General features: G+C 39.3%; 1 protein-coding gene across 1 annotated transcript; it reads right to left on the bottom strand.

The window, feature by feature from the left end:
• Nucleotides 1-43,722: 43,722 nt before the first annotated feature.
• Nucleotides 43,723-118,928, bottom strand: OPRK1 (opioid receptor kappa 1). The gene is made up of 8 exons (XM_010401177.4): nucleotides 118,852-118,928; nucleotides 118,116-118,300; nucleotides 116,392-116,568; nucleotides 66,880-69,346; nucleotides 66,306-66,670; nucleotides 65,494-65,820; nucleotides 50,791-51,143; nucleotides 43,723-46,260 (listed from the first exon to the last, which is right to left on the bottom strand). The coding sequence occupies exons 6-8, from the start codon at nucleotides 65,751-65,753 to the stop codon at nucleotides 45,728-45,730; spliced, it is 1,146 nt and encodes a 381-aa protein (XP_010399479.1). The 5' UTR covers nucleotides 65,754-65,820; nucleotides 66,306-66,670; nucleotides 66,880-69,346; nucleotides 116,392-116,568; nucleotides 118,116-118,300; nucleotides 118,852-118,928; the 3' UTR covers nucleotides 43,723-45,727.
• Nucleotides 118,929-135,972: the final 17,044 nt, after the last annotated feature.

The following is a 135,972-nucleotide window of genomic DNA, read 5'->3' on the forward strand; positions in this document are numbered from 1 at the left end:
AAAATCACAACCAAACAAAATAACCACCAGGTCTTTGAAATTATACATGCCAACCTTGGCAACATTTATCTGGAAGCAACTACTTCACCGCAGCCAGAGTAATGATGATTGCTCTTTCCATCACTAACCTTAAGATCAGGGGGAAAAAAATCAATTCTTCAGAGAAACAGGGAGTAACAGGAAAGAATTTGCTCTAGGAAGGATGGCATAGGCAAAAAGCAAGGAAAAACCCCAAAGAGGAGTCCTTAGTTCTGTCCTTTCTTGTTCTCTTTGAATAAATGGTGCATTGTTTAAGAAGTCTTAACTGCAAGGAAAGACATGCAGTTGAGGTGCTCTTCGCAGTCTCACTCAGTTGCCTGTCCAAAGGCTGCCTAGTCCTAACTCTGTAACAGTTTAAAGCAGAGAGGGCCTGCAGTAGGGATGGGCTTACGGAAAGCCTCCCTGAGGGTCCTCACCACCAAAACTGTGTTTATCTACCACAAAAGTAATGATTTCCTGGGCTGCAAATAGATGTTTCCCAATCTAGCCACAGCCTGATGTGTATCCAAGAGCTTTCTTGTTTTCACTGCAGCTTTCATGTCTGAATGTAGAAACTCAACAAATCTGCACTTATTAGGAAGTTACTTTAACAAAGTATTTCCAGTTGACTCTGACAAGGACTTTGTAAAAGCAAAATTATTTTTTCTGACTGTTTGCCTACATGATAACAGAGATAAGAGAGCCATGTAGCACATCATGCCTTATCTGTTGTTTGTCACTAAAATAAGCATGAGGGGCAGCACCTGGTCTGAGCAGTAAGTTTGAACCACTAATGAATACAACAAAGACACCTTGCAGGGTCAGATTAATTTATCTGTGGAAAAGAAGTGCAAGAGTGAGCACAATATTTTCGCCACTTTGCAGGTGGTTTCACAAAGTAACAGCAGAAGCCAGGTCTTTTCAGAAGTCATATTGTAATTGAGGGCAACATAGACTTTGAAAAAGACTCACCTCAGTAAACTCCCTGCAACACTGTCTCCTGTCAGTTCATGCTGGTATCACACAAATACTCCTTTCCTCATCAAGAGTATGGCTTTGCCTTATAATACACTTGTATGGTTTACTCCTTTCACAACAGCAGTGTATATATATTTAACAGCCTACTGAGTCATCTGTATCCAAAATAAACTAATTGTAATAAATTGGAATTTTCATTAAAATGAGGCAGGTATTGATATTGTGTGTATATATATATATACATATACACACACACACATTACTGCTTGTGTCTCCAAAGCAACGTCAGCTCAAAAGCCCTTTCAGGACACAATACTGTGGTACTGCTAGGAACACATTAATATCTTTCTGCAAAGACCATCTGAACTCCCTAAAGTAAAATCTTTGCCATCTGAACCTAATCTTACACACCTTTCTATTTCCCATGAAAATCCTAGTCAGTGTATTGATTTTTTCCTTCTGCACAGATTAGGAACTTTTCAAATACGCTAAACTGGAGAAATAACACAAACAAAAAATAATTCTGAGAATTGATCTAACAGGTAATTTTTATTATTCCTCTTATGAGAGATAGCTACTCACATGATATTCTACTGAGGGGAGAATGAAGATATGCATGCCAAAAATCTAATGCAGAATATGTTCTAAAATTATAACTACTGTGAAGTGCATTTCAAAGCAGAAGTGTTGTTCAGTGTTGGGAAAACAGGAATAAATAAATAGAAAAGGTCTGTTAACATGCTTTGATTGAGGTCTCTCCAAATTTTGAGGTTGCTTTTGCCATCCTCTATCAACTAACTCCTCAGCGGAGAATTTTCCCTGACTGAAAACATGATGACCTGACCAGATTCTGGCAACCTGCTTTAGCTGAGCTGAAGATGGAAATGTCTTTAACTGTACTTTCTTGAAATACAAGCTGAAGAGTCATCTAGTTACCAAAAACCCCAAGTAAGAAAAATAGTCTTTGCACTGTCAGAAAGACATTTCAGGTCACATTCTGGCTGTTATAGGTAGATTACTCACCCTTTATATCAAGATGTTCACCTTCAAGAGGAAATATTTTCTCATTGAAGTTTCTAAGAGACAGCATTTTATCCAAGCAGATGGATGCTAGAAACAGTTTTCCTTTAGGAAAAAACTAATTCTTACTTATTTAAAATAAATACTATTCACATTCTAATGATGTTTTGTATGATATAGGCATTATATATATTTTGTTTCACCCAGCTATATCACCCCACAGTTATGCAGGCCTATAGATTATGCCAGTAATCCTATCAATAGTTCTGTAACAATACAGTATTTCAATGAAAGAGAAGAGATTATCTAAACACATAAAATAATGTCCTTCTGAGGGATGTTTGCCAGGAGTTAAAACATCAATTTTTTGTATCTGTTACATTGATCTATAACACTTTAGCAAATGAATTTCACATGTACTCTATGACCTCTCATAGGCTTAAGAGAAAAAAAAACTTCTTTGAGCTGCTCTTCTACCTTTTAGAGTCTTCACTTTTTGATCTTATCTGAGTCCTTTTCAGTATCTCAGATAGCAGAAGTGTAAAATAATATCTCCATACAGGCAAATCAGCATCAGGTTCTGAGAAATAATTTTTTAAACAGAGAATTCAAGCACTGAAGGGTTAATGGGGAATGCCATTTAATCAGTTCCTCAATAGTGTAAGTTCACAGCAGTTTCAAGAGGACAGTAGTATTTTTAAAGGCTCTTATCATACCAGATTCAAGCCATACATTTAGCTACGGTTACATATCCTCAAATTAATTTTACTGCACTACAGCTGGTATCAGCTTATCTTTGTAGCACAGGCAGTACCAGTGATGTTTTAGGACTAATATATAAAAAATAGTCTCTAGTTAAAGCTATTAATATCAACAAAGGTGCAGGCTACTTTGCATTGTATAACCCACCCTGAAACATCAGTCTTGCAAACAAGGCAAATGGATAAAGACACAGTCACTTTCTCCACTCAGAGGTGTATTTTCAACTTGTTCATTCCATTGTGCCAATCATGTTTTACAAGGTACAAATGTAGAATTCCAAACCTCATGATTTCTTTTTTAAAAAAAGTACTAGGTCATTTGTAACCTCATGATGATCAACCAAAACTTCTTCATGACATAAAGAAACTAGCATTTCTCAAATTACCTCCAGGGAGGATTTTGTTTTCTTTTTTCCTAGTTTGGTTTTCCAAATTAGAAAATCTCCCTCTTTTGAAAGTTTCAGTTGTGCATTTGGGTGATAGTTTCCACCTAAAAACTAGAAACTAAATCCATCAGATTTAAGTTCAAAATGAATAGCATTGGAACCCAGCTAGTGTGAGAAGGAGGGGAAAAAAATTACCCAAAATTTATATAGACAGGAAAGCTTGTATATCAGAACTGCCAAGTGATCCCTGTTTGAAATTGGTGCTCCTTCCTAAATGAGGAGGTGGACTGCAGTGGGGCAATTAGTTATCTAATTACTCATGGCAGTGTTGTGTACTCTTCTTTAAGGGGCCATGTTTCTGAATTCCTGCCTTTAACATGCATTTTTTCCTTCAGTGACTAATCAGTATGGATAAAGTTGGACAGCAGAATTAAAATCATCCTTTTATCTGGCAAACATTTCCTGCTGTCTTGCTTGTGTACATTTGCAGTGCTTCTCAAACCTTGCCCTTCTTTCACCTCCCCTCTGCTGTTCACCCACACCTCCCTTTACCTGGCATGGTTGACAAAGGAGATAACTACCTTAAGTACAGATGGACCCCCAAATATTGGTGCTTTGGTGTCAGAAGCTGCCTAAATCATTCAGATATGCTGTTGGCTGGAGTGCTGCCTCTCGAGAGCCTTTGGAGCTTGGTCAGGAACAGGAGAGGAAGGGGCACCAGGACACCCTTGTGCCAGTGGAGTGTCCACAGCCTAACCTAATGATGATGAATGGGGGTAAGACATTCTCATGCACTACAGACTAGAGGGAAAAGGGAAGAATTAAAGTCTGAGAAGAGTCAGCAGTATTTCCTGCACTGTATTTCAGGTGACAGAGATGACCAAACCAGCAAAAAAATATGAAAAAAAGTAGAAGCCCCATTACCTTTGTGCCTTCTCCCTCCTGCAGGCAGTGCACCTCCTTCCAAACTCTAGGCAAGTTGCTATGGAAACTATCAGCATGGCTACAAAAATAGGGAGGAATTATAGACTTCATCCATATATATGTTATTTAACTTCATTAAAGAGAGATAAATGATACAAGGTGGCAGACCCTGCTACTAAGACAGTTTCACCCTGGGAAGGAAGGACCCTCTGCAGAAGGGATCTTAGCTGACCATCAACACTTTGACCAAGGTCACCCAGAGGAAAAGAACATCAGCAAACTCTGCCCCTCTTCAGCTGAGAACAGTAAGTGCAAGATGCCCATCAACGACTTTCGTTTGTTTGTTTTGTTGAACTCATGTAACCTGCCAAAAAAAGAGTCCCATCGCTCCTTTCCTCCTGTTTTGCATCTTGACATCGCATTAGGAATTTATTTTCATGTGTAAGCAAAGAGGTTAGGGGACCATTTCAACACTGGTAGGTCTCTAAGAAGGCACTGGGCATAGATGTCTCCATCTCAAATTTAGCTATTTGAAAAGCAACAATGCAGAAAAAGGAAATAAGAGAGTAAAGAGAGCAACATATGACAGGGGTGCTTTCAAATAACAAGGTACACAGTTAGACCCAGCCTTTCCATTTCTCCCATCCCTCTGAGAGTTTAAAATATTCCTATATTAGTTAATAAATTTGAAGAATAAAGTCAAATATAGCACTGTGTATATAAGGAGAGCTGTAGAAGGAGAGAAAGAGGAGGTAAGGGACTCCATTAATCATTCCTGGATTTTATTTTACTTTCTTAAAATTAAAATAACTTAACACTTGCTGAACAACCACTTCAGAAATCTTTGCAACTCAAAGCTTTTTAATGGCAGCGTACAGATGGATGGAGGGAACTGGAAGATTCAAGCCATGTTACTCTGCAGTTCTCCAAGCTGCATTAAGCAGTCCTATATAGGGAATTTGGGAGAACCTGGCCAGAACCTGTGCCTTCATCTTTTCGCCTTCAAACTGACAAAAATGTTTCCTAACCAGAAAAAAGGGTATGGTATGTTGTAACTAATTTAGCTTCCTCTTAATTCTCTCTACGGTGCTGGTTTTTTATTCTCTCTCTGTCCTGCTTCACTGAAAAGAAAAAGGAAAGAATTACAAGGTAAATTCCATTTCCTGACAAAACTTTCAGAGCTATAAAAAATAGGCAAACCTTGTAAGTTTAAGACTGTAAAAAGAAATCCTTGTCTTCCTAGGCCCCAAACCACTAAACACTGATCCAGTCATAAGCACATGAGTAATTTAAATGAGCTCTTGGATTGAAGCCAATAGATAAATGTTAAATATGTGCCTGTCCCAGCCAATGCACACAATCTGGTTTTAAATGTGACATTTACATATATATATATCTTTTGCAGTTGGGGAGATTACAAAAGCTGTTTATAAACCAGAACATAAGGCTAAAATCGTGATTAAAATTGTCCTCTCTGGCGATATTGTGAAGCATTGTATAATTTTGTTTGCAAAAGCTTGGAAAACACAAATATTAATGCAATTTACATTTAGCCCACTTTCTACTAAATATGACATGTAGACAAGCTATGAAGAGTAAAACAAACAGATTCTATGCACAACAGAAAATTTCAAAACAACTAAAATCCATGGGGTGTTGTTGAGTGTTACCTACTTCAGTGGCATTGAAAGACAGCTGTGAGTTAAAATTACAGTTTAATTTGCATTAATGCATTTTCACAAAAATCACAGAAAGAGGAGAACATATTTGCTTTTTTTTTTTTTTAACTGAAATTCAAGGGAGGGAAAAAAGAGGATGTTTTACTCCACAAAGAAAATAATTGTTCAAGTTTGACAGGCAAATTGAGCTAACTGCATTAAAGATGAGTGAATTTAATGTTTCCAGACTCAAATTTTTTGCAGGCTTAACTGTGAGATAATAAAATAAATTTCAGCATTTTGTGGCTTCGATAACATATTAATATTTTCATAAGTACGTTTTCTGACACCCAGGCAAAAATAGAGATTAATAAACAGAGATGCTTCAGCATTACCACAGCATAAAAAGAGAAGGACCTAACCCTGCATCCTTTCCATATAGCAATAACCTGCCTGATCCTGTGATAAATTTGTCCTGGTGGGACTTCGTTGTTCCATCACACTCATGAAAGTGAAGAGGCATCTCTATAGCTTTTTAGCTAATCTTATTGATGTCTTTGCAGAGAACTCAAGCAGGTCTTAAATTGGGTTTTTAAGGGGCTTTATGCCCATTACTGCTGCAGTTGACCTTCACGTATCTCATCCTACAAGAAATCTGCTTACGCGCTGGAGCTCCCTACGCATTCACCATCAGATCAGGAAATGCAGAGGAGATGGGATGGGGACACTTGCATGAGCCTTTGAGAAGAAGGGAATGCTTAATCTGGCCCACTGGTTGGGAGCTCCCACACTTTACAACACAACTCAGCAATCTCTGCTAATGCTACCTACATGATTGATACTTTTCAAAATCGAACATGGAGGCAGACACTTTCTTCCAAAGATGACTATGGCACACATTCATCCCCAATCCACCAGCCTAGTGGAAAGAGTTTAAAGAGGAAGTAGATGAAGTGCAACTAGTCAAGTTCAGTGTTCACATGCTCCAGTATCCTCTTGTCATCACAAAGGTGGTGCAAGTCTTAGGACCTCATTAAACACACCACCAATGCAGAGGTGTTCAATGCTACATGAAGGATTTTCCAGTTTATGTTCCCGGTTTACAGTGGGATTAGCTCAAGGTGCAAGCTGGGACACCATGTTTCTTCATCCTCCTGTGACATTAAGGTACCCAGACAAGAGGTTGAAAAAAGGATAATGGAGCGAGCAGAGTATGAGTGTGTGCTTCAGGTGCTACTTGGGTGTTGTCCAAAAGACTGCCACACACACATGGCCTACAAAAATGGCATGCAGGACTGGAGCTGAGGACAGAGAGCCTCACAGATCACAGGCTTAGGCAGAAGGTCTGCCATGTTTGCATGTTGGTAAGGTGGGGGTTACTCCTTGTGGGTGGGAAGTGTTGTGCAGATTCAAGGAATACTTCACTTGTGGAGCAAAATGGGGCAAGATTGGGTCATGCCATGCACTGCACAAGTGATATGGGGTCAACTTTTCCTATGCATTAGAGGAGTCTGCAATTTTAGCAGAGCACAAGATAGGTGGAAATCCACTTTACCAGTGGTAAGGAAGGGAAATCGTGTGGCAGGGTGTCTGCTGGGATGTCCACTCAGTTTGGGGCCAGAAGAGTCACGATTTCTCCTAAAAACACTGAGGTCTTGGCAAAAGACTGGAATCTAAGAGATGTCTCTGGGGAAACTCCTCAAATCAAAGGATACGCCAGTCACATCACTGCCCTGAGGAGTGGCAAAAGATGGTGCTTTCCAGGATGTTCCATGTAAGACTGCAAGCTCAAGCCAAAGGAATAACCTGTTAGCTCAGCTCAGTGAGCAGTAACAACCTCAGCTCCCAGCAAAGGAGGCAAAGGAGGGATTTGGTTGTGACAAAATAGGGCAGGCTGGGCAAAGGATGAACCTGGATGTGACTCATCAAAGGCCTGAACAGGTCCCAGCTTCACCAATGACTCTTGCAGCAGCACAGAGGACATGGAAGTTTCAGCTAAGTCAAGATCCAAACCAAACCCCTGCACAGTACCCATGAAATACCCATGATCCATCTTGTTATATTTCTTCCCTGATCAAGGGACAAGAAGACAAGTGGCAGACAGCTCCTATATGTCAGGTGAAAAAAGCCACAAATCAGGAAAAAAGTTTTTACCGATACTCCAGCCCAGGAATTCCTACATCTGATCTGAGAGAATTATGTTCCCAGCACACACACATTCTTCAGCAGTATGTGCTTTCCTGCAATATCATCATTTCCTCTGAGGATCAATACTGACTGCCAGTTCATCAGTTTGGGAAAATTTCTCTCCTTCAATGAAAGAATGTCTTCCTGCATGAGAGTGGGAGAATTAATCCAAACAGCAGCAGAGTCCAGGGCCCACACATCTCAGAATTCACAGTAAAATTGCATAATCAGCTTGCCAACGCCCTAGGGCTTTTTATTAGGCAGTTGGTAACAAGCTTCAAATAGGAGTTCCTTTGTCCTAATTCTTCACACTGACCATTTTAAACCTACCAAGGACTACGATGAACAGAATATGAAAAGATGGGGTACACATGACCTCCAGAAGTACTGCTGTCTTTTCCTAGACACAGGTGATTGTTGCTGCCTGCCCCCAACGTGCAGCAATCCCCGCTGCAACAGGTGATATTTTTCTTGGCACCTCTATTTTTCTTCCAGGTGTTGGATGCCTGTCATGGTTCACATATAGATAGACACATATCCCAACAAACATAGACACACAGCTGGACAAAGGCACCCCAAGCCTGATGGTCTTGCAGCATCTGGAGCTCATTCTACTTCTGGTATTTGCTGCGTGAGTTGCCAGGGAAGATCAGAGAGGTACCTCTGAGAGGTATCCCAATACCACATCTCACCACTGGGAGATCCTGTACAGTCATTCCGAAAGGGTCTTCTGCCTGTGTTTGTTCTTCACGTCCCTCCATCTCTGTTCTAGGGTAAAAGCAAACCTCTCCTCCACACAGGGGAAACAGGACTCCCAGAAGATCACTACAAAGCCCAAACTCTTGATATAGTTCTTGCTGGAAAGCCAGTAGGTCAATCTCACAGTAGAGAAGGGACAGATACTTGTCAGAGACAGGAGGTTGAAGAATTTTTGATTGCTTGTTTTCAAGTCTCCCTTTCATGAAAGATGGTTTTAGAATTGCTGGATATTGCCAGTGCAACCCCCTTGCATGACAGATATATGTAAATTCATGGTTATACATGAATACATGTGTCATTCAAAGACAAGTTTCTCCTCTAACACCCATTTACACAACTCTTTTCTGAAGGAGCAAAGAAATGAGACACATATTGTCAGATTGAAATGGGTTCTAGGAAAATGTTTCTCCCTACATTTTTTCACACATTTCCAAAACAAGAAGCCCTCCACCCCCCAGGAACTCCACATTTTCTCAGGTTCCTCCTAGGAACTCCACACACATCGAAACCGTGCTGCTGTGGAGGTAGATAACATCATGTTATTGCCAAAAATAACCCCTAGAATTTGCTCAGCACAAGTTATTGTTCTGCATAAGTTACCCGTGGGAGTCTTTAAGCAATTTTTTAGACCACCTCTGTCCCACATTGAGTTCCCTTATACCCTGGATGTGCTCCATATATGCTGGCAACTTTCAGCACAGCTCATATAAGCTCTCAGTTCTGCAGCTGTGAGAAAAGTGAGGAAAGCTGTAAACATTTACAATGACTATTGATGACCAAACTGTTCAGGTGCAAAGGAAACAGTCCACCTTTAGTAGTGTAGAGGGCCACTCCTGGGCTTCATGTCCATTAGTGGGATGCACAATATGGAGTACAGTTCAGCTGCGTGTTAGATTTATCCCTTTCTGAAAGTGTAGGACTGGCAGTGCCACCACTTCAGGGTGTATGTTCTGGCAGCTTGAGTCCACACCTGCTCATCACCAAGGAAATCCATGAGGTTGCCCTCAGACTGCCTGCTGTGGCAAGCAGCAAGGATTTTTGCCACAATGTGTAATGTACAATTACACAATGCACAATGTACAATTACTATGAACCTCATATGAGAGCAATTACGTCTTCTACCTTCACAGGAATTCATCAGTCCTGTAGCAAAGAGATGGACCTTCAAGCATGATTCAAGTGAGAGCCTTCCTCATAGACTACCAAGAATCATGATGTGAAGTGTTGGAAACATTTAAGCTTCACATTTTAGATCTTTCTCTGCAAGTACCTCAAAGGCACCTCTGCCTCAATCCCAAAGTGCTGATACCACTAAATATTATCAGAGAAGCAATATGACAGAGTTACAGACAGCTGGCATTTCTACTCACTGATCTGTTTTCAAGTATGAACTACCAATAAGCAACAATAAAGAAAAAAACATTTTAATTTAACAGAGTAAAATATGTAACTATAAAGCCTTTTTCACACAAAGTTTGCCAGCAACATGAGACAACAGAAGTGATAGATTATCACCTGGTGAACTGCTACACTCTTTTGGAAAGCTATCCCTGACATTACCAAAAAGAAAAAAAAAAATTCACAATAAATATAATTACGTACTTCTATGGGTCACCTGTAGGGAAAATTCCGACTCAAAACTGTCATTTATGACTTAAAAGTTTCACTGAGCTTTAAAGAAATTTTTCCACATCTTCAGCAGTTTTTGCAAGTTTAAGGCAATGAACAACAGATTTTCTGTGACTGAAATAGCAAAGCTATCCACTCCTGTATATTCAGTTTATGGCATATCATAAAAACTTGACAGGTTTCAACACTGCCCACAGTACTCAACAAGTGAGTCTTTTCCCTGCAAATTCTGAGCATCCTTCCATGAGATTTTCAATTACAGCTGGGGGCATGTCGAAAGCACTGCAGAATTTGGCCTATGAAGATGGAGAAAGGAAGAAGGAATAAAGTTTGTTTCCCCACCTTCTGCGTATTCCTACCTGGTCAGTCCCCATGGCTTTGAGCATGCAAACTGAACCTAGACCCAAAAGAAATAGTTATGCCTGACAGCATACTAGAAAGATACTTGATAAATTATTAAGTAAAGTATAAAAAAGTAAAGCATAAAAACCCCCAAATTATTAAGGATCTCCAAGATTAGACGTAAGACCAGGAACAAAAGTCCTTTCTCCCATTTACTGTCTCCTAATTTAAGGTAGACTCTTGAAAGGTATAATCTAATGTAATCTAATTTTTGATTTAGAAACAATATAGTAACCTCGACAAAAGCACTAACTTTATTGCTTGCTTCCTATTGACTGTTAATATTCAGATTAATTTAATTTCAATAAATATTGATTTAATTTAAATTGAAGTGGATTGCAATTTTTACCATATTTCAATTACATTATTGCTTTACAGTGTCATAATATAAAGTAGGTCTACTAGTGTAGATGAAAATACAGCTTTCATCTGCTCTGGAGAGCAAATGTCATTAAAATCAGTCTAGGTCCTTTCAGGATAAAATTTTCAATAATCCCCATGAGGATACCATAATCTGAAATTTGAAATTCAGCTATACTTTACCTCCTAGACAGATATTTGGCAGTCTTTAAAGTTAGCACTCAGAGTTTATAATGAGAGGTCCTGAACAGACTGTATTTCCTGGGTCAATGCTGATAGATTGATAGGATCCTATATATATAAAAGCCCATCAGTGCTTCTTTAATTCTACTTGTTTTCTCACTCAACTTTTTGAACCCCACTTTAGTGAAAAAAAGTTTTAGAAGCTCATCTTTTTATATAATCTTTCACATATTCTGGCCTATTGCTAAAGCATCTGTTGAAAGTGTTGGCCAATGGTAAAACACACATTTTTCTTTCATCTCTGCCATAGCTTTATTCCAAAACTGACTGTATTTTGGCAGGAAAACACTATTCCCATTTCTTGGGAAAGAGCATCTCTTCTTTCTCCATGCCTAGAAACTCTTGCTACCTGTGAAATCCCTGCTTTGAAGCAGTAGCTGGCTATGCCATGCGACAGCAGGGACTCAGAGAAGCAGCAGTGGTGACTGAAGGAAGGTGTAATGACAATTTTATCCTTCTGTGCTCTCTTTCCCTCTGCTGCACGTTGTTTCTCTCCAACCTTCTCAGCACTCACACACTTTCCTACTGAGTTTTTCAGTGTGCTTCTCATCTTTTCCATGCTGTGGGGGCATAGCTTGCACTTTTAGGCCAGGATACTGCACACTCCTCTATTTATGTTGAGAATCTAGACTGCACTGAGGTAAATTCACATCTTAGGATATCTATATTGATTTTTTTTTTGTTTGACTCAATCTATCAGGAACACAAATGCACAGTTGTTTAGGGTTTTCCATACTCCTTCTCCAGCTGAAAGGATGAAACTACTTTTGTAGTATTTCTGCAGATATTCAACCCTTCTGGTAGCAGACAGTTTCAAATTTCCCTTAACATTTTATATAATGGGTCTTTGTCTGATATAAAAGTATTGCTAAGGAAAAAAATCACCAATAGTGTATATGCTAATGACTCAAAATTATAGAAAATTCATGCTGCCTTAATCAAATAAATTCACAGAATCTTTAAGGATGTAAAAGACCTCTAAGATCACCAAGTCCAACCCTTAAACCCTTTAACCAGCATCACCTCCATACTCACCACTAAACCCTGTCCCCAAGTGCCGTATCCGCATATTATTTGAACACTTCCAGGGATGGTGGCTCCACCACTTCCCTGGGCAGCCCATTCCAATGGTCAACAACCCTTTCATGAAGAAATTTTTCCTAATAACTTATCTAAACCTACCCAGGTGCATCTTGAGGTCATTTTTCTCGTCCTGTCATTTGTTACCTAGGGGAAGAGACCAACACCCACCTGGCTATACCTTCCTCTCAGGCATTTGTAGAGAGCAGTAAGCTCCCCCCTGAGTCTTCTTTTCTCCAGTCGTAAACAATCCCAGCTCCCTCAGGCAACTTCCAGTCAACAGGAACCTCTTCAGTTAACCAAGACTACTGGTAAAGGATGGGAAGTAGTTTGGTGAGCTTCTCCACTATCTCCTTCAGTGCCCTTGGATGGATCCTATCCAACTCTGTGGACTTGTGAGGGTCTAAGTGGCGTAGCAGGTCACTGAATGTTCCCTCCTGCATTATGAGGCCTTCATTCTGCTCCCTGTCTCTGTCTCCCAGCTCAGGGTGCTGGGTACCAGGAGAACAACTGGTCTTACTGCTATAGACTGAGGCAAAGAAGGCATTAAATACCTCAGCCTTTACCTTGACCTTTGTGACTGTGTTTCCCCCATGTCCAATAAAGGATGGATATTCTCCTTAGCCCTTGGGGTTTTTTTCTGATTATTAGTAGAGACACTTTTAATGGTCTTTTATAGCAGTAGCCATATGAAATTCCATCTGGGCTTTGGCCCTTCTAATTTTCCCCCTGCAGAACCTCACAACATTCTTGTAGCCCTCCATGAGTTCCAGACAAAACTCTCTGTTTAGTCAGGTTGGCCTTCAACCCCACCAGCTCATCTTTTGGCACCCAGGGAAAGCCTATTCCTGTGCCTTTAAGATTTCTCTTCTTAAAAAACATCGAACCTTCCTCGACTTTTTGGCCTTCAAGACTGCCTCACATGGGACTTTCTCAACCAAACTCCTAAAATTTCAGCCAATTATAAAAAGGGAAAAAAATCCAAATTCCAAATAGTATCAACATAAACATAAATATCAATAATTTTTTTTAAAAAAAACTGGCAGCATCTATTCAATCATTAATTTTATCACAGTATTTATTTTCAGTTAGGGCAATACATTTAGCCCACTTATTTTTCTCCTTTTCAGCTATGAAACACCACAAAATGTCACACTTTTGTATAATTCCAATCAGCAAATACTTGATAAGGGAAACAGAAAAGTAAAAATCATGGTAATCATTAGATAAATCAGCTTGTTAACAATTAAAATAATTTTCCCCTTGTCTGTAATTTTTCTGAAAAGAGTCATTTTTAGGGGTTATTATAAACTATAACTCAACTGAAATTATTACAGTTAGAATTCACAATTCATTGCAGACTGAATTCAGGTTTTGACAATAAGAATCTTGAATAACACTGATGTCTTTTTCCTGCTTTAAGGAAACAATCCTTTGTGATATTGCCTTTCCATTATTTTTTACTTTGTAGCTGATTAATTATCTCAAAGTGATGGGTTTAGAAGACAGAAACTTAAAGATTATTTTAATTTATTTAGCTGAGGGAAGCTCTCTCCTTTAACAAAACTTCATCTTCCTTCTCAGAGGAAGATGCTGCTTTTATCTGACTGCAAGAAAAATGGCTTTTGGGGCTAATGACAAGGCCTGGATACTCCTGTTAACTGGTAGAGGAGCTTAAAGGCCCTAATTTTACTTCTCCCCAGGTAAACCCATCCTTTCCTTCCATGTGTCTTTTGAGGCTGGAGACTACTGAAGTCTATTAGCAAAACTGCTGGAATCATTTCTTCTTATTATTGAATGAGGAACCACTGCAAAACAGAGCCCTTGGGTCATTTTCTCTTTTAAACTACACGACAGAAACAGGCAGCCTTGCTGTGGCTTGGGACTTTCTGTTCTCTGACCTCTGCCATCATTGCTGCTCCCCTGCATAAATACAGCCTGAGTGCGTTGCTGCCCTGCCTTCCCACTATTTGCTGCTTGTTCACAGGGAGAGTTAGGGAGAAACAGGGCAAAGGCTTGGGTCTTTTGGAAAGGTTTATGCATTCAGTGAATAATAACAGTTTCTAATTGGAAGGCACTGACTCATCCGTCCCTGCTGATGTTTCAAAGTCCCTCATCATAAATAGATGCACATAACAGTAATCTGAAGTGCATTAAAATTCCTTACTCTTCCACCTTGGCAGCACAAGCTGCAAATATCCTTTACAGTGCAGTTCTGTTACCTGGGTGACCTTGCCAAGGGGGAGAGAAGACCAGCACAGGGTGCCTTGCTGGCAGGCAGGGTGACACAGTTCCTGAGCCACAGCCAGCAGCACAGTTGCTACAGGGAGTGGAGACCCTCCACAAGCACAGGAGCTCAGGACAGATGCTTGGCAATAGACTTCAGCTCAGTTACTGCATCAGCCAGGTGCTCCAACCTCACTAATACCTACAGATTGCTTGTGTCATTTTAGCTGCTTTTTTTGGGGTACTATTTTGAAATTGGCTCTAACAAATGTGGTTTTGAATCTTAGAGACTGGGCATTTCCTTGTGTCAGTATTCCTTTTTTTGGTCTCAGAAAATATTATTTCACATGAACTGTTGAAGTTGCTCAGCCTAATATTAATCATAACAAAGTGTCTCTTTCTCACTTAGAGCATACAGTTTCTCTTAATGCCTACTTGACATGATTCAATTTCATGTCCTGTCCTTTCTGTAAAGCCCTATTTTCCCCCCATTTTTAAAATGTTTACTCAGCAGATTTAATAAAGGAATAGAGAACAAAATCTTTAGAAACCCCAGTAATTCAGGATTACTGTGTTTTGCACAGTGATAATTATCACTTGAAGTTAATAGAAGCAGTATTTCCACAGATGGGATAATTTGACATAGCTCCTAAAAGTCCTTATTTACAATTTTTTTCTAAATTCTTATAGTTATAATAGCTGATTCTTTTCTTGAGCACCAGATTGTTTTCACAAAATGAAAATAAATTCCATGACTTTGCTACAAAGATTAAAAGGATCTGTGTTAAAAAAGAGAACAAAAATGTTACACATCCCTTTCCAAGTGAATTTCAATGAGAATTAAATTCATAACACCTCCCACAGATCCAGATGTAAGTTACTTTATTACTGTATTACTGATCCTAAGCAATATCACCTGTATGAACTTCCAACAAACTTCAGCTGCTCTTCTGTGACATTTTTAATCTTCAGTACTCATTGCCACCTTCTGTTCACTATATTTTTTTTGTTTTCTCTTCATATTCTCAACAACAACAATAAAAAAGCCATAATAGTTTTGTATTTGCTACATAAGGTCCATTTTTTGCCTTTATCTTTTTAACACTGTGTCTTTCATACACGAATAGAAAAAGCTTATTTTTACACTATTGTGCACTGGTCCTTCTTTTTTCTTAAAATAAGTATCCTGAGCAGAAAATCTTATTTTTTTTTCTCTGTTCTTAGCTAGTGAGGAAGACCTTGCTACAGACAGTCTGAAATTGGATGGGGATATAAATGCTCCCAGAAGATATCAATACATATCTTCTCAAACAGTCACCACCTTGTTTGAAAACAAATATGACCTCCACAAGTGTCAAAAAATGAATAACTGTTTGACAGATGCTGATAAAATTTGTGGTTTACTAACTGCTTTTAAACATTGCATTCTTTTATTCTTCTTCCTGCCCGCAAGGTGTTACTGCAGTATTAACCAAAGGGGCCAGAAGCGCTTGCCCTTCAGGGAGCTGAATGAATATCAAAAGACGTGCGTTTAAAAGGTTTAATCTCTTTAATCTTTACCTACCTTTATTTAAAAAGGTTATAAAGAAAGGAGCTTTGGTAGAATAGGTGAATTATACTAAGGGTAAGGGGTAAGAGCAATGGCTTAAGGAAGATAAAGGCATTTTAATGCAACAGCAGGAAAGGGGTCATAAGAAGGAGGGAGGAGACTATCAGGCAAACTAGTTTCAGTAGTTGAACTAATATGGTCAATAAGGCTCTAAAGTTGATTCAGAGTGTCTCAATACAGAGCTCAAATATGCCCCTTCATTATAAATCCCCTAGACTCCACCTAGTTTAGAAGACTGCATAGAAACTAAGCAAAATATTTATTTAAAAATATTTACTTTAAGACTGTGTACAAAAAAACTTTTTCTTCAAATACATTGAAATCTTGAACATTATAGACAAATGTGTTTCATGTATTCTTCCACTGGTATTGCAAAATTACACTAAAGATGTCTATGGTCTAATGAAGTGATTTTAAATGATCATTTCTTAGCTCCTGATAAGTGATATAATCATAAATTCTTCCTCACAAAAAAAAAAAAAATCTTCTCCCTGATAAGCAATGACTTTCCAGACTTCAATAAATTATGTGTTCAACTTGTTTCTTTGGAAATGAATGGCATATTGCAGTGTGTCATCTCAGCATGCCAAAAGCAAGGTTAATAAACTGTGACCCTGACATTTCTGAATGGATCTTTATACCAGCAGTACTAGGTAAATACGTCTCCTATATCATCTCTACTACCTTCAGTTTATCTCAGCTGCCTTTGCAATAAAAATGTAGCAGAGAACATATTAAGGTTTTTTAAAAATGGGAGGACTGCTCCAAATCAGAGAAACACAGGTTTGAAAATGACTGTTTATTAGGAATGGGCATGGATATTCGCTCTGCTTTTGAACAAAATTTTGGTTTGCTTGTTGAAGAGATGGGCAGTATTCTTATATTCCTCCATTCTCTACTCAGCAGTTTTTAGTCAGTCATGGAAAGTTTTCATTGCAGCAAATGTTTTTCTGTGTAAGAATCTGGGATTACAACATGGAAGGGGGTTGGATAACGACAAGTTCTGATTACCCAAAAGAGTAGCAATTCTTCTTCCTCACCTGAGACATGGAGAGCAATAGTTAGTAGAGAAAGAGTACTCAAACACCCACAGGACATGGAGGTCCTGAGGGGGAGAGAGAGAGATTATGTTCAGGAGGAGTTGTTCCTTTTGGGATATTAAAGCTTGCTATTGTTGCCAATTGAACCATCTACCTGGTATGAGAGAAACCAGCGGAAGTCAAAATGGTCAGAGAAAAAGAGAGCAAGGAAGATGAACTTCTGAAGAGGGAAACAAGGTAGCCAGGTCTAAAACACAGTAGGAGCTGAATTTTTTTCTAAAGTGAGAAGTAGGACAGAGTAAAAATTAATGGAACTGGATCTAAGGCATATGATTCCTCTGCCTCTTGCAATGATATAATTTGATTCTAAAAATCTTTCAGGAACTTCAGAAAAACGTTATTTTCTACAACTGTAGAAGATGAACCTTTGACAGAAATTCCTTTGACAAAAAAACTGCCAGATTTTGAGATGGAAAACCAAAAGGTCTGCTCTCAAATAACTAAATATTAAGGATGTTTCTACAAATTGCTATTTTTGATTCAAAGTTAATAAGTTGTATAAAATGCTCTTTACAATGGAATGCAAGAAAATGAAGAATTTCTACTTAATAACAGAATACAAAGAAGGAAAAAACCCAGAAGATTTCAACTGATATAAACATAAATATTCCATTTATTAATAATTTTCCACTAATAATTTCATGGCCCATTGGGTACCTATTCACTATCACTAAAATTCCTTTAATAATTTCCCAAGCAGAGAATTAAGGATTCTCTTCTAGTATTTTCCTTCTGTGATTCATTCCAAAATATATTTTCTTATTTCAGTAGAAAGGTAAAGTAGAAAGTCATGTAACAGCGTCACAGTTGTATGGCTTTCTTTTATTTTAGCAGCATTTAATTTTATATTTGTAAAACATACCAAGACATTCCTCGTCTGCTCATCAAATTTGGTTTTTTTCCTGGCAATGCTATTTTAAAACTTTAGTTTGGGCTTGTTGGTTTATTGAGGGTTTTTCCCCCACAGCTTTCAGGGCAACCATTTAATTTCTTTGTGCTTCTCTTCATCTTTTGAGCACTTTAGTTTAGAAAAGTAACATTTAAAATTCAGTCAAGTCATCTCTCTCAGTAAATTCCCCCCCCCCTTTCAAAAGCAGATAAATAATAAGGGAGAAATGAAAATATTTCACTCTGCCTAAGCCTAAGGCAGATTTATTGTTTTGATTTCAGTATATTTGTCATTAGACTTTATATTCGGAGTTTAAAAACGTGATGTTCTTCCTATTTTGTGGGTGAGATGAGTTTGTGAATGGATAAATAATTAGAGAAAATAAGGTCATGTTACCAGTCCAGAAAACAATAACACTTTACTAATATCAGTACCTTAAAGGACAGCAAGAAAAATTACGAGACAGACCCTATCAATAGGTATCATTTTCTCCATTACAGGTAAGCAGTTTGTTCCTGTTAAGTCCAGGATTACTCAAAGTGACTCTACTGGTTTAGTCATCTTTCAGTCAGACTAAGGCAAATAATGCTGTGGTGTATGGTCATGACAAAAAAGAAAAAAAATATTAAAAAAAATAATAATCAAAAAACCAAACCCTAAAGTCAACACAATGTTTGTCCTCAAAGAGAGTAAGACCTGTTGTGGGTACACACCACCTGGCTTTTGGAAGAATGTCCTGTTCTCCTGTTCCCACTCTGCATTACCACAGCTTTAACTTGGAAATCAGCTTTAATCTACAAGTTGAGGTCTGTTAATTGTTGGATTGCACAAACTGCAGGAAAATTCTAATTCATAGAAAAAAATGCTTTAGTGAGAGCCTCTTTAAACCACTGGAAACAGAAGGTATGCAAAGGTAAGATCTCTCATTGCGGAATTTGTTTACCAAAAGAAAAACACAACATGTGGGAAAGTTGGTTTTTTTTTTTCCACTTGAAGCACTTGGTAGAATATCAAATCGACTACATCTCTTCAAATTGCTAGGACAACTTGCTGTGCAAAGTTTGTCCTTCCAAGTGAACTCTATATGGTTTTCCCTTACAGAAAATGATAGAACAATTTTATTAAATGCCATTTATAAAATTCACTCAGTTCATGTTTAACTCTGGATAGTTTCAAATTTTTTTAAATTAATGTTACTGAATAAATGATAAATGAAAAGAAGTAGCTTCTTATCCTTCATGTCCTCTTGATGCAGTTCCTTTTGCAGTAGGCAGGGGATTTTTTCTTGGCCATATTTTCCACTACATGCCAAGATACTTCCTTCAGTCTCATTCCAGAAATAAGAGCTTGACATATTTGAATCAGTTTTTAAAACCACTTGTCTCTGCTTCTGCATCAATTTTGGGTTCATTTCAGACAATAAAACACAGCAGCTTTGGGGCTTGAGACTAAACTATTCCTTTATCTCAGAGAAATAGTTAACTCTTTGGTTTCCTTGGAGTTTTTAAACCTCTAAATATCTCACTCCAAAAGAAGAGACATTATAGAAACAAATTCTATCTGCACTGGTTTTGGGGGCTTTGTGGCTTTTTTCTTATATTCAATATGACTTATGAAAGGATGGTGTCTAAATTTGATTTCTTAACATGATTTTACCAAGCTGGCATTAAATGAAAAAGATGTCACTGATTTTCAACAGCCTGTTTTATCCAAGTGATAAAATCCTGTAATTTCCAACCTCCTCAGCTGCTCAGCAGATACTCAACTGCATGTGGAGGCTGACCTAAGCCTGAAAACTTGGAAAACCATGATTTTTATGAATCCCAACAAAAATTCAGTTTTTAATTCCCAATCCTTGACATGTCAGGACTCCACTTATCAGAGGTTGTGAGACTCACAGATATAAAATTTGCCCCCATCTTTATTACTTTGCAAGAGACTTTATTTATTTACATCAGACTACAGTATTACATGCCTTATTGTGCCTCCAGTAATTCAGTCACTTGAAGAGAGTACACAAAATCTGTTTCTCACACTGTGTGACAAATCCTGTCTGTTTGTCATGCCTGGTGTCTATATTTAATTGTAGCCAACAGTGTGTGGGTAGGCCCGAAGAGCTCCAAGTAGGAAGGCAGAAATGGCAGTGACAAAACCTGTGGCATCAATACTGAGCCACAAAGTTGCCTCTGGGCTTCCTTGCCCTCTTTACAGCTGTCTCCTGGAACTGGTGTGACCCTGATCATCTGCTCCTCACTCCAACCTCAAGAGGGATGAAGACCCAGCTGTAGTTGTTTTCAGCCTATCGAGTGTACCCTAACATGAACACTGTGTTTTGTTCATGATGGTATTAAACTGTGAAGCAAATAAAAATCAAAATATGGCCATAAAGCAAGATATGTTTCTTTGCGAAAATTTAATAAGCATACTTTAGTAGATAGAGCTTTAGCAAATCTGTTCATGCCTTTAAAGCCCAAGAGATCTGGGACATGCTTCCAGGGACCTGCCACGTTTCTTCCCACCACCACATGTAGCACAGGTGCATGTTGGTGCCCACAAAATCCCACGTTCCTAGATCAGCTCCAGCCTCAGCTGCTCTCCCATCAACTCATTTTGAGGAAGGAAAGGATCTTGAAGCCAACTAGACTGCATTACAGAAGGCACATAATGTAACGGTATATGCAAAATTGTGGCAAGCTGAAATGGATATTGTTCTCTAGTGTGTTGCTTACACAGTTCATCAACTTCAAGTCATTTCTGATTGGGATAGTGCAATCTTTAGGGGAAGTTATGTACCAATCACAATAGTACACATTCACAACAGTAAATAACAACTGAAACAACAATTACAATTATTTTGATTAAGTTTTGTGCAACAGAGTAGTAATCTCTTTCAACATAAATTCATCAAAAGGATTTTTTTAAATTTCTCTTTTGTGTGCACTTCTCTAAATGACAGCATAATTTGTTAACAGCTTTGAAAGAGTTCTTGATAATCATGTTCTGTCTTTTCTTTATGTAAACTGTTAAGTAGTTACAGACAAATAACGCATTTCAACAGGAGTCATCTATATAAAATTATGATTTTTAAAAATAATCACAGCAGAAATGCAACTGGTTTTTTTTGAGACCAAATCTTGGAAACTCACAAGGTGACGATTTTTTATTAAATTTAAGAGGTCCATGTTTTTAGTTATTAACTGTAATTTTGTCTATTCATGAATGTAGAAGCAACTATTTTCTCCCTGCCTGGAACCTTTCTCATTACTATCAAATCCATTCTTACATGAAGACATTTTCCAAACAAAAGATATGAGGCCAAGTTCAGAGTGCAGCTGAAATAATTTCTTCCTGATCTGAAGTCACTCTTTTGTGCCTGTATTAGGAGAGGAACATTACTTTTTCATTACTGTCATGCATTGCTCATTTCAGTCCTCCATTATCCTTAATCTATAGACTCTTATCTTACTGCTTTCTCCCCTTCAATAGCTGCCAATCATCCTGTTTTATATGGAGCCTAGCCATAATTAGTACAACTAGTCACTGAGTACCTCAACTGAAAGACTCAAGTGCATTTAGCTGAAATATCTTAATTTGCCTTTTTTTTTTTTTTTGGCAACAAAAACACCAAATCTGAAGAAAGTTGCACTTAATGGTCATGGATGTCTTTGCAAAGCACCTTCCATATTTACAAAAACTTCCTATGGTCAGCTTCACACCTGCTCTTGAAACACTTTTGGTAACTTTGCACAACTCCAAGGCATGCCATGATTCGTTTGTTACAAGAGAGGCCAGTAGGTCCCAGGGAAAGGAATGAAATTATTGTGTATGTACATATGCCTCTGAATGTCATTTCTTCCTAGTGGTTCTTAAACCTGGTGATCAAATGTCTAAAACTCAGATTATGACCATTGTCTTCAAAGAGAGTAGAAATACCTGTTTCCACACAAAATTGCCCTCTCTTCCCACAATTTTTTTCGATACCTTCTGATCAAAGACTTCAAAGATACACTTGGACTTCTTTCCACCCCAAAAGAAATAAAATCTTTTAACAGTTCAGTCAGGAAGAGCCAGTAAGAATAAAAGAATTGCAGCATGACTATTATCAGTGATTAGGCAACTCTCTTGGGAAAGGGCAAAATCCCTTTTCTATCCTTTTGAAGTCTGTCTCTGGCCTTTTGTCACTCAGTCATTAGCTAATATGCATCTCTAGCAAATAGTTTATTGCCTTGAACTTGAGAGTTTCAGACCTCTCAGGCAATGACAAAATGAAAAATGGGGTACCCCACAGTCTATGTAGAAGAGGGATAAAAATATTTCAAGTCTTTCCTTAAAATGAATTGATGAGGACTTTTACCCAAGACTTACTGAAGGAGGATACAACTCTGTGGAGCCAAGGTTCACCTACTTGTTCCCAACATCAAAGGATTTTCTCGTGGCTGGTTTTCCCTACTCTACTTTCCATACACAACATAATGTGTAAAGTACTCACTGTAGGATTTAGACTGCTCTTTGTGAAAGGTTTGTGCTGCCTTTTCCTAAGAATGAACAAAAGTCTCATGCAGTAACTGATTAAAGGACCTTCTCCTAGACAGAGTTAGTAAGTACCTTCTAAACCCTTCCCAATGTCAGTCTTAGAGGTGAGACCACAATTTAGGCATGGTGAGGTGGACTGTCCTGCTATTGCGGAGGTGCTGAATGACTTCAATCCAGAATGCAGATGAATGAAGTGTTATAATGAGCACTGATCAGATGATGTTTTAATTTATTATATCAAGTCATGTAACATTAGATCTCACAGAGAGCAGACAATGGATGTAAGAGCACGCAGAAATAGAAATATATCCCTCTTTAGGACCAATGTCTTAAATCTGCTCATAGCAGCCCTCATAGGTCTTTATTTTTTAATACAAATTTTTCAACATCCTCAATTAAGCCTGGCTATGTATCATCTCAGTAAAAAGCATCGTGGTCAATTGTTTAAGATGTCAACTTCTGCTCCAGTATTAAAGAAAGAACAGCATTTGTGAATGACAGCAAGCTTTTAACACTGTTGAGAACACTGTACTAAATACTAGATGTAGAGAAAAGAACTTGTTTTTCTATTTTTTTATCAGAATTGTTCATAATGGGTTTTTATAGCACTAATCCACTTACAGGTTTTCAGGCAATGTGGGCGAAACCTGGGTGCTCCCAGCTGACAGTCAGCAGCAGCCTCTCCAGCACAGCACCCAGTCTGCCTCAGAACCAGTGCTGCAGGGACAGTTCTGGGTTTTCACATCCAAATGTAACTCACAAAAGTCCCTGAGTCTGAGTTGCCCTGTTCAAAGCCCACAGAAGCTAGTAATGATACTCACAGACCTTGAAGCAAAAATACACTTTACTTTTCCAAAAGGCCTTCCAGGAGAGAAATGCAAAATGTTTTTTTCACTTGGAATTTCAATATTTCTTAGAAAGAAAGCAGTGAAGAAATCCTTATTTCTTATCATAGATCCAGTGTACAACAAATCCTAAATAATCTACAACCTTCTGGCAGCTTTAATAACTAAGTAAGAAGAAATCACACCGTGCTGCAAAAAACATCAATATGTACACAGAGTAGCTGCAGGTCTCTAATGAAATGTTACAATCTTAGTAGTATTAAAAAAAAAAAACAGAGTGAAGAAAATAAAAATACCTAAATCTGTATACTGAGTCACAATAGTGTCCAATTGCCCATATGAAGTTTTTTGACATGATTTGCTCTACTCCTGTCTTTGGCAAGCCTTTTTATAATTTTCTTACATTGCTCTATTACCCCTCCACTCCATTTTGCATGTCTACACTCATCCACAAGTCCTTCCACAAGCCCTGCGTTCTCCTCCCTGCTGAAGTTGATCTGCAAAAGTGAGTAGAATATTTTTTGTTTCACCATCTTGTTCTCCCACCTCACCATTGTACTTTTGTTTTACAGTTATTTTTAATTTAGGGGATGATCAAGCCTAATCTTGTATATGATGACAGAGCATTTTAGATTGTAGTGAAAAACTGTGCATATATGTCTGTAAATGCAGATATTCAGGACTGAGCAACCAGCTACTATACTTACATCTTTGTTCCAGAGATGCACTTGGAAAATCGGTATGTACTTGGATAAGGGATCAACAAGGAGTCTGATCTGAAACCTATGGGAAGACTCCCATTCATTTTAGGAGTTTAGAAATATAGTCTTTCATATGTTGTTTAGTCAGTTTTAAAGCATATTCTGAGGAAATTTCTCCACATAAAGTAAGCTACAATTCATAAATCATTTTTAAAACTTCAGAATCTTTACTCAGCAGGAGAAATGCCAGGAAAAATTAAGAAGAACAAATCTGTGCTTGCAAATTCATGCTTCTTTGAAGGCTGATGGTAAAAATTAAAACAAAGCAAGTAAATTATACCAAAGTAAGGTAGAAAATGAATTAATTTGAATTAAATTGAATTTATGCAAGGATGCTGCTAAAAATCACTAAAAGTAAATTTTTACAAGAAGAAGCCCACAGCCCCCAATTATACTCATAACACAGCATGATAAATCAACAAATCAACCGAACATCATCCAGATTTTTGAGAACTTGATAGCCAAGAGACATGACAGACGGCTGAATAGCAAACACACAGGCATCTTTCTTTTGTGAAGCAAAGTTTTTTCCAAATTTTCCCAAAGTGTAGTGGCTTCTTTTGCTGAGTTAGTTTACCTCCTACATTTGGAACATTCATAGCAAAGAAGAAAGGAAAGCTTGCCAATTTCAGAGCATTCAGATATTTTAAAACAAGAGCCAAAATCTCAAAGAGTTTTCATTCCAGCTCTGCAAATGGAGAAACTGAGGAACAGATGGATTGAGAGGGCTTCTTGTGCACTGAGAAACTCCCCTTGAAACCAGTCAGCGGTGAACACAGATTTGGTGAAAACAAGATTTCACAGTAAAGCTGACTACTGGAATTAGAAATGGGATCTAACAGTTCCCTCACCCTCATGCTTCAGAATCCAGGTAAAACCAAATCTCTTTTCTCAAAATAAGAATCTGATATCTTTTCAGAGTCCATTCTCTGCTAATCATTGCAACAGGTTTTATATCCCAGAAGAACACACGCCAATCTTTTTCTTAAAATCAATAATTTTCTGACTTGCCTTTGCCATAGAAACGTGAGATGGACCCAATTTTGAAAAAAGATGACTAATGAATTGGACTTTATAGAGATTTACAGCAAAAATGATGTGGTTTATTGGAGGACACCTCGTAGCTGCTGGCATCTTTGGAAGGACTTTCACACACCTGGCACATCCCTTCTCAGCTGCTCAATTTTTTCCCACTTTCTCTGATTGTGGTCTTTTCACCAACAGTGTCAAGAATAAAGAAATCTGTATACCTAGAACCATAACTACAGTGTTTAAGCTCCCCATGCAGCCAACACTGTGGGATGTCAAACACATAAATCAACTATGCTATTTAGGTACTTCAAAATATATCGACTCAGTTTCTATATACATTTGAAATTATCTAAATGAAATGTTTCATCTTAGGTTTTGTTAAGGATTTTTCTGGGGGAGAGTTTGGGGTTTTTTTCTATATGTTAGAAATAGCAACTAAGTCTCAGATCATTTATTTTTAACCATATAAAAGATAAATTGTTTTCAGAAACTCGTGCTTGAACAAGTGATTTATTCTACAGTTCTCAGACACTGGTTGTAGGGTAGAATAGATACCTCCCTGAAGGTCTACTCCACTGTTTACTGAAGAATCTTCGAAGTACAATTTGAATTAGAAAAGTAATATTTAAATAAATACAACCAGGAAAGGTAAACTAAGGTGCATATTTCATAATAAAAAGTCATTTTATTCCCAACTTTATTTAATTTTTAAAAGTTTGAAATCAAATATTAAAATAATTTCATAAGTCAAAAAGAAAGAAGTATCAATTTTTCAATGAGAAAAATCCTTTTTCATTAACAGTTTTGAACTAAACTGACTGGCATTTTGGAACTAAATTTTCATGCTTGACTATATATATATCTTGGACTTCACTCTAACTTAATCAAGCAATTTATAGTCATGCCAGATCTAGCGTTAACAAAAATGTAAATTACATGAGAAATTAATAGCTCTGCTGCAGAAGAAAACTTTTAACCCTTCTAGACTCTAGCTTAGCATTATAATCTTTTTGTGTACTCACAACAAATAATTTTTGCTCTCATGAAAAGTTTATTTTTCTGAGTTAACATTATTAATTTTTAAAACGTCTGTACTGAATAAGCTTAGAAGTGAATGTCACAAATAGTTTAACAACTTTTTAGCTCAGTATGGAGTGCAGAGGGAGTATCACTGAGCCTCCCTGTTCTGTTTTACGTAATGGGAAATGTCATAGAGAGAGAACATAAGGTCTGTTTCCTCTAGGCCCTTCCTTCACCTTGGAGTGGTGAGTGCAAGCCTGAAGAAAACCTTTCTGCCCAGGGCAGGCAGAAGTTTTAGAGCTGCCAAAATGATCTGAAAACTGTGAAGACTTCTGGGGATCATGGAGAAAAAGAAACCCATGACATTTAGGACAAGCTCATGTGCAAGCACCTAAGTTTATCTGTAATTTGAAAATATAAACAAAGGTGAACTCATGAACAAATAACAATTCTGACAGAGCTGTTCCAATGTGAACCTCTTCTCTTTACATCCATACCAATGTAAATATAAATAACTCGAGCTAGAAGTTACTGGCACCACACTGATCTTAATCAGATTATGCAGAGGGCATTTTCGAGTTGCGAGGCCTACAGACAGATCTGGAGTTGGCACAGTATAGGGGACAAAATAAAGGTGGATATATGAGTGCATAATATTCTGCTTAATTCAAGATAAAACAATAAACATCAGGGGAAAAGTGTCTACAGGGACTAGCAATGACGATAACTGAAATGAGTGCATAGAAGACCAACAGGCTCTAGAAATAGACACATGTTGATTTTACTGCTAATCATTGCACCTACAAGGAGATTAAGGACTATAGAAAATGGTTTTTTACACTTTATAATAACATAATACATTGACAATGAGGTTTATAATTCACATTTGTGTCAAGGCTAATTTTAATCATAGTAGGGAAAAGGATAAAAGCTGAAAAACTGCAGTTTGCAAATATCACAGTATGTAACAGAGATAACAAAGCAAAATCATTTCCAAAATCATCTAAGAACATATATGAATATGCATTTTACATAGTAATTTAGGCAGAAATTATTGCTGACTTTCCACAATCAGCTTTAAAAGAGAACTGGGTTACATATTGCTGGTTAGGAATTTTAATTTGAATCAGATAAATTAGCTACAAGTTTAAATACATTTATTAAACAGAATTAAATCTCTAAGTGTTCAATTTCATTTGACATTAAAGTGACATCAATATGGTATGACATACTTTTCAAAGTGAATTAAGCAAATCCAAATTAAGGCTGTCTTAGTCCTAAGAAAAAGAAATCCCTGTAGGTGTTCACTGTAATCTAAACAGTCATTTTCACAAGTCCCTTTCTTAATGTTATGTAATTTATTCTCTGGGCTTCCTTGAATTAACCCAGAAAGAATTTCAATAATGTATGAAAAAACTCAAGTCAGATCCAGTATTCTTTATGCAGGGTGAACTCCCAGAAACTTAATAAATCACAAGGGATATTGGACTTACGATAGTCGTTTTCCAGAGGATAACAAACTAGCAACAACTATGCCTCAGATTAACAAATAGAAGAAAGGTTATTAACTAACAAAGAATTTTACTGAGTTAGAAGCTTTAGATTTATGCAGCAGTTCTGGCAAATATCTATTTATATATTATTGGTTAAAATCAGGTGGGACACACCCATTTTTTCTGTTATGAGATGTTCTACCCTGGTCCTTCATCTGAATTTGCCCTATGGTATTATGCTTGGAGATTAATGCATCTTTTACTTCTGTATCAGTACACATTTTTTTCCTTGCAATTCCTTATAAAAAGCACGTTAACTTCTTTCCTTAGAGAACTCTACCTTCCTTTTATTTACTGCTTTCTTTTGATAAGAGCACTTTAATAGGCTCATCTAACACACTAAACTATCCAACTGACCTCTTTAAGGAAGATTGATTTTTATTCCTCTTACATTATTGCACAACTAAAATGCCTGTTTGCAGCACTTTATATGAGATCAGAATCAGAGTGACTTGTAAATAAAGTAAGAAACAGCACTATTGCAAGTCAAAAGGTTTGAATAGACAGCAAGCATACTCATAAATGTGCCCCTCAAATGGGACTTGAGAGAAAACTTTCACACTTAACTTGTAAATAAATTTAACGTCAGTTACATTTTCTTTGTGTGTCATAAATAAGTAGTGGACAGAGCAGAGAGCATCACTGCCAAACATTGCAAATTCACGGTCTAGTCTAGTCTCACACTGCTTAATCAATTTTCTATCAGAAATAATTACATTAAATTGTGATTCATATTTTTAAAGCAAAATTCCTGAGGTAATTTCCTCATGGAATTCTTTATAACTCTAATGTACATCCATTTTTAAAAGCTACAGATACTGGCAGCCTTTCAGTAAATTCTATATGAAGATAGATAGTTTAAAAACTCCACCATGTCCCCCTCAGGCATCCCACAGCAGCTTCTAAACTCCCTTTACAGTTATAAAATTCACATACAATTTTTCATTTTCTTTTTGAAGTGTCACACAAATAATGACTTCTACATTTCTCAATGTCTCTTCTCTAATGTGGGGAAACCAAATTAATTCAATAATTTTATTTTGCAGAACTTCTGCCTATAAATATTCCCTGCATTTTCTCACATCACTCTGTGAAATGCAGTGAGTGCTTTGATATAACTCTAGAATTTTCTTCAGAGTAATTGCTTAGGGAGTTGTTTTCCAGTCTACATTTCATTAATGATGTGTTCTGATATATAGAAAATGCTTGTATAGGTAAGTGTTTCATTTGGTATACAAGCTCAAAAAAATTCTGTTTAAAGTATGTCCTTTTTTTCTTATGAAAAATCTCTTCATATTTTTATACTTTATGAATAAAATTACAATGGTTCTGAAAAGGTAACTTTTTTGTTCTGCAGACAAAATATGAGCTTATTTATATCCTCACTGTCACAAGAAAAAATAATTTCTAATACAACAGAAAAGATAGATATCATAGAGTCATAGAATCATGGAATTATAGAATAATTGAATCATAGCATAGTTTGTGTTGAAAGAGATCTTCAAGACCATCTAGTTCCAACCTCCCCATCACAACCTCTCCACTACAGGTTCTCAGAGCCCCATCCAACCTGGCCTTGAATACCTCCAGGGATGGGGCATCCACAGCTTCTCTGGGCAACCTGTTCAAGTGCCTCACTACCACCACAATATAGAATTTTTTCCTAATATCTAACCTAAACCTACTCTCTTTCAGTTTAAAGCCATTCCTTCCTGTTATATGCTATAATGCCACTACATGCCCTTGTCAAAGTCCCTTCCCAGCTCTCCTGAAAGTCCTCTTTTAAGTTCTCTCAGAAGCCTTCTGCTCTCCAAACTGAACAACCCCAACTCTCTCAGCCTGTCTTCATAGGAGGCAATTGGAAAATTGAAAAATCTAGTATTTCCTCCCAGCAAAATTCACGGTATTCGTGTCCATTGGATTTTGGTAAACAAATTTCTAATGTAAAACTCAAATTTCCCTGCTTTCGCTATACTCATTCATGAGGATCAAAACAGTACTTCAGCAATCCACTCACAGTAACATTGATATCATCACTGCTGATATGAGAGGAATCCATAAATCATTAACACTTCTATTAAAGGCCTTCTAATCTATTGAAATACCTGCAGCAGCATGTATTTCATGCTAGAAGTTAAGCCATTGTATTTTAGCAACCTGGCAGCTGGAAGTTTTCAGAAGTGTCTGGTACTTGGGTCTGCCTTATCTTAAGAGAGGAAAGCTTTTTGCCTTGTTGTCCTCTCATCTTCATTACAAAACCCACAAAAACAAATTGCTAAACCATTTGACTGAGAAAGGTATGCTCAGATTTTTCCCTCTCATGTTTATCTTTCTCATAAGATCATAGTTTTACTTAGACCTTGATAAATGCATATTTTCTCACCCAAGACTTCATGGTATTAATAAAAGGAACCACATAATTTAAGACAAAACATTTTATTTCATCAAAGTGCCAGCTATTCTTACATACATAATAATTACAAATTGCCTAGGCAACCTGCGTGACTACACAAGACATGAGAAGTCCTCTGGCTCTGAGATCCTGCACATAATCACTTTCTTCTTTAGGCATGAGCAGCAGAGATCCTTGCACCTGTGTGGTACACTGTCCTCACTTCAGCTTGTGTCCACGAAGCTGATGCTGGCCTTAGGAGCTGTGCCTCTTTAGATTGCAGGCAAAGGAGGGAGATGTATTCCTCCCACAGATAGGTGAGAGTGGCTCTGCCTCTGTTGCCTCCTGAGGAAACCTGAGCCAGTGATCCCAAACAGACTGAATATGTCCCAGCTTCCACTCAAATAAATTATGATGAAGCCATCCTAGGTGTCCCTTACTTAAATGGCTTGTAAATATGCAGGAATTGTTTTAAAGCTTTCCTTTCCAGATTAAGCCCTTCCCCAGGTCCATTCTGGGGGCAACTGCTGATAATAGAACCAATTGTTAAGTTTGTTTGTATAACCTTAAATCACGGGTTTCTTTCTGAAAACTGACAGGACCATGTTGCAATGCTTTTCATATTGATGGGCTTAGTTGACAAGTAATGTTCCTCTGATTTTTAGCCCTATATGTAAGCACCAACAAGTCAACTTGATTTGCTTTCATCTCATTTTTAATAAAATTTTAAATTCCACTCCAAAAGTAAATCCACCCAATAATCATGAGGGTGACAAAAACAAATAACCACCCAAGCAAGCTGAGTCAAATTGAGTTAAAGACCACAACTGTGTGGTCAGGAGGAGGCAGATTTGAGCAGTGGCTAATTTACTACACCTCGGTACCAATTTTAACCACGAAGCATCTTGGTCTTCATTGTGGCATTGAATTACAAAGTCTCTTACCTTTTCAGTTGCACAGTTATAACCATTTTTCAGTAGGAATGTAGCACATGTATGTATTTAGAATTTTTTCCAGAAAAAAGTAGCATCCCAATATTTTCAGTGTTACATTAACAAAAGCAAGAGATAAGTATGGAAAACAAATTCTAGCTAAAAGTAGTTATGCTTGCCTTTAGTATTCATTGCTCACAGTCAAGATAAATTCAACATAAATAAAAATTAGCAACTTACAGTACTGAATTACAGCAATCTAAGATTAACTATGCTGTAAAACAGAGATAAAATTCAACAATTCTTGAGAGATTATAAATTCATCTGGATTCCATATTTTACTGAGGAGAAAAAAAAAAACCAGCAGAGTTTTCAAATCCTGAAGAAAAATTCTAGAGGTTTATTTATACTGGAAATGTTCTCACAAGTCTGTGAATTTGTTTTCTTTTCAGCCCAGGACTTCAAAATATGTTAATTATATTGCTCTCTCATATTCCACTCCCTTTGCCTGTTTGGAGGCCTCATTTTGGCTCTAGTGAGGTTTTACATTTGTCGTTGAGAAGAGTAGGAAATTTATAACTAAAAAGCATGAAAAGGTTAAGAGAAACATTCCCTTCCCTACCGCCCCCATCAAACCAGCATCCCCAGAACACTGATGGCGTAGATCATGGATGAAAGTGCCCAAGTAAGGATCAAGGAATAGGCGGAAAAGGTTGTAGACAACAGTGCCAAGGCTTAGCAGAAAAAAATCCTACATCAAGGTATAAATAAATGTTTAAGCAAGAAATACTTGTCAGGAGATAGAAATTATCATAATGGATAAAAATGAAAAAAATCTTTTTGGCATAGAAGCTGAATAAAGAAGTGAGTCAGTGTCATTACAGTTATAATACCTATAATTCAGCAGGAAATATCATTTGAAAGACATAAGACTGAAAAAAAATTACCAGGATAAATTTTTTTCTAGTATTCTGGATAAGTTATTGGTAAATGTAAAATCTGGGTGGCAAAACTGAAACAATAAACAGTCATTTTATCACTAAATATCAGCTTCTGGAGGTCACTTTTGATGTGCCTCTAACTTTGATACATCTCAGAAATCCATAAAAACCAGCACAAAAAATGTCAAGCAGGTTGAAAGTGGTTTTGAATTAGTTTATTAACATGTCATATACTACTTGAACATCAGTTTCATGACTGCAGACCCATGACGGTTTAGGTGGGTACAGAAAAAATTGAAGATGCTCAGTGTCAATATCTCTGTTCTGGTACTGAGCTACGGGTTTGTGTTTAAGGTGTTTCTTAACAGCTGTTTCTTACTATCTCTTGTCTTTGCTATGTTTAGCTCCTGAGAGTCTGCCAATCATCGATAATTTTTGGCTCCCCAATCTGGTAAATTTTTTAAGAGCAAATAATCATAGAATCATAGAATTGTAGAATATGCTGAATTGGAAGGGAGCCAATGGATCACTGAGGCCAGCTCCCTGCCCTGCCCATGATATCCCCAAGAGCCACACCACGTGACTGAGAACATTGTCCAAACTCTTCTTGAACTCTGTCAGGCTTGTTGCTGTCACCACTTCCCTGGGGAGCTTTTTCCAGTGCCCAACCACCCTCTGGATGAAGAAACTTTCCCTGATATCCAGCATAAACCTCCCCTGACTCAGCTTCATGCCATTTCCTTGAGTCCTGTCACTGGTCATGAGAGCAAAGAGATCAAGATAAAAGATGGGAGAGTAGTTTCTGTATGAGGTACTTGGAACTGCTCATCATAAATCTCAGTATTCTCAATACAATCTCAGTATTCTGGTTCAAAAGCATTTCCCATTTTTAAAAAGCATTCATCCCTATCTTCTTAGTGAAAGTTCAGTAGAGTCTACAGAGCCTACAGAGAATACTCTTTTAAAGAAAATAAGACATTCAGCTGCAAATGCAGGTGTTTCTGTGATTTTCAATTATCTACAGTACATCAAAACCATATGATTTCCATCAGCTTACCTATATCATTGAGTCCACATTTGCATCTGCCCTTCTGACAGTGAGGTAAGGAGTACAGGATGTGGTTTAAATCCTGCATTCCTAAGGAAGTTTTCTCGGTGAACTGACCAATTTCGAATGGCTACTTTCTAATTCTTACCTCAGAATCCTCATCTACTATATGAAGGGTAAGCCATATGTGAGACATGCTATCAGACTAAGCAATGAAGGTCCACAGCCACAGAAAACTTCAGGGTTACCCAACATATTTCTCCAGCCACCTCAGTGCTCAGAGAGGTCAAAGTTTACACATATGGCCCTTCTGAACTGTTGGGTGCATATGGCAGAAATGCTCCCAGAGGAGCCAAAAATTTCAGCAAAATTATGCAGTTTTGAAGCTCTTTAAGAAAAAAAAAAGGAGTATGGCAAAGTAAATAACTCATCAGCATTTAGAAGCATAAACACCAGAAGGAGCCCTGAAGGAGATGTGTCTTATTGCATTTTAAACAAATATCAAGGTAGGTAACTTGAATGATAAATACACTGCAATTTGATTTCAGTAATTTATTAAATTAACAAAACCATATTTGTTTATCTCAATTATCAAAATTGCATAAGTTGGCAAATTATTTTAAAGCACCATTTCAGTCTCAAACATGAAGTACAGAGGAGAATTTCAGCTGTTATTTCAAACATTTTTGTACCACAGTCCAACACACAGAATATATGTTCCATAAGTTTTCTGAGCAGAATTAAGGTTATGCAAACACATCATTCACCATATTTTCTCCCCTCACATGATAGATATATCCTTACAATCACTTCTAAATCTAATTGGATTACTAACAAAAAAACTATCGGATTTTAAATCATCAGATCTGTTTTCTAGGAACCCACGTACCTCCACCCCATCACTGCAGTGCCTAAGTCACACACAATTGTCATGGGTAGAAAGGGGCTTTTCTCTGCATGTCTCTCATATTAGGTCTTGGTTCACCCTTCCAACCAGTAACCATAGACCTGAGAGCAGAGAGCTCCTGCTCCAACCTGCTCAGACCTATACTAAGACAGTTTCTTCAGCCAGTGAGAGGTGGCACAATTACAGCTGTGAAATTATTTAAATCCTATAGACCATCTTTGTAAAGGCATCTGAAAAAGGAGATACGCCTCCAGCGCTGCTTTTAAAACATACTGGCACCCAACTCCTTCAGGGAGTCAGCTGCCTTAGCATTTCCAAATTAATCTTGCTTGAAATTACCTTGCAAATTTTGCCCACCTGATTTCTTTGATCTCATAACAAATACCTGGGACATTTTCTGGGAGCAAGTTCTAGTTTTCCAAACGCTGGTTCAGGGTACCTGCAGGACCATCTTCCACTCTTGGAGCTGTTAATTGAAGTGTTAGACTGTAAGCTTTGTAAGGGAGAAAACATTACCAGCTTTTTATTCTTTTTTTTTTCCTGTAAGTGCCACAAGTGTACTAATAGCTTCTGCTAAAAGGAAATTTGGAATTCACAGCCAGTTTCCACCAAAGCAAGTTTCCCATGGATACTATTTATCTTCACTTGTTCAAAGCAAATTAACAATATGGTGTGGAACAGAGTTAGCATCTGCACATTCACTTAATGCCCAACACCTGAGCTTTGGCATATGATACATTGAAACATAAATTCTTACATTATCAAGCCTCAGATCAATCAAAATGTTGCCTACATGAACTGTTATTAACAAAGCAGAGGGCAAGGAAATGAAGAACTGTAAAAAGAGGATAAATCTATTCAACTGAAAGCAGCTGCTCAGGCTGCCTGAAAAACAAGAATTCAATTTGTAGCAACAAAACCGAGGCCACTTGAAAATGTTCAGGGAGGTACAGAAAAATCTTCAAACACAAACCTGAAAAGCCTCCCACGCTTGGAGAGACACTCATCCAGCTTGTTCCGTACTTGAGTTCCCTCTCCAGCAGAGCTGTAGCCCATTTTTTGCAGGGCTATGTCATGGCCTTTCTCCTGCTTTGCGGCCTTGGGTACTGGGTCTAACACAGCAGGTCTGACACTGCCTGGGCCGGACCCACTTTCTGAGGAGCCCAGCTAAGAGACTGTGTCTTGCCTCCACAGCCTCTTGCAGTAACATATAGACTTGCAATAACTTGCAATAACTCCACATGCAGACCATCTCTGTCATGGCGTGAGCTGTTCCTGGGCCTCACATCTATCCAGAAGTGAGGTCTGTACAACTCAAAAGTGAGTGGCAAAATGTTTTGTTTCAACTAGAGATGAAGCCACTATCTAGAACATGGGAGATCCACGTTACAGTCCCTGAACACCCCTTTACAGCTATACTAAACTCTGTCTCCTCCTCTTACTCATCCCTGGTAAGTACAAAGCACCTGAACATCAGCCCTTCAGGAGGTTGTTGCATTTGTTTTCACTAAAAATTCACCCTAAGAAACCTCCCATGGAAAAGTTTTATTAGAGCAAAGGCATTGACAAAGAATTTCAGTTTTGACAAAACAATACTTCCCAGTCATGAGTACAACTCTCATGGTTGCATCCTAGGGCATCATTGTATGCTAATTACTGAGATATGGTGAGCTCTGTTTGCTGTTTACAAAAATAAAAGCATAGGCAGGAACTTTTTCTGTCAGCTGTCAAAATTAGCAATAAGCTAGTTTTCAGTGAAGAATGTTTCTGGCAAGCTGTCAACCAGAAAATTGAAAATCAGAAAGAGAATATTTATCAGACGTGAAAAACAAGTGCAGCATTTAGGTACAGGCTTAATGCAAGGCTTGGTTTCACCACATAGAGCTCATCTGTGTAGAGTGGAAACAAACAGAAATGTGTATCTGTTTGAGAGAGAAGGAAGGGAAGAGATTAGCTGACAAGGGAGAAAGTGCTGAGGGAATTTGCAGGAAGGTCTAAAGCATCCAGTTTAACTTGTTTATTAAGTTGGAAAATTCTGGATATAGCTCCCAGTAGAAGCCCTTTTTTATCAGCCTTTTTCTGCATATCTACAAGGAAATTCACCTTACTATAAAAGTGTATTTGTCTCCCCTGGGCACAATGAAGCATGCTGAACTGGAAAAGATTTCATCAAAAGCCACAAAAGTTTGTAGGATTCACCATGTCATATTGGATTGTTGCTCTAGTAAGATCAATGTCTTTCTGCCACAGAGGCAGTGACAAATGACTCTGTAGAGGGAAAATTGCCACACTTCTGAACCCATCATACATATCAAACATCACATTTAACCTCCTAATTTCTCACTGACTTTCAACACCGGGTGCATTTTGAAGCCTGATATCAGATAATAGTTTTCTAGAAGTGGCAACTACAGCAAGAACACGTACTGAGGAAAACAGATCTAAAGAGCCTTCACACTGAGAGCACAGAATATGTTAGGAATATATGCAAGGTTTACAAATAACAATCCAGATGAAAGGAATCTAAGACCACTTAAGGAAAAATTCCTTTATTCCCATATGAATCCTTCTTTAATGTCAAAGAAACATAGGATCATAGAATGGTTTGAATTGGGAGGGACCTTAAAGACTGTCTCGTTCCAACCCCTCTGCCGTGGGCAGAGACATCTTCCACTAGACCAGGTTGCTCAAAGCCCCATCCAACCTGGCCTTGAACACTTCCAGGGATGGGGCATCCACAGCTTCTCTGGGCAACCTGGTCCAGTCCCTCACCACCCCCACAAAGAACTTCTTGCCAGTAACTAACATAAACCTACTCTCTTTCAGTAGCCATTCCCCATGTCCTTGCAATATTCCCTATCCAGTTCTCTAGTAGGTTGACTTCAGGTACTGGAAGGCTGCCTCAGATCCTTCTCTTCCCCAGGATGAACAGCCCCAACTGTCTCAACCTGTCCTCTCAGGAGAGGTGCTCCAGCCCTCTGATCATTGCCATGACCCTCCTCTGGAGCTGCTCCAACAGGTCCACATCCTTCTTATACTGGGGACCCCAGAGTGGGATGCAGCACACCAGGTGGGGGAGAGGGGAGAATCACCTCCCCCAACCTGCTGTCCACTGTCTTCATGTAGCCTTGGATAGCTGGCTTTCTGGGCTGCAAGTGCAGCCAGAAGGTAAGGAAGGAACCATCTGGCAAATTCATACCAGACTAACACCATAAAGCAGAAATTTCTTAGTAGTAGTGCATTCAGTTTGCAGTTTGGGTGCTATTTATGGAAAACACCAACAGGGAAAAGACTGGTTATCTCATCCTGCTAATATATGTGCTCTTCTCTGTCCTTGCAAATAATATTGTGATTCCTCAGAGGCTAGATTGAGTGGTTTTCAGATATATCTTTTAAGAGGTAATACTGAGGTTTCCAAAGGCACACCAAGGATGGATTCCTCTTCTCAGAGGCCGGGTACCAGTATGTTAGGTCACCAGAAAGATGCCATTTTCCCGTAGAAAAAAAAGAAAAAAATACTGTGTTTTCCTATCCTCTTTTTTTCCCCTCCATCCATCATAATGTTTATCTGAAAGGAAATCCATATTCAGATCAGCTCTATTAATAAACAAGGAAACTTTCCCCAGCTCCCAACTCCTTCCCTGCTAAGTGGTAAATTTCCATTCCTTTCCTCCATTTGTTAAAGCAATGACTCAGAGAGTTCCTGCAAGGCTAAAACATCCAGGATGTGTGAAATGTTCATATCAAATCAAGACACGAGGCAGCTCACAAATTCATAAAAAGCTGCTAATATCATAGTAATCCATGAATATTTTTCTCACTGACAGATTTTGACCCCTGTTTCTTGTTTGTAGGGGGGAAGGAAACTCCTTCAATGCTCATCTCATGAAGACCTCTTTCCCCAAGCAATCACTTTAAAAAAATCACTCTCTAGGCCCTGCCTGAGTTTTTTGCAAGCCTTTAAGAGCAATAAGAGTAGGTGGTAGAGCTAAAATATTTTGTGTTTTCTTCTGGAAAAAAAAAAGAAAGAAGTCTAGCAAATAGCGGATATACATCAACAGAAGAAATATGCAAAGTCCATGGCCTGCTCCAAACTTTCCTATAGCATCTTCTGACATGGCACATGCTCCCAAACACATGATGCTTTAGCTGGCAAACAGCCAAGTGTCCTGTGGTGGATTGAACCTGGCTGGTTACCAGCCAATCAAAGCTGCTCTATCACTCTTGTCCTCTGCTGGGTAGGGCAGATAAAATATAGCAAAAGGCTTCTGGGTCAAGATAAGGACTGTGAGAGCTCACTCAGCAATTATTGGCATGGGCAAAACAGACTTGACTCAAGGGAATTAATCATATTACCAATCAAATCAGACTAAGATAATGAGAAATGCTTGCTACAGAACAACATAATGCTTGTCCAATTTTTTTAAGCCACATAAATGAGAAATATCACTCTTTAAAACCTTTCTACCTTTTCCTATACCAATTAAGAAACAAAAAAAAATGTTACACATGTTGTGCAGTGGTTGTATGAGGGAACCTACTCTGGCACATTACGTATATGTCATATGTAGGATTCCAAATTTGCTTCCTCCAGGCCAGAACTGGTATGAAGAGTTAAGCATGTAAGTTCATTAAAAGAGCTATATATTACTCATCTGATGCTAATGGGATTCGAGTTGCTGCTGTGATCTTGATGGGGTTATCATTAGGTCTATGTGACTTAACTGTATTTTATTTTCTGTTTGAAATTCATCTCAGAGTGAAATCAGAAATGTGGTTTCTGTCGCACATAGAGCAATTAATCTTAGCACAAAGCCTGTGGAGAGAAAGGTCTGCTGTTCTTTAAAGGATAGGTAGAATTTAACAGAAGTTTTTATGGCAGTAGCACACTTTGTTTTGCCCAGCTGCCATTTAATACTACAGAAACCTGTAGGCCTATACATATCCAAATTTTTGCTTTGCTTCTGCCAAGCCTGTGCCAAAGCCAAGCAACTCCTTGCTTAGCTCATGCTTTTGCCTGACAGCTGTGGCCTGGAAACCTCTCTCACAAGCTTCTTGGGCTTCAACATCAAGTGCAGTTGCAGCTGCTACCATTTGGTGTTCAAGCAGATGAAAATAGCATTGTAGTAAAAGCACTAACTTGGGGACAGAGCACTACACATACATCATGCTCAAATCCTGATCTGAGTCCGACTACATAAGGTTCAAATTTGTATCAAATGCTCAGCTGAAAGCACTGTGAAAATGTATGTGGAAACTCTTCTGTGTTACAGAAGGTTTGTTGAATGTGGAAATTGCAGTTTTATGTGGAAAAGTTTTTGTTTTCCACTCTATAAAACCAAATAAAGCCCATGGCCATAACTGAAGTGTTCTCCTGGGATGAGAAGACTTCTGTTCTCCCCCTGATCCCAGAGGCAGTACATGCTTTTATTTTCATTAAGTGAATGAAATGACTCTAATGTCTCGTTTTGTGAAAAAAAATATTAAAGTTTTAGGTGATCCTATTATTATTATTATTATTATTATTATTATTATTATATTATTATTACTTCTCACTTTTATGGCTGCCACTCTGAGGATTCGATTTGTATGGACATCTGGGTTATGGCACAACCAGCAACAAAACACTCTTAAAATGCAGAAACACAACTGAGAACCAACAACAATGTGCAGTAGAGTAGATAAATGTCATTTTGCCATCAGACAAGAAAAGAGAAACTCCATACCAGGGAGCACTGTATGTGCACACTTACATATGGGGCAGAATTGTAGCACCTGACAGCTCCCATAAGGCAAAAGCACCATATTTTAATGTGAGTCATATAGCTGGAGGTAATCTCTGAGTTTTAGGCACATATAGGAGTTAATCAAATGGAAGAAAAAAAAACAGAAGAAAAAACATAATATGGATTTACAGATAACAGTTTTATCCCTACATAATTTCTGTCTTTTTTTTTTTTGGCAAAGAAGAAGACTCAAGCAGGATTTGAAAGAAGAGGGGGGAAAGATACACTAAGTAAACCTAATTTCTATGCAGGAACTGTCCACTCCAGACACTTCTTGCACCATGACACAAAACAGAGATAAGAAATATCATCAGACTGAGGAAAAAAGTGCTCCAAGAGCACAAAATACCACCTACCTGCTACAAATGGCAGCATATTAATGCTAGTTTTCAGCTGAATAAAGACATTTTTCAATTAGGGCATTTTTGGCCATAAAAAAATCTTATTCAGGGAAGACAGAAGGAGGTACATATCCCTAAAATGCATCCTGCCATTCCCAGGGCTAATTAACAGTGCTTTTGCCAAGTACATTACCACTTCACAGTACAAGGGTATTTTCACTGATCAATCAAATATTTGTCCAACAGATGCAGACTTTCAAAGCTGTGTTCAGATTTCTAGAAATAGAAGATAAATATAGTCAACAGATTTCTTGCCCATACTAAACATTAACTGAAGAGCAAGATTTAGTTGCAGGTCTGTCATCAGACTGCTTTCAAGACTGCGTCCTGGTGTTGCTTTCTGAAAACCTTCTTGTACAGGAAAGTATGTTAAAAATTACAGTGGCTGTGTCGGAGACAGACAGCTAAGTATTTGCTTTAATGAGAGACATTTTGGAAGAAAATGCATCAGCAGTAATAAGTACTTTTCTTCCAGGATATGATGGCCTCTACCAAGAAAATCTGCAGTATTTCAGAGTAGTTTCCAAACTCTCCTTTTACCTTGCACCTTTCTCCCACTCTGCCAAATCTTTTGCACTTCAGTACCTATCTTGTCTACTTTATCTCCATACATCGAGGCTCTCTAAACTGTGTGTGTTTTCAAAGCCCTTAGAGCACATTTCAGCTACTTTGAAGAGAGATTGGTTGTTTTATAATATATATATTTGTAAAAATATATAAAATCAGGGTTTATAAATTAAAAGCAAAAAGACATCTTGTAGACCCATACATAGGTACACGTGTGCTCACAATCCCTGTTTTTCATGTCTCCTAGCTTTTATACTCTTTTTCTAAGCAACTGCTGCCACTGTCAATAGGAATTTCTCATGCTGTGTGCCCACTATCAAGCCCTCACACCATTAAATCACTCATAGACACTAACACCTCCAAGTGGTTTACTACAGGGTTTGCTGCAACTTTATAGTGGAGTACAAAGCAGCAGGTATTTAGGTACTTTTGATATTCCTCTTAGCAGGGAAGTAGCAACCTAGGTTCCTACAGCCATCAGTCTGCCCCAGGGCTTGTTTACTTATGAAGGAGATGGGTATTTCCCTTCTGAAAATCCCTAAGCCCATCTGAGATGTTGCCATTGGTATTAACAGACTTGGAAACTGAATAAGAGAGCTTGTATTTGCTGCTAGCTAAGAAGCAACATTGGAGGGAAAGCAGACTGAACAGGCTGCTAATTTCCATGATTATTTTCCAGAAATGGTTGTCCTGGTTTCAGCTGGGTTATTGTTAATTTTCTTCCTAGCAGCAGGTAGAGTGCTGTGTTTCGGATTTAGTAAGAGAATATGTTAATAACACACTGATGTTTTAGTTGTTGCTAAGCAAGGCTTACCCTGAGTCAAAGACTTTCCAGTTTCCCATGCTCTGCCAGCAGGCAGGTGCACAAGAAGCCAGGAGGGAGCACAGCCAGAACATCTGACCCAATCTTGCCAAAGAGATGTTCCATACCACAGGATGTCATGCTCAGTGTATAAACCAGGAGGAGCCAGGCACTGTGTGGGTTGGGCTGGGCATCAGGCTGGTGTGGTGAGCGACTGTATTGGGCATCAGGTGTCTATCTTGGGTTTTATTTTTCTATCTCCTCTTTATTACTAATAGTACTAGCATTACTATTAATATCAGTATATTTACTTTGTTTCCATTATTAAACTGTTGTTAACTCACAAGTTTTTTGGTGGGGCGGGAATGGGCAATGAGAAAGCGACTCCTTAGTTCTTTGTCGCCAGCTGGGGTTAAACCACAGTGGTGTAACCTAAAGCTGAGCAGTCCTTGCACACAGTGAGTGATAGGTTTTACCCAAAACAGCAGGAGAAGCAGCTCCTGCTCTCAACTGCTTCCCTCCAGCAAGCAGCTCCCAGGGCTTGCACGCTCTCTGGCATTAGCCACACAGTTGGACGTCAAAGTATTTTTCACAAAGTGATCGAAATCTGCAGTCTGAGATCATTCCACCTTGCATGTCAGTGCTTTATGCGGTAGCAGTTCCCAAGACACATGCAGTCCAACATGAAGAAAAACCCAAGGCCAAATACTTTGATTAAGGCAGTAGAAATACCTTTCAGTCTATCACTTTGGCAACGAATAGATGTACTCACTATACTGTACTACACACCTGTGAGAGACAGTTAAAAATTATCTGGGCACAATTAATTTTTTTATTTGACAGATTACATAAGTTATCACAAACTCCATCAATTTTGCTGAATCCACTTATTTTTCGGAAGAAAAAACTTCAATGGAAAGAAAACAGCCAGATTTACAATGATTATGTTTGATTAAGAATTGATAAGCAATTAGGGAAAAAAAAAATCCCAGCAAAATCTCCCTGCCTTCCTTGCAAAGACTACATTAATTTACCAGAACCAAGAGGAATTCTGGCTCAAATCAGTGCATTTTCCCTTTGTCTTTCACAGGACAAAAATTTCATTTTCAATTTTCCTCTAAATTTCTCGTCATGTTGTGATATTGCTCGTTAAGTAAACTTGGGATTGCTCAGCATTTGAGCATAATTTCTCTGTCGTGTGTTGGTCTGTCCTGAACCAGAACAGCAGGTATTTTTCCCAAATAAAAGATTTCTCAGTTAAAAGAAGCAGGAAACACAGAAGGAGACATACTAACTATCCACACTAACTGATTGGAATTTAACCCCACAAGCAGGTCCATGACCACATTTTTTGCAGTATTGAATTTTTGGAACCTCCAAAACAGAGGGAAGGTGAGAGCGGTTTCAGCAAGTACAACTGACTCCCAGGCTGCCTGCAAATGTCTGCCCCATGTTGCCTTCCTCCAGGACTCAGGGGACGGCACTCCCTGTCCCTGCTGCCCCATTCCCCACCCAGACCTACTCCTGGGCCAGGCAGCTCCTACGCTGCCTTCACCTCTCACTGCCTCCTGGAGCCAGCACAAGAGAGAGGGCAAGTCACTGGCCTGGAGTTACAAAGAAAGTGAAGTGCTTTACAATGGGAACTTAATCATCTAGAATCAGATTCTGTGAGCAAAACTGTAGTATTATTTTTAATATACTTTCTCATGTGTTAAATATATCTTGGCCGGTTTCCTGCTGTTGTTCAGAGAAGTGTGCTGAATTTGACAAGAAAACTTCCAAGACATCTTTTTACTGTATTCAGACTAATTTGGCTGTTAATGTTTCATGATAGAAATAAACCTTTAGGACACGTTCTTACACCACTTTGCAAGCTTAATTGTTAGGATGTTATACTTTCCTTCCGCTGTGATAGACATGATGATCTCCTTACTAATAACATAAAACCTAAAAAAATATTATTAGAAACCTCCTTTTTGCAAATTAAGAACATTTATTTTTCATTACAATGCAGAGCATTGCACATAATGTGTAGAACAATAACGCTATTCAAGCACAGATATACATATGCAAATGGTAAGTCATGAACAAGAACACAGGTTATTTTGAATGAAAATAGTTCATTAGATTCAAGCTCTTTCCCATTTCACTTGCTCCTAACTTGATAAATACCTTGGATTTTCAACTTTTACCTTAAACATTCTCTTTTTGTGACCATTTAAAGGTCAGGACTTAATTTAGAAAGGAGAATGCACATTAAAAAAGATGAAGGAATGACAGAAAGACTAGGAGGTGAGACTCCCTCGTCAGTTGTGTGAGCAACATTTATTTCCCCAGGTAAAGCAAGCATTCTGAGGTCAGCTTTTCATTTGTCATACAGAAACAATCAGAAAGTGCTAGATTTGTCCAGAAAGAGTTATCTTGAATATTTCAACAACTGCTTTTATCAACCTGATATCAAAAATATTTGACATACATGACTGTGTTAACAACAAAGTAGGGGGAAGTCCTGCTGAAGGCTGAATTTCTACAGCACTTCCACAGGAACTGGATTGTCAGCTAGTTCAAGAAAAAACTCATTATTTATACTGGTGTGCATTAAGTATTTTTGGTCTAATAGGACCAAATCAGATTGTGTTTCTGAGAAAATTTGCCATGAAATGAAGGCACCCACCTTACTCATTCTTTCGTATTAAGAGCAAAATTAACAAGAACATATATGGTGTATCTGTTCAGGGTGAAGATAATGAGAGCATTCCTCCAAATTTCAGCAACCGAAGTAGTGGCAGTAGTAATATAAAACAACAGGAAGACAAAAGACTACAGACTGGAAGTCAGGCTCAGTTTTACCATAAACTTACCTTCAGCAAGCTAGTAGTTTATTTAGCTGTGCCTTGATACCTCCATCTTCACAGCAAAACAGAAAAAAATTATTGAATTCAGAGGACCGTGTCAAAGAAAATGTATCAGCATCAATAAAACAGGAGATTTTTCAGTCAAAAGCCATTAAAGCATCCACTAATATTTAATTTCCTTTGTGTCAATCCAGTTAGTTCATGTGCTACTTCACTAGTTTCTAATTTGTCAAATATTTATTCCAGTCTGCTTACAAATTGTCCAGGAAAACAAGTTACACATAAGAGTGTTTCCTCCATGTAATGAATGTAACACACTTTTCATCAATTTTGTAACAAGTGAAGCATTTGAGGTTTTCTAGCCTCTTGTTCAATATACACTCTGAAAATGCATATTATATTATTCAGACTCAAAATAGAAACAATCACCTTGGAAAATCACACATTGAAAACATTACACACAGGTCATTAAACATGTGCTAACAATTCTCCTTAAATTCCAAACTTTTTGAATGCCAAAAGGCTTCACCATACACAGACACAATAAAATCACTTTGGTGTGTAGGTAGGTCATGCTTAAATTGGATTTTCACAGCACAGACAACGGTTACAGATATATTAATTGAGGACAATATTGATTATAGCTCTGTCATTGTTCACAGAAACCTAACACTCTTCACTGTAAAAGAGGATCAAGTTGTCAAACTCCATACTTCAGAGGAAATCACTGTTGGAGCAGAAGTTTCTGGTACAACTCAGTTTTATGACCAAACGTTGCTTAATACAATGTTACATATTGTAACAAGAAGAGCCAGAACCATTCTTATCCAGAATCACCTGGTGGTGCTCTGCAAAAGTGTGTTTTAGTGCTGGCTCAATTACAACAAACACAGTGCCAAAACCTGACCACCATCCAGGTCCTTTTCATTTGAGCTTATTTTCAGTAGGGTCTCGTTTATCGATAATAAACTTGCTTTAGTCCAAACTGCTGGGATTTCTGAAATATTCCAGAAATGTCTGTTTGGGTGAGTGGAGTTCAAACTGCAGTGGTAATCTGCGTCAGTCCTAGGTCATTGGACTCCTCTCTCTCCTGAGGACAGTAAGATGACATTTCCACGACTAGTCATACAGGTTTGTTTGCCCCACCTGCCTCCCTCATATAAGCTGGGTCTTGCACAGTGTTTGTGACTCTGCTGGTGCTCTGCCTCTCCATCCTCATCTTGAAGGGGAAGCAGAAGTCCTTGAAGCACCTCTTGAAGTTTTCATCCAAAAATGCATAAAGGATTGGATTGAGGCTGCTGTTGGTGTAACCCAAAGCAATGCAGAAGTAATAGCTGGATATGGCAGCAGTACTGTGGGACACGTCCCCTAAGGCTTCAACCAGCACAAAAATGTGGATAGGAGTCCAGCAGACAATAAAAACTGCCACAACCACAAGAACCAACCTGGTGATGCGACGCAGGTTTCGATCTTTTTCTCGAGACCCTGAGAGAAGCCGTACGCTTTTCAGGCGCAGAATCATCAGAGTATAGCAAACAATTATAATGAGAACTGGGATAACAAATGCAAAGACAAAGACACAGATTTTCATGAAGATGTCCCACCACACATAATCTCTGTCTGGAAACTGCAAGGAGCATTCAGTGCTAGCAGTATCTAGGAATGAAGGAAGCAAGAAGAAAATTGGTTTGTTACTAGATATTCTAAACAATATAATTATCATAGCATAATCTAGGAAAAGTGATTAGCATGTACTGCGATATTAATAAATGGAGTTATCATTAAATCACTCCAAGGAAGCTTTCAGTTACCATTGAAACTGGTTTTATTCAGCTGTCTCTAGAAATTACTGAGGTTTGGGCTTTTTTAAATGCAAAATATTGTATGAAATTTCTTCCCCATGGGAGAATCTAAAAAAGCAGAGCACAAAAACAAAATCTGTAAAGTTGTTTCCATTTGAATCGCACTGAAATTTAAAACCAGACTGATTACCACCTTCAGTGAAGTAGAAACCTCACCATTATTATCAAACTACGTATGTTTTTGTCTGTGAGTGGAGAAAGATTTTTGATAACATGAATGGTAAAAGCTGAAGGAGGTTTTGATAGTAGGAAAATTTTGCCAATATATGATAATAATGTAATCGTCTTTTCCCATGTGCCTTTTACAGCACAATTAGAGTACACATAAATGCTTGCATTCAGAAAAACTCAACAGCTTCCTTTCTATTAAACAGAAGCAAATAAAAGACACGTGTGCATGGAGTCAAAATGAAGCTACTCTTTTTGCAGATCATGCCATTGAAAATGCAGCCTGTGCAGAGACTGCAGGATGTGGGCCACAGAGATGAACTCCCTCCCTTTCCCATCGCCCATGCCAGGATTCAGAGCCACAGGCTGTCGCCTGAATGTATTTAACAGAAATATTTCATCTGACGGGAGGCAGCTAAGGAATGAAATATTTGAGGCTTCATTTGCTGACCTCATTGGAGCCTTCCAGCATATAAAACATATGGGAAAACAAGTAATAAGATAAATTAAAAGGCAAGAGAAGAGGTAAATTTACAACTACTATCAGCAGATCAACTCTACTGAAGATAAGTCAGAGTTACACAGGGATTTTTCACTCTGAAATGCAGCTTAGATTTTATCCTGTACAGTAATGCAGTGTTCTTTGGATTTTTTTATCATTTTCCCTACTGAGTTTTTCATTCCTCTACAAATTATTATTGTCTTTCATCAATTCAGACCTAAGAGTGGAATGATTCAAAATACTCCTGTGCATCACTTTTTCATATCTGTCTCCATCAGGACAAGACAGAAAAAAAACCAATCAGGCCATATTTCCTGCTATAAAAATGTTTCACAAATCAAAAATATATTGAAGAGAATTTGTTTAGAAAAACAATTAGGGAAAAAGTTAGCATTATAGTGCCATACAGACATTTCCTGGTTAGATACCAGAAAGCTGTTACTGCGTAATATTGAATACCGAAACATTTTAATAGAACAAGTTTAAAGCTAAAAAAGCTAAATACTTTGGGGTTTTATTTTAAATAATATGTATTATTCTGAAAGCTGAAAATTGAAAAGACATTTTTCAAGGCTGATGCAGGATACTCAGATGACAGCACAAGTATGGCTTGACAGGCCTTGACACTCAGTGAACTTATCTAAATCCTTTGTGATGTAGGTTTTCACAAGCATAGTTGCTTTTATTAAATTTAATTCTAGAAATGCCAACAATCATCTTCAAAGATTTCGTGTCAAATATTACTGTTATTTGTAGTAGATCATGACTTAGCAGCAGCAATAAAATCAGGATGCAGCTGTATTAGCTAAACTAGTAAAACTGCCTCCAGATGTGTGGGTCTGGATAAAAATGAGTGATCATGGATGGCTGCTCCAGACCACATCCAACTACTCACTGAAACCCACTCCCAGAGGAAATGGCCTCTTCAAATCTACTGACATAATTTCACATATTTATCAAAATTATTAGGTCATCCTCACTATATTTTGCTATAATTTGTGGTTGGCAATGTTATTTTAGCATTTCAAATTATCAAATACAAATTTATTATCTTACATCTCATTGCAGTTTATTTTCTACGGAAAATCTTATTCTAAATTCATTAATATTCATGTATTGTACTTGATGTATGTAATGCCATAGCATAGTACTTTATGGAATCCATTTACATTTTCCCAGTTTACAACCAGGAAACAATCAATAGAAATTCTGGTTGTAATGCACAATACTATATTAATTTTCTGAAACTTTGGAAGTGGAACAGAATAAAATCCAATTTATATTTTATTTTTACTGCCTGAGAAGGTGCAGAACCCTGTATAGTGTCATAAATTTAGGATTTCATACTGATATTTTCCACTTTGAAAGGCAAATATTTCAAATACATTAATATATTTAAGGAAAAACACTGTATTCTATATGGTATTTTGGTGTAAATCTGTTTTATAATGTGTTTGATAAACTACCATTTAAGATTAATTTTACTCTTGGCATAGGAAACATATATATTAGATATATAATATTGATTGTGTCACTTTCATAGCCTTCACATCCTTACTGGCAATATGAGTAGATAATTTTATTCCTTTATTTTTTTTCTAGCTGAACAATTCTTCAGCAAGAAGAGCTCCGTTAAGGTTGGAGCAGAAAAATTTACACAGATGTAAAATTTATTCTGCAGTAAAAATGTATCCAAAAGGACACACCTGGGAGCAATTCTGAGCTGTGATAACAAAATGGATTAACTGAGCACGGTGAGGGAACTTTAAATATAATCACTTTCCATTTTCTGTTCAGTTGTTGCTTAAATCTGACTCCAGCAGAGGCCCTGAAGCATATAAACAGCAACTGTTGTGACCCATATAACATAAAGTTTCAGGCCTGAGGTCCAGCTGTCAGGCAAAGGGAGCATCCTCACCTTTCCACTTCAGCGTTTATCAGCGCAATTCATGAACACACCAGACAAGGTAATTGACACTAAATGCTCAAGAGAGACCTTAGATCAGTTGAGCAGGGAGGAACAGTAGCAGCTGACAAGCAGTTGCCAGTATTTCCAACCTCATTTAGCCCAGCTGTGTTCTGTATTACCAGTCTCTGTTTCATAAGTAAAAAAAAGGCTGCCTGCTACATGGCGTGGAAAAGGCATTTAATCATTGCTGGCCTCAGAGGACCCCCCTGATCGAAATGTGCTGCTGACAGTGAATGACAGGAACATTCTGTTAGTTGAGCATACTCCAACAAAACACCTGTCTGAGCCAATGTTCCATGGCCTTCAGGATCTTGTATGTAGCGAGACATTCTTCCCAAATATGCCTGAAGTTAATGTTTCCCCAGCTAGACATTGTTTTATAGAGCCTGTCAAAACTTTACTGGGGAGAAGAGTTACTGCACTGCAGACCAGGACACGTGATCCCCCAAAGCACTGAAAGAAGAGTTTCCAGAGGACTTTTCTGTCACCTACATAACAGAAGACCAACAGCAAGAAAAAAACCTATATATCTTCAGCCAAATCTATTAGCCCTTGAGCAGCTATTACTGAAATGATTTTTCACATTGATCTATGTCAAACAGCTTAACATACAGCATTTATTGTCTCTGCCAGATGAAACTGTGTCCTTAGGTAAACATTTGTCTCGAGAGGAGTGAAATTATTCTAAATAGAAAAGGTTGATAGTGCAGGAAATTATAGATAATTTTTCAAAAGGTTGTTTACATCTCAAACAAGACTCCTGCCAAAGAAATGCCTTGTATTTTATCAAGACATCCAGTAAGGGGATGACACCAACCCAAGGACACCATTAGAAGTCTCCAGCCTTTTGAAGACACTGAGATAGATGCCCCTGCACTGCACTTAGGCCTGTGGGTATGAAGTACATTTGTGTGAAAATGCTTCTCCCCCTTCCTTCTCAAGGAAGATCTCAAACTCAGATTAACCCCATAGCAGGGTAATAAGTTTAGCTATAGGGGCTAAATCCACAGTCCTTCATGGAATAAAAATTTCAAGCAAAGCCTACGCATGGTCTGCATAGAGTTTTCAGTGACTTTGTGTTCTTGTAGCTGTTTCCCTGCCGTGGCCTGAATTTCAGTTTCCTGTGACAATCCTTATTCTCAGCTCTCCCAGGTTTCCATACACATTCTCATCCTTTTTTAAACAAATCTTGAGATACTGCCATATGTAATTTATTTTCATTTTCTCTCTTCAGCTACTGACTTTTCCTTTCTTCACCATGCCTTCAAGTTCTGTGAAATTCCTAAGAATTCTAGTTTCTGTTCCTGGGACTTGGTCAGAACTACTCTCACAACACCTACAAAAAAGAGCCTTAAGCCCACATTTCAAGTTTCACTGTGAACTAATCCTGGATTCATCCATTGTGTTTAAATTCCTGATTATTTTCCCTTGCTGCCTGCTAGAAGTTTTTGATGGTCTCATTTTAGCACAGACAGAGCTCCAAAGTGCATTTTGTTCTTTTGGCACGGGCATCTGAGCTTAAATGATTTATATGTTGTACTGTGATGTTCCACAATATATTTCAAAATGTCAGGAATTTAGATATACTTTGAAGAAGGAATAAATAAGGTTTGATCAATATTTGACACTACGTTTTACTGTCAGTTGAGGAATAAAAAGACTGAATTTTGAATGCTCACACTCACCTTCCCTGACTTTGGTACCTCCAAGAACTATTGCTGATATACCAACAGATGAGGACAGCAGCCAGATACAGATATTGATTATCTTTGCTTTGAGAGGTGTACGGAAGTCCAGAGCCTTCACAGGGTGACACACGGCAATGTATCGATCGACACTCATCATGGTGAGTGTGAAGATGCTGGTAAACATGTTATAGTAGTCAATAGAGATCACTACTTTACACAGCACATCACCAAAGGGCCAGGAGTTCATCAGGTACTCGGTGCTTTGGAAAGGCATGGTCGTGGTGACAAGTGCATCTGCCATAGCCAGGTTGAAGATGTAGATGTTGGTCGCTGTCTTCATCTTCGTGTACCTGCAGAAAAAAAGGTAAGCCCATTTAGATATGTAACAGTTTATCAGTCAGGCTTTGCCATAGATGGGGGTTTTTATGTCTTTTCTCATCTGTGATAGAAATGTACACAAATGCAAGACCCTTGGGATAAAAGTGAACACACTTTATTCAGTCTCTCAGCACCTATGTTAGCAGTTAGAGCTATTTACCACAGGCAAACCAGGCATATAAATACATTTTATCTAATTAGACAAATGCTGATTTCAATACTATTTTCTCAAATCCTGCTACAAGAAAATATCACTGTTAAATTTGGAAGAGATCAAAATGGTTTTTGTTTCTTTTTCTTGTAGCTATCGGTCAGTGACTGTGAGATTTCTGGGTTCGCTTTGTGGAAGAAACTGTTATCCCGTTCTCTAGTAAGATTCCAAGCTAATTGCTATGTCTGCTGGGCCAGATTGCTTCTTATATGATAGTTTGTCTTCCTTGAATTCACCACAGTGCCAGCTGATACAAGTTTTAGTCATTTCCCTTCCTTGTTCCTCCCTTGCCAATTTCTTCTCCTTTCTTATCATCAGCTTTTACCCATCCTCTCTTTTATGACTGATAATGTAAAAGATTAATATTGTTTAAGCAGGATACCACAGTGGGGAAAAAATTGTCAGAGCAGTATTTTTCTTCTGCATCCTTTAATTTCATCAAAAGCAAGCCCTGGTTTTGTCCAGCTGGTAGGAACCTCAGCCTACAATGAAAAATAAGATCTGTTTCTGGAGATGACACCCTGCTTTGTTGGGCCCTAATGACAGTTTTGGGGACACAGCCTGTGGAGGACTGCTTCTGTCTCTGTGATGAGCACAAAGGATGATGGAGGGCCTGCTAACATGGAATATACCTAACGCTCCTTTCTGACATTCTTCCCCTCAACCCTTGTGTTTTCTCATTGCTGTTAATTTATCATTGGATTTAAAGAGATTTTCTTTCTCAAAACTGCTGCAGCCCCATATTTTGACTGTGTGTCCGAACTAGAATGTGTACATGTAACACACACAGTAACACATGTAGCTACATTTTGCTACATGTCACTAATAATTTACAGTGGAAATATAAGATTCAGCCAGTTTAGGCCATGAACACATAGGGCAATGTGTCTATTTGCCTCTAAAACTTCAATGCATAGAATAAAAAAAATTTTAAAAAGAAATTGAGCAGTGCTGTCAAATTGTGCCCAATACGTAAATTAGATATTAAATAAAAAGTGGGAAGAAATTTCATTTTATGACCAATATGAAATGTTAAAAAATATCATTGGTTTTTCTAAAACACTCTAATTAAGACTTATCAAGGAAATAAAGCCAAATGGTGGTTTGAAGCACAGGGGAAAAAACTGCAAGGGAAGAGACAGTACATCCTTCTCACCCACGTACCAACCCATCAGTCAGAGCTGGGCTTCTGCCCCCCCACTGGATCAATCTCCTCAACAGACCCCCCAGCAGAGGGGGGCAGTCTGTCCTGTAGATCCCATTATAGCCCTTAAGGCACTGTTCAAACACAAATACAAGTCTTTATGGCTAGAAAAAGCAAATATAAGACATACTAACAGACAAAAAAATCCCTCCTGGCTAAAAAAAGAAGAAGAAAAAATATTATCTCCAAGTGTATCTCAGCTGTAAGACTGAACAAAAGTTCACTGAACACTCAAAAATCTCTGCTAAAGTGGACTAATTTCCATTAAATGAAATAGAACAGTAGAAGGACAATTTTGCTTCTATGGACATCACTGATGATATTTGGAATTGCTGTCTTGTTCACATTGCAAAAAAAAAGACTATGGAAAGTTGGAATGGTTGCATAAAAAGCACCAAAAAATAAATGAAGGGACTGGAGAAAATTCTTTCTTTGACTAACTTAAAGAGCTCAGCATGTTTAGTTTATGAAAAAGAACACCAAGAGGTGACTCGATTACAGTGTCTGAAGGCCCTCACAGGGAGAAAATAGCAGGTACTGAAGAGTTCTTTAAGACTACAAAGAAAAGCATAACAAGAACAAATATGTAAAACTCTTAAGAGAGACAAACTCAGCTTAGAAACAACGACAGTTTTTTTCCTAACAGCTAAGGTGATGATTACTGGGAAAAAGAAAGTGGTAATTTTTCCATCCATTCATTCCTTCAAATCAAGGTTTGCTGCTGTGCAAAGGGTCTGCTTCAGTCAAATACAAGTTATGAGATTCGACACAGGAGCATTCAAATGAAATGTAATGGCCTTTGACATGCAGAGGTGACACAAGTAATCATTCTTCTGAATCATTATTTCTGTAGATCTTTAAAAATTTCACCAAGGGTTTGGACAGAAAAAAGTTGCTTTCAAAATATAGAAGAATTAGTTTGACCTTTTTTCCTTTAAGGAAATCAGAAAACAGGGGAAAAATATCGAAGATTTTATTAGCCTTGAAAAAGCAAATTTCTGAAAGTCTTTATATCTCACATTTCCCATTCCTTGCAACCTTAATTCAATTATTTTATGTGTGTGCCATTACAACTGTATATACCATATTTTCCCAGTATCTCTTTCTCTTTTCCTCCTCCCTAGCCTTCCAGTGGAAGAACAGGAAAGAAGTGCTGTAAAATAGAGCTAGCTTTTTAGGCATTTTCAAAACCCAGTTTTTTGAAGCTGCAACATAAAGCATGTTCTCTGTGTATGCACGGTTTATGTTCTGTATGTAAATTGAGCAATTTTTTGGACTATGCAACACATGCACATAAAAGAAAACTAGTTTTACCATTACTACTGATCCAACAGGAAGGGTGTCTTAGCATTCACAGGTCAAAAGAAATATAGTCATTCCAGCATCAGCATTTAGACAACTTCCAATGTAACCAAGTCAAAGCTGTATATGGGAATGAAAGTTTAATAGGGTAAAGAAAAACCCACAGCATGCCATTTTGTCCCCTTTGTGAAAGATTTGCCTCATTTCAGGGATAGATTTGCACATAGCAATCCTTGCTTTGATAACCTTGCCTGGTGTGCATCTAGTCCATCCCACAGCTCACCAGCGTGGCAGTCCCATGACTAGCTGGCCTTGCCCAAATCCACCACGGTTCACAGACCCCACATGCCTCCCTGCACCATTTATTATGCACCAGGATAGGCACCTGACCCCTTCTGACAGACTTTGAACAAGAAGGTGGAAGACAAATAAATACAGCGCCAACAAATATCTCATTTAGCAATCAATTCTCCCAGGCACTGCAGAGGGATCATGCATACCTGACTCAGGGATGAAGGGTGCACTGGCAACCTGAGCAATGCTAAATCCAGGCACATTTGACTGATGCAACCTTGAAACTCATTGATCTCACTCTGGTAACATAAGGAGTTTGATTACTTTTGCCTGGAAACATTGGCTTCTGTATAAATGAGGTATTGGTCCTTAAAGTTATTAGGCAGTATAGATTAAGTCATTTAGAAGTTTATAAACTTCATTTAGAAGTTTATAAAATTGAGAAATGCCTCTGAGAATCTGGGCTCAATCATCCAAACTCCTTTGAATGTTTTTAATTAAACACCTAAAAATTATTAAATGCCTTCATGCCTCTGAAGATATGTGCTTGCAGGTTTAATTAAAAGTCCAGCTAAAGGAATGGAGTTGACTGCTGTTGCTGTCAGATGCTTTCAAGCAGACCCTGATAAAGTCCACAAGATGAGGGATTTGCCTGCTTTCCTACAACTCATTCTATTGCACCACCGCATAGAAGGAAATATTTTTTTGTGGTCTGGGTTTTTCCCACTGTACTCTCCATTCACTTGAACAAACAATCAAAACAGTGCTTGTGTAAGGGAATCTTGTCTTCCTTTGGAAAATTAAAATTCTTGATCAAATATCTGAATTCATTTAAGTTAAAATATTTATATCTCCTTTAAGTACTTTAGCAGGACAGATAGGGTAAACCTGACCATCATTACAGCATAGATGGCACAGTGGTAATTAATGACAAACATTTTCTTAGTGTCTGAGGTACAAGTTTCAAAGACTATTATAATATTTATAAACCATGGCTGTATAAACTGCTCATGGGAAATCCCATGTCTAGAAAATCATTTGTTAAATACTGGGACTTCTTAAGAGAATGGCAACTTTTCTAATACTACATAGGAATAGAAGTCCCTCTTTTAAACCAGGTGCTAGAATCTAATTTCAAGTGGCAGAAAAACCTCTGATCCCTTAAGCTGGTGGATCTCAAGACTGCTTGTAAAGCTATAAGCAGGCCTCAAGCCTCTGTAGACTAAAAACTGGAAGATATATCAAAGCTGCAGAAAAATGGTCAAGATGAAACAACTCTTTCATTTAGATGGGGTTTGGTTTTTTTTTGGATGGGTGTATGATGAAAGTTTGCAAGGAGCAAGTTTTAAATTATGTCTACTTATGTGTCAAAAGTAAAACTCTCAAAACTATTAGGCATCATTCACCTTCCAAAAATTGAAAGTTCTTTGAGACTGACTTTAGACTGACCCCTAGAAATTTCCCCCTGTTTCTCAGTCGACTCATCATTACTGTTCTTTTCCCTCTGGAGTGGAAAATAATTTGCACAAGCTTTTAAGACAGTAAATAAGAAGAAATCACACCTCCAGCCTACGTTACCAATGAAATTGTGGGAGCAGATGAGGGAAACGTGCTACTAAGGATCTGGTGTGCTTTCAGGAAAAAATCTGCTAGCTGAGCCCCTTAAAGTTATTATCTCAAGCTGAGGAAAGGAGTGTGATACTAAAGTACACTCTAACATTAGAAAAGATGATAAAAGATAAGAAAGAGGCTCTGGTCAGAGTTTTTCATGTAGCTGTAGTAGGATGAAGTGATGAAATGTTCCCTTCAGTGTGAAATGAGGGATGGGGAAGGGAGCAAAACTAACAAATATACTACACCAACCTCCAGTTGCAGAGGGAAAGTACAAAAGCATAAAATGCAATGAGGAATAGCAAACACAGATTTTTCACAGATACCTGGGTAAGTGAATGAAAATGAAAGCTAAAGCACATCTAAAGCAAATTACAAAAACACCTATCAGCAGGACGCAGGCTCTGTTCCACTAGGTTCCTCTGAATGAAGTATATGGAGATCAAGCAGCTGAAAAGCTTAGTCAGGAAAGCTGTAAATCTCAAGGCTATATTTCAAGTACACTGAGTATAATACTGCATCAGAACAGGAAGAAAAAACCAAAAAACGGTCCAGGAGGATCTATTGCAAGCCCATACCATGTCAAAGGTTTGGCTCAGCTCTCTCTTGGATATTCATAATCCAATACATAAGTCTTATGCCAATATGAAATGAAGTCTAAGGTCATTTAAAGAATACAAAAATTAATATGCTGCAATTTTCATTTTTGTATTGGGTTATATGACGTTATCATGTTTTGAACTGCCACATTTTAGCAATAGAGAGGACCTCTCTATTGCTTTAAATACAGGAAAACAGCTACTGCACATATTTAAAGGTTGCCTGTCTTAAACACCAAACCCTTTTGGACCTGACAAAAAATTGTTGTCTACAAAATTATATCCTAAAGTGGAATCTCTTTACTTATAAGCATCCAAAGATACCTATTTTAAAGCAGCTCAAAAAAGAAAAGCATGATTTTGTCTTTTATTCTCCCATCAGGGAGCATGATCTATGTGAATGTCAAAAGGTGTAATTAAAATCCTTACAATTTTCCACCACCATTACTTCTCTGCACTAGCCATAAACTGAGCCTGAACAAGATCTTGTGGATTTAGGTTGGATGTGGAAGCATTTTTTTTCCTGACCTAAAGAATCAGGCTCTGAATTAGTTCAAGTCTACATATATCCTGGTCAAAGTGAAAGAAAAATTCACACTACTTAATGAAAATGAACTAATTTTTCTCCTTCTATGATAAAGGTTTTTAATATTTTTATGTGAACTCAAGAGCCTCTCTTTGAAGAAACTATAAAATGTTAAAAAAAATTCTGTGAAATTTTTGCTTCTGTGACTTTAGCAGCAGAGCTCAGAGGTCAAGGTGCTGTGATCCACTGTGGCTTAAAATGAATCAGTGAGAATGCGGAATTTCACTAAATTGGTACTTTATCTAAAACCATTATGTCTAATAATATTATTAAAGAGCCTGGACAATTAGCTCAGACTACGTACCTGATTTTTTTTTTGCTCACTGCTGGTAAGTAGAAATAAATACTGAACTTGTCAAGCAACTTATTCTATCCCTTGATAAACCTCATGCTGCTTCAGATGTTTCCCAGTGACGAGTCATTCTGTGGGGAGTTCCCAGGGTGTTAGACCATCCTAATCCTTCTTACTTGCCACAAGGACATTGCTCTAGTGAGTATTGAATCTCTGTCTCTGGTAACATCCACCTTTCCTGTTGTTCTTTTCTCTTGGAAATGTTTGGGGTTTTTTTAATAAAGGATGTGGGCTCCCTTGGCAAAGTGCTTCCCATGCGTTTATGGGAGAAGGAATTGAGTAGGACACACACTGCCTGGCAAAGAGAAAAAAACTCATTGCTCAAGGAAACAGAGATAATAGCTCCTCCAGGAAAAGATTTCTCAGGGTCCTACTTTCCTTGTTGGAAGCAGACAATTGTTATTGAATGTTTGCTTCCTCTAGATGTTTCTGCAGGACAGAAAAAAGGAAAGAACTCAGAAACCACTCACTCGGGTCTTGGGGTATGGGTATCACTCTTGTTCCCAAAACAAGGCAGCTGGTCTCCATTTTTGCCACAGGGATGAATAACAACTGACACAGCTGAGAGTGTTTAATAGGACAACTACACACTCAGATGTGTGGAGACCCAAATCTCTGGTCAACACTCCTGTAATAAAGTTGAATGGGAGACAAGGGACTTGGCTCTATAGCAGGTATAGGATTATGTGGTAAGACAACAAATGCACATATCAGTAGTGAGCCAGCTCAGGAAAAGTCATCAGTCCTTCTTAGGAGGCAGCTGGCAGGCTTTCTCTGGACTCCATCCATTTATCTGTTTTCCTCACCTGCTTCAGGGAAGCCCAGAGCACAGACCTCCTGAACACACACATTCCCATAGCAGATGATTCAAGTGAAATGCAGAAAACTTTAAGTCACAGTCAACAGAAGAGCACAGCTTGTAGCTTCCATAAGTGAAAATATTCTTCTCCTCTGCACTTTAGCAAACCAGTCATTCTAAAAGGTGTGTCTAACAGTGAGTCCTGATGCAGTCCATCATCCAGCAGCATGGTAAAAAAACTTTTCTGAGTGTGGACACTAAATGAACATTGAATAGATTGTCTGAACTGATCCTACCATACAGCTTTCCATCTGTCACTACTCAAGGAGGCATTTGCCAGTTGCCCAAAAGTAGCCACAGTGGCTGGACTACCAGCAATGCAGTGGGAAGCGCATTTAGCGAGTATAAAATCCTCTGTGTTCCACGTGCAGCACAGCTAAGTTTGGGAGCATGATCTATGTGACATTCACTCTTATTGCATTGATGACTTTTGGAGCAGAGATGAGCAGCAGCATGTTACAAAGGGGGATTGATACAAGTGGAGAAAACAGGAAGGTTCTATTCACTTTCTTACCGCGTATTTGCAGACATTTGTACACTGAATAGAATTGTCTTCTTATACTCTTGCAGGGAACACAGAGATTTCATTGAAAATGATGCCTCAAAACTGAAAACAGCAAACTGCCTAAAATTAATTTTCACTTCCATGGGGATTAAAAGGTGACTCTAATGAGAGTTGAACCCTCTAGCTTTGGGTGAAATAAATATTTCAAAGATAATTCACAGCCTGGCATGTCAACTTCCCAGTAGAATCACGTCAATTTAAAGCAAATTAACAAGTAATCTTTTGATGTTATCAAAATCTAGTATTAATTTCAACCAATATCTTAAATAATTTTCATTTTTGTGCACTTTCTTTAAAAAGTGCTGTGCACCTTTACGTATTCTTGATTTATATATTTTTTACATTTTGTGGAATGCCAGCATGGTCAGACATCCCTCTTCCAATATCCTCGTTGCATCTGTGCACACCCTCTCCCCCCAGCTAATTCAGTTTGTGCACTTATGCCTGTCTGTAGACAAAATTATATTCCTGCTGCCTTTTCCTCATATCTCTCTAAATTCACAAAAGAAAATAACAATAAGCAAAGAACAAAGTCTCCCTTGAGGAGAAGAGCACAGATTCCACACTTTGCAAGAATTATCTCATATTTAGAGATGGAAGGACCAAAATGGAGACCTGAAGTATAGTTCCTGGAAGTAAAGTGTAGCTGGATGCTTTTTCTTCAGAAAGAAATTTGTAAATGGAATCAAAACTCTTCTTGGGAACCCATCTGTTTCAGAGAATTTAACTGAAAGGGACCAATTAATTACCGTTTGAACAGACAGTGAGAGTGGGCAAGAGAGGAAGATTATCTTCCCTTGTCCTCAATGTGTCCCAGGCAATCCAAATTGCCCAGTTAAGGATTTCCTTTCACAACACCCTTTCAGCAAATCAAAAATCCTCTCTCAGAAAAAAAACTAAACGAAATGTTACCACTCTTCTCTCATTTCATCATCTTCACCAGAAGGGCTTAGCCAGTCTGCCTTCCCCAACACCACTGTGCACCCTCCCTATGCTTCATCCAGGATCATGAGCTACCCACCACTCTCCCGTCTGACAACAGGCAAATTATCTGAATCTTTCTGCCAGCAGCCAAACTGGAAAGTTCTTCTAAGTTTTCACTTTGTTCCAGTTCAAAAAGATTCTCTGTAATTCATCTTGCTTCCAGACACTGATTCCAGTTATGCCTTTCTCTGAACTAAATGATTACCTGGCTGTTAGCCCAGCGGAAATGTCTGGACGGATACCAAATTACTTTCCAGAAGCCAAACACATTACTCACTATAAGCCTCTCTTTAATACTGTCTGTAGTAAATATTCCTTTCAAGCCTTTCCTCTGCTCTCCCTGCCTTTCAGTATCATCTCTTCTTATCACAGCATGACCGTAAGTCAGGTTTCTTGTCAGCTTATAAATCCCAGGCCTCACTTAGTCACTGTCTAGCTGGGTTTTAAAAGATTGGAAATAGTAACATTTTGTTTAAATGGTCTGTGCTTGTCAAACTATCAATACTCTTTTAAAAGCCTCTCCTCTTTCATGTTTCCTGTTGCCTTCCTCTTTGTGCCATCTGTAAAAGCTTTTCGTAATGATCAGTCTTCAAAGTTGGGATGGAAATTATGTCACGTTTGAACTAACGCTGCAGAACTTATCAAAATTATCTCCATTCAGTGAGGTAAGGCTAAATTGTGTTTGAAATCTGTGGTGAATTGCTATCAATCCATTTGATGCCTCTCTACTGGTAGTAGTAAGGTGTCAGATTTTTGATTAGCACAAGAAAGGTTAAAAGTCATAAACTTCACAAAGTATAGTACAGTTCAGCCTTTGCCTTTAGCAACCAAACACTTGATTTTATAAAAGAATGAAATCATACAAACTGCCAGCAATAGGGAACAGGTAATCCAGTTAGGTCGACTCTTCTGAAGCTTAAATTTTCATTTCAGAACAATATTCTTTCCAAATATAATTTAATAAAATTAGAACAATAATTTAAAGCAATTTAACAAGTAATCTTTTGATGGTATCAAAATCTATTATTAATTTAAACCTATGTATCGAATTATTTCATTGTTGTACTTCTTAAAAAATGCATTTTCATTCTTGTTTGGAATGAATGATGAAGAAATATTAAAAACAATCTGGAAAGGAGTCAATTTTATATTACATTTCTTAATACACTCTTCCTGTTATGTGAGACACTGTTCAGCTCAATGAATATAAGAACAAAAAATGTATTCCTGATTAAACTTTTTCTTCAACATTAGACTAAGCAGAGGATTATAAGGTTTCTCTTTTCCCTTAGGAATCAATTTACATATCTGTGACACAACCTCTTCTTTAAAATTCTTGAATGTAGAAAATTATTCAGTTCACTGGAAGCTTGAAAGACAATTTTAAAAAAAATACAAGATTGGCTCTTTAGGATCCTGTTGATATGAGCTGGTCTCAGGAAGTTACTTCAGGAACAATGAGGGTAAGATAAATACATAGCAAAAGTGCTTCTGGAGAGGGTAAGAGAGAGCATCTCCCAGAGTTTTACCAGAGTATGTTTCTGGTTTTGCTAAGTGCAAATCTATAGTTAAAGCTGTAACTTTAGTCTGGAGATTTTTCTTCCCTGCAGCTGTCATAAGAAACTACCATTTTGTTTAAAGCCAGCACTAAATTTTAAAGAAAAAAGTCACGAGGGTAGGGGAATGGAGAAAAAAGCCTTCTTGCTTCCAAGGACAAATAGGTTTTTTTATCCCCTTCAGCCAACTATTTTACCTCCAGGAATATCTTCTAAGACCTCAGAGGAAAAGCTAATCTCAAAAGAAAAGGTTTGGGGTTGAGGTAAATTCTGGTCAAGCAAAGAACCACACAGCTCTAGGACTTTCCTCAGGTGAGGTCAGATAACTTTACCTGGTATCTGCAAACCCATTTCATGGCTCCCCTCCTCCTCCTCCTCCATAGGGGAGGATTGTGCTTCCCACACAGTGCTTGTATTTCCCAGCAGTGCAAGAGGCAATGTGATGCCCCCTTTCTCTCTTACTCTCTCATCGGGAAAAAGCAGCAGCCACAGGAGAGCATTACATCCCATGTGACATGGCTCAGCATGGACTGTCCATCCACTCAGCTGTCTGCTGGCTGACAGCAGAGCCCCTTGGGATGGTGCATGTGCTGCACAGCTGATCCAAACACAGGGACGGTTCCTGCAAACCACCCACACTGGGAGAGCCGACCACCATGGGCAGGAACAGAGTACCAATCCACTGTACATTTAACACAGAGCTTTTTCTGCACATTAAAAATGAGCACTCTGTGTGTGTCTGAGGAGCCATGGGTGCTTACAGTAGACCTGGTCTTGCTCTGTTACAAGTTTTAGTGATTAAACTTTGGCTTTTAAATCTAATTGTTGCTGTGTTTTTAAAGACAGTGAATGCCAGCATCTCCATTTTACATATGAGGAAGCCATGAAGCGACCTTGTCAGGACAGGAAAAAGTGTTTGTTCTCAAGCCAGAGAAATGTTATAAATTCAACCAACATGGTGACTATTTTATCCCAACACAGAATAAGTAAATTCAAACCAAAATGTAATTAGCACATGCTTTTCACTTTCCTTCGAGCCACACATTGGGCGCCACTAAAATTTGTTCCAGTTTGGCCAAATTTAGAAATATATCCTCTGAGAGAAGGCAGGTTACAACCATCCCTCCCCCACCAGGTTCGGGGAAAAATAAATTTTCCTCAAAGGAAAGTGAAAGAGATAAAAACTATTTATCTAACAAACACACAGGAAAGGGATAATAATGCTAAATAATAAAACCTCTTGGTCTGCTGAGAGAAACCTGGGAAAATTTCAGAGTCCTTCCATAGATCTCTCTCGCCCTCCTTGGAGCTGGGATGGGGTGGTGGGCCCATCTCCAGGGTGGTGGAAATTCCTCCTGATGTATTCTGATGTTGAAACCGTCCAGCAGAGGAAAAAAAAGAAAAAACAAAGTCCCAGGAATAACGTAAGTTCAACTCTCCATCTCTCTCTCCAGAGAAAGAAAAAGGAGCTGAAAAAACTGGCCAAAAGCAAGTGAGGTGCCTTCCCCACTCTCACTCTGATGCCGCAGCTGAAAAAAAATCTCTATCTCTGTGTGACCTTGAACAAGCTGCAAACTGCTCAGAAGAAGAAGAAGTTTTACTCAGGTTTTCCTCCCCCCTCTCAGGCTCAGTTTAAAGGCACAGAAAGGCACAAAGTTAATTTCTGGGCATGGGGCAGCAATAGGGGATACACATCACAAAGTCACCCCAAGACAGTGTTGAAGCCTGATAGTAAAACCAAGAGAAGAATCCAGGTCTTATAAATGGTTTAAGAGGCCATGCTGTCAACATTGCACTAAAGGACCATTCCCAGTCAGATTTCAACATAAATCTCTCCTCACAGGAGCTGTACCAAACTCTGCTACTTTTCTGTCAGGAGTTTGTACATGTGGTTGAAGCGACATTCTCCTGTTATTTTTCCCTCTGAGGAAACTCTGAGTTTTCCCTCTCAGCAGAAAAACCCCCCACCAGACCTGTAAGAGATTTCATTCACCCAGAACTCTACACATAAGCTACTGAGGTGCTGACTCACTGGTCTCCATGAGCTTCTTTAGCAGCCCTCAGAGCAGAAGTAGCAAAACCAGTCCTGTAGTGGTATCAAAGCAAGGAATTGGACAAGGTCTGCCTACACCACAGGCTAAGGCTGAATTTGAGCCTGTTTCTGAGACATCGCAAGACTCTGGAGTCTCCTAAACCTACCACAGCATTGACACTTCAACATTTTGGCTGAAAGTCTCAGAACACAGGGGGTCTTCTTTTTTGTCACCCAAAAGGTGAGCCCGTGTCAGGCCTGGAGTGTCAGGCAGTTGGGGTGGACGATTATTGTAATAATTCCAACTGAACTGTTCTAACAACATTAGACAATGTTTAAATGAGCAAAGGGAGAAGGATTCGTGCCTGCCTTGCCTGCCTGTCCAGAGGGGGTTAGGAGGAGGAGGGCAGATCTGGAATTCAGAGCTGAGAAATGGCAGCAAAGGGCCTCAGACAAAGCCTGTACTCAGCTGGAAGGTGAAGAAGAGCCACAGTATGTTCCCATCCCCTTTTAGAGTTGTGGCAGCTGGAGGAGAGGTATTGTGAGATGGCAAGGGGACAGGATCTGCCTCTCCCTTACCATCTTCTCCCACAAACTTCCCTTGGCTTTCCTCAAAAAAGGAACTAGTAGGAACCTGTAGGAACTAGTAGGAAAGTGAGCTATAACTATCTAGAGCCTCACAAAAATAGTCTTAGGCAGGTAGCAGAAGGAGAAAAAAAAGCAAATACATATGCACCAGTGTAATCCATCCATGCTAACTTTTAGGGTTAAGTTTGGATTTATTTCCACTGCCCAGGCCAGTTTATGAGCTGACTTTGTTACTGACTACTGGCTTAGAAAATCTCTGCCTTTGCAGCTGTGTGACTGTCAAGTATGGAGTCTCTTTTCTTGAAGGAGAAATACAAAAAGAAATTAAATCTCTACCCTGAAAGAAGATCAAAAGGGCAGGCAAGGGTATAAAAATCACACCATCACAAAACTGGAGCCAACCACTTGTTCTAAACTGACCAGAGGCACCTTTCTTTATTGCACTGACTATTAAATGGAATTTTATTTTCATTATTCAAGAGTATTCACCTGATTATAACTCATCTTTTTGAAGTACCTCATCAACAACTTCAGTTCTCGTAACTTCCCCTTACATCAGGGCTGACAGTTACTTCAGCATCCTGCAATTGCTTGACCCTTATCATGCATGCTTTACTAAAGAGAATCCCTTCCAATACCTCCATTTTTGCCATGTACAAGGTGATTTCATTGGAATAATGAATAATCCACAGTCCTAGGATTTTTTTTCCAGAAATATTATCAGAATTCAAACGGGCTGTGGAGAAAGAGTCCAAATTGGAGTTGCATGATTTCAGTGCCCTGGACTGCTCATTATCACCCTGCTGAACTGCACTGTCCAAGCAAGCCATAGATTGCAAATGAAAAAGACAAAAAGACAGAGGAAGCACAGTGCAAGCTAAAATATACACCAATGCAAAAGTGTAAGTGCAAGCATAAGTATCAGTGCATTTCACTAAGTGGCTTAGTTAAAACATTCACTAACACAGACACAGAGCTTTCTCCTCTTTCCTGAAAAACAATTTAAAAGGTATTTCAGCACCTTCTCTGCTTTCTTCAATCCAACACCAACAACTGGAGTTGAAAACTGCTAAACAGAGAAAAACATCCCTTGCTTTACATTAAGCCATTCCTCCTATCTTTATAATCTCCTGGCCTTCTCTCCTTGTTAAACTAAACATTAGGTACCAAGACAGCAATGTATCAGTGTCCACATGACTGGATACATGAGCTGTCCCTCGGGGTCTCCTCAGTGGAAATAAAAGCTGCCTTGTAGAAGTTTGCTTCTTTCACGCAAGCCTTTTTCCCTCGGACGCCAGCAGCATCTCATCCCTAGAGGGCAGCCAGTGAACGCAGCTGCAGGCACAAAGCGCTTTCCCTCGGGCTGCAGGATTTATCACATTTAACCAGCTTGTCCCTTCTGTCTCTAACACAAGTCCAGGCAAACCACTGTGACAAACAAGACAGCAATTTGGGTCATTTCAGGTGATTTTTTCCAGTTCCTCACAGCAGAGCTTCCAAAAACCACCCACTCCCCTACCCTGCCAAACTTAGAGACAGTCTTTTGCACCTCTTCCAACCAGCACCCAAAACCTCTTACCTTATGATGACAAACATGACCAGGGAGTTTCCCACCAAGCCGACAACGAAGACTACAGAGTAGACAGCAGTGATGATGATGGGAATGGCGGGGGAGATGCTGGTGTGGTTGTGCTGGCCATCCCCAAAGGCCCCAGTGGCATTGCTGTCATAGTCTGCCCAGCCTGGGAGCCAGCTGCTGCTGGTGCTGGGGGGTCGGCAGGGCCCTGGGGAGCAGGTGGAGTCTGGCTCCTCACGGAAAATCTGTATGGGGGCATCCATAGGGGTACAGTCCTCACAGGCAGGAGGGAGACCAGGAGGAGGGTGTACACAGCAGGAGGCAAGTATGCTGGAAAGAGGGAAGAGAGAGAAAGAAGTATTTTCACAGCCACAGAACATTAAGACCTCTAAAACTTGTAGGTGTTAAGGGGAGCTCTGCTGTGATGGGAACTGTAATTTGCCAAGCAGAGATTTAAGCAAATCACATTCATACTAAATTCTTGCAAGTTTTACATCTTGCTATATAATGCTGCTTCTCCAAGTGCACAAGGGAAGTTTTCCTCCACTTTCAAAGGTTGCATAGTGAAGCAAGCCAGATGGGAACAGCTCAGATCCACCCCCACACTTTAACCCTGTCTTTCCCATCTTTCGTATTTTAAGTCAAACTGTATCCTAACAGAGGCTCCTCGTTACCTAAGCTCTGCTATAAAGGGGAAGGAGACAGAGAAACCCACCACCTCTCTGCACACCTGCCTTAACATCCTGCTCTGAGTTATTCTTTCCTGATCCCATACCTGCTTTTATAGAAAAGACACATTAGTGACAAAAAAATACCTCTTTCAGTCCAGGAAAAGAAGCGGAGTCCTCAAACAGGTGCTCTTTGCAGGAAAAGAAAAGAATAAAGCAGCTGTGCTTGGCTCCTGGAAATGCCACTGACCACCTAGGACTTTTGAATGTGAGGCACCTGCGCCCTCGGAGACGCGTGCTGGCAGCAGAACCGGTTCCCGGGCACCAGCTGCACCGTGTAGCAGCAGCAGTTGCTGCTGTTCCAGCTCCCACCACTTCGCCTTTTCTGTCTCAGGCTCCCTCTGCCTCCCTCTCGCTCTGCCAGGGCTCCAGCAGCACTCTGCACTGATGCACACGTTCTCCACTGTCTCTGTCCCTGCAGCTCGGAAGCTCACATGACTTCTTTCTAAACACTGAGATGCAGATAAATTAAAAGAAAAGCAAGAAATAAGTTCTGCTATGAATGAATGCTTATTTTAATACACTTTTCCAAGTTGTCTTCCCTCAATTCCCCTGCACTGCCAGGCCTCAAGCAATGATGCTCTTTGCCCTATAGAATCTCACAGGATTTCAGACTAGTAGACACTGAATAAAAGAGGAATTTTAAATTTAGATGCCTTACCTGGTCCATCAGCTCTTTCATGCCTCAATTCCACAATTGTGTGTCCAAAACATTTCTCACTGGGTAGCTCTGCCCCTGCTCCTTTGCACCTGCAACTTCCAAGAAAATCAGAAGCTGGCTACCAAAGAAGAGAGGGGCACCCAGATAACTACGTAGTTTTTTTCAGTCTGTCCCACACCATGTGAGAAGCCAAGAATTCCCTATAGCACTGTCAGAGCTCCATTCTCCCAGCTGCAGCCAGAAACAGGGAGATGGTGTGTACAGAAATCACATCCCTCAGGGCTTATCTCTAATATATTCCCTCAACAGGAGTTGGTAAAGCACCAATATGTGTGTTCTAGTATCCCTGAATTTGCACACAGACCTTGAAATCCCCACCAGGAGTCTCTAAATGGTAAATTGGGACAGAAGAGGCAAGACCCTGAGTTATTCCTACTCCTTTGGAAGAGGCTGGGAACAGCCAGACTGGCTGCATCTCAAAGTGTGCAGCAGGAAAACCAGTCCCTGGAGAGGAAGACAGGCTGTGGGTTTCCTTCAAGCATTTCCAATCTTAAAAGTTTACTTCATGCTCCTCTTGTTGAGTGTCTGTGATCAGGCTGAGTTTTCTACTCTGAAACAATTTTTTTCTAAACCTATAATCAAGAGAATAAATTATGTCAGCTCTGAGTGAGAAGTCATGTGGGAGGCTTAAAAGGTACAGAACCCCCTATCTTAGAGGAACAGTCTTGTTCAAATGGGATAATGGCTTTGACTGTGGTCACTGTTTTCTCCAGAAGTTCAGTAACTGCTCACCACTATGTGTGTAGAGCTGTCTAAAAGTTTCACGTTTAATGATGATGGATAAAAATGCAAAATAACAAATATGTGACAAAAATGTTCCTGAGTCAGGGACACAAACCTGAGCAGTTATCTTTTTTTGAAGATGAAGTGACATCCTAACATAAAATATACTTCAATTCTGTTTTTATCCTCTGCAATCCACAATCTCCTGCCTATGTACTGAAGGGAACTACTGTTGCTATATCTTCTCATAAATAACTTTACTGGTGATTTTCAACTCCTTGTTAGCATCTTTCCCAGACTTTTCCATATCCTGGAATTAAAATATACAAGAGAGATTTAAGATAGCAATATTTTAGCACTCCATGATAATTTAGCTCTTAAGAGCAATCATTTTGTCACTCTGCAACTGCTACACAGGGAGCAGAAACTTCTAAAAGGGGAAGAAAATCCCTGTTCCCTCTAAGGACTGACACCAGACAGAAGGCCCTGCTTTCAAAGGAAAGCAAGGAAATATTTAAAGAAGAAAGACAGCACAAAAAAAACATAGTCTCACCATGCAGCTGCAATTTTCCTCCAGTAATGTTCTCACAAACATGTGGCTTACATGCCCCCTGATTTTTTTGCTATAATACTTTAGACCAGTAGTGTTCACCTCACTGGACTCTGGGAAATACTACAGAAATCACTTGGACTTTTTAAATTAAGAATACAAAACTATGTATCAAATTCTATAATTATAGAAAATTGTTTAAGTTGTAAATTCCAGCCCTCAAAAGTGAAAAAAATATCACGTTCAACTGCCTGATACCTAGGAACTACAACGTGCATTTACACAAACTTTTATTTTCCCCAGGCTCTCTGCCTCAATCAAAAATCAGCTACACAGTATTGCTAAGTATGAGTGGAAGGGCAACCATAAATCGTGAATTTGGTATCTGTAAAGTGTTTTCTTTTGCAACCCTAGTGAAATTATTTGAATGAATAAGAAACTCGGGGGGAGGGAAATATGAGATATTTAACAACAGCAGGTAGGAAGGGGTTCAGCACTGTCTTTTTTCTTGCCAAAAGCTAAAGAGCTGCCCCCATCAGCACAGCACTTTAAAACCTTAACAGTGTGGTACGACATTAATTCAGCCCTGACTCAGAGGCAGGAATGAAGCACATTGAATCACTGGCACGACTCGGTGCAGCACCGTGCCAGCTGCTCACCATGCTGCAGCACAGAGCCAGCTCCATCATCCCAGCACACACAGGCTTGGAGTGACAGCTGTTTAGCTCCTGACATTGTTTCCCAGGGAACCATGACACTTTATGGGTTTCAGTCAAATGTGCAGGATAGGACAAGCCTTGAGGTTCAGCCATAAACTGTAACACTGGATACTTTGGAACAGGATTATTTGCAGAGATCACCTTCTATTCTAGAGGCTGGAGAAGAGTCCACATGAGTTAAGTGGAGCACACTGTCAAGATGCTTTTTCAGCTACTATTTGTTTTTACTACGCGATTGACCAAAGGCTACGATGATAGTGAGCCTGTGTAAAGGTAGGAGATGCTGGAAACACTTTCTGTTGGCTCCAGTTGCCAGGGAAACAAAGTTCTCTTGTCTCTCTGCATCCAGAAATGTTAGCTCCCTGTGTGAACACAGCTCTCAGGAAATGGTGTGTGGTTTATGCTCTTCAAAGACCTGAAAGGGAGAGGAAGGGGGAAAAGATGAGAAGGTATATACAATGCTACTTAAACAGCTTTTATACATATATTTTGTTCACAGCGGACTAAACATTCAGCATAAAACATGTGCTTTACTTTTATTTGTAGATAACAGAAGTTCATGTTACTTTTTTTAAAAAATTACTGGTACAGATCTCCACTGCCACCTTCAGAAACCAACCCAATAAAGTGCTGAGCACTGGGATAGCTTCTGTCCCAAAACATGTCTTCCTTCCACAGAAAAGTCCCTGGGTGGTTATGAAAAAACCAGCCACCCTGAAACTGCCAGCTGCAGGGAGGGACTGGGGCAGGTCTTGAAAGGTTTCTGACCCTAGGACTTTAAAAAAGAAGGGAGTTGCACAGAGAAGAGCTAACTGGCAATGAGGAGGTCAGTGGCTGGGATTAAGGAGTTCAGAAGATCCCAGCAGGAGGCCATCTGCCTTGCTCTGCTGTCACCCTGCCTCCCTGCAGCATCACTTCTGTCACAGCTGGCCATGGCATACATGCCAGGACCCTGGAGCAGAGGCAGAGTTGTCAAAACAGGTCACCACTTTGCCATCTTCCCTGCATTTCATTTCATCAAGATTCTCAGCTGGAAGTTTTATAACTTATCACTTTTCTGGAGCAGGCTAGAGCTCCGACTCCAGAGAAAACAAAAGGATGCTGAAAGCAGATGAATGTGAGCTTCAGAACAACTTCCAAGACTTCTCTTTAAAAGAGAAAATTGTGGTGTTCTTCAGATATCTGTATAAAGATACAGATATCTGATCTACAAACCAGCTCATCTGATACAGGTATTTTTAACAAAAAACACCAATTAAACAAACAAAAAAGTCACACATACTAACCAAACAAAAAGCAACAATGACAGAACAAAAAAATTACATCTCTCTAACTATTATTTACAACTACCTCTCCTGTGGGCATTATCAGTTAATCATCTTTCATGGCAAGTTGGCTTCCCAGCATGTGGAAGCACAGTTCTGCCAGTGGGTGGTTACCCTGTTCCAGGAAGGGAATGGGGATCAGCTAACACGTCTTGAACTTCCACACAGCTTCGGTTCTGAGACAGGAGATGATGATCATGCCATTAATAAGTTTTATGGGAATAAATAGAAGCCACTTTAAGATTAGCCTGGTCATTTCTTTTTAAGATGATCCCAGTAGATTGTGTGGGATAAGTACTGACTTCCTCAAAGAGCTCAAGATCCTGCAGAGTCTTCTCTTTCCCTTTTTAACAAGAAAAAAAGGACGATTCATTTCCATTAAGGGTAAGAACTGTGTTGATTACATGCCAATGATACCTAAATCTTAATCTTCTTTGCTTCTGACTTAGAATTGTTTGTTGACTTATTCTAGTGCCTGGCAGAATTAAGACCAAAAAATGATGTAGCTGAAGCTAGAGAAGAGTAAATTTTCCACACAGGCCCTAAACCTTGCCCCTCCCACCTCCTCTGCCTCCTGCCTGGCACCCTCATTCATACATAATTAATGGCTTAAAGACAAGTGCTGTGGTGAAAGAGGGGTGAATTTAGCTCTCTGAATAAGGGTTGTGCCTGCACCAGCTGACTAAACCAGTCTCTGCTGACTCTGAGACAGTGGCTGCTGACTCCAGGATGGAGTGGGGAAGGCTAAACCCCACTTAGTCGTTCCCCCTTTCCTTTTCCCAGCTAATCAAGTCCTATTAGTCACTCAGTGAATGCTATAGAGAACCTAGATTTGCAGAACGGTGCAGTAAAAGTGATGCTAACTAGTGGGGAGTGACAAGTAAAACAAGGCATGGATGCCACACTTTGCCCCAGTGCAGGAGGATGGAAGTGACCTTACTTAAACATCTACCACTAATGCTAACAAAACAAACCCTCAATTACTTGAGGTTATTTGGGCTTATTTAAGTCACACCAAAAAAAGGCTAACAACTGGCCAGCTCAAAGTCTGACTCAAGGGTCAGGGTGAAGCCCAAAAATTGTCAAACTGTCCAGAAAGCCCATTTAGCCAGAGCACACATGGAAAGAACTGTATGTGAGGGGGGATAGTGACCCCACCACTTCTCTGTGCAGTCTGTTGCAGTGTTTGAAAACCCTTTAGAAACTTTTTGTAATATCCCACTAAACCTCCTCTTGTGCAGCTTGAGGGAATTTCCTCGGATCCTGTCATTTGTTACTTGGGAGAAGATACTAATATAAACAAAATTGCCCAATCAAAATTTATAAAGAAATGACATTTATTATGCGACCGAAATATCGGTTTCAAAAGCCACGATCGAGAAAAGCAGCCCCGAGCCCGGGGTCAGAGCTGGGTGAACAGGCATAGGTCTGATGTCTATCGCATCAGACCTCCAAAGTTCACCACTGCTGCTTTGGCTGGTCCCTTCTTACACAGTTTTTGGGCAGAGTCTGAATTAATTCTATTCTTCTCGTATTCATGAAGTTTTCTTGTCCCGGAGTTGGGCTGCACAAAGCCTTTCCTGGGCCTGATGAATTGTCCATCCTGGGTGATGAGTGGGCTATTTCTGCTGATGGATGGGCCATCTCTGGTTCCTGGAATAGTTATTCTTAGTTCCCGGAATGTCCGATTCCTTATCAGATGCGATGTAGATATCAGAGTGTGGTGATCAAGTCGTCATGGTGCAAATGTCCTGGTGATAAGATCCAACCCCACCTAGGTGGAATCCTCACTTATTGTGAAAGAAATACTTTTAGTGTTGTGAAATTTTTCTCTCAACCAGGCTGGTGCAGGGATTTAGAAACTCGGTCTCTGTAGGGTCTAATTACATTTCAGTTTTATATATAATAGCACGAATTACATATTTTATTTATAACAATACTGACTCCCACCTGGATACAGCCCCATCTTGGGTAGCAGTAGGGAGGGATAAGGTCTCCTCTCAGCCTTCTTTTCTTCAGGCTTAACAACCCCAGCTCCCTCACCCACTTCACGACCTCCACTGCCCTTCTCTGGACACCCTCCAGCACCGCAGTATCTTTCTTGTAGTGAGGGGCCCAAAACTGAACACAGGATTCCAGTGCCGCTTACAGGGGGATGGTCACTGATCCTGCTGGTCACACTATTTCTGCTACAGGCCAGGATGCCATTGGCCTTCTTGGCCACCTGGGCACAGGCTGGCTCATGTTCAGCCAGCTGTCAACCAGCACCCTCAGGTCACTTTCTGCTAGGCAGCTTCCCAGGCACTTGTCCCTAAGCCTGTAGCACTGCCTGGGATTGTTGTGACCCAAGTGCAGGACCCAGCACTACACTTTTTTGAACCTCAGACAACCGGCCTCAGCTCACAGATCCAGCCTGTCCAGATCCCTCTGCAGAGCCTTCCTACCCTCCAGCAGATCAACACTCCTGTCCACCTTGTTGTCAGCTGCAAACTGACAGAGGATGGACTTGATCCCCTCTTCCAGATCAATGATAAAGATACTAAACAGGAGTGTTCCCGAAACTGAGCCCTGGGGAGCATGACTTGGGACCAGCCACCAGCTGGATGTAACTCCATTCACCTCCACTCTCTGGGCCTGGCCATCCAGCCAGATTTTACTCAGCAGAGTAAATTCTCCAATCTGTGAGCAGCCATGCTCACAACTACTTAGCAGTGTCAAGCAACAGCAAGGTACACATTTTAAGCCTTTTGCAGTGATTTGCTTCAGCATGTTTGATAAAGTAAAAAACAACATTTAAGCTCATGTATAAATGTCACAAAGAGGACAAATGGCCATTTTACACTGTCTTGTTTGATGCTGTTACTAAACTGTAGATTACAAAGTGTGAAAATGAATCTGAAAACTCCTGCCAATGTTTGGCAGCATATGGAAGTGCTCCTTTTGAGACATTTTTTTAAAATAAGCAATCCAAGAAGAAAATTAGCCTGGGAACAATTTGTCAATTGCTTAAAGCTGAGTTGGGCATAAAGCTGGAAAACTCAGGCTCCACTTAGGAAGGTACTTAGTGGGACACATAAAATACTAAGTCAAATTTTATTGTCATTACTTAATGGTTGTAGAACCACTAAATTCAGTGATGCTGCTCATGGAATAAAAATACCAGGCTAAAAATTTCATTTCTAAAAGACAAGGAGGAGGGGAAGGAAAAGAAAATCAATAGAAGTATAAGAGAAAAATGCAAGAGCAACCCAAGCTGAACAAAACGTACAGAAGGATGAAGTGTTGACTAAGCATCATTGCAACCAAGTGGCATCAAAAAGAAATATTAAGTGAGAAATAACAACTTGGCAGGACAACAAAGCAAATCATCAAAGACTTAGTCATTACACTGAAGTATGCCACATAGCTGGCTTGTCTTGTCCTTTTTTCTGATTTCACCTCTTTTACTGATAGTATAACTGCCTATTATTACAAATTGCCAGCATATTCATAAAGTAAATGGCACTAAGGCAGTCCCTTTTTCTTTTAATAAACTAGAATCTCATACCAGCTAATTTTCCAAAGTACTTTTCAATTGTGGTGAAAGAAGATTACTAATTGCTTTAGGTTGGTAATTGCTCTACATACCAAAGGATTTTTTTAGTAAATGCAAAGATCCTTTGAAATCTCAAGAACAGAAAGCATTTTATTGCCCAATGGCTTTATTTTCACTGTTTCAACAGTATGACTTAAGTGAAGACACATGTGTCTTTACTGGCTGAGACTTCATCCTTGCTCTGCCTCACAGTGACAGAAACTGCTGCTTCCTACCAGTAGGGAGAGTTGGCCAGTCAGGCATCTTACACAGATGTCTGTTAAAGAAAATGAAATAATTTGGGGTTAATCCTTGAAGACTATTGCAGGACAATGCATTAAACATGCATAGAAATGCTTAATTCCTATGGCCAAAAAGAAAAAAAAATCACTGGTTATCTTTAGAAAACACAAGACATGGATATAGCCAGTCTTGTTCCTGGCATGAACTCATGGTTTCATTTTCATCCTACAGAAACTGTCCTAGGAAATATTCACCTTAGAAGAACTGAACCCAACAGCCAGTTTCTTATGCAGATATACAGTTTCTAAGAAAATCTGCTTCATAATTAAAACAGATGTTATGCCTAAAGTTTATCAGAATGTAAACACTTTTTATAAGGTGCACCACTAAGGAATTTTGCACAAAAAACAGACAAATTCCCTGAGACTGCCCTGTGATCAGCTGGCAAAGATTCTGTCTTGTATAGCAGGTTTTTATCAAGCCAGAAAAAAACATGTTGCCCAGAGAGGCAATAAATGCCTCATTCCTGAAAACATTCAAGGTCAGGTTGGACAGGGCTCTGAGCACCCTGATCTAGTTCAGAATGTCCCTGCTCATTGCAGTGGATTGGACTAGATGGCCTTTAAAGGTCTCTTGAAATCAAAGTATTCTATGGTTCTAAGATCTGCAAATAACTCATTCCTGAGCAAAATAGCCATTTATTTAAGTGGCACATTTTTACTATGGAAGATGGAAAATGGATGCATACACACTTATAGGGAGACTGAGAGAGAAAGGGAGCTCCAGCAGCTGAGGCTGGCAAATGGCACTTCTAGGCTTTAGCCTTTTCTCTTGGAGCCAGTCCATTGTAGATAAACAAGGATTCAGAGAAAGACACATTGCTGCTCTAGTCTATTAACCAAAACTCTTGCTAGACATGTGGAAAGCCCAGGCTCACCTCCTTGCTCCAAACCAGAAACTATAACTGTCTTGATCTCCCACATGCGGACCAAGTGAGCCTGTTCCACCAGTAATGTTTTTCATTTTATCCAGAATACTCACATTTAAATTTCCAATAGCAATTTAACCTGTACATTCTAGTAATAAAACTTAAATATTTCAATGTAAATGATAAAATCATCACACTATATTTTTAGGTGTGAATCTGAGTGCCTTACTTAGGTCATTCAAATCTGAACTTTTGATTGTTGATTTTGATTTATTTTTACCTTGATTTTTACCAAGTGTTTATGGGATATTGTATACTTTAAAGTCACATGATGCTTGTAGAATGCTTGATCCACCTCTTAAAATAATGAAGAGTTAGGAAAGTGTCAAAAACTATTCAGATAAGATTTATTGTTTCAGCTAATCAGCAATAAATTCAGACAAAATTATGGGTCCTCTAGAAAGATAATTTTACTAATTATGAGGTTAAAATTGTTACATTAGAGGCTAAAAGTCATAAAGAAAAACATATTCAAGGAAAATTATGTCCTACTGTTCTGGAATAGTCATGTGAGTGCAACAGGAGTAAAATATTTATTTCAGAACTGAAAATGCTGAAACCTCCTGATGCTGCCTCTCAGTGACCCACACTGTATCGTTTCAGAAACCACAGAGTACGTGTCATCTCGGAAGAGAGTTTCAGAGATCACCTTAGACATTTCCAGGGATGAATTCTCATTCCAAGAAAATGAGTCTCTGGGTTATATAGACAGGTCTACTGAGTGCAAAGGATCACGATGAGGTATTCTTCTTTATATTTTTCATAACAATGAAGGATACCTCTCGCAATTAACTTTCCCTCCATTAGTAGGAATACTGAAAAATAGGACCAGCTTCTAGGAACTGAAGAGAAGGAAAGAGACAGGAGCTATTCTACAGGAGAAAAGACACTCTAAATTTTGTATGTAGCCAGGACAATAGAACAATGAACCATTTGAGGACCCTGATCTTGTACCTTTGTTGCCTCTGAAAAAAAAATGGAATGATCCTAAGGCTGCTGCAAAGAGTTACATCCCTGGGTTTCTATAGCGTCATGGGGGGAAGAAGCAGATAGGCTCTTCCTATAATTAGATTTTCTCTTATGTTGAATGTCCATAGTAACAAAGTAATGAGGTCTCTTCAGAGTTCATGGGCATCCCTGCTGTTGAGCCAAACCCCATGAACAAAATCAGTCCCACTGCTCCTGGAAGTGCTTCGTGCAGGCACACCAGGTTTTACATGAAGATCCTTCTTCAGGGATGTTGCCATGGAAGCTTCTTAGTAACTCGGCTCTGATAAGCCTTTGCTGTGCAATTTACCTGCTGGTGGTTTGACTGAGAGAGCCTTGGCACTGTGATTAATCTGAGACCCGTGGTGTGTTTGAGCTGACACTGCTATTATGCACCTGTGGTTTGCCTTGACTTGTTAGCTCTCCATTCAAACTGCTGGTTTTCCTGGTCACCCATTCCCCCTGCAATTCCTGCTCCATAGCTGCTAGTTTACTCCATGGCTGAGTATATTTTACCAGACAAATACATATTAGGGAAAAGATTGTAAAGAAATAGAGTAAATATTTAATGATAAACTGTTGCAACTCAACTATTTCTGCACATCTAAGGCAATAAGATGGTGATAATCAGGTGAAATAGTAACCTTTTGTAAATCATATGAGCTTTCGACAGACATTATTTCTGCAGAAATTTATTTTAACAAACTGAACATGTTTTATTTATTATTTTGCAGACTATTGTTCTTTTACAGATTCTGTCACTTGAAAGGGTAAGTAAAACTTTACCATTTCCATGTTAATAATTCCTCCTGGAGAGAAGGTGCTTCTGAGAAAGAATCCAGGTTCAACATTTTTGAACCTATTAACCACATATACTCACAGCTACTGCTTTCTCTCTGTGATTGCCCCATCTTGCTTTAGTGTAATGCACAAATGGATTTTTGGGGTACACGCTACTTACACAGTTTGAATCATAATTATGTATCCAGAAGGTAAATGAACTGCACATGATCTTATTATGCTAAGATTTTGTACATCTTTGAGGTTTGAAAAAGATCTTTTAGGAAGTATGAATTGGTACATGGATCTTCAGAGTGGTTGAGCATTATGGTCTTTTCAGTACAACAATAAGAAATAAGAAAAAGAACAAATAAGAAAGGAGAGAAAATCATAGATCATAGGACCAATAAGTTTGGAAAAGACCTCTGAGATCTTTAAATCCAACCATTAACCTAATACTACCAGATCCATCATTAAACCAATCCCTAAGAACCACATCTACACATTTTTTAAGCACTTCCTGGGATGGTGATTCTACCGCTTCCTTGGGAGCCTGTTCCAAAGGTTCATTTAATTCTGACACAAATTTGTCTATAGGTGTGACCACAATAGATATGAGATATATCTGTCAAGCTATAATTTTCTCCTCTTGGGGAGGATTCAATTTGGGGGGCTTTATAATTCTATTAGATATTAAAACAGATTTCAGAAATGGCTCCAAAGTATTTTATTCCATTAATTCTTGGCTCCATAGAAGATGTATGTATTTTTGCTTCTAAAATACTATACATGGACATCCCTCCAGAAAAGGAATTAAGGTATTAAACTTTTTCCAGGAATTTTTTAAACAATATTTTTTACTTTTATCTTTTATAATTTTTCACTCAAGAGGAAAGACATATTTCCTTTTCAATCAAATCTGCTGCAACTACATTCTGAACACATAACTACTGATCTTTTCACTGTGAGATCCAAACTTAATTTCTACTACATGTGTATTTGCCTTTTGAGACATATCTATGTAATCTATTACATAGAGATGTTTAGAGCATGCAATGTGAGATAAAATAGGATAGTTTCTCTGGTTCAAATTTAGACTTTTTATCTCCTTAAGGATCAAATTCGTTCTATCCTGATGAACTTAGTGACTCTTCCTTAATTAAAAAAAAAAATTGTTCTACACCCATCAAATATTTCATTTAAGCAGTATAAAGACAGTTATATAAAAAAATGAAAACGGTAGGTGATATTGAACATCTTCTGAGAGTTGTATAGTTTTACCAACACTATCATTCCTCTTTTCATGTAAAGTCAAATTGTCAGTAGTTAAAAATCATCAAACTCAAAAAACACAGGTTATGCCTGACTAACAAGAAGAGCACTTCCAGAATGAATAATATTTGAAAAGCTTGCTTAACCTACCCTGTCCTAAATCTATTTCCACTGAAAACTAGAAAAACAGAATAAACATTAAGAAAATATGCTTCCTTTGAAAAATGTTCCCAATGGCTTAGATGGCTACAAGTAGTTGTTGGGATTAAGTCACTTTGCCAAATCACCAAGTTCAGCAAAACAAGCAAAGGATTGTGGCCCCAACTTCCTTGCCCCACAGCAGCCAACATAAAGGCATCATCAGCAATCCCTGGAGAAAAATGAGTGATCTCCATCTCCAACATGCCCCTTCCCATATTCCCTGCTGGAGGGCTATTCCCAGAAGGTTTCAAATCAGCTTTTAAGTTACTGCCTCAGCAGGAGGAGTTGCTCAAATGCTGTCCTCTCTGAGACATTATTTTTCAGTTTTTAGGCAACTTTTAATACTGGATCTGCTTGTATTTTTTTCCTTCATGCTAATTTTCAGCCTTTATTGATTTTGAGACAAATTGGTGAAGAAGAAAAGAAAAAGATACACAGAGGGAAAGGTCAGAGAGGAATATTATGAGGCTGGGGAGACGGGACAAAGAAAGAGGCATAGATGAAGAAAAGCAGATGGCTGATTGCCTGCTGTCTTTAGACTAAGACATAATAACTGCAGAAAATACATGGGGGAAAAAAAGATTTTTTATTATAAGGTCTGTAGTGAGAGTCCAGTCTAAGAAAATAGTCTGTGATTAATTTTTAGCTTCTGAACAGAGACAGTAAACATAATTCTGAGCACTTGAATAGTTTTTTCTACCTTTCCACTTTCACATTTTTCCACTTTAACATTTTTTTCCATAGCATATCCCATCAGCACACAAATCATTGAGTGACACAGAATAAAAGCAGCTGAAAAGACAAGGATTTGAGTGATATCGTGCCATATTTTTCCAAAATCCAGCCACAAAACAGTAACATTCAGAAGCTTTGATTTGTCTGACCTGCAGCAAGCACAAGTCTCAAGGCTCTCCAAGTCAGACTACAGGGAACTACTAGTACAAGCAATTACTACTACTACCATTTTATGGTCTGTTTTACTGCTCATGCTTTTCTTCTACAAGCCATGTTCAGCAGGACTTCTTCCAAGCAAAAACATTCAATCATTATGTTCATGCTTTCCATTGTGTTGCCTTTTTACTTCAGAAGTCTATAGGAAATACCATAAAATTACTTATTTTCCACCTCATTAAAAGGTGGATATGAAAATTAACCTCCTTTACAATCATATTTATTAAGTTTATTTTAAAAAAATGCTTTGAAGTAAACTACTCAAATAAATTGGAGTTAGACTTGAAAAAAAACCCCAGATCCTCTGAAGTTCTGTGATTTTATTGCTTGATGTCTGCAGGTACTCAGCACTGCAGCTGGTGAGGTCATTTTGCTGTTCCTTTTGTTAGACTCCTTTGTTACCTGCTGTTCTGTAGTCTGATATTGGGGAACCTTCTAGAGCCACAAGAGCAGACTCAGGCAGGACCATCAGCTGATAAACATTTGTTGCTCATGAACACCTTCAGCTCCACCACTGTGAAATTAACTTCTTTTTTGGAATCAGAAAAACAAAGATGTGCTCAAAACAGCAGAAGAGCTACCTTGGGTTGAATGCTTATTCCCCATTTCCCTGCCTTTCCCTTCTAGTCCTCTCCCTTCAAAACCCTGTAGTCTTTGATCCAAAAATGTGTTTATAAAAAAGACAGACACTGTCTCACAAACCACCCAGGTACTTCCAATAGGACTAGCTATAAGTTTGAGGAAGTAAAAGCTAAAGCAAAAATAGAGGGAAAATCCTGAGCATTTTCCAGAATAGTTACAGAGTAACAACCATTGATCTCTTCACCATTATGACTGTATCTTACATTTACGATGCTTATGGGTTTTAGAAAACATAGTAAAGGAAATTTTGGGTACATCAAAGATGGAAATTTTCTACACTGAATTCTTCCTAACTGTATATCCTGCCTTCTTTAAAAATCTCTAAACAGATTTCTATCTAGCTCTTATGTGGAAAACCTTGCATCTGCTTTTATAAGAATAATTTGTTGAACTGCCTCTTTCCTCTTAAATAATAATAAAAAAAACCTACTTTAAAGGACAGTTATGCTGTCATTTGAGTGCTTCTAATTAAACCTACATAAAATTACCATGAATAAATGTCTAAGAAAAATAACAGTCATTTAGTATGAAAGCATTTTTTTTCCAGCTTGTTTTGATTATGAACATAATTAAATAAAGTATTTAATATTTGAAAGAGGGACCAATGATGGATATCATGTCCCTTTTTTAATATTAGAAAAAATGTATAAGTAACAAACATTGCTTTTGCTATGATTCCAGCACGATCTTCATGGTTACTCTAGAATGCAAAGCTATAAACCAACATAATAGCCTACCTAGTTTATATACAGTCTGTCTAGTTTATATACATTCTATCTAGTTTATATATGTTTTGCAGAGATTATATGCTTCCAGTCTAGAGAAAAATGCAGAAGAATATGTTGTTCCTGAATTAATCAGCATGCTATTCCCAGAGAACCACTCAATGCAGACCTAGAGACAGTAAGAGATTGTCAAAATGCACTTTTTCTAGTGGACAAGTGGTGCTCAAACTGGCATTTGGAAAACACAAATTTATAAACCACTTCATCATATAGTACATTTTTAAGTGTACTTTTTTTGGAAGGAATTAGGTGTACATCACTTCTGTTGGTTTCTACTTTCCTGATATAAATAATAAAACAGTGCACTGTGCCCCAGAGAACTAATCTAAAGCAAGCCAGGTCAGTGATCACCATGGAGACCTTTAAGAATTCATAAATGCTTAAAAAATAAAATCAGCTGTCCTAGAGGCAATTCCTGTCCTTTTTTAAACCTTCTTCTTTAGCCTCTGCCTCATATGGAGCTCCTAATACATGGTCTCTTTGCCATCCAACCACTCAACTTCACTAAATGCATCTCATGAATTAAGTACCTTTGATTATTCCTTTGACAAACTGTGTAAAAATTGGCCAGTAACTTTGAAAGCCATTAAAAGAGACAGAAAGAAAGATAGAGGTAACATTTTGTTTTCTTAATTTTACCTAAAAACAGGCGATGCAATTTGATACCTACTGAACTGTAAGCATTCTGTATGTAGCACAAGATCACCATGTCAGTCATGGCATGCCTTCAAAACTGACCAGTTTCCTAAGGCTGGAGAATAAAAGAAGATAGGATTCTGAAAACACTGTTATCTGACCCTCCACTCCAATGAAGCTGAGGTTTTTATAAGTAGGAACTGGCCTCAGAGAAGTTAAAGATGCATAGAAATTTCTCCTGTTTCAGGATAAATGTGATGCATAAAAATTAGTCCCTATAGTGGAATGCATTGGAGATCTGGATTGTAACAACAGAAGAAGGAAGGAACTATCTTCCATGAATGACTCTCTAATCTATTTTTTATATATAAGAAAAAGAAAAACCACAAAAAACCAAATCAAAAAAGAAAAAACAACAACAACAGAATAAATCTTTGCAGATGAGCTCTATACAAGGAAAAATGTCAACAAAAAATAACTGTATGTGACAGCAAGTCCATAAAGAATTTTTTTTATAAGACATGGACCTGTTAGGTCAGGTTCAAAGGAGATCAAGAAAATTTTCAGAGGACTGGAACGTTGGTCTCTACAAAGAAAGCCTGAGGGGGTTGAGGTTGTTCAGTCTGGAGAAGAAAAGGCTCCAAGGAGACTTCACTGTGTCATGAGTAGCTTAAACATTAGTCCAAATAAGAAACCGACAGAAGGAAAGGTCATGCCTTTGTCATATTTTCATAAAGCAGCATGATGTTGATTGCTTTTGATTCAACAATTATTTTATATTTGCCTCCTCTTTAAAACCCTAAGTAACCAACATCATGGATTTGTTTTCTAAAATATAAGTTGAAGTTTTTTTCCTTCCTACTAAATTATTTCTGATTCTTTGTATTTCTACAACTGATAGGATTGGCAGTATTTGGACTAAGTTTACATCCTACTTTTTACTTTAGGTACATTTATCATACTTTACTAAATCTCTGACAGGCTTGAAAAAGATCCTTTATAAAAAATTATACATAATTACTTTGTTTGTATAATCAATTTTCAAGCTCAGTAGGAAACAGGAAGAGAGGATTTGAAACAGAGAAATAATTTTGGCAAAAGTAGATTATTGTTTTTGATTTGTCCAGCACTGATAAAACTGTAATTAGCAACATACTACATTAGCTAGAGAATTTTCCTAGTTATGGAAATGAGTATAGATTGGAGGTCTTTTAAAAAACTCATTTCAAAAGCAGGCAGAAATCTTGGGGTATTCTTGAATCACAGGGGAAATGGAATAATCCTCAAGAACTTTGACTGACTTGCACTGAAATTTTTCTTTCTAAAGGGCAAAAGAAAAAAAAAATAGGAAATAAAACTTATAAAATATTCTGAAAAGTAAATTGTCAGACGTATCCTATCCTGATGCAACAAATCTGCTTGGTTCCAAGCAACCGGATTGAAGTATCCAAGTAGCTGGATTGGAGAGCCTGGAAATTTCTCACAGCTCTACTAGATGTGGTCACTTGGGGGTCCCAGAAAACTGGAGACCTCAGAGAGAAGCCTTTGCTGTGACCAGCACTGGTCATGGTCCTGTCCACTTGCCCACATGTGGGGCAGAAACACAGCTCAGGAGATTCAAAACAGGGATTCCCATGAGATGCCCATGAGTTGGGCAGGAGGAAAGTTTGGTCCAGTCCAGCAGCCTAAAGATATTTCTGGCGTGGGGAATAATGCTGACTTAAAGTGGGTAGAACAAACCTTTTAGCAACCTTATGTGTAGAAGTAGCCTTTTGGCATCTGATATATCATGGCCCTAATTACTGGATCAGAAACAGGAAAATGAAGAATACCCATCTCTACCCACAAACTCCTTTTGCTGCACTTAGTGGTAAGGACATATTAGAGCCAATCAGATAAATGACAGGAGCATTCCTTCTGTCTAACCCACCTATCCACTATATCATTTCCAGCTAGTGTGAATTCATCCTACTGCTTTTTTAATTTTTTTAATCAAGATCTCTCTGATATTTTAGATCTTTTCTCTGAAATTTATGTGACAGGAACATCCAAAATTACTTTGTGCTAACCTGTCTTCCACATCGTAAATTTTCAATTAAAAGAGAAATGCAATAAGAAGCATTTGATATTCACAACAGTCCATATTGCTGTCCTTATACAAACCGCAAGGAAGCTCATTATGTTGTCTTAGCACACTCTGTTTCTGTACAATATAGGGTCACAAAGTCATTGAGACAATGCTTCCCTGACACAGGGGAATTAAATAATTCTTCAATTTTAGCTCCAAATGAGTTGTAAATGCTGATGCCCATCTCCTAAAATGCAAAAGTGCCATAGTAGGCTCAAGGCACGTAAGGACTCATGGTCATTCCCGCTTTCAGCACCCACAGCCAAGACAGCCACTGCACTGAGTGCTTGACCACCATGATGGCTGCTGAGCCAGTGCTACAAGGAACAAAGAGAGTCCGGTGGTAGGACAGCCCCTAAGACCAGTGATTCTTCCAGGTTAGGGTGACAAGAAAGGCTTCCCCCAGGATGCTTAGCTTTGTTATGTTAATGTAACCCCAGCTCTGCTTCCCTGGTTGGCCGTTGGCCTCTCCGCCCCTTTGTTACCTTATATGTCCCATGCCCTAGAAAGTTCTCCACTCCAGGTTCCCCCCCATCGGCCCTTGCCCCTCACCACTCCCCCAGAGTTTCCCCATTGGCTCCCATTCCTTAGTCCCACCTGTGTGCTGTCCCCGGGGTCCTGGGAGAGGGGCCCTGAGGGGACACACGGGGTTTCCCTGCCCCTGCTCAGCCTCGTTCCCCATTGGTTGGTTTGTGTTCCCCTGTGCGGGCAAGGACCCTCAGGTCCCGTGATTGCCTCAGTTCCTCGGCAGAGCCCCGGCCATACGGCTGGAGAAATAAACATCTCTGAAATATCTACCAAGAATCAGTCCATAGATATTTCTTTTCCGCGAGCCTCGTTGTCTGATACACATTGCAGTATCTCCAAACTCCAAAGAATGTTTGACTTAACTACTCCGAAGAATGTTTGACTTAACTACACTTCAGTAGCTAGGAGGTCCATAAAATGCTTCATAACTTTTGGGACTGCTATTAGGTCTTGATAAATAAATTAGTCTATAGTCATGTAAGCAGGCTTTGTTCTTTGCTTCCTTTAGAATGTTAATAGCCAATTAACGACCACATGGTTTGTGCCATTAAATTAGACAAGTGCTTCATGCCTACAGACTCTCCTAATGCCATTCTTTAGAATGATATTAAAGTTGTTCTTAAATACAAAGGGAAAAATTACTGAAACCTGAAATCTTCCCCCCCTGAGAAATCCATCATCTATTTGGTATATGTTAGACTCCAGTATTACATACAAAAGGTTCAGAACCTTTGCTCTAAGGAGATTATAGTCCTACAGGGATATAAAAAATTTATTGGAGTTTCACAGACAGCTATTTTTTATCCTGTTTTGGTTGGATTATATTCTGTCTAGAGAGAATGAATAAGGGTCTCCTGACCTCCTAAAGATGACTGGGATTACTAGGTTAAATTTCACCCTTATGCCACAGCATGGAGCTTTCTTTCTTGTTGCTGTTTATTTTTCCTAAAAATTCATCTTTATGTCCAAAATTTACTTTGAAATTGTTGTAACATTTTAGTTTTCCACTGTGCAGTACATAGCTACACTTCAGTGTAAAAAAATAAAATTTTAAATTAAAATTATTTTTGTCCCTAGGAGATAAAAAATATAAAATACCTCCATAGTTGTTTCCTCTCATTGTATTTCACAGGGTGCTGCAAGAGTGGCATCATTGATTTTCATGATGACTGTGTCTCAATAAAATACACATCGATTTAGAAATAAAAAGGCAGTTTTCTAACCCCCTGCACCTTGGAGACTCAACATCACCACCTAGAAGAAGAGAAGGATTTTATGCTCTTTTTTTATTCCATTCCAGAAATTCTTTTTTCATTTTATTCCATTCCAGAAATAAACATTTTTTAGACCAAACCGTTAGCACTGCTTATATTTCCGTAATTCTAAAGTTTTTACCACATCTTCTGGAGACAGCTGTAGCACTATCTTACCTTGTACAGTGAGATTCATCAGTCCATAATCTCCTTCAACCGTGGGTACATATAACTTCTTTAGTTTGGCCAGTATTTCTTTGACGTGACACTGTGGCTTTGTTGGATCAGAACAGTCATGCTTTCAAACATCATCAAAAGGCTATTTCATCAATCAAGGTTTCCCCTACAAGATCCTGGGTTTTCTAGCACAGTGAATTTCTGAGCAAAAAAACCCTGGTAATTGAAAACAGTTAATTTGTTTCCATACAACTGCCATTATCTAGGGCAAGGATAAGGCACTTTTTAATATGCTTTAATAAAGTGTTTTATCTTAGTGATGTTTTCTTCCTTGTAAGAAGGTCTCAGGTTGAGATCCTGGCCTCACTTAATCCTGATTGTACCCAAAATTGTCGGTCATAGTCTGTCACTTCTGCCACTCCCTCAGCCTACTAAAAATGAAAGGGTATGAGGAAACCAGGCTGTGGTTTCTCAAGCAGCCACAAGAGCTTCAGGGAAGTGTTCTTTGGAGAGACTGCATAAATGTTTTCCCTTTGATATTCCCCAGCTATGCTTTTTAACCTTGTAAACAAAGTCTGCAGCACCAACAAGCCTCACACTATTCTTCAACATTGAGCTGGTTGTACATCTGGACTTGAAATAAAAATGTTTTGCACCTGCATTGAAAAAATAATAGATAGGTGTATTCAAACACACAAGGGCTGTAAAATTTTGACCACTTTATTGTGTAATGCCAGCAGGAGCTTTAATTCCCTTGCTGTTAGTGTGTTGAAGCTTTCATGTGCTGGAGCATGTCTTCCCTCACTGTGGTCAGCGAGACCCCTGCCAGCACTTCCCAGGACCAGGCACTGCCTCAGCCCTGTGCTCCTTCAGGGAACACAAGTGAGACATTTACTTCCATATGCCACAAAGACCAAGCTACAGAAACCACCAATGTTACAAATCTTGGCAGGTATCAAAAAAGAAAATCCATGTGAGTGAGAACAAGACTTTTAAGACAGTTTGTATATTTTTTCAGTGTTTTTATACCTTACTGCCAACAATGTCAGTTACAATCTTCTGGTTTACATTAAAAACCAGAACTCTCTCAACCACAACTTCTTCACATAAAACAGGTAAGACATTGGTCCAGTATTGGTCCAGGACAATATGTATTTATGGCAGTGCTATTATCATTTTACAGATGTTTCCAAAGCTAGCCAAGCTGTGTTCTGACATTTTGTTTATTCTTGAAATTTCAAAAATTAAGCCCACATTGAAGATTAACTTGTCCTTCAAAATGTATAAAAATTTCCAGTTTGTATACTATACAAATCAATTTCAGTTTGAAAAAATGCCTGATTTAATATTTGTCACAGAACCTTATAACAGCGCTCATTCAATCCAAACAGCAGGAAAAAAATCATAGAGCATGAAGGACATCATACATCTTGTAAAGCCCATCCTTATTTGTAATGAACACCAAAAAAATATGTTTCAGCTCAAAGATCCTTAATTCTCATCGAAGTATTATGAAATTTTTTATAGTATTTTTAATCTTGATTCTCGTATCAAAATGCTATTTTAAATGTTATTGGTAAACAGACACTATTTTTAGAACATATTTGTTGAAGGACAAACGTTGGTTAAAGTATTTTTGATCTGCGACAGTGTCACATAACTTCTGAAAACACATAATATTGTCCATGTATATACATGGGCATGTCTGTGTGTATGTATATGTAAACATAAAGATAAATATGCAAATTTAAAACTATAAAAATGGATTTAAATTTTTAAAAGCAATTTTTAAAACCTCTTTTGTGCTGCACTTTTCAGATTACCGAGGATTTTTATCTTGAATTACCGTGGTTGAAATTTACTTATTTAAATTTTCAGTGTGGGAAGATTCCCAGGCTGGGCACAGAAGAGCCAAAAGAGACAAAGGGAAGATTGCTTGGTTTTGACTTGGCTTTATCTGTGCAACTCTCCCTCCTGTGCATATGCATTACCATGGAGATTTTGAAGGAGATGAACTCTTTTGTTATTACCTTCAGGATTTCTGCTTCATGCAGGGAACACATTCAAGAGAGAGATTGGTAGTGAAAATACCAATATAGCTTTATTCATTATGATTGGTGTGAGCTGGTGCCAAGAGCAGCTCAACACCATCATTACAGCTGTGGGATCCTGCAGGAGTTCAGGTTCCAGTTTAATCTTGGACACAAATTTCTTCATAATGTTGAACAAGTCCTGTTGGGCATCACATTTGCTAAGGGAAAGGCAGCAATATTCCTCCATTTCACAATGACAGGTTAAGGCTGAATTAAGTAGCATTAAATTATTAGCATACAGATTAAATACATAAAATTAAATAGCATACAAACATGCATTTGCTCAGACCTGGACAATGGTAAAATAAATTCAAGTTCACTTCAATGCTGGGTGAAAAGAAGTTGCATGGGCTGTGTGGCAAAACCTCTCTTCACTCTGATCTTGGGATACTTATAAATCTACAAAGCCTGTGGCCTCTCATTGCTTTATTTTACTTTAATTTACCAACTATAACAAGTACCTATCTCCACAGTTAGGAAGAAAGGTGAACAAATCAAATACACATTCATCTTCTATTCAACATCCACTCTCTTCTAACCTTGCGCAGATCAGGAATTCCTCATTTCAGAACCCTGTTGAAATTAGGTTTATTTTCTAAATTTTTTTCTGTTCTTTACCCCAACTGATTCTTATACAGCATCTTTATGTCATGCATCTTTGTGGTGGGTTGATCTTTGCTGAATGCCAGGTGCTCACCCAGCTGCTCTCTCACTCCCCATCCTCAGCAGCACAGGGGGAGAAAATAACATGGAAAAGCTAGTGGGTTGAGGTAAGAACAAGGAGATTACTTATGAAGGACTGCGGTTCCTGCCAGAAAACCTGCTCCTGTGTGGGCTCTCCATGGTCTGCCAGGGACATATCCACCTGCTGCAGTAAGGATATCTGCTCTGCTATGCTCTGCTGGGCTCTTGCTGGGCTGCAGGAGACAGCTGCCTCACCATAGTCTCTACCACAGGCTGCAGGGAAATCTCTGCTCCAGCACCTGGAGCACCTCCTATTCCCCTCTACACCCCTCGGTGTCTGCAGAGCTGTATCTCTCAGATATTCTCACTTCTCTCTCAGAGTTGCTGCACAGCATTTTTTAGCCTTCAATATCTTTTCCAGAAGCAACAGCAGCTGATGGGTGCAGCTCTAGGCAGTGATGGGTCCATGTGGGATCTCACTAGAACTGGATTTTACTGACATGGGAGCAGCTCCTAAGCTCTTCTCAGGGAGACCATCCCTGCTGCCTCCCCCCATACCAAAATCCTGCCGCATAAACACAGTCCCATAGACTTGATTGCATCTTTCCCACTCTATTTGAATATCAGTTCACCTTAGGCCCAAACTTTGGGACACATCAGACTCCAGTGCATATATGAGAAATATGAGAAAAGAAGATGAAGATTCATAAAAAGGTACTTAAGAGTTCTTTTTACACTTTTTGGAAGAGAGAGAAACATTTCATCAATCTTGCAAAGTATTTGCCTCAGTATCTGACATTTGCTAGAGGCAATATTTATCATTTTCTTCCATAACAATTCATCGTTCTCTTTCAGTACCACTTGAATGACATGACACTGTTTAAAACCCACTGTGAAGTCTGTAAATCAGTTTAGTGCTTAGAACACATGAAATTCATTATTCAAGCACCAGTGCTATCGGCAGTATATCAGAAAGGTCAAATGAGCAGATTAAAACCTTGCAGTATGAATTAAACATGTCAGTTGATCTTTATGACATCAAATACATTTCACACAGGCAAAAGAGTTCCTGTTAACAAATTTGGGCACATCTTTTGCACTTGCTGCTTGAGGAAGTGCAAAATATGTTTGGAGAGAGACAGATGACAAGCAATGAGATAATAAGGATGAGAAATTATTCCCATCATTTTAAAGGGAAATGTTGACTGAGAGTTTAACAGAAAGAGCATAAATGTTAATCCTCCTAAAAAAAAAATAATTTGACTAAATAGATGGACAAACTTTTGCGTATGTGAATACCATATATACAAATAAATAATCCGTGATTTTTAAAGCATCCTATAAACAGTTTACAGGGGTCAGATTGTAGGCTGTATGCAGTCATTGCTGATATAGGAAGCATAATTCTGAACATATCACATAAATCAGAGTCCAGTAGACTAGAAAACCCAGACATAGGAAAAAAAAATCCAGAAGCAGAGAGTAATGCACATTTGTAATCATTATGCTAAGGAATCCAGTTTGATCTGCATTAAAAAATAAAATAAAATATATCAAGGAAAAGGTGAACTGAAATATATACGAATATTCTGTGCTGAGTTTTTCTCCTGGTCCCTGAAAGCAGCAAGCTCCCAAGTACCTGCGACTCATTTTTCTCCCTGACCTCTTTCAGATAAGAAGTCATCCCTATATATTGGAGGCACCAGTATTTATAGTCAACACCTCTTCAGACAGGACTGGCTTGAGAGAGTTTTATTAAGAAAAGGCTATTCACAGTTTTTATGGCCCACAATCACAATTACCACAATTTTTGACACACTTCACATTTAGTCTATATTTCCAAAACAGTATAACCACTGGATGCCAAAGCTGTTGGATTCCATTGATCAAGATTGTTTTTTAGATTTTTGGCATTTCTTATGTTTCTCTGCAGTTATCTTTGGTCTCCATTTAGTTTGCAGGTTGTGTGACAGACACCACCTCTGCAGAAAACCACAGGAGAATTCAGATTAGAAGGATCTGCAGGGATCCAGCCACCTGCTTGAACTAGGCTGAGCTCTGAGGTCAGCCAGACTGCTGAGGGCTTAATCCAGTCAGGTCTTGAAAAGCCCCAAGGACGTGAACAGTACAACTGTGCCTGTGACACTGTCTGACTGTCACTCGGAGAAAATGTGCATGTAGCCTAAACTTCCCTTATTTCAGTGTGTGCCTGTTGTATCCTGTCCTCCCACCACACACTGTTGTGAAGAGCCTGACTCCCCCTTCTCAACGAACTCTCCACAGGTATCTGGGGTCCGCTCTTAGGTGCCTCCAAAGCTGTCTCCAATCCAGGCTGAAAAAGACCCCATCCCCCAGCCTTTCCTCATGAGGTGAGTGCTCCAGTCCCTGACTACCACAACAGCCTTTTGTTGATCCTGCTCCAGTTGACTGATGTCTTTTTCTCTTTTTTTTTTTGGTTGACTGACCTGAAATTGAATGAATAATTTTGATGTGATCTCAAGATAGCTGAGTGCAAGGGGCTCTGGTTATGTGGGTGTGATGCTGTTGATACCACCCAAGATGCCATGGCCCTTCTTTCCAACAGGGCAAGCTGGGTTCATGTGCCACTCCGGGTCTGCCACAGCCCCCAGAGCCTCTTCAGCCGGGCTGCTGCCCAACCAGTCCACGCCTGTCACACCTTGCTGACACTCATTATTCCTTCCTGGACTTTGACAGTCAGTAATTTGACCTTACTGAATTTCACAAGTTTCCTGTTAGCCTGTTCCTCCAGCCTGTCCAGGAAGCTCCCTGCCTTGGAGCATATGGGCTGGTCCCATCAGTTTGGTGCCATCTGCTCATCTGAATGTACAATGTTGCATCCTCCAGGTGACTGACAAAGATACAAAGGTCCCAGGACAGACCCCTGTGATGCTCTGCTTCTCACCAGCCTCCAGGAAGAATACATCCCATCAACCACCAACCTCTGAGCCCAGCCATTCCACCAGCCTCTAGGGTTTGGCACACCACAGTTGTACATGCTAGGCCTTTTCTGGTGGAAAGTTTTTTCCTAACTGAGTTTTCTTGCCTGAATAACTGCATCTTCCAGATGTCACAAAAAGAGAAAGATCAAACTAAACAGACCTAGGTTTTCACATGAGACTATTTACATTGAGCTAGGCCATATAAGTGTTCATGGCTTTAAAACAATAAAATACACATGCAGACAAAAAAGAGAGAAAAGTGACCAACACTCCATGGGAGATCAGTATTACAACTCAGCAATCATAAAAGACTGCTGAGAAACAGAATAAAAAGAAATGTCAGTCTGAACCCTATGGAGTAGTTAGGCTGTTTCTACTGCTGGTGTTTTAGTCTTTAAATTGCCATTTTTCCACAGCAAATTAAAGGAAAAAGAAAATAGCTTTGCTTGCATCTGCAGCTGTCTGTGAAGTACGACAGCAGAATCAACAACAGCACTACAAGAATAACAGTTATGTTTGGCCAAAAGGAATTCATCATAGAAAATATCAGATCACTGGTTAAAGAGGTCAGTGACTGTTTCAGTCAATTGCTGTTGAAACACCTGGGTACCTCCTGGTTTCACAGCAGAGCAGTAGCTATTTTCTGCTCCTAATAAATTTTGAAAGGACTATATAGTGATGAGAGGCCTGATCCCATGATAGTGCATACACATAGTTTATACATTCTGTAAATTTGTGCAAACTCTGTAAACATAACTTGGGTAATGTAAGTTTCCCTGTGCCAGTGGTGATTAGGTATCATCAGGTATTCCAGTCCTCCAAGCTAGCGCCTACCACAGCTCTAGAGAATACTGCTGCTCATGTCCAGATCTTTCCTTCAAAAAAAGCCTCTAGCAACATGACCTTGCCAGTTCCCAAGCTTCAGAAGAGAGTGCATCACACCAATATCCCCCTTGAAAGGTCCCTGTCAGCCTGCGGAGAACAAACCTGCCAAAATTGACCCCTGGATACTGGACTAAAGCAGAGAAATGAACATCCATGCCCACACATAGCTTCAATTCCTCTTAAAATAAGCACACCACATTTGGGGCTTTATAAGTCAGCAGCTCTGGCTGTATATGTCAAAATTTAATGTCAAGCAGAGTTCTCATTCCAAATGCTCAGTCACAAGGCTTTTCCTCTCTCTGTTAAAAGAGCAAACTGGTATCACAGTGCTGTAAGCATGATGAGTTCCTTGGAATAGAGTGGCATCTCTCATCACTCAGCTTCACCCTTGCTATATAATTTGATATCCAAGCATCTCCAATGTTACTATTATAATAAAACTCTGCAGCTCCAATTTGGATTGGTTTATTTCAGTACCACTCAAGTTTTTCCTTTGTAGCATAGAACCTGCATTTATTCTGAACAACTGCCCTTTCAGTTGCAAAATTGATCAAGCAGTAATCCATCCACCCAACAAAGTTCCTCAGGCAGGATAATTCTCTGTAATATATCACTGCTCTGATTTTAGAAGCCTGAACAACGCAATTTCCACCACATTGCATTTAAGCTCTTTTGAGATTAAACATATGTTTTTTCTTTTCATGGTAAACAGCTTACCACTCTTATTTACACCCACATATAATGGTGAAACCAATGGGATCCAGTCTGGAACTGCTCTGTGGCTTTCCTTGGTGCCTGGAGAAGTTTCCTCCCACAGACTCAAGACATCCCAAGGGCCAAATTAATGAGCACAGCATCTCTGGCCTAATTCCTGTACACTGGAAATGTTGCTTCCCTGGAGCCAAAATATCAATTTACTGCTCTTTGCCCAGGCACCCCAGGTTTCTAAGACTCAGGAGAAAAATATCCATAAAGAGAAGAGACATTCTTTCTGAAGCAGGCATTTCATATCTCTAATTGTACGTCTGTGCTGCCCGTTACAAGCATCTGAGACTCAGGGAAAGCTAAAACATTGTGGCTTAAATTAAAATAATCATCAAAAGCATTACAGATAATGCAGTGCATAAGCAGTCAAATTACAAATGGCATTTGCATTTTTACCTTCAGAAGAATCAATCCAATTTTAACTGAAATAAACCTACTACCATAAAGTTTGAGAATCATAGAATTTGCAGAGTTGGAAGGGACCCCTCAGGATCATCGAGTCCCACTTCTGGCCTAGCTGAACATGTAATAATGAAGATGGTTTTTACTTGCAAATTTGTCCTTTCTTCCTTCTTGTTTCCTAAAAATATTCTTTTTAAAGTGTCAAGCGTACTGCATTTGCAGATCTGTTAAGCAGAAGAAACATCTGTATCCCGTGATTGTATTTTCCTGTACCTTTAGATCAGCAGAAACCTGTCTGGTTTTCCTTTGCATTTGTATAATTTGTCATAATTAAGTATCACAGTATTACAAAGGGTTAAGAATGTCACCACCTATAGTGAAACTGCTGCCCGCTGTGACACTGAGATTTTTTTACATGATGTTTTTCAAGGTGTGTGCTTCGTATGGAACTTTCCAACCTCCCTTCCACCCCCATTTGCATTTTTTCAACTTAAATGCGATCTTAAAGTGTTTTGTCTCCAGGTCCAACCTGCCTAGGTAGCACTGAGTTATTCTTCTGATTTAAATGCCTTTTGCATATTGTCACTCCTGTGGACGTTATTTTTCTACCAGAGTATTTCCCAACAATCTGTACATTCCAGCTCTGACTTAAGTTTATACAGATATAGATATATAGACATAGATAAAAATAAAAAAGGAACCTTGGCTGGTTTCTTCCCGCACCTTCTTTAAGTTAGCAGACTCCACAGTCTAGGACTATCATTCTGTCGTCTTCCACGTGTCTTGAGTGTAAAGTACTGCCGTAATACAGCTGTTAATACATCAGTTCAGAGAGCAAAGGGGTTTTAAATTAACCAAGTGTGTTTGGAGCCTATGGAACTGTCATATGAGCTACAGCTATCACTGCAGCTGTGCCACCTCAGCACACAGTTACATAAAGCAGGTGCTTAGACCCTGTGTCAGTGTGAATGTGTTTTGTATGAATTTCTGCTGCATCTTTCTGCCTTCTCCTCAGAAACTAGGTAAAGTTAATGCTTTTAGTTGACCACAGAAAACAGATTTTCCCCATGTCCTGCACAGGGGCTTGTAGGACCGCACAGAGGTTCACAGGAAGTAAGGCAGGCTGCAGGCAACCACACTGCCAATCCAGGCACCTGAATCCATTGTGAGTCCATCTGCCCCGGGCCAAGCAGAGCCTTGTGCAGCATCAGCCCTTAACATTTTCAGGAGCTCCAGTTCTCCACCAACAGCCTGATCACAGGGTATTGAGGTGCCTTCTTGGGCTGTGACTATTCAAATGGGCTTCAGAAAAAGGAAGAAAGTTGGGTCAATTCCCTGTTGGATAAGGATCTCCATTACTGTAGCTCTGTCAACATAAATTAAATTTTCTCATTCTGGTAGGCACAGTGTGTGACTTAGAATTCATTACTAATATTTGATAAGGTGTTATTTTTGGAAAATTGGTTGTTTTATTCTCACCCACAGATACAGCTTCAAGCAGTTACATATCCAAGATAGGCTTACACATAAAAATATACATATATTGTTGAGTTCATTCTGGGTTCTTAGACCACAGGGCCAGATTCAAGTAACAGCAAAGTTCTTTGAGAAATAAGGAGGACACATAGAACGGGTTCTTGACAATGAAATGTGTCAAAGTCTTTCACTCATCTTCCTTGTAAAGCCTGCATTCCTGGAGTTCAGAAGTGCCTTTAACTAATAGGTGAAGAGCCTCCCAGCCAGAAGTGCAGGAGAAAGGATCAACATAAAAGGATTTTGTCTGAAAAGCTAAAAACTGTGTTCTGAGTATAATAGTCCTTGAGAAATCTTGATGTCCCAAAACTGGAACAGAGCTTGGAACATAAATACCAAGATTGTTTCCCTTATCACATAGCAGATTCAGCTGAAGCACTTTTCTTTCTTAACCTACCACGTGAGTGAATAAAGCAGAAGTTATAGCCTTCCAAACATTAAATATATTGGTCTGTAAATTCCCAAGAAGCAGATTCCTCTTGCAAAAATGGGTTTTATCTTTTCTCAGGGTTTCCTTCTAAAACTCCACACCCACTCACACAGAGCAAAATTAATTACAAGCCATTGCTTCCACCATTATTATTACTGAACACCACATTCAATTTGAGACATAGGTCTCAAATATCACTTCTGCAGAATTCTTTCTGCTTGCTTCTAGTCAGAAGACTGGTGAAAGGGAGGAAATAAGGTAATTAAATCATTCCTCTCACTCATAAGAGCATGCACAGCATTCAACTAAATTTATATTAATATCCCTGAGAATCGTAACTTCTTAGGACGGTTTGAGAGCCCGTGTAAATTGAAGTTGCTCATTTGAAAGCAAGAGAAGCTTTAGTATAGGTAGCTCCTTCAAAGTGGCAGTGATTTATTCTATCTGAGAATCTAAACTGGAATCTGGAAAAATCAATGCTACTGTAAAAACATCATCTTGTATAGAACCTGCTCAATAAATAAAATGCATTTGCTTTAGGACAAACAGATTTCCAAGGCTATTTTACAGAAATACTTAGTCCAAACTGAGCAAAGCATCAAATTCTGAATATCAGGTGATCCACAGAGCTTACAGCAGTCTTCTCCCCATACAATGGACTTCTTGCTCAGCCTCCACTTGGAGTGGAAGCAAGTGTCCTCCTGTCCTTGCCCAGCTCCAGCTCCTGTCCCTTGCCCAGCTCCAAGCCATTCTGCACTGCAGTGGTTTTCTCTACGGAGAAGTAGGGCAACACTGAAGAACAGGGATCACAGTCACCGTTTGCCACATGGTGGGGCCCAGCTCTTGGCCATGCTGTACACCAGCTGCCCTGGTCAAACACAAAAGTCTGATGTGCCACTCGAGGATATCAGTGAGCTTGTCCCCTTTTACTGCTGATGAATACTCCCTTTTAAACTGTGGCAAAGCACAAAATGCCACCCAAATTCCCTTTCATAAATGCATTATTCATCCCACATGCATGTTTTTCAGACTCCTGCATATGAAGGGGCAGACTGAGCAGGGGAGTTTGGTGTAGGTGAAGGGGAGGTCTTTTGCCACACAAACGATTGTGTGACCTACTGCAAAAACGGCACATGCAGCCATGCAAACACCAAGTGCACTCACCAGCCTTCCTGTTGGCACACAGCCACCACCATTCCTGCCATCACCAGCTCCATGGGGCAGCACTTGGGAAGTCCTGCTTGGGCCCACCACCCTGGTGGTGGCTGCAGAATGTACCCATGCCAGTGATGGAGGATGACTGACTCAGGACAACTTTGCCTTCCAGGGTCAGTGTCTGCTGCTTCTCTCCCTTGGGCATGTTGTGGAGGGTGACTGAAGGAACCTTCCCAACCTTGACCCACCATGACTTGGGCTTTTCTGGATGATCACTGGTCTGGCATCTGGTTGGATATTTCCTCAACCATCTTGTCATGATTTTATCTAGTCATCACTGGTCTCAGCAGACCTTGCATCCATCTAGTGGTAGTTTGAAAAAAGGGCATTTAGGGTCAACAGTTCCCTTTTGAGTTGTATTGATTCCTTCCATCTCACCAGTTAGTCTCGTAGCTGTCTGGCAGGCCCTGGGTTTCAAGGGAAGGCTGAGTAGTCTTCCCCACACAGCCCAGCTTCTTTGCAACCATGTTCTGGAAGAAGCTCAAGATTTGCATTTTATTCCATATTTTTGAATAAATCTGTTCCTTCCCATCTTGAACAAGACTACACAAAGGCCACATAAAATGGAAAGTGGCACTGAGAGAGATTGTTGCTATCCATGGATTAATTCCCAGTCTGGCCAGCTGTACATGCACGTTTCTGATTTCAGGTTAATAACCAAAGACACTCCATGATCAGATGCAACTGCAGGAAAAAATAGTGTAAAGACTCAGTGACCAGTGTCTGGCCATTGCATTATCCCATCTCAATAAGAACTGGAAACTTCTGGGAGAGAAATTGAAAGCAATAAAAGGAGGAATTGTATAGCACTATTTTGTGAACAGGGACTGGTCATTTTCCCAAAACAGACTTTTTCTCTAATAGGATCAAATACACTGAATCAATACTTCAACCCAGATGGGGTTCATGGTTTCCAGAGGAACCTTTCTGGAGGAAGGTACACATCTACAAATACTATTTATATTTTAAGGGACTATGGCTAAAGAGAGCTCTGTTTAATTTTGTTTTAATACTGTTACCGTGGTTTAGGAGAGGGGGAAGGGTAAGGGGAAGAAGAAGGGAAGAGGAAGGGGAAGGGAAGGCTTTCTGTCCTGACACATTACAGCACAGACCAGGTGGGGCTGGAAAATGCTGCTGTTTCCCTAGAAATATTGTATCTGTGGCTGCAGTAGACCCAGGAGGTTAGTGAGCAATAAACAAAAGTATGTTTGTTACTAGCTCGTGTCCTTACTTCTATTGAGTCTCATGTTTCTTTGCCAGAAAGAGCATCATTAGCTTTCCTACTTTACCTCCCAAATTTATTCAAGTAGTACAAATTGTGGAGGTTATTCCTCAATTACACTTTCATGCATTTAGATAGAAAGACATATGTATACACAGACACTCAAAGTGTAAGATAATTTTTATATAAGTAATATGTGTAAATGATATACTAATAACAAATAAATAGTTTATTATATATTTAGGAGGTTTATATATAAGCATATATGTACATCTAAAAACTTTTTTTCTAGAAAGATGCATGGAATCAGCATTCAGAGTTGCTGCATATCTCAGAGTTTCACTATAATCCAGTAACCTGTTACTGAATTCCCTGTTTTCCCAGTTCAACTCACTCCTTCATTTTCCTTCACCTCCAATGCTATGAATAAGGAAAACTACAGCAACCTCCCATCTACATCTTTTCTAGAGGCCTCCAGTGTACTACCACAGTACAAGTGCTCACTCTTTAGTATTACCACTGTACAAGTCCCCTCCAGGTTTTGTTATCTGGAATTGGTGAAGATTCCCTGGCCAGAGAAAGAAAAAATTCCTTAGAAACCATCATTTTATGGAATCCTCACTAAAAACAGTTAATTCAAGGAGTTAGTTCATCAAGAAGTTTTCTTTTAAACTGTTGTGTGTTATCTGTTCTTCTCCTTATCCACCTACTTTTCTGCTGACCACTCGCATTCATCTTTGCAAACAAGGTTTTATGCAGGAACTTTTAAATTAGAGCCTCTGTATAAATATGCCCTCAGAAATTTCTTCCCAGGATGTCACTCACATACAGTTTTAATTGTATAAAATACATATATTTGAAAAAATAGCAGTGAACTTTTTCAATTTATTTATCTCATTTTATTAACTCTGGGAAGCAGCACTGTAGCAGCCTCTGGCAAATAAAAAGGAGCAGATGTTGCGCTGAGGAAGGGAGATTATTTTCCTTCTTATATTCAGCATCTGCTTTACTATCCTTTGACCTGTTGAAAGATTAAGCTCCAGTGAGACTGTTTGCACTTAGATCTTCCTGAAGCCTCCTCTGACCAGGAAGGATTCTATGACTATTAAGAAGGATTTGATGATCTACCTATTCAATATTAAAATCCTTTAGATAATTTTGACGCTTCTTTGTTTCAAAAATAGCCTGTTCCCTTCCTGTCACCTGGTCACTGCTTTGCGTAGAACAAGCACTGCATTGAGCATTAAGATATTTTCCCTTTATACAGCTTTTGCTTGTATACTTGGGTCAATAATAAAAGCAGTCATAAGTATACAAGATGAAGTACAAACACAAGATTACGTGTCTGTTACCACTGCGCAGTAAAAGTCTCTCATCTTGAAAATGCTAATGTTTGAATACTAATGGCAGACAAGCAACCTCCTGTGGCCCTTCTAGTTGCATGCATCAGTTTTGTCCAGGCTGTGTTTCAAATGTAAATGCTGGGAGATGTAATTATTGGTGGATGCAGATTTTAATGACTGAAATAGAGACATACAGAAGATCTAGCTAAAGCCTTGGCCCAGAAAGCACAATAATGATATATTAATCATAATCAAGCAAATAATTTGTTCAATGCATCTTATTTCTTTTTCCAGTATATGGAATACTTCTTTCCAATAAAGATATAAAAAACAGGATATAAAACTGTTCCTTACAGCTATTTCTCTGATGCTGCAAACAGACAAGCTGACAGTTTCTAGTCCAACATTTCCACAGAAATATCCTCTATGTCACACATTTCACCAGTTAAAAAGTATGGACTCTTTGGTACCATTTAGATAACTCTAGGTTTTTGGTGTGAAAGGAAGAGCTGAAGGGAGACCATCCCCTGCTGTGCTGAATATCATCCATTTCCACAGAGCTACCACCCTTAGTGGGGTAACAGTCTATATCTGTGTAAGCACGAATGTTCATGGAAGACTGCTACAAAACCTATGTTACAGTGGAAATTTTACAATTTAATTTGAAGAATTTGGTAGTCTACTCTCCTTTCTGTCCCATAAGAAAACATAAACTTTATATACTTTGTAAAAACAATGACAACAAAGAAAAGAAAAAACAGAAAAACGGACTCCATACTGAAGAACCTTGAATCTTGTCAGAAAAATTTGGGGCTTTTTTATGATGAAAGGAAAATGTATTGTCATGCTCTCACAGACCTCATTCATTATTTCTGCGGTGATTAGCTCTTGAACTAATATTGAAATAATATTGAACCTATTCAAAAGAGTCTGAGCAGGCACCTGAGTAAAGACAGACAGATCAGAGGAAGAGCAACCAGCAAAACATCCCTCTCAGGATCATTTTTGCACTACTCTTATTTTAGGTATCTTTTGCTAATCCTTTCTAATTTACTGATAAACATCAGAAAATATGTACTGTCAAACATATTTCTGCAATTCCATATGTGCCATTTTGATGAGGTCCTTGGAAGAGGAGACAATATGGTGTGTTACTGCAGTATCCAGATATGGGCTGGCAGCTCCTATTCACAGCCATTCAGCACCAGCCTGAATAGCTCTGTGCATCAGAACAGGACTCAAGGCAATCACACAATGCAGCAATTGTTGGTAGGAATTCTCATTTTAATTGCCCTCCTAGTGGCCTTGCACAATTCACTTCCCCTACACTTGTTTGAAACAGGAGTCCTCACACAATTATTGTGTGATAATAATGATTATGAAAATGATGATAATAATAATTAAAAGAATGATGATTATAATAATAATTTCATCTGGTCATTGCAAGGACTGAGTGTTCTCATACAGCTTGAACACATTACATATATCAAAGACAGAGGCTTTCCCAACAGACTGTTCTGTATTTAAAGTGTTGAAGTAGCATATGCCACCATAAGGTTTTAATACAGAAAAGCTGTAGTTAGCAGCAAGATGCTTGTGCTGTTGGTATCTGAAGTTAAATTGGATATTGCTTTCATATTCACACATGTATGGACATACTTCATTTCCTTCTGTTTTCTCAGGACAACTATAACTTTTCCCTTAAAATATCACATTATTTCCTTAAGCTTTAATGATTCAACAATTGTGTCCCCCTAAAATAAACAGAAGTGCCTTGAGTGTCTTACAGTGTCAAAATAGTACCTAAGTTTTAAGTATTCAATAATTATGCCCCCCTAAAACAACAGTTGGAAGAACTTTCACTTAGATACCAAGAAAGGCTGAGCATATCACTTTCATTAGACCCAAGATTCAATGATGAAAAAGTGTGTTAAAACAGTCAGATTATCTGACTGTGCATCTGAACCCTGAGAGCATCAGCACGGTGAAGGATTTTTCTCTCCTTTGAAAATGGGGAAAACTGCCTTGTGAATCATCAGTGATCATCAGAGAAATTAGATCAGAGCAACCAGCTTACTAGAAATTATTACACCCTTGTTAACTGCAAAGTAACTTCCTCTACTAAACAAGAGCTGTGACAAAACATACCTGGTTGTGGAGAGTTGCTCCTGTGTCCTTACACTGTTGGAGGGGTATCATCATACATTTAAAAAATATATTTCGATTACTTTTTTCATATGACTGCACACAGAGTTGAGAAATTTATCCTGAAATTTAAGGCCTCACAGAAATGCTTTTAAATATACAACAACAAAGACACATTGATTGCAAAAGAATTTTTAGAACAATTCTTGATACACAGATGATATGAGCAAGCTAAAGATACTGAATACAAAGACTTCAGCAACTAGTCACAACTAATTACTCCTGCTTGAGCATTCACGACAGTTGAACCTGGAGGACAGGGACTGTCTTCACAAGTGGATTCAGTATCTGGTGTGCCTCCTGCCAATGAAGTTGTATTACACAGAGAAAATGTGGTTTTGTAAATAGGGAAGGAAACATTAAACCCTTTTTTCTCCCTGGATTAATTATTTGTACTGTGCCACCTCACCAACAAATTTAACAAAAGCATTACAGACTTTACGAGGATTGTACTAGTAAGCTATACAAAAAGAGGAAGGAAAGATTACTGCTAATCTCAGCAACAAATGTCAGAACTACAATTATAAACCCCTTGAAATACAACTCAATAAAAACTGTATTAAGAATTTTGCATTTTAACTGTTTCTAATACCAGTTTTGGACCCTCTACCCAGAAATTTGCTCACAGTGTGTGCTGCAACCCCTAGATATAACTTACTTGGGATTTTAGATCACACCAAGATCTCCCAACGCATGAGTTATCTTTAGCCTAAACACAAGAAAATTAATTTGAATCATGTCAGTGACTAAATCCCTCTGGCTGCAACCACTGTCCATAAAGACAACAAGCAGGAAAGCATAGCCAAAGCCTGCATGATTCATAGTGGCCAGTGGAAATGATCCAACTGCAGTGCAGATTCAGCAACTCACATGACTGGTCATATTCTTTAACAGGCACGTTCATAGACAAGACATTCAACTCCTACCAAAGTCTGTAGGATGAAAGCAGCAACCACATTTGGGTGCTTTCCAGTATTAGTCTTAGGCGCTCTGAAAGTCTTTGAAAATTTATTTATCTCCAGTATAACTTTTAGTGAAAGTCGCTGTTTTCCAGCTTGATGTCAGATTAACAGAAAGAAAATAAGAGAGGTTTTATACATACATATGTGTATGTGTATGCACAATTTTATATATTTATAATTGGGAGTCACTCTGACAATATGGAAAATAACATCTAAGTAAAAAACTACAACTCCAAGACTATTCTCTCAGCCCTCCCTTTGTTCAAGGAGAGAGGGATTGGGAGTGGGTATACAGCCAGATAAGCATCAGCAGTCTGGGAGCTCAGCTCCTTAATTAGATCCTCATCAGTCCTGTGCAGCTGCAGCACAGGGAGCAGAGTGGCTCTGCAGACAGTGCACAGCTGCAGGGTGTCTCCCTGTCTGTGACTTTCAAGCCCCATCAGCTGAAGCTGCTGTTACTAAGCCAGATGTAAAATATGGCAAATGCCTGACTGATACAAGACCCACCCCTCTCCCACACCTATTGTGTCTGGTGGGCACAATACTCTCTCACAGAGCTGACACACTGGGCCAGCAACCTCCCTGTCAGATTAAGGGTTTGAAACACATATGCAAAATAGGCAATAATTTTTAGTATCTTAGTGAGAATTCTGCTTTCTAAGATTGCTTCTAGGAGGACAAGGAGGCCATTCCCCAAGGTGGAGTTTAGCTGTGGGAGAGGAAACCAGCACCACAAACACCATATTCCTCCAGAAAAATATGACCTGCTGTAACACTTTTTCACACACCGAACCCCAGGGTCAAGCCACCAACCTCTGGACCCTGAAGGGTGAGCATAACCCCAGGAAAAGGGATAAAAAACAAGAGGGGGGGGGGGGCGTGTATGGATGTAAAAAATAAATTAATTCTTGGCTTACTTTTATGTAGATGTCATTCTTCTTTGCCTGCAGTCAGGATTTTGAGCATGGCAGCACCAAAATGTGAGACATGCCACTCCAATACAGCCTTTATAGCACTATGCCAGGCTCCTAACACTTCCCAGGCTGAATTCCTCCTGCTTGAATGCTAGGCAGAGAGATGGTGGGAATGATCTAGTGGTGGTAACCTTTCCACTGGAAGACATAAAGCAGGATATCTTCCAGACTTAGGTTACAGGCAGAAGCAGGATTTGAAACACCCAGCTCTTGTTCGTATCTCTTTTTGGTGAGTATGAATACCCCTTTTTTACAAATACAAAATTTTATTTCCAGTTTTTATGTCTCTAGCCATCTCCACTGTTTCCTTTTGAAGGGAATATTGTCAGAAGTCAACATTCATCTCTCATTTTACAGTTTTCTCTCCACCCAAAAATATCCTGTGTAGGAAAGTCACTAGTTAGCTGCTGATTATAAGCTTTGCAGTTCCTGTCCATGTACAATTTCTTCTCTTAACTGCGTTCCTGTTCAGCACTGGACAGTTCTGGGCTTTTAAGAACTTCCTTTATTAATGTGGAAGCATATAATTTTCCTTCATACACTTAACTCTCTCGTAATCTTAAGATGAAGGCAGCATATTATTTTCTCCAAGCTAATGGTAAAGCAACTCCTTTATTCATATGATCATTACTAAAATTTACAAGGGCGTGATTTGTACAGGAAAAATAACCCTGTGTGTGTACAAAGACAATACAGAAAATTTGACAGAAAGGTATAAGAAAACATGAACAAGTCTAACTTTTCATCAAGATGCAACTATCTCCATGTCTTTCAAATAAAAATGAAAAATGTTAATAACATATTTAGAGTAAGATCCTATTAGATTCTTGGTAAATCACATCCATCTAGCTTAAGCCTTTCATCAGAGCCCTGTCCTGTCTACTAGCCAAAATACTGCACATATCATATCCATATTCTGACTGCTGTCCATCTCATCAATGCAAATCATTCTCAAATCCCAGTAACCCAGTTAAAATTACCCAGTAATAAGCTGGTAAACTTATCAAGAAAAAAAGGAAAACCAATGCAATGCATGAAATCTCTTGCTATAGAATTATGTGTACCAGAGGACAGATTATACTGCTAAGATTCAAAGCCATGCCAAAATTTAGGATCAAAAAAACAAGTCAAGACAAAATCCTATCAGCCATCTTCAGGGTAGTCAAAGGGAGTTCAGTACCTAAAACCCAGATCACCAGATATCAGTGGCATTATTTATGGAAAGCCAGATATAAAAGTTGGGATAGGGACAGCAAAAAGTGGAGATGAAATCCAGAAGTCTCCTGCTCTGATTCTTCATTGCTGGTTACCTAGTTCAAGACAGGGCTTATCAGATCCAGCTCCAGGCTACACTAGTTTATCTTGATCTAATTTTGTACACCACTTCTGTACAAGCCAGCAGCTTGGGGTGTACTGAGACATTATCCCTGTCTATTGCATAGACACCACAATGTTATCCTGCACTTGTAGGTACTCTGACCCAATTTAAAATCAGAACTGGGAGAGAATTCTGGTGCATAACAGAATTAACCTGGCTGAGAAAACAAGAAGAAACCAATAACCCATCTTAAATTTCAGATTTTTTTGGTCTAAACATCAAGCTAAGTTTGGCTGATAGATCAAATTCACAAAATGTAAGATGCTTTAATGCAGCCTGATGGTTTTACACACATTTTGTTTGAAGAGGGTCCAAGCCACCAGAGAATGTGGCCCTGTAGCACACTATAGCAGTGTAAGACGGAGAGAAAGCGTACGCAGGTAAATCCTTTGCTGTTTGTTTAAATTCAAGGAGATTTTCTTGGAATAAGCTTAATATCACACAAAGGGCAGAGACTTATTCCATTATAAAGCTACTTACTAATGAAGTTTATTTTACCCTTGTACCCTATTGACTTGTTAGTTCCCTGGTCAGATGTTCCATGGTGCAAACAGCTCTGCTCTCAAGCAAGCTTTGCCTTGGAGTCTCCAGAGCTACAGAAGTCAACAACATTCACTCATCACAGGGGCCAAGGACAGAGCTTGAAGTCCTTCACAGCCTGCAGGGTCTCCTTCTTTTGTACACAAAAAGCACCCAGCTCTGTTTCGATACCTGCCAGCAATCGCAGCCAGCTCATTTAAAGTAGTCTTTTAGGTTAATGCAACAAAATAGATCAACTTGACAGCGTGCTGCCAACAGATTGATTTTCTCTGCTACTCAAAATATAGGTCCCAAAACACAAAGCATTTGTAAATCAATTAATAAAATAATTGCTATGCAGGAACACTCTTAGAAGTAATAAGAGTACCAGACATGCAGACTGATCTTTCACATTACTAATAATTCACACAGTTGGTATTTAGAGGAAGGGGAAAACTCTCATGTCATCCTAACTTCCAATATCTTTCTGAAAGAAGGTCAAAGATTATTCTGCCTCGCATCCCTGGAGGCATTCAAGGCCAGGCTGGATGGAGCTCTGAGCAATAGAACTGGTCTGGTGAAAGGTGCCTTTGCCCATGTCAGTGGGTTTGGGAAGAGAAGATATTTATCTTTAAGATCCCTTCCGACTCAAATGATTCTATGATTCTAAAATAGAGAATTTTGGTCAATTAGGTTACATTTGTCACACAAACACATCAAGTCTTATCAGACTTTTTTCAAAACCTCTTTCAACTTTTTGAATTAAAACAGTTTTCCTGGAAGAATTTAAACACTGATTTTGGCCTGGATCCATTCATGTTCTTTGTTTTCTTCTACCAGCAAGAAAAAGGGCAATTTGGTAGGAAAGCATAACTGAGCCAGTCTGAGCTCCTCAACAGGGATTTGTGTTCTCCATCAGCTGTATGGAGAACACAAAATTAAACGAACATTTGCTTTCACTTTGGGTTGGTTTGTCTTTACTTAAAGTGCCCAAGTTTTCCCAAGAATTTTGAAAAAATACTTTTCCCCACAAAATAAAAGAGTGGGGTTTTGTCTATTTTATTTCCATCATCATGTAAGGAACAGTAGGAGAAAATGCACAGCTTTCTTGATTTTAGGCAACTTGAACTATAAACAAGGTTTTGCAGATTGCCAAGCACCTGCTCAGCTACAGCTGTGATACACCCAAACCAGGAGTCATTTTCTGTGTATAAGATGCTCAGCCCGGTGGAGAAGAGGGATGGGAAACAAATCCTTCAGTGGATACACTTCAGTATCCAGTGTCCTCAGCTGAGAGTATCCAATGGAGAAGAAATTTTGTCAGCCTGCCCCTACTAGAAACCCTAAAAAATGTCATGTAAAGGTAGTCCCTCCGCCATCCCCGCCCCATTTTGACACTTATCTGAGTGCCAGAGTTATTTGACAGAACAGAGGGACAAGCTAACCTTGGGGAGGTTGAATGAAAATTAAAGATAATAAAAGCAACAATAACAATAACTCCACACAAAAAAATTCAGACAAAAACATTATGGTTTTCAGATCTGATCATTCAACATCAAAAATGTCAAAATTGAGATTATCTACATTGTCTCCAGGAAGACTTCTGGGTCCCATAGTTATGTGTTTAAGTAAAATGATAAGAGTTTCTCCTCAGCATACCTGCTTTTTTTGGTGAACAGGATGACAAAATTGTTTTGAGGGCAGGAAATGTGCTACAGAAGTTTGGCTGGATGAAACTAAGCTGCAGGTGTATTTTCACGTAGATAATATTTTTTACCACAAGGTCTGTTGTGCAAAGTTTGTGTAGGAAAGGTTTTATTTATATTTAAAATAAGTAAAGTCAGACACAAGTGATCTATAAGCAGTCTAATTTAACTTCCAGATAAATTTCTCCTGAAACAATCTATTCAAGACCAGACACACCAAGCCCCCAACTCTGCAGTTGGTTGTAAGTTCCTATAAATGTTTCTAGAAAAAGGAATAGTAAAAAACAACTTGGATGGCAAAGCAGTATCATTTTCCTTGCCAGAACTTCTGCTCACTTGCTTTAAGTTTAAAAAAAAAATTATTTGGTCCTTCAATATCGCTGTACACCTGCGTGCAATGACACCAATCAAAGTTCTGAACCATATCTAGGTCAGTGTTATTCTAACAAGTGATGGGAAAACTTTTACTGGAATCTGAAGAATAAGATCTAATCAAAACATTAAAAAACAATCCAGTTTAAGAAATACTTAAACAGCAATGTGTACTTTGTAATCTGAAGGACTAATATTCTTTTTTCTAAAAGTAGGACATTCAGACAGAGTGGTGCACTATGCACACGAACAGCCAATGCTTTATCTGCAGAAACAGGAAAACACATTAGTAAAAGCAATATTTCAATTAAATAAAAGCACTGTTTGCATAAACTGTCCCTCTCACATTCTAAAGGCAATGAACAGAAACTTGACATAATTTCTGCAAGTTGTCCCCTACTTCCCAGGAGCTAAGTGTAACTTATGACTTGGCTGTTGAAGTAATTCAACCCCAGATCCTTTTGACCACAAAGTGCAAGTAATATAGTTAAAGGAAAAGCAAAAGGAAAGGGAAAAGCAGGATTAACAGGAACATCAAAAACACAGGGATATCCATTCATATTGCCTCTGCACATGTTGATTCTTTACAGAACACCATTGTTTCATTTCTGGTACTTCAGTCTTTCAATTTTTTAAAGAACAAAATATTTCGCTTGATATTAAATCAAACTTCTGATTATGTAGGTGGTTTTTAATTTTATATTCCCTTTAATTATAACAGCATGGAATTTCTTTTACCCTTCTCTTTGAGCACTCAGTAATGAAGAACTGCCTCCTATAATTAAAACAGGATTATTCTATGTTCTGACACACACTGGAACCTCTTATTACTGTCTGAAGCATGTCTTTAAAAACGTGTTTACGTAAACAGCAAAGTTTTCTAAGGACACAGTTTTAGTGATATTTTTCTATGAAGTTTTGCCTGTGTTTCATGAGAGGGGTAGAGGGTCAACAGTAGATTTTAGATGGGCTTGCAGCATTTCAAAGAACCACAGAATGGTTTGGGTTGGAAGGAACCTTAATGATCCTCTAGTTTCACCTGACTTGCTGTGAGCTGGGACACCTTCCACTAGACCAGACTGTTCAGAGCTCCATCCAATCTGGCCTTGAACACTTCCAGGAATGGGGTATCCACAGTTTCTCTGGGCAACCTGTTCCAGTGTCTTACCACCCTCACAGTACTTTATATCTCATCTAAACCCACCCTCTTACAGTCAGTAGACACTGTCCCTTTATTTTTTCTCAGTACGGCATTCTTTGTATTCCAAGCTTCCAAAAGTGTAACAGTGTTCAGTTCTGGCTTTATGAAAACCTCATACTTTACATAAGTTTTCTGTCATCTTTCTTCAAAGAAAGTGTCTTGGTTTGAAAGACAGGTGTCTGCTAAGGAAGGCAGGAGCCTCCCTTGGAATGGCAGATGTGACAGCCCTTCCCTCCGAGTTATTATAATTTTGAAATCAAGGGGCTTTTAGGCAGAGATGTGGGAAATAGGAATAACAGTTCTTTACTATTATATATATAACCAGTCAAACAAACAGCAATAACCGTGGCAGTAACAGCAAACAATCACAAACCCAGTCCCAGCCTTCTCGGCTGTCAGGCCCTTTCCCCTCGGGTGCAGTTCCGCTCGCAGCCGGCAGGGGCGCTGGCGGCTCCCGGTGAGCAGGGCAGGTGCGATGGTTCCCCCGCGGCTGCAGGGGGCGCTCCGGAGCGAGCTCGGGGAGCACGCGGCACCGGTGCCCTGGGATCCCGGGAAGGGATGGAACAAAGGCTTCACAAACCCCTGGGCAGCCGATCCTGGTGTCTGGCCGGACCGTCAGGAACAACAGGCTGGAACAGCGGGGATGAGCACAAATCCCGGGTGGCAGATGAGATATATCCAAACTGCGGAGCCGCGGTGGGAACCCCCTGGAGGTCGGGGCAGGCAGGGCGAGCAGGGCTACAACGCAGCAAAGGCTTGAAGAAACCGCGGGGGCAGGGCGGCCACGGCCCAGCTCCCTGCAGGGCAGGGAAGGCGGGCTTGGGATCCTGGGGTTTCTCTGGCAGAAGGAAAAGCAGCCGACGAAACAGCCTCCCTCTCCATCCAAAGGCCAGGGACCGACTGTCCGCACACCCAGGTGAAACAAGAGTAGCCAGAAACACCCCACCCCCATAGCCAGCTCTTTTGTTTTTCTTAAGTACCTAGCAACATGTATGGGGAAAATTCCTTTAACAGAAAAAAAACCAAACCAGGAGAGCTCCTAAAACTCCAACAGAAAGAAAAACAATAAACCAGTTTAAAAAAAAATTGCACATGGCTGTCTTAACCAGCAGGTCTTTACACCCATGGCATTCAAGACAAACTGAAAGGAAAAAGGAAGCAGAAATAAAAGCTGTTGACTGAGGAAATAAGCAGAGAGAATTTTGCCAAAATTGAGATGGTTTCATTCATGTTAAGGAGCTGAATGACTTGGGGCAGCTCTGTGAGATCTGGGAGTCTAATTTCTGAGCTTGTAACTGGTACGCAAACAGCATAAATGCACCTGTGGCAAGCCCTGACCTCTGCTAGGTGTGCAGGCTGCTGGCACACGTCACTTTGCGACTTTGGGGATGGATAGGCCATCTGCCTGGGTGTATTCTCCTCCTGTAGTGCCACAGCTGCCTTCCTAGGTTGATGCACTCAGCTCCTCTGAGACTGTAAAAGCTGGTTTTGTCATGGAGCTAGTATTATCTCTCTGAATGTAATTGTCATGGTTTATCCTCAGCTGGAAGCTAAATACTGTGCAGCCACTCATTTACTCTCCACCCCAGCCTTGATAGGATGGGGAGGAGAATTGAAAACAGGTAGAAACCATGGGTCAGGATAGGAGTGGTTTAGTGATTGAAATAAATGAGAAGAAGAAAAAGAAGAGGCGGAAGAAGAAGACGAAAGAAGGAGAAGAAGGAGGAGAAGGAGAGTAATGAAAAGGGGGACTACAAAGAGAGAGAGAGAGAGAGAGGGATAAAACCTAAGTCAGACAAGTGACCCCCAGTACGATCACTCAACATCTGAGCAAGGATTGTCCCCTCCTGGTCAACTTCCCCCAGTTTATACACTGAGCATGACATTCTCTGGTATGGAACATCCATCTGGCCAGTTGAGGTCAGCTGTCCCAACCATCCTCCCTCCTGGCTTCCTGTGCACCTGCTCACCAGCAGAGCATGGGAATCTGGAAAGTCCTTAACTTAGAGTAAGCCCTGCTTAACAACAATTAAACCATCGGTACATCCAGCACTGTACCAGCTTCTAGGAAGAAAGCTAACTGTATCCCAGCTAAACCAGGATGACAATATATCTAAAGCCTAGAGAAATCCTCAACTTTACACTGTAGGGAGGGATGAAAACTCACTGAAAGCTTAGGAAAATATTGATAAAAGGAGATTTTGTTAGAGTGTGACTAAAGGAACAGGTGAGAAGGGGACGCACCACACTGCTGTATGAGAACAGGCCCACAGCAGACATCCAGGCAGGAAACCAAAAGTGACTACAAGTCACTTACCCATGTTAGGAAGTGCTGAAAACATCACCCCAGAGCAGTGCAGGATGGTCCATGTACTGCCTTTCAGAGCAAACAGACATAATCAGCCTAAGGGGACAGTCCAGTCTGGAACAGGATCTAACCAGTATTGTCTCCACCAGCATAGTGAGTTGAAAACAACATACCCATGTTGAAATAACACCCACATCCAGCCCTCTCTTCTGCCCCAAAAGCCCAAGGCACTGGCTGCTAGTACAGCAAATGCACCAACTCACTGTCTTATTTGTTATTCTGGGGTAAGTAAATTTCTTCTGAATCTGACCATGATTTCCAGGTTGAACTTTAGAGGCCTTTAAGAGCAAGTGTAATAAAAACTATTCTGTTCTACAGAGATATGGGAACAAGCCCTTTGAAAGACATTTTCTGACCAAACTGGGAAGAAAAAAGGCTCAAAATATCTTGACAAGTTCAGTTTCCTCCAAAAATTAAAACCTTAGTAACCTTTTGTTAACATTAAACAGCCAGTCACGTCAGGATCAAGGGTGTACAGATGAAACTTTAGGACTGACTCCCTCAGTGTGTTTGAACACTTTTTTGGAGCAGGGAAGGAAGGCCTAATGATTTACTTTTCTAAGACTTTGATATAGAAGACTGGAGAGCTGCCTTTACAACCTGGTAAGTCAGAGACACAACAGGGACTTTAATGCAAGCTTTCAAAGCCCTTTCACAATTTTGAGATGAAAGATCATTTCCATCTTCTATTCCAGATTCATTTTAGAGGAACGAGTGGGGGTTTTTGCTGTTGTTGTGAGGACAGAGGATCTGAGAGGGGAAAACCAGAACTTTATTTATCAGTTGCCTTGTTGTCCCGCATAGCTCACAGACTTTTAAAACAAGCTATCTTCTGCTTTCTGGCCCTTATTTGTAACTGTACTGAGAACATGGACTATGCTTCTGTGTTAAGATGATCACAGTGCAATTCAGGGAAGCTCAGTTCACTACCAGATTGCAATGATTTTCTTTTTAAGCCACAAAATTGAAGTCAGACACTCATCAGGAGATCTGAATGCAACTGGCTTTTCAGCCACTGTCCCACATCTCCGTTTTTCAGCAGCAATAAAATAGCTACAAAAGAAAGGCACTATAATGATGCAAATGATGGCCAAGATAGAAGAGCTTCAGGCAATGCACAACACCACAATATCCATTAGGATAATATACAGCAGTCACAAGGTAAGGCAGAAGTACTTCTGACAGTGAACAAAGTCTGACCTACTTGAAGTTAAACGCAAGCATTTCTTACCCTCAAAAATAAAAAAAAAAAAAAAAATCCAATAAGATGAAAGATGGAAGAGTTCCCACAGCAGGCCTAGGAGAGAGGACTTGTTGGGTATTTTCAATGTTATGTCAGAGTCTTGGGAAGCAGGGAAGACTGGGAAAGGGTAAAGTTTGGAGGCACAGACTGAGGTACCCAGCACATAAAACACTTTTCAGAGACAGCTGAAAGACTCACAAAATTTAACACCCATGCAGAAGCAGCTCTTTCTTATTTCATTCCCGGTTCTCATCAGTGAGGTGAGTCCAGACCTCCTAAAGATGCTCAGCTCAGCCATCTCTGCAGCAGGGAATGAGGGCTTGCCTATCCAGAAAAGCCATTGTTACAGGGGAAGACAGGACGCCTCAGGTATGAAAGGGAAGTGCTTTAAGCAATCAGTGCCGAGCCGCCGTGCCCATGCTACCTCACCACTTTGAAACACTAATGGCCCCTTTGTTCGATTTCATTGAAGGAAGTCAACTTATCTAAGGTTATTGACAAGAACTAGTGCAGACCATTGCCATGCAGTCACATCCTTTCATAGCAACCAGACAATGACTTGCAGAAGGAAATCCTGTAGTCATGCATGGCCTAGCGTGGCAAAGTTTCTGCTTTCCAACTGTCATCAAGGACATGGAAAAAGAGTGCCCAAAACCACTTTTTCTCAGTTTTCTGGAAGCTGAAGCACCACCTGATTTCTCGAAGAGATAGCCCAGCTGCTGTCCCATGCTCTGACAGCATAAGGATTTTCATTTACAGTAAAAGAAAACAAGGATGAATTTTGAACCTTCATTAGGATTACCCTTATATCATTATTTTCTTTCTGCTTACCCTGTTCTGGCATACCTACATGAGACTATCAGGATGTTTGGGCTTTTTAGGTTGGGGTTGGTTTTACTAAAGTTTTGCAGTCTTTTCAGAGGAGTTTTTGAAGTTGTCTGGACTGAAAATACCCTCAGGCTATAAGAATATCACTATTCTGAAATTCACTCTGGCTAAAAGGGCCTGAGCAGAAAACTATGCTTAACTGCCAACCCCTGATGCAATTGAGACCAAAATAGATTGCAAGTATTTTGGCAGAAGATTGCTGACCCTTGTTCTTAAACCTGAAAAGCTAAACATTACATACCACAGAAAAACACCCTGAACACTCTTGAAAAAGGAGAATTCTCCCAGCATGTTTTTAATGCTTAATAGTAGGTCCACAAGCTACTTAAGGGTGATACCTCAGACAAAAGAATGCTTTCAGCAAGAAACAGCATGGCAGAAATAGATGAAAAATGAAACTGAACAAACCAAGAATGCAGGGAAGAGTTACCCACTGAAATGAACAAATTAGATTTCTTCTCCTGTCAAAAAATCTTTATAGTTTGTTACTGCTCTGGAAAGTTACCAGCGTTTTAGCTTTGCAAAAGATAAACTTGTTCTATGCTCATTTGTTTTCCAGTTTCAAACTTAAAGACAACTGAGAAGTTTATTTTCAATACCATAGTGATTGCTTTACTTGTGGAGTCAAATTAATGTTTGATCAACTTTCTGAAGAAAGAATAAACTGAAAAATGCAGGAGGGTGTTAATTCATGATGCTCTAAGAAAACATTTTTGACTTCACAGCAAAGAAAACTTAGAGGTTTCAAGCAACTGAGCTATCAGTGCTAGAAGTGAGATCAAGTCATGTTAGTACCAGTATTATGTTTGTTTTTCAGAAACAAGAATACCCTGAGAGCTTCTTAGTTAAACACTTGTACTCTGGTGCTTGGCTCCCACCACCTGGATCACTCACACTTGTGGGTTTTCCTTGGCCATGACACACTTCTTTAGCACAATCCCTTCAGGAAAGGTTTTAACAGTGCAGAAAAACAGTTCACACACAATGTTAAATATTTCACTGAGTTCTGGACATCTCAGAATGCAATTGCATACTCTGAGAAGAATATTTTGACTTTTTGGAATGTCTGCTTGGTGAAGAATTCAGTACCACAGAAGTGGAACTCAAGAACCAGCACACAGAGCAAGGCCAGCAAAACAAAGCACTTCATATGAGGTCAAATAAAAGGTGTTATTCCACCAAAAATAGAAAATTCTGGGAAAAAGGATGAGGGTTGACGATAGAGAGCAAGCAATCAAGTTTTCCCCACTGCCCTTTTCAATACCATGAGAGCCTGATTGGCAGACTGCATAGTTCTCAGGCTGGAAAAGCTGGAGAATGTTCGAAAAGAAAAACACGTAATGTCAGCATGGCATCAAGTGAAAACCACAAGGCAGCTGCTCTGTGGCAGCATCCTAGCTGTAAACAGGCTTGGAAAACAGAGCAAAGCAAATGCCTGCCCTTTACACCGTTAGGATTGCAGGCTAAATGTGCATGTTCTTTGCAAAGCCATGGGAAATGTCTCTGCAATTTTTACTCCCCACACAGCTAATCTACCTGGCACCCCGCAAGCCCCAAAAGTTGCAGTAACATTAACTTGGTGCCTTTGCTCTGAGCCAGTAGAGCAGAAAGCGTTAGAGTAGGTGAACATTAGATGATAAAATAAAGGGAAGACTTAAAACAATAAGGCTGTGCCACTCTTCTCCTGAGGATTTTGCAGCAGGCTCCAGTTTATTGCAAACTCAATAGAAAGTAAGCTGAAAAGTCACACATGGCTCTTCTGCTTGAAATGGCTGCCCAGAGCAAAGCCTGGGCCAAAGAAAATTGCAGCCAAAACGTTAAGCCTTGATAAAACAATCCCATTTTAAATAGCAATATTTATTGTGTATTTAAAAGCATTACAAATGCATGAAACATGTAGTACAGCATTTCAACACAGATGACTTTGTATTATATTCATCTACCTTAAGTATTCAGATGTGACAAAAATGTATTGTGAATAACTAAATTTTAGGCATAGCTTTCAAGAAGTTTTATGAATCTATAAAGTACCTAAGAAATTTTAAATTATATTTCCCTTACTGCTCTGAAACAGCAACAGTTTAAAAAGTTGCAGCCTTTTCCTACATCACACCTTAGAGTTTGTAAAAGATTCTTGCATTCTTCCACTGGTTCAGATTCATGATTCAGAGGCCAAACAGCTGAGGGCACCTTTAAAAAACTGTTTAGGACATAGAAGTCATTAACAAGAAGAAGAAAAGGTGGAAAGTATTGCAAATAGCCTCTGAATTCCCTGTTACCCTCTTCTGATTTAGTCTTTTCACAGAGGGAAAAAGAAAGGGTCATCAGCTACAAGAGAAAATCACTGATCGAAGCTAGATGCAAGTTCACTGTGCCATTTCTCTTGAGCCTGCTAGAGTTTGTTCCCTCATGACACTGAAATCAGAAGCCATTTACTCATGGATAATAAAGTAGTAGATGGAGGGGTTTGGGATTTGGGGGTTTTTTTGGGGGGGAGGGCAGGTCCTTTCCAAGTTTTCTGAAAAATTATACAACCTAAAAACTCAGCAAATGTAAAACTCAGTAATGTAAAACTAAATAGTTGAATTTTAAGGAATTTATTCCAGGCCCAAAATACTATCAAAACTTCTAGTATTTTCATGAAAAGAACTCGGAAGAAGTACAAGAGAAATTGCCTACTCCTCATACAAGATAAGCTCAGGGCATCTGCAATAAGGACCCCAAATACATTCCATATAGCAGCTTCCAATTAATGCAAGGAAATTAAGATACGAAGGAGAAGTCATAAATCCACTTTCCAGTTACATTTCTCACAAAATTAGTTTTTCAAGCAAAAAGGAGGTTCAGTGTAGTGAAACTGTCATACAGCATCACCTTTATGGGATCTCCTGGATGAAACAAGTACAGAGAGGAACTGAATATTCGTCATTCTACCTCTTGCTTTAAAAGTCCCATTTTCTCTGTTCTTTTGGATGCCTTGGGGCTAGATACCCAAGCTTTTAGATATCCAGGATGTCCTTCACATACGGAAGCTCTAGCTCTCATGTAAGAACACCCAAACAAAGGAGGTCCCAGAGTTCAGCACTGGAGTTGAACACTGTGAATATGTGGTGGGGTGGGAAGCACAATCCAAGCACACACAACAGGCACAACCTACAGCAAAGTCTCATAGCTGCAAGACAAAGGAAATGGTCAAACCTACATATTTTCTCAACTCTTTTGTCTTATATGAGTGTAGCTTGCAATAGTCAGGATGAAATTCAATAACCTCCTTACACATTTCATCCCACTGTAAAATGATCCTGCTGGCATGAGTAAGAAAGAGACTTGTGAGGAAATTTTATGTGCTTTCTAGATACCAAGGAAACACAGGCATATAAGATTTTTCCAAGCTTAGGAAGCAGAAGAGAGTGAATGCACAACTTGGGTGCTAAAACATCTCCAGTGAGCACCAAGCAAGGTTTTCTTGAAATACAAAATTGGCTGATTCACAGCCAGCATAATGCAAAAATTCAGAACACTTTCACCTAGTGCTAGAAGATAAAGCTGTCACTCCCATGAGGAAAAGGTACTATCAGTATAGAAAATCCAGCATCCAGCCTTGATGAAGAGGAAAATAAAAATATATATTTCTATACTTACCTCATGGCCTCTGTTCTGCACCAGCAGACCTCAGTCTGTGCCTCCAACTTGCAGAATAGATTTCATCAATCTCTTTGGTAAAAAAAAAGCTGATGTGAAGAAATCATCTCACATGACTGATGGCACTTACTCCAATGGTGATGCAGTTTTCCAGCAGGCTTTTTTGCAGGCCAGTCCCTACAAAATGTACATCTGGTTATATTTGTTCATCTCCAGGCTCATGCTCTTCAGTTTTTTTCACCTTTGTTCTCCTGTTTGAGTTCCAACAAGATGCTATTTGCAAGCCTTGATTTCAATGGGTTGGTGTCACCACTTTTGTTAAGATATTTGCTGAGATCACATAATCTCTTCCTACTTGAGCAGGCTATTTACTCATAGTTTTAAACATATTTCTTTCTCCTTCCTGTTACCTCATTTTGTTCAGGGACCGAAGTACTGTGATTCAGTAATCTCAAACTCAAGCTTACATTTCCCTCAATGATTCTTCCTAACAATATAATTCAGAATCTTTATGTTTGGTTTTCTTTGTTCCCTCACATAAAGATAAGTTTATTGGCATTATCATCTAATAATTTAGTTAAACTGAAGTTTATAACTTTCAATAAGGGCTTCAAAAGTTTCTGTTTCTATAAGAATTTCTAGTTCCTGAATTCTACCAGAATAAAAGCACTTGCACTTTATGACAAGACTGTATCTCTTGAACTTATCTTCATTTGCATCATAAGTAGCCTAAAAATTACTTATTAGTACACAAGGTAGATCCCAGCTGTTGTACAGCAAAGCCAGACTCGATCACTCCGGTGTTTCCAGCTGCCAATCACCTTTAGATCTGATCTATACCTTCCCACTCTTCCCCACCCTTGAATGTCTATCCAGCAGTTAAAACCCATTTCAAACTCTGTGGTAGCAGTTTTTTTGAGAAATCTTCCTAAGAATTGTTGACATGCTGTCAAAATAAAATGTTTGCAAGACAGCTTTCCAGATAGGCAGCTGAGATGACAGCCAGGCATCAGGCATAACCACCTTGATGGAGGGGAGAAACAAGCCCTAATGAGAATGGCTGCATGGCTTCAGAGCTGGGTAGCTCTCCCATCACTTAATTTTGATGAACTAACCCTTCAGCAGCACAGCAAAATTAATTGTATTTCTAATTCCTCTTGGAATGCTAATAAAAAAAAATTTATAAACACCACTGAAATATTAACTACTGTCAAATTTCCTCACCAGCCATTCATTCATATGCAAGAGATGCTTACAAGCGTAACTCCCTGTGGTCATTGGGCTTGCTGAACTCTGAATGCTTTAGTTGGTATGAAAAACATTTAGAAGCTTTTTCTGCTTAATAATGAAATAAAGGTCTGAAAAGCCATTGAGTTTGACTTCCTTTAACTTAGAACCCCACAATGTAATTTAGAATTACATTTTAAATTCCACTTCTTTGTCTATGAAAGTATTATCTTTGCAATCTATCATGAAAGTTAATGGTTCAGAACATACAGAGGTGTTACTGGAATATTCAAATATTATATTGCCATTATATTAATTCTTCTCATTTCAATCTTAAATTTATTAAAGACAAACATATTTCATATGAAATAGCACCTTCTCTTTTCTAAATTAGAGCACCCCTTCCCATATTGCCATGAAATATTTCAAGGATGAAAATGGTCCTCTCAAAAGCCTGAAGCACTCACCTTGGAAATGGCAGATTTGTGTTCACATACCTGTTGCACAGTGGGGTATTGTTGCAGAAGAGACTGAAAGGCTCATTGCAGAGTATTCAGGAGTTCTGTGGCTGGCACATTTCAAAAGGAGGCAGATCTGAAATCAGTTCCTTGCTCAAAGTCAAGCAGAATGGAGAAAGATTTTCCTTCTGTCCAAGAAGTGCCAAATCCACTGGTTTGGGGATCTAAAGGACATGTGCATACAGTCTTGCAGTCCCAGAAAGTACATTCCAGGACCACTTTTTGTAAGTGGAGAAGAACATTTGCTTTTACATGAGATTGGGCTGCATAAGCAAGGCAGACCTGGTTTAACAATCACAGTGGCTGCCCCTCAGCTGGGGACTGCAATCATAGCACAAATGCAACAGCAGCATCTAATTGTTGGCCACGAGGCCCCTGGTATTACAGCTACATCTCTTAGATCCCTGTTGTTGAGCAATGTTCACTTATGTTCACTTATGAGGTGAAGGTATGGGGAGGAAAAATGCAACAGTGCTGTAAAGGCAAGGACAAAACTTCTCACTTCTCTGCAGGGAAGCTCTGCATTGTTCCACAAGTAATTTCTGCAGATAATAAAACAACATAACAAGTAGGGTCCAAGCCTGAGAAACCAGCAATCTGAACTGGTTATGGGGGAGCTGCCACACAAGTTGTGCTCCTGTTGCCTGAACAAGATCCTGAGAATGTCCCCATGATTAAAGCATTAGCCAGGGCTGTGAGAAATAGTTTTACATACCTGATCTAAAAGAAGGCCTTTAACAGAGATACCCACATCCCAAGCAAGCTCTGCGTTAGCAGCTCCATCATTTTCCTAGGAAGGGGAAGGGCTCATTCCTGTGAAGAATGAGAACAGATTTCATTTCTAGAAAGTAAAGAAGCTTTTTCACACAATAGTAAAAGCAGCTAGTGAAGTGGAATGGTATGTATGTATATGTAGGTGTGCATGGTGTGGAGTCATTCTGACAGTACACAGTTAGATCGTATCTAATTCTTTATTAAGAATACTGGAAACAGCCTAAAACAGGTGTTAAAAATGAACGCTAATGTAAATATATTAAGACAATGATAGGTGCAATGATAAACTTATCTATCTTATTAGATTTAAGGACACTTTAGAATAATCTTAAAATCAGCCTGGAATCCTGTTTAACTCAGAATTAATAGTTTATCCATAAATTTCTTATCTGTGAAATCACTGAATATAGTTTTAATGCATATAAGTAGCTTTAGAGCCTAAATACCACTGATTTCCAAAGAAACTTCACATTTCTTTTTAGGACCTAGAGAGTAAGTCCTGTGAGAAGCAGCTGAGGGAACTGGGGTTATTTATCCTGGAGAAGAGAAGGCCTAGGGGAGACCTTGTCAATCTCTACCACTATCTGAAGGGAGGTTGTAGCAAGCTGAGGGTCAGCCTCTTCTCCCAGGAAACCAGCAACAGGATGAGAGAACACAGCTTCAAGTTGCACCAGGGGAGGGTCAGGTTGGAAATCAGGAAGAATTTACTCACAGAAGGGGTTGTTAAGGATTGGAATGGACTGCCCGGGGAGGTGGTGGAGTCACCATCGCCGGAAGTGTTCAAGAAATACTTGGAGGTGACACTTAGTGCCATGGTTTAGTTGACAAGGTGGTATTTGGTCAAAGGTTGGACTTGATGATCTTGGAGGTCCTTTCCAACCCTAATGATTCTATCATTCTAATACCTAAGCCACTAGAGGAGTAAATTTATATCCAAAAATCACTTAGGCTTTTTTTGAAAACAAAACCTATTCATCATAATTCACACATTTGTGATTAAATGATTACGCGCTTTTCTAATCCCAAAGCTGTTGCAATATGCCAGAAAAATACAGTGATGCTTCTGTACAATACATAGGCATTGTAGCTTGTTCTGCTAACAAAGTAATGTTTATTTTGACAGAAGCTGCTGGGAACCTTGTGAATACCCTAATCTTACTGCCTACCCATTCCTCTGCTAAAGATCTTTAAAAGTCTGACAAAACACGCAGCTCCAAGAACACTGAGATTTTTTAAAGATCAGCAAAGTCCTTTTCCTGCAGTTTATCCTTGTGTTTATCTACCTCTCCTCCTCCATGAGAGGAGGCCTGAGGGATGTGGTTTGTGGGTTATGGGTGCATGTCAGTTGAAGACTTCTCCATGTCACAACTATTGGAGAGTGGGTGTTAAAGAGGTGACCACCACACTCTCCTGTGGAGGGCTGACCTCTGCTTCTCTGCCCTGGGGTCTCTGGGGCTGCAGCACCAGGCTGAGTGCCCAGCCCACACCAGCACCCTGGCAGCTTGCAGAAACATGAGGTGTGCATGGGCACAGCACACCCAGCTGTGCTGTGCTGATGGGCAGGACATGCAGCTTGCTCAAACAGCAGTGGCTCATGAGGGATTAAGGCACATCTCAAGCCCCCTCACAATGCTCCTCTTCAGGCTTGATGCCAAGGAGGCAAAATATCATCAAGGTTAATCAAGACTGTGGCATGTGTGTACATAACCTCCTGAGAAGGAGGAGGGTATACCATGGCCTTAATAAAGGTCTCCAAATTGTCTGCTAACATTCTGCAATTGCATTATACCCCTTTCCCCATCAGCACCACCCCATTTACTCTTCTCTCCAAGCTAGTTCTTAATCATGAATAAAATGCTACAAGAAGCCCTCATTTTTCTAAAACATCCTATGCTTCCTTCCCACATGAGCTGCTTTGGCTTCAGCCACAGCAGCTGTGGTTTGCGCTATTCAGCTTTTCAGGATGGTTTTGCTCAGCAAAACCTACTCTGAAAAAGAAAGCAAGAGATATCTTCCTCATTTAACAAATACATGTTCATGGTAAAAGGCAAGCTGTCCCCCTGTCACCAAGAAAAGCCATGTGCTCTCAGCAACTCTCTAATATTATAGATTTTAATCTGGGCCTAACTGGAACTGAAATGTTTTGCTTTGTGCATTACACCTCACCCCATATCTTTTCACAGTGAATGGGTTTGAAATGTCTATTCATGACCCTGAGACTCTGGTACATGGCCACAGGGCATGAGGAGAGTCCAGGCCCCCATGCTGCCCAGCACTGAGGGGTTCAGTTCCTTTACAATACCCCAAGGAAAGCTGCTAGCCCACAGTCACGCACCACAAAGTTTTCAGATGACCTCCCCTTTTTACTGCCTACAGCAGAGCAATTAGGCAGAACCCAGAGGAGGGGGAAAAGGCATTTCACATGGCTCATATTGCAGCCCCATGAAACACAAGGGGTGTCAGCAACAAGAGACTGTGGATCTCCACTCACAAATTTTGGTGCAGAATTGTAGCAGTTTGGGCAATCCTTTTGACTTTATGTAACTTTAAGTTATTGCATAAACACATGTGGGGGGTGTTCAGCCGCAGTGGACATTCACAGGAACTGGAGGGTCTCAGCCACTAGGAAAAATGAATAAAAATGCAGAAAAATTGGCAAACCAGAGGCTCAGTTTTTCCTGTCTAATTGCATCACAGAAATGTTAATTACAATAATTTGATGTTGTCCAGATTGTAGCACTCCATCATGTTAATGAATTTTAGCATGGTGACAAATGATTCTTGTTTCTAAGTCTGCTGTACAGTATTCTCCTTTCAGTGACATGATTTTAAATCATCAAAATTTCAGTAAATTTCAGAAAGGATTTTGCATGTAAAGTATACGAGTATTTTGCAAAAGCGTTCCCAGTGTTTCAGCTCTCCATTTAAAAACACACGCAGTTAATTTCTGTTAACTGGTCCTGCCATTCACAGTCACATCCAAAACATGCAAATCACATCAGTCTTTATACATCCATGCATCATCCATAGCATCAGACTGTGCAGAACAGTCTGTTGAAGAGTCAGAGAGGCACTCAGATTTGAAAGCGTCATTTCTGTGTTTTCAGACAATGAAAATGTGCTGATGAATGAGCAACCTCACAGCTGCAGAAACAAATGGTATTCTTCCTCCTGACTGCCTCCACCAGCATCCTCACAGATGACTTTCACACCCTTTTTCCTCAATTACTGCATGTACAGCCATGTTCTGCTGTTAACAGAGGCTTACACTGCAGAACTTCTAATTACAGACTTGGGCCCTGTCTGGATGATAATCTGTCAAATTAATAAATTATAACTCAGTTGTTTATGGCACCACCTGTCTGTGGCTTTCAGTGTGGCTTTTTTTTATTATTTTGATCCAGAGCATAAGGGTGTTAATGACAGACACAAAAAATAATATTAGTTCAAAAAAAGACTTATGGGGTTGCACAGCTGGGGGCTAATATAAAAACATGCATCTTCCTGTAGGTATGGGTCAAGCACTTGTTCTTTTATATTCATAAACCTAGTGTCTGCTTCAAGTATAAAAGGAGGCAAATGACTAAACGACTTGTGGGATGGAGATCCAAGCCCTTAATTACAAACAACTTGATTAAAGTCCATCAGGTGCTGAGCACTTCTTGCAAAGGGAGTGACAAAGAGACAGAAGACATCCAGCCCTTTGCAGTACTCAACTCTGATGGACAGTTTCTGCTAATCTGGAGTAATCTTTGAGAGTGAATGATCCTGTACCATCATAGGCTGAGTTCATCCTTTTGAGAAAAAAAGTAATGCTTTTCAAATATTAATCTACATTGAATTGCAATTTTTGTCCTTTTTTTTTGTTGTTGTTATTGTAATATATACTTATGCAAGTTAGAATAATCCTCTCCCTCCTGAGTGTGGGAAAGATTAGATTTTTAATTTCATTTGCTGCAGATGAAAAATTTAGTAAGTGCTGTTTATGAAACTAAGTTTTAAAATAATTACCTTGACAGAAATAATTACACCATCACCTCTGCCTTATATTAGCAAATAAGGTAAAAGAAGAAGAAAAAATCTGTGTGATATAATATGCATAGGATTGATGAATGGAGAAGTCAGTCCTAAAATTGATGAGGTAGGAGTTAACAGTCATTGAATAGAACAAATAACCCTCCCTGGTTTTAATGTGACCATGGTCAACTTATGCACCAAAACTCTAAGGACACTTGGACTCCAGCAGTGAGAAGCAGCCATCCGTGCTGAAAGGCTGAATGCCTGCCTAAGCAGCCAAGACCTGACCCCAAGATAAAGCTTTTAAATTCTCTGGTCCTCTCTCAGGCTTTATATCCATCACCTGGAGCAGCAATACTTAGGACGTTTACATCTCTGATGTTATTAATGAGTCAGTTTTTTCTTTTGAGTGTGCAATTCTCTATCCTGAATACACAAGAACCCAGTACATCGAAAATCACCAGTGCCAAATTCCATCCAATTCTACTGGCTTGCTGTTGCTTAGGACTATTGTAAATATTCCAAACATTTACACCTAGAGCCAGAAGAGAATCATTAAGGGTGGATTTAACACATTAACTACAGCCAGGCAACCAGGTACAACTGAAAACAGAATCATCCTAATAGAATATCATAGAACATCCTGAGCTGGAAAGGACTCACAAGGTTCATCACAGTCCAACTCCAAGATAATAAAGCATGTCTACAGAACATTCCTTCTTATCTAACATGGTATGTTTAATATGCTTTATTGCTGTAGCAGCCAGAGTATTTCTTTCGAGCCTCATGAGCTGCAATCCCTCAGCTGCAGCGTCATGCAGCCCCGGTTGCAGAATTGCACTCCCCAGACCTCATCTTTCATTTAAGCCACCAAAGCACTTTACCCTGGGGCCTCAGAGTGATGGAGAAAATACCAAAAAAGTGAATTACTAATTGTCTTGGGCTCTTCCTAAGGAAATATCATTACCAGTTTTCAAGTGTTCTTAATCATCTATGAATTGTAAATGGAAGATGCAAACATCATCATGCTTGTTAATTCCTGTAGGACAAAATTACATTTCCCCTTACACATTTTAATGGCAGCATTGTGTATACTCTGCAAGATTCCATTTAAATAAAAAAAAAAGAAAAAAACAGTTAAAAAAGGTGTATGCAGTGTGTATTTTGCTTCAGTAACTCTGACCTTTAAAAGTATTCAAGCTGATGTTTGATTTAACATTTCAGCAGCAAATACATTTTAATGCACAGAGGACTATTCTCAAAGTTCAAAAAACTGTTTGCATGGATGAAAAAAGGACTAAAAGACTGTAATGGGGGAAAAAAAAATAGTTGTAGGTTCCTTCCAAGTGTAGAATAATCTGAAACCAGCAAGCTTGCTTATCCACAGGATGACTTCACAGACTTCTGATCGCTCCCAGCTTCAGAGCAGCATTTCATAAGCAGCTTGGTTCAAAGTTGACCAGAGAAACTTCCACTACAACAATGGATTAAATCCTTCTCACTTCTATTAGGTATTTTCCTGCAACAGTGTCACAGAGCAGAATCAGAAATTTTGTAGAAAGGACAGACTCCTCCTGAGGAGAGTGTCCAAAGACACAAGAATACAGGTGAGGTTACACCATCACCACCCCCTAGCTCCTGTCCTGATTAGGGATCACACTCTGGTTCACTTGTTTACTGATGTTTAGACATAGCAAGACCTCCAAGGCAGACCACTTTCACTTCAGCCAAATTGTCTGCTGTTCTCACAGGTACTTTGGCTTCCTATACTCTTGTCACCAAGCACCTCCCCTGCACTGATTTACAGCTTGATTCAACCACCCAAACATCAGCACCTGCTGCCACCTGAGCTGCCTCAGGGAATGCTGCACAAGAGGACTTGGCAACACTGGACTCACCCGTGCCTTGGGTGGCTGTTCCTGTTCCTTTGGTGCCACCAGTGATGGGATGAGTTCAGACAGCTCCAGGTCTCAGGCAGGCTCAGAGCAGATCCTTTTTAGAACTTTTGGTCTGCCACTAGAAGTAACTGAACTGAGGCCTCTTCAATTAAAAAAGAAGCTCTATAAACAGAACAGTCTCTACAAAAAATTACCAGTTTTGGTACTGAAAGTCATCCTTTTACCTCAGCTTTTGAGATGAAAATTTAGGTATTTTTCTTTTTCCTAGGTTTAGTGGCATAATACTGCTTTAATCCCTCCAACTGGGCCACTGCTCTTTTTATGGCCATTGCTTATCTTTTTCTGCTACTGCATTATTTAAATATTCTGTCACAGATAGTGGCACTCAGACTAAATGTTTTAAAAATCAATTTAAAAAAATCCTCGAAGTATTACTTGTGTGGAGGTAAATTTTATCATGACTCTACTGGATTTCACTTTTATAGGAGCCAACATTACTCTGTGTGTGCTTGTAGACATTTGCAGCTAAAAATGAGCTTCAGGAAAAAATACTAATGAAATATTGGCAAGTATACTGCAAATTATGCATTGAGTTATTAGTCCCATAATTCAGCTCAAGACCCTTCTGAAAATGTATTTTCAAAAATCCAGGAGTAACAACGCAGTGTATGAAGAAAATGGCACCAAGAATCCAACCCATCCTTGGATTGATGCTTTGTCATCCTGCTGTCTAAGAGGACAGAGAGTTCAAGACCATTTTTTGTTGAAGAGTCCAAGAAATCTTTCCTTGACTTCCAATATACAAAACTCTGCCTTTATTGAGGGTGAATCTGAATCACTATTTTCTCTCAAGACCTTTCACAGCTGAAAAGAGACACAAAAAAGTATCTTTGTGTTGCTGCATTTATTCTCACAAAAGGACAGCAAGAGTAAATGTGCAATTGCTTTCTGACTATATCCTAACAGGTTGAAGGTAAAACAGGAAGAACAAACCTCTAGAAAATGAGTTTGAATGCCTATAGAATTTCTTGCTCCCAGGAGTAATTTTGTCTTCTTGATATGTTTTACTGGGCTGTGTGGAGACTACCTGTCGGTGTCTCTGCCACACACTGACATAGAGATGGCTCCAGGAGGTCTGAACATACAGGGACTGGGAGGAAATAAAACAGAGTTTCTTTGCCCAAGATGTGGTTATACTGCAGGATTTCATCACAGAACTCTGTAATTATGAAGACTTGGGTTCAAAAGGGCTCTGGACAAATTCATGCAAAACCAATTAAACCTGAAGATTATTACAGATCTTGGTGCAAACAGAAAAAAAAAAAAAAACAAACCCCTCCAGAACCTCCTGAACTTTATTGGATACTGGTAAAGCACTCCAGGATATTACCAAGTTTAGCTTGCCCTTCCCCTCTTCCCTGGCTTTCTGAGATTGCCTGCTCTTCCAAATGCTCATCAAGAGCAGCCTTCCTCACAGTCCCATGCTCTTCCTCTCTGCACTACTCCTGCAGCCAGCCAGTAATGTGCTGGAAAGGTATCCCAGCATGATGGGAATAAAACAAGTCACTAAAAGAGCCATAAAGTCACATTTTACTTACGACACTGTAACTTCTCCAAGCAGGCTGATCCTACAACAGATCAAAGTTCACTGACAAAAAGATTTGCTTCCCAGAAGAAAAACTGATGACAACTCTCACAACATAATTTTCCAAATCCTGCCAGGAGCCCCTAGATAAATAATGTCCCAAGTCACTTGTAGCACAGTCATCTTCCCAGAGCTATTTGTCTGAAGAACAGGCTCAAAATACCCACAGAGATATTCAGTGCTTTGGCAGCGAGTTACAAATATTTATTGATTTAGCTTTCCAACAGACTCAAGTGTTCAGCCTGTTATCTAGCATGAAGGTGTGTATTTCCCTCTTGAGTCCTGCCAGGAAAGCAAAGGATTTCTGCCAAACTAATTTACTGCTATTCTCTTTCTCCCATGGCTGTTAATACCACCAAGACCGATATGCCAACCTTCTGCACAAGGATTAATTTTACCCTCTGGCCTGTTACAAACATGGTGAGGTTGGCTGATGCCTTCCTAATGGACCTGCTTATTCCTCAGAGTAGCACTAAGAACGGAGAACTCTCCCAACCATAACCCAACTAAATATTTATAACCGATATTCTTCCTCCAAACTGCATACATACACATTTTTATGTGACAGAAGAACCATAAGAGGGAGTGGTACAATCCAGCAATGCCACCAGATGATTTCTCATACAATTCATTTTATTAACTCCAGCTTTGTTCTGTGCCAGACATGAGACCATGAGAGCTGGTTTCCTAAATACCTCCTGCACTTCGCAAAACCAGACTAAAAAAAAAAAATCTCAGTGATAGCATTTTTTTCCTCATTTTAAAAACAAGTCTAAGATGAACAGATAATCAGAAAACTTTCTTTGAAACTATTGCATTTTCACTGATTGGGTTTCACAAGCTCACTCTTCATTGTACCCTGGCAGACACTCTGCACAGTGCGTGCTTATAAAGCTATTATCTAAATCTGATGGCTTACAGCCCCTGAGGATTTGTCCATGTAAATTTAACACAATGCTTATCAGCTGTAAGTGCCATAGGGACAGGGGGTTTAAATTATTCCAAACCACCTGTAACTAAATTGGCCAAAAAAATTGCTATGCTTTTAGGTTCAATTCATCATGCACATAATTTTAGTGCTGTTATCCACAAAAAGGACCTGAAGATGCTTTGCTTGCATCCACTTATTAAGCAAAAGAATCATGATCCTGTTACTGTTGTCACCTTACAAAGCCCAACCAACCATTATTGAACAGAGAAAGCCAAAATCTCTTTAAATCTCAATTCCCCTGTTGTCTTTTTTTCAAGTTTCAATTTTATTAATATGCCTACTTTTCATCTTTTAAATAATTGGCAGTTGCTCAATTGCAAACACACCTTCCATCATTTAAAAAGCCCACAAATCTCATTATGCCCTCTCCTCCTGCATCCATGGAGAGCAGCCCAGTAGGCATTTGTTAAACCTCTCCTTTGAAGTACTATTGTTCAGATGTCATGGATGTTTCTTCCAACCTGAGCTTATGAAAGAGACAATACGTTTTCGTGCTCTCATTTCCACACAATTTAGAGACCATGTAAAGCAAGGAAATGAGAAATGATGCCTCTGTAAATTTGAAAAAAAACATGAACCTGGATTGTCATCCTATCTGTGATACCAGTTTCTGCTGCTTCTGCTTCTCACAGTGCTCTGGGAACCCTGGAGTTCAGACTCCAGGCAGAGAAGAGCCGAGGGAACCTGTTTTTATCCCCTCAGAGACACTGACCCGCAGCAAGAGGCAGGCACAGGCAGCACAGAGCTGTAACCCTCTTGTGCTGCTGCCTAGCACCCGGCATCTGCTCTGCTGCAGCTGGAAGCAAACATTCACCTTCCAGCACTCTTTTGCCACAGCCTCCCTCCAAGCACACAGGCAACAAGCACAGCACCCACAGGCTTCAGTGCAGAAGCCAAAAAAGACATGAACAGTTGATGTGGCATGAAAGGATACGATGCAAACTCAGCACATTATGTGTCTAACACCAGCCCTGTGCACACACAGCTGTGTCAGGTGCATCTCCTGGAGAGGAACCACACCCTCCTGTTCTACTGGGAAGGGCTGTTCCACAAGCAGGTGGGGATGTGCTCTGCAAATGCTTTTGGCACCTTCATCAGTTCAGTCACCAAGCCCACCCCCACACGTCCCCAGCAGGCTCCCCTTGGCCATGGCTCAAGGGTTAAAGCCCTGCCACGCCACCAGCCACCACTTCCTACGCTTGCACAGGAAGAGCTCAGTTTGGAAACAGAGCATCTCCCAGGCATTACTGCCACCACTATATAAAATAGTTGCAGCTTCCTACAGCATCTTGTCTCTACCCTTTTGGAGTTCTCCTGTGACACTGTACCGTGCCATAAATCAAGTCTCTCCTGATGGGAGAGAATTTGCTGAAAGTCCTTGCAAGGAGTTTCAAAGATAAACCGAGACTTTTCCTTGAGTTTCAATGCTTCCAGACAGTTGTTTATTAAGTCTTATCAGAGGAACAGAGCCACTAGCATGACCCAGGTACAGCACAGAAGGAAGAAAAGTAGGAATGAGATGAATTATCAAGATTTACACAGCCTTTTAAAGATATTTTAACCAATAGTTACTAAAAACGTACATTATTTTCACTTTCCTACCAATTATTCAGTAACACGGCCAGGAACTGCGGAATATTCTATCCAATCATTCCAAACTACTTTTACTGCAGAATATGGAGTAGTAGAAGAAGGAGAAGAAGGTTTAGAGAACAACAACAATCCTCCATTTTGATATTTTTTACTCTTATCTATTTACTACAAAGAGAAGCCCAAAACCTCTAAATTTTTCACCCTGTGACAATCTTACATAGTAGTCTATCACCTAATTCACACCACTGTATTTTCTAGTTCTTGTCTGACTGTTGGTAATTTTTTCCAAGGTTTGAGGCTAAAACAGTGTTGTTCAGGGGGGTAAGAACCCTTAAAAACAGGCAGAGAAATATTCTCAGCACTCTGGGTTCCTACATCCTGTATTCCTGGATTTTTGCTATGCCTTCATTGTTACAGCCTTTATGTTAATGTCTCATTTGTTTGGTTTTATACCAACAAAATTCTTTTGTTTACTTCAGTCCAATTCAGTCTCTGTGGTCTTTTGTGTAGTGCCATATTACATCTGAATATATATATTTATATACACAAACGTATAAATGTGTATATATCAAGAACACATGAGCCTTTCATACAGAGCAGTGCTAGCTAGAAACTGAAGAATATCTTCTCTCAGGTATTTGGAGTAGATAAACTGTTAGGAGAACATTAGAGACCTGTTTTGGGTAACTGCATTTTGAAGAGGAGTTTGAAGACAGAAATTAAGACATAGCAAAGAAGTGGTGACCCTTGCTCTAGTGTTAAATAAGATATAAACCATGCTGGAAAAGTATGGCATAAAACAGAGAAAATAATATTTTTATTTTCCAAATAATGATCAAACATAACAAGATTCTTTAGCTTGAAGTTCATGGTGGTCTTCATATGCTTGCTTACTTCACTCTGAAATTTAGATCATAAATTATCTTTCAAAATGCATATAGTGAACATATCTTTAAATTTCCCATTAAATAGTTCTTTCAGGTTTTTTCTCTCCCTTTTTTCTACCATTTAACAGGAAACAAACAAAAAAAAAAAAACAAACTAACTTCTTTGCATAAACCTAGTATTCTAAATTTTCAGGTGGTTCATTAATCACTGTTCTGCATTTTCAGCAGAATTTAACTAAGAAAAAATAAATTACTTGTTATTCTTATTCTCTCATTGAACTAAACAGAATATTTGAGACCTGACCAGGTAAAATTCATGTGCCAGCATGTTTTTCCTCTGTACTTCAAAATGAGTAACAAAGTGGTAGTGTTTCAGCAAACTTCTGCCAGCTAGCATTTCCAGAGCACTTCCAGCTTTCAGAGAACAAAGTTCAAGCTTTAGAGTGTTCATTTGTAATAGAAAATGATAAAAAACCACAAAACATAAATCACTGGTTTCAAAAGCACTGGAAACACAGCAAAATAAACATTATTCTGTAACACTGGACTTCCCATCATACAGAGCATAAAAAATGTAATTCTGTGAAGAGTTATAGGGAACTTTGTAATTCTGAATTTTTTTTATTATAAACATCTCATTTTAATAAGCAAATGAATAAACTGAAGAACCAGAACTTTCTAAAACAGAAAACCAGGGATGACTTTTGGAGACTAAATAAGAATTATATTGCTCAGACTCCATGGAAAGTCATTGATTTCACCTTTGCTATTAGTGATTTTCTACATGTCAAGAGACATTCAGACAGCATATGGCTTCAGCCTTAAAAAAAAAATGTTAAAAATTACCCAAACCAAAACCATCCCCCAGTACATAGCAGATTATCCAGCTCATTGTACAGACACAAATGAAGCCACCACTAAAGAGCTGTTCAGAGGATTCAGTTCTCCTTTTGACCTTAGCTCTTACATGCAATTACCTGCCTTGTTTTAAATAGTTGTTCCTCAGCCAGTGAAAAACACCTGCTGTTTCCACAGATGTTAATCTCTCTGCAGCCAAACCAGAGCTCTGCTGCAACAGCCCTTTCAGAGAACATGAGGATTTAGGATGCTGCAGACACCCATTTTCTTGGGCAGCCAGAGCTTTCTCCCTTTCCAAACCATACATTATATCATATCATGCCAATATACCCCCAGAAAGATGGGATAAACAAGACATGGAAAAGACACTGCAGACCCCTGGCAAAACCCTTATTCCCCTATTTGTACAATTCAGGCCACTAAATACCACAGAAATTCTGAAATCAAAAATGCCAAAGGCTCCAGGGAGACTTTATTGACACCTTGTAAATATTTGTGGACATTTTACAGACATTTTAAGGGGGTTTTCCATATAGTAAGGGAATTATATCTGTGTCCTGTAGCAAGGATGGGAAGGAGTGGGGTGGTTAATGCAGATGTATTGGTTAGTGGGGCACCTGAGTGGGATGTTTCCCAGAGAAGCTGTGGATGCTCCATACCTGGAAGTTTTCACAGAGTTTTCAGTAACCTGGTCTAGTGGAAAATGTCCCTGCCAGCCATGGCAGGGAGCTTGAACCAGATGATCTTTAGAAGTCCCTTCCAACCCAAGTCATTCTGTGATTCGCTCTGTTGGCTTTGCTCAGTTCATGAACTCTCACAAAAAAACTCAGGAGCTGAGCATCCAAGTCCATCTGTTAGGACTCAATCACAGTAAAGTACCACAAAATAAAGGAGAAGCTGCTGTTTTGCAATCTAAAAGGTGAAACACCTTGCAAATTTGCAAGAAAGTATAGTAAGGATTTCTGCTTATGGATTACTGTAACCTCATGGCCACAAATGCAGACCTGATGCCTTTTCCACAAAGAGCCAGACAGCTACTCACACGGAAAAGTGTGCAGTAACCAAAAATTATCTGAATGGGTCTTCTTCTCTTCTTATGCTGAGATTTGTCCCCCACCAAACTAATTTGACAAATTAACACCTGTCACTGTCCATGACTGCTGGTAATTCATCCTCTGCAGTATTCTACACACCCAAAGAAAGAGGCTGAGTAGTAAACAACTGTCTTGAATGAGACCACAATTTTTTTTGTGGCTAAACAGCCCACTGCACATGCTCAAGTTCTAATTATAAATAATAGTGCTCAACTTCTAAACACCAAGGCTCTGCAGCTAATGCAGCACATGAGGGATGAGGGGCCCTCTTCCAGGCAGACACAGGAGATGCTGTCAGTGTGCTCAATGCCAAGCAAAAAGGGCAACAGCCCCATCAGGGGAGGCAGAAACTGCTGCAATATAAGTCATTTTCAAAAGAAGATTTCATTTCACACCTGAACTCAGAACAGATATAGAAATAGGTTATTGTGTCTGGGATTGGCATTTTAGATACCACTTAGGTCAAGAAAAATTTCCTGATCCTGTTCATTTACTGTTGCTTCCCAAGCATCAAATTCTTCTCCCTATCCCATGGCCTCCACTTTTTGTCTTAATAAAAAAGCTGTTTTCCTCCAGTCAAGATACATCAAGTGACAGGTTTTGACTTACGTAATTACAGCTGCTTACCTAGATCAAACTGATTGCATCAGTTAATCACATAACTGCTGGAAACAATAACAAAATCCAGTTCTAAACAGAAAATTATGTCAAATAAATTAAAGAACAAATCACCCTGATGGAATCACAACCTGCTCATAAGGCATTTTATGAGCAAACTTCATCTCAATAAATCCAACAAATTCTGCAGTTGCCCAATCAACACTGCTTTCATCCAAGTGGATTATATTTTACATTGAATTTTAGAGAGAAACAATAAACTGCTACATTAAAAATCAAGACAATATTGTATCATCTCCTCTGTGTGCATGAAAGCCATCTCCAATCCAGGTGTTAAGTGGATTAATTTATATTGGCATATAAGAAGAAATCAAGTTTGTCTGGCTTGATTTAATTTCCATTCTATTTAGGGAGACTTCCCATTAAGTCTGCAAAGCATTTAAGCTTTTTATGAAGTCTAAATGAAAAAATCTCCAGGCCTCAAAGTAGTGGTTTGACTACTCGTTCTGGTTACAAATACCCACAAATACCTCATCTACCTAATTTGAACTATCAGTTTGAAACCAGGTAGCTCTCCCCAGCTGGGTGTTGTGACCACTAGCACAGAGTTCTTGGGAAGTATCTCCATTTGCTCTGCTGGAGTAGATCCATCCTGTGTAGCTAATTTGCTGGATCAGGTTTGACCTGTTTTCTGTGTCTGTAACAAGTGCTCAGACTATTTTGTCCCATTCTCTGCCTCAGTATTTAATTTCCAATGTAAGACAATGTCATGCATCAAGAGACAGTTGTTTCCAGCATCAGCTCCACTGTCCACTTGGAGCTGGATACAAACTACAACCACCCAAAGATACTGATTTAGAAATGGGGACCCTCCAACCCCAAATTCAGAGCCTTGCATTTGCATCATTAATTCAACAGATAATAATTATCTCTTTTTAAGGCAAATGTGCAGGAGAGATTATAACATGCTCAGAGTAGTTACCAATACCATTATTAAACAATTTATTTAAGGTAAACAAATCACTAACAGCTCATCACCTAAACAAATATTTTAAAAGTACAAAAATAAGGAAAAATCCCACTGCAGTAACAATCACCATGTTAAACTTTGGAAACACCTCAAAGCAAATCAGCTCAGGAAGAAGACTGCAAATCCTCTTAAGTAGAGCTAGTTATGTAGCTACACACATGCAAAAACAGTCCTGCATTTCAGGAAAAGATATTAGAAGACTTCTAAGTCTTGCAAGCAAAACCAGAAGTTATCCTCTCCTTAGCTCCAGAACTAGAGAAAGCGGGAAAGCTTCATCCTCTCTGCTAACAAAATCAGGAAAACATACCTACACAGATACTTTTTTTAAAAAGGACATTACCCTTACATACAAAGATTTTCCAAAGCCTTAAAAGCTTTTATAGAATCATACTAGTTATATTCCTCAGGAATGCAGATGGGGTCACTCACAGCAGCCAAGATTTAGATTATGTTGGCCCACATTTTGAGTTATCAGCCAGTGAAGGACAAAGAGAATGAATGATAGAAATGGGGCAGGACAGGTAGAACCCAAATACTGATGTGAAATGGGTCAGCACAGGAAAGGCAGTGACTCTTTCCTCAAGGACCATCAGATTAATAGGATAGCACAAAGTTATGTCTGATTGAACACCTACTTAATGCTACAGATCTTCCCTTCATATCTTCATCTTGCTATGCACGACATACATTATGGGGTCACTGCGATGGCACTGATGAAACAAGAATACCTGTGTGATGTGAACACAACATCCTTGCACTTAGATCAAAAAGAAACTACTCAAAGAGGGAAAACAGCTTTGTGGGAATGGAATTTGAACAACAGAAGTGGCTTCCCCTATTATCTTCTAAAGAACATTGCCATGGGAATGGACTAAAGAATAGTAAATAATACCTGAATGATTCAGGATGGTTAAGAGGGAAGTGAAGATTGACATATTTGACCACTGAGTTCTGCAGACGCAAGAAAAAAACCAAATTCAGATAATAGTACTCAAGTGTATTGTTGTATCACAGGATGGTTCTTTTTGTGTGAAATAAAGACAAGCCAGCAGATTCAGTCACAAGATAATGATGAAACACCACATTAACAAAAGCTGTTTTGCTCTCCTACAGAAGCAAACAAAAAATAGTTGTGTGAGTAAACAATTAAGGCATTTTTAAATGTAGATCTAATATTGCAACCTTTCCCAGCCAGCCAGGGGTCTGACCTGGCAAAGGCAATAAACACTTAGCATATCTGTGTGGTAATTGAGGCGGCAGCTTCACACCACCTCATGACTCCTGCCTTCATGCTTAAGAATTTTCTTTCTGGGAGGAGGCATCAGCTCCATTATAAATAACAGACATAGAGTCATGTCTCATAAACCAGTTCTTTCTAACATGGATGTGAGGTTCGTGTCAGGACGTTCTGACACCTCTAACACACCAAGTCGGGGGCTCTTAATTTTTGCATTCTGACTCAAGGAGGAAAGCAGAGTTTGCAATATTGTCAGGATCTATTAGAAACAGAGAGAACAGTGTTTCTAAGCAATTTCTCTGTAAATTACTACAGGAGGTGTCTGGGAGGGAGTTGCTGTCACCAAAGTTTCAGCAGCTGTAGGAAAATACCAGCACAATAATAAGTTATAATACCCAGGATGAGGACACAAACTGAAATGCAGGAAGTTTCATCTGAATATGAGGAAAAGCTTCCTTATTTGGAGTAAGATAGCACTGGAACAAGCTGCCCAGAGAAGTTGTGGAGATTCCTCTGGTGATATTCAAAACCCACTTGGATGTGTTCCTGTGTAACCTGCTCTAAATGAACCTGCTTTAGCAGGGGACTTGGACTTGGTCTTCAGATGTCACTTCAAACCCCAGCTGTCCTGTGATTCTGTGATCCTTACCATAGCTTCAGTGGATCTGGAAGCAGGAAGGTTTAAAGCCACCAGAGGAGTGGGTTTCTGGCCCAGTCTCTCAACAGGAAGAACAGGAGAAAGAATTGACACTAAGACAAAGGCAGATGATATTTCATTCTCTGAGAATGGGCACCCAGAACCAACAAGCCAGGCCTTTGCTGATCTTTCATGAACCTCTCTTACCTTCACAAGACAATGCTCTGCTTCCACAAATTCCAGCATTCACAGTCCTTCAGGGTTACTGGTTAAGCCCTAGGAAAAATGAATGGAGAAAGGGGGGAGTAGCTTTGCTTCAGAGCCCTCCCATCCTCCATTCCTTTCTGCACCATCACCTCGCGCACAGACACTTGCACTGGGATCCTCCAGTTCAGGAGAGGCCTCTGCAAGGATCTGCCCAGGGAAACCAGATTACTGCAGTAGTCTTTCAAAGGGATGAAATCAGGAATCACTTTTATGGTAGAGCAATGCAGCAGAGCAGCTAAACACAGCAGATCCCTCTCTGGCGCCCTGCTCAAGCTGCCATAGCAGTCTGG

The sequence above is a fragment of the Corvus cornix genome, chromosome 2 (genome assembly GCF_000738735.6).
Source record: "Corvus cornix cornix isolate S_Up_H32 chromosome 2, ASM73873v5, whole genome shotgun sequence".
NCBI lineage: Eukaryota > Metazoa > Chordata > Aves > Passeriformes > Corvidae > Corvus > Corvus cornix.

Bases quoted from the DNA above. Each gene is read 5' to 3' on its own strand.
- OPRK1 (XM_010401177.4), bottom strand. From the start codon at position 65,753: ATGGATGCCCCCATACAGATTTTCCGTGAGGAGCCAGACTCCACCTGC. The intron at 51,144-65,493 runs GTAAGAGGTTTT...TTTTTTCTGCAG, and splicing joins GTCATGTTTGTCATCATAAG to GTACACGAAGATGAAGACAG. The intron at 46,261-50,790 runs GTGAGTGTGAGC...CTTCATTCCTAG, and splicing joins AGGTACCAAAGTCAGGGAAG to ATACTGCTAGCACTGAATGC.